This window comes from Fringilla coelebs (genome assembly GCF_963513975.1).
Source record: "Fringilla coelebs genome assembly, chromosome: 2".
In the NCBI taxonomy this organism is placed as follows: domain Eukaryota; kingdom Metazoa; phylum Chordata; class Aves; order Passeriformes; family Fringillidae; genus Fringilla; species Fringilla coelebs.
In genome coordinates, this window is record NC_140029.1 from 86,940,164 (window position 1) to 87,061,173 (window position 121,010).

At 44.9% G+C, this 121,010-nt stretch overlaps 4 protein-coding genes across 4 annotated transcripts; 2 read left to right on the forward strand and 2 right to left on the reverse strand.

Moving 5' to 3' along the window:
* Nucleotides 1-1,362: 1,362 nt before the first annotated feature.
* KLRG1 (killer cell lectin like receptor G1) lies at nucleotides 1,363-10,125 on the forward strand (the record flags this gene model as incomplete). The annotated part of the gene is made up of 5 exons (XM_084201418.1): nucleotides 1,363-1,480; nucleotides 6,161-6,253; nucleotides 6,929-7,080; nucleotides 8,945-9,048; nucleotides 10,014-10,125. 5 exons carry the CDS (start codon nucleotides 1,363-1,365, stop codon nucleotides 10,123-10,125), a joined length of 579 nt encoding a protein of 192 aa, XP_084057544.1.
* Nucleotides 10,126-13,334: 3,209 nt separating this feature from the next.
* A2M (alpha-2-macroglobulin) lies at nucleotides 13,335-43,115 on the forward strand (the record flags this gene model as incomplete). The annotated part of the gene is given in 39 exon segments (XM_084226028.1): nucleotides 13,335-13,386; nucleotides 13,389-13,431; nucleotides 13,433-13,447; nucleotides 13,449-13,571; nucleotides 15,234-15,417; nucleotides 16,464-16,623; nucleotides 17,503-17,555; nucleotides 18,081-18,101; nucleotides 18,450-18,618; nucleotides 19,826-19,910; nucleotides 20,661-20,784; nucleotides 22,210-22,324; nucleotides 22,557-22,666; nucleotides 23,162-23,320; nucleotides 24,693-24,920; nucleotides 25,252-25,315; nucleotides 25,797-25,939; nucleotides 26,600-26,749; nucleotides 27,405-27,575; nucleotides 28,199-28,349; nucleotides 30,058-30,166; nucleotides 30,480-30,708; nucleotides 30,977-31,103; nucleotides 31,738-31,859; nucleotides 33,114-33,165; nucleotides 33,669-33,752; nucleotides 34,137-34,313; nucleotides 34,782-34,866; nucleotides 36,042-36,198; nucleotides 36,501-36,575; nucleotides 36,849-37,014; nucleotides 38,034-38,257; nucleotides 38,620-38,838; nucleotides 39,188-39,315; nucleotides 39,649-39,739; nucleotides 40,965-41,033; nucleotides 41,421-41,523; nucleotides 42,099-42,140; nucleotides 42,939-43,115. Coding segments are annotated over 39 exon segments (4,605 nt in total). The 3' UTR covers nucleotides 42,965-43,115.
* Nucleotides 43,116-44,890: 1,775 nt separating this feature from the next.
* Nucleotides 44,891-80,179, reverse strand: LOC311166851 (alpha-2-macroglobulin-like; the record flags this gene model as incomplete). Its single annotated transcript, XM_084227046.1, has 36 exons — nucleotides 44,891-45,990; nucleotides 47,448-47,489; nucleotides 48,067-48,169; nucleotides 48,377-48,451; nucleotides 49,021-49,111; nucleotides 49,440-49,567; nucleotides 49,917-50,135; nucleotides 50,498-50,721; nucleotides 51,701-51,866; nucleotides 54,001-54,075; nucleotides 54,340-54,496; nucleotides 54,675-54,759; nucleotides 55,634-55,810; nucleotides 55,918-56,001; nucleotides 56,634-56,685; nucleotides 58,966-59,087; nucleotides 59,689-59,815; nucleotides 60,871-61,099; nucleotides 61,377-61,503; nucleotides 62,880-62,979; nucleotides 63,700-63,870; nucleotides 64,082-64,231; nucleotides 64,572-64,714; nucleotides 65,946-66,009; nucleotides 67,410-67,637; nucleotides 67,904-68,065; nucleotides 68,459-68,568; nucleotides 68,656-68,770; nucleotides 69,493-69,616; nucleotides 70,322-70,406; nucleotides 72,259-72,427; nucleotides 73,528-73,548; nucleotides 74,241-74,293; nucleotides 74,850-75,006; nucleotides 75,706-75,889; nucleotides 79,938-80,179. 36 exons carry the CDS (start codon nucleotides 80,177-80,179, stop codon nucleotides 45,965-45,967), a joined length of 4,587 nt encoding a protein of 1,528 aa, XP_084083172.1. The 3' UTR covers nucleotides 44,891-45,964.
* A 7,066-nt stretch (nucleotides 80,180-87,245) lies between these two features.
* LOC311150981 (ovostatin-like) lies at nucleotides 87,246-113,761 on the reverse strand (the record flags this gene model as incomplete). The annotated part of the gene is made up of 36 exons (XM_084201043.1): nucleotides 87,246-87,448; nucleotides 88,802-88,907; nucleotides 89,812-89,880; nucleotides 90,414-90,504; nucleotides 90,680-90,804; nucleotides 91,212-91,427; nucleotides 92,002-92,222; nucleotides 92,310-92,475; nucleotides 93,461-93,535; nucleotides 93,952-94,108; nucleotides 94,579-94,660; nucleotides 95,166-95,342; nucleotides 96,208-96,291; nucleotides 97,078-97,129; nucleotides 97,558-97,676; nucleotides 98,005-98,128; nucleotides 98,703-98,931; nucleotides 99,426-99,522; nucleotides 100,131-100,263; nucleotides 100,536-100,706; nucleotides 101,271-101,420; nucleotides 102,477-102,622; nucleotides 103,089-103,146; nucleotides 103,468-103,695; nucleotides 104,051-104,209; nucleotides 105,363-105,472; nucleotides 105,676-105,790; nucleotides 106,148-106,259; nucleotides 107,067-107,151; nucleotides 107,719-107,887; nucleotides 108,936-108,956; nucleotides 109,839-109,891; nucleotides 111,046-111,202; nucleotides 111,533-111,716; nucleotides 112,217-112,341; nucleotides 113,756-113,761. The coding sequence occupies 36 exons, from the start codon at nucleotides 113,759-113,761 to the stop codon at nucleotides 87,246-87,248; spliced, it is 4,575 nt and encodes a 1,524-aa protein (XP_084057169.1).
* Between the last annotated feature and the right edge of the window lie 7,249 nt (nucleotides 113,762-121,010).

The window sequence follows — 121,010 nt, forward strand, 5'->3', positions numbered from 1 at the left end:
CAAGCCCTATATCATGTCCCTAAGCTCCACATCTGCATGTTTTTAAAATACTTTCAGGGATAGTGACTCAACCACTTCACTGTGCAGCTTGTCCCAGTGCTCGATATCCTTTTTGGTGAAGAAAATTTTGCCAATATCCAGTCTAAACCTCCCCTGGCACCACTTGGACTTTTCTCATCAATGGTCAATACTTCAAAAGAAAAGTAGCCTTTGCTGACCACAACCACATTCTGTGGTTGTTGCTGACCACAGAATCACTAAATGGTTGAGTTGGGAAGGGACCTTTCAAGGTCATCTGGTCCCACCCCCTGCTCAGGCCAAGCCACCTACAACCTGGTCCACCTACAGCCCAGGACTGTGTCCAGCCCACTTTCCATTGAGGGACACGTCACAACCTCTCTGGCCAACCTATGTCAGTTTGCAGCCATCCTCAGAGCAAAAAAGTGTTTCCTGATGTTCAGAGGCAACATCTTCTGTCTTTCAGTTTATGCCCATGGCCTCTTGTCCTGTCACTGGGCGCCACTGAGGAGTTTGACTCTTCTTGTACCCTCCCTTCAGGTATTTATGTACATTAATTGGATCCTAACCAAGAAGTCTTTTCTCCAGGCCAAACAGTACCAGAGCTCTCAGTCTTTCCTCCCAGGACAGAAGGAGTCTGGTCCCTTTATCCTCTTTGTGCCCCTTTGGTAGATCCTCCTCAGTATGTCCCTGTCTCCCTTGTACAGATGCTGTTGAGATGTTGACTTGGAGGGACTTGAGGAATGCCAGCTCTCAGTGCCTGCCTTGTGTCTCAAGCACAGTCACTCCGGTATTGGGTATAGACAGAGCTCCCAGTTTGAAATGGAATTGTCCAAAGCTCACAAGGCTTCCTTTTCAAACCTGTGCTGTCCACCTCTACTTCCTGTCTGACAGCAGTTGGGCGGTCAATTTGTGGTAGCCATTGCTTATCCCACTTTTCACCTTGTGCTCTCACTATTCACCTTTTTTACCTTGTGCTGTCACCATCTCGCTGCTTTTGTCCTGAAGGGAGCTCCTCAGAGCAGCACGAATCCTCCCAATTCCTGCATTCAGGTAACCACACTCTCTTGCATTGGCAACAGAGTACCCCTGAACTTTGTGATTAATCACCTTTTCCATTAGCAGCTGTTCTTGAGACATCCTCTATCAGGTTAGAAAATGAAAGCTGCTGCATTTCCACTGCTCTCCATTCCGTTGTAAATTTGGTTATCTTAGCAGCTGGAGATAGAGGTAGCAGCTTTATATTTCTTGTCTTCTGAATATAGCCTCAGGCTTCCTGTTTCACAGCCCTGTTGCTCAACAGCCTGATCGAAACATCCTTTTGTGCACACTCCTTGCTTTGGCATGGAGGCAAGAAGATCAGAAATTTCTGCAGCTGATGAGAGCGAGGAAGTAACGTATACTTCTGTCAAATTCTCTCAGACTCCCCGTCCAAGGGCCAAAGTTCCACAGGAGAAAAGAGGTGAGGAAAGATGGATCAGGTAGGTCAACCAAAAATTTTATTTTGAGTGAAAGCAGGATTTAACAGAAATGCTCTCAACTGGCGACTGATTCTGAGTGCCAGCTTAGAGAGCTGTTGCTTTGGTTCTAAAATTACTGTGGACATTTTGCTGTGATTAAAGCTGACAAGTTAGAGACCCAGTATTTTTCCCCTCCCTCTCACCAACCTCCTTCAGCGTCTACTCCTGGGCATTCAACCCAGGCATCCTTTTCTCCAAAACTGGTTTTAAAGTAGTCTGCTTGTCAGCAGCAAGAGGTTGTGAGCAATAGTTCTTTGAAGGGCAGGCAAGATGCGAACACAGATAAATTAGAGGCACACGCTAATCAGAGATCAGAGACAGAGAAAACAGATGAGATCATCCAGCCTCTCTCCTGTGGGGCTATGCAGGATTCTTTTGTGATTTTTTTTCCTGTTTTCTGTGTTCTAGTGTTACATACCTCCCAGTGAGCAAATTTTCAGCTTTTGCTGTGAAACAGTTCTTCAGAACACTTTACTATCAGGAAGATTTTCATTGTGCTTTCCTTAAATTTTTACTTTCCTTATTTCCTCTCCATTACCCCTGATTAGACCTGCAGATGTCACACCAAACAATTCCTCTGGCAGCTTAGTGCAGAAATACCATCTTCAAAGAGTCAAACTCTGCATTGGTGATCCTTCTTTGTAAGTATTTCCTTCAAATGGTGGAGGGGTTGGAACTAGATGAGCTTTAGGGTCCTTTCCAACTCATATAATTCTATGAGTCTGTGAAACATCAGCGAGCTTTAGATGAGTACTGTTGTGTTGGCTGCAACACTAATGGTTGACTTTAAATTTTCAGAGGTGTTACAGCAAAGGGGATTCTCACTGTGGGATGCAAGATTTCTATACCTGATCAGAATAATTTTGTATATCTAAGGTGTTTACTGCTGCCTGGTCCCTTGTTTCACTATGGAAACAAAGCCAGCACAGAAGCTCCCCAGTTCCTATCTAGTACTCACACTTCATCTTTTTGAAGGGCAGTCTTGCTTTTGCATATGTTTTCACCAGAAATTATGTTTTCTGTTGCTTTAGAAAACACAGTAACATCCTTCCATTCCCTGCCATTCCTGTTCACCCCCACGCTGTTGAAAGGGGACTAACCAATGCCCTCTTTAGATGTTTGCATTTTTAACATCTCTTCACATTCTATTATGGAACCTCATCTTTTTGAGCTATGGTCAGACAACCAAAAATAAGGAAGCTGATACTTGAACACACTTCTTGAGCATATTATTTGATTATTTCTCAGCTTTCTTCAGCATGAAAGAGATCCCTAAGGAGCTCACTTTAAGTACCTTTCTGTTGAAAGTCTTTATGTTCAACTCTGTTCCTGCCTCCATCACTTCTGAGAGATGTGCTCGCAGGTATTTTTCCCTTGCTGACTTTGTAGGCACAGTATCATGGGTGTGTAGATCAGTCCTCTGGTCAAACAACAAGTTTTGGTGCTGATGGACTCCACAAAAATGAAGAGTTTCCCTGGTTGTTTCTTCTGTTTGGCTTCCAGAGAGCCTTAGATATGCTGCACTACCAGAATGTCAGTACAGCAGTCACTTAAGACAGTGTTAGCCTGTGTAGTGTGTTTGTTGTAACAGCAATAACCAGGTCTGTGCCACAGCCAGGAACAGAATCCTTGTATCTCAAATTCTCCTCCTTGGCTCTAGGTAGTCATGCTGCTCCTGTCCTGAGGTAGGCAGGAGCTGAGGGTAGCTCTCTGGGACAGTGCCATGATATTCTTCAGATTGTCCTGATGAGTTGAATTGTAAAATGCTAACAGCTTTCAGTTTTTGAACTGAATCTGAACTCACAAACCTAAAATATTGGGTCATGTTGCTTGCACATGAATGGAGAGTATCAGAGTCATTTCTCAGAGCACCGAGAGACTTGTTGGGGTGTTTTGTAAAGAGAAAGTGATAACATTGGATATTTACATTAAATGTCCACCAGTCCACTTACCTCCTTGGACAGACTCTTCCACAGTTCATCAGACAACTACATGGAAATACTTCTGGATGCTCCATTCAGATTTTCTTCCTGTTTCAAACTCATCTTAGGTATTTCTCCCATCCAGTCCTACATGAGCTTCACATGTAGTTCGGGGGCTGAGAATCAAACAGAAACCATTGAACTTGTTTTAAAAAGTGTGAACTGCAGGGCCTCCTTTTGCTGCTGGTAAAAATCCTGATTTGTGAAATACTTTGTTGCACTTCTCTGGATTGATCTCTGCAGTTCGAGTGCAGCTTAAATTCACCTCAAACACTTCCTGTTTTCCCACTTCACTTTGCTTTTTTTTCCTTCCAAAATTATCTAATGCCATATTTTTTTCATTTTTACGAACTTTAGTGACTCTCCCACTGCTGGGCTTGTGGAGGTGCCCTGGGATTTTGTTTTGATGATGAATCATTCCCTTTTTTCTGCAGTTCGTTTGGAACAATAGAGAGTGAACTGCTCTGTTGATTGCCAGGAGGCACCAGCTCCGTGCCAGGTGCTGACATTTAAGGATTAACTGTTTCGAAGACTGCCATCCTGGTTGCCTTGTCTTGGCAGTTTTCCCTAACATCTAAGAGTGATCCGAAGGATGCAGGAGACAGCTTCTTTGGAGAGGCAAGAGAGGAAGAAAAACAAAAGTACAGATGTGATCTCAGAACCAGGAGTTATGTTTCATCAGATGTTTATCCCCTTTTGCCAAGTTTTCAGTTGTAATCTGCAGAGAAAAATCTCCACCCTACCCCTTAACCTTGGGCTGACTTAATTCTCTTGAGGCCTAATCTGATGACAAAACCCAAACTGCCAGGGATAGAAACAAGAGGAATAGAGGGCAGAGTCAAGTTTAAGTTCCAGACCCAGTCCAAGTCCTTCAGTTTTCCCCCTGTCCCTTTGTGTGAAGCTGAGTAGGTTGTAACTGAAAAGTCTTTCTGTATTTTGTCTCTAAAAGGAGAGGGGGTTTTGTTATGTAATAATGATTTTAAGAAATAAGAAATGTTACTATTTTTAAACTATGTTTGGGACAGCTAGAAGATCCTACAAGCTTCAGGAAATGTGAGAAAGCCTTTATCTTAGAAAAGATCTTTATACCAGAAGAATGATGCTTACAACAATGCTCCCTCATGATCTCCCTTGATACCTTAGAAACTTCTAGGTAAAACTACAGGCCTAAGTGCGTCGTATAGGTGAGAAACTGGCCTTAACATAAGTGAGTCCTGCAAACTGCTCAAGATCAAAATTAATTAATTTTAATTAATTTACTGACCTGGTCTACTTTCTGTATTTGGACAAAGCTTCTAATGTTTTAAGGATGTGTTCTTGTTTTTAAGTGGAGTCCCTTCACCTTCTGTTTGAGCACTGGCTTTCCTTGTCTTTCTCACAATATTCTTCATATGTGATCTGCATTTGTTTTCAACCTCCCCCTGGAGATCAAATGTGTTTCTTTGCATCTCGTGACATGACCAAGAGAGAAGAACCTCAAATTTCATTAGATTCATGGAGATTTTGTTGCTAGATTTGGGTAGAAGGCTCTGGAACATCACAAGATCAGGATGTGGTACATAAGTTAGCTGCACATTTACTGCAGCTTTTTTAGAAGGTGCTGTTGTCTGTGCAGCTGTCTTACTGAGATTAATAAAACAAGCAAACCAAACTCCCCTGGAGCTCATCCGTGCCAATAAGTGTCATCCTCTCTTCTGTCTGGGAGAGAAAAGATTTTAGTGCTGAAATTTCAAATGTTTTATGCAAACTGAATGTCTCTCAGGTCAAATATAGCTCCAGGAGATGGCAGTGGAAAAGCAGCATGTAGCCTGGAGGTTAACATGTTGTGCTGTATATAAGCAGACCTCTACAGGCCAGTCCTGACCAGCCCTTTGAAAGTAAGCTGCGCTGGGCTACGGTGGAAGTTGCCCCAGGGACTCACCCTCTGCCACTGGCAGCCAGTGAACAGCAAACAGTGGTGGTGAAAGTGTGAAGGGGGAGATATCCCAAGGTCTTCAAGGCTGGCTCTCCCATCCTGCCACCCCACTATGGATGATGAAAATGTACGACTGCTTTGGGAGTATCCTGGGGAGATGTACCATGACCATGAGTCTAAGCCTGTGAGCAGGACGCTGAGATTAAACCTGTTGTTATTGCTGGGAGAGCTGGGGGGAAAATCTTTGGATTCCTTTTTACATATAAGCTGGGACATGGTGGCTGTAGCAATGCAGCTCTCTGGTTTCCACCCCAAGCTTCAATGCTGAGGCAGGAGTGGATTTGTTGGGAGGCTCCTGTCAGCACGAGGTGTCACATGGTGCGTGGGTGGCTCCAGCTCACTTGTGCTAGGTGCTTCCTCTGCTGGGCTCAGCCACCACAGAGGCTGGACCAGCAGGCTCTGTGGCCAGGCCCTGAGCAGAGCTGTGGCTGATGTAGAGAAAGGTACCTCCTGGGAAGTTCAGACAGGAACTGGTGGCAGTGGGGCTCTGGGCTGATGGGGAGGCCCCAGTTTAACTGGCTAGTGATGTGCAGCTTGTATACAGACACAATGCTCTAAATAGTGCAGTTCCTTGTGGAAATGCCCAGGACACAAGCAAACTATGGAAAACCACAGTCAGTTTTCATGTGGCTTCTGTTCACTATGGTTTCTTTTCTCTTTTACAGCTCCCCGTCTGTGGTCAGCAGTTCTGAAGGGCTTGGCCATAGGCTTTGGCACGCTGAGCATCTCCCTGGCAATTGCTTTGATTTGGAAGATGAGTAAGTGCACAAAGCCTGCTGAGCATGAGCAGCCAACAGCAAAGGAGCAGTGGCACATGTAACCACAGAAACTCCATCGTATGGAGTAAAAACCAGAAGCTCTTCTAGGTTTCTACCAGCCTTGTGTACCCACTGCCTATCCAAACTATTTTGAAGAATATATTCCTCCTGCAGACTCCAGGAAACCCATTTCAGATCCTGTGGCAAAGAACAGTTAAACATATTGAAAAGTCTTTGTAGGCTTGCCTAAAATGTAGTGGCAAAGTGTAGAACAAATAGGTCTGTATATTTGCACACATGCAGATGGTGCTAGACTATGTGGAGGAGCTTCCTGTTAGTTGCTTAAAATCCATCCACCCAAGGTGGGACGTGATCACACCATACCCACAGAGTGTGATCTGTTTTCAGATAGCCAGTTGGCTATTATTGGGTATCTGAGTGGTTCAGTGGAAACCTGGGGGTGGGGTCAGTGTGTGCATGCTTGCCAGCAGCATCAGAAAACGTGTGACTATTGTAAGATTTTAAAATTACACTATTATTTTCAGAATCTTGTCCTGATTTGAGTTTTCTGCATTTCAACTATCCAAATGAGTTTTTTCTCACTAGGTTCTTGCTGGCAAGTGTTTCTGTTGGTTAATGGTAGAGAAGAGTATGAGTATTTTGATTTCTTTTCAGGTGACAGCCACCCACACTGCCCTCAAAAGTGGGTGGCCTACAGAGACAGCTGCTACTCCTTCTCCACGGAGAAGAAGGACTGGAATTCCAGCCAGGAATCCTGCAGGGCACAGGGAGCTCACCTCCTGGTGATCAGTGATTCCTTGGAGATGGTAATAGTTTTCTTTGGCTTTGAGGATCTCCCATTTCCTTGCAGACTGGCATACAAGCAGTGCTGTCACTTCAGCAATATTTTGGTTTTAAAGGAGAGGAAGGATTTATGACTGTGGTGTTACACATCACAAAGTTTGCAGGAAGCAGAAAAGCAAAGGGGAGAACGGAGAGATGAGAGTCACTCTCAGGTACTTAGAATCACCCTGTGAAGGATGTAGGAGACAGCCTTCTCCACCTCCTCTCCTATTCCCAAAAAGACTGATATGAATGATTACAGTGGCACTGAGCAGGCATTGTATTCGTTGCCTACAAACTGATATGTCCCCCCTCTCAAGGAGTGCTTCCTTTGCAAAAGCGATACTTCTCCTCCCTGTGAGGGCTCCAGCTCCTCCTGCTCAGTGACCCATGCCATTCCCTGGGTTCATGCTCATATATTTCTTTTTCAGTCTTTTTTCAGTGCTTACTTCCTCTATTTGCCAAAGTACCTCAGCTGTGCTGGTGAAATGAGGAACCATGTGTTCCACTGCAGGTGCTCTCTGGGGTCAGAGGCTTGTATGGTCACCAGAGAAAGGGGTGGTGCTGATTACTGGGGCGCTGAGGCACATCTGCTTAAGTAGAGCAGAAACCTTGATCCGGTTTTGCTCAAGCCAGGGCTTATTAGCTCAGGTCCAATGAACGTGGACAGCTTCCAGTCCGTGGACAGAAGTTGCATTGTGTGATGTCGTCTGGAGGATTACAAAGGCAGGTCTCTGCTTGATTGGGAGTGGGTACCAGGCTCTCACATTTCCTTAGACAAATCCCATCTCCTTGAGATACAGGCGTCTTCCCCAGATTACCCATTTCTTTGGCATGAAGAAAGCCTTCCTGCTCCTGCTGCTTTCTTGCCACCATCTCAGCTACTAGAAGGTTACCCATTATCCCTGCTCAGGGACAGGGTTAGGGTTATAGTTAGGGTTTAGACTCACCCATCTAAACAAGACTTTTCTAGCTATCCATGCCTTGGACTGCAAAGGTTGTGACTGCTCAACCTCCAAGTGCTAGGGAAGTGCAGTCTCTCCAAACCACCAGCAACACTCCAATGATTCCTCAAGCTGCTCCTATTCCCACAACTTTACCAAGCCAGCTTTGTTAATGCATCTCTCTGAAGATGCCTTCTCTGAAGCTTTGTTTATGGCAGCAGGAGAGAAGGATGGAGCCCAGCCATCCCCCTGAAAGGTTGCTGTTCTTTGGTTGCAAAGGTGGACAAGACAAACTTACCTTTCCTGGCTTTGTCTTTTTTATGGGGAGGAGGGTTGGGGATAGGGAATTTACTTTAGGGTTGAATTTCTGTTGCAGGCTTCACCTTTTAACAATAATCAGAGATTAAAAGTTGGCTAAAAGGAAATGAACATTGAAAACACAGGAGGAAAATGTCTATGAAATTTAAAGAGCTTTCACACTGGGCTTGTTATACATATCTGTCCATGCCTGCACTTCCTGCCCTACCCTGCCCTGCCCTGATTTTATCTTTAATTGTTAATACTTCATATTAGCTTGTTAGTTAACTGTATAGTAGGGTGTTAATATTAATGTTAATAGCATACCTTCCTACATAAAGCTCTGTGCAGGAAACTCCAGGAGACTGGGGTGCAGTTCATAGAATCATATGATCACAGAATAGGCAGAGTAGGAAGGGACCCATCAGGATCATCGAGTCCAACTCCTGGCCCTGTTGTTAGAAGGTGTGGGGAAGCACTATTGTCAGTCACTTGAGGAACAGTGAGGTGAGGGGATGTATCTTGCACTCTGTTCTCTTTACTCATCCTTATCTCCATTTTCAAGCTGGCTTTCATTAGTCACTTTGTAATTCATCATCATTTCTAGGATCTGTTCAAGCTTATTCAAGTAGAACATTTCTGGATTGGACTGAGGAACAGTACAAACTTTGGATGGATTTGGGAGGATGGCTCTGTATTAAGTGATGCCAGGTGAGTTTCATTCTGTTTTAAAAACAATAGTGCTTATTCAGATTGCCTGGTGTTCCAGAACACCCAGAGTTCCTCCTCCAGATGTCAGGAGCTTTCTTCCTGGGCAGATTTTCTTCTTGCTGTCACCTGTACTGCACTAAGCTCAATAGTGTTTACTTTTCACTGCCCTGCACCTTGTAAAGGCATGTACCTGTGAAAAGCAGGTCAGGTATTAGTATCTTGTTCTCTGCTTCCCTCCAGCTGCTCAGACCAAGGACTTTATTTACCTGCACCAGCACACAGATGCTTGGTGAGAAAGGCATATGGCTTTACTGGGTTTAGCCACCTTGCACCCATTCTGTAGGAAGCTGGTGTCACTGGATGCAAGAATCCAGCCCTTTCCCGCTCTACTGGTGCCAACCTAAAGCAGAACCTTAATTTTATCTCAGTCTTTATTTGGACAAAAGTCAGTGTTTTCCATGAGGGAAAACATTTTTTTACCTGGTGACTTTGCCTGGCCCTTTCCTTTTTATGTCAGTTAAGGCAATGAGTTAGTTTCTAAAGCCTCTCCAGCAAGCAAAACTTGCCCAAGATCTCACTGTCAACAGGTCAGTACTCTGAGCACTTGGCTTAGTTCCCTGAACAAATCCAGCTTTCTGATCCTACAAACTCCTTGAAGGCAGTGATCATTCCATGAGACTTTCACCACTGCCACTCACATTTTGGTGGATATCACTGCCACTGCAGGGAATTGTGTCTGCATTTGGGTCTGATTTGGGTTCTATGATGGCAAAATTACTTAGCTATGGCAGGTAGATAGGTTCTTTGGTGTACATTTTATTTTCTAACAGCTGCCTTTTGGAGGTCAGGTTGTTTCTCTTCCTCTGGGCTACACCCTTCAAAATCAGATGTTTTTAATTTCTTGTCTCCAGGATACAATCTCAGTATTTTCTTTCATTCTCACTACTGTTCCATGTCTCTTGCAGGGTCCGCTCTAACAGCCCTGTGCAAAATTGTGCTGTACTGATGAAAGATCTGTTTCTTGCCTCCAGCTGTGAAGTTCCAGCTCAGTGGATCTGTGAGAAAACACTCAGATAAATCCCATGTGCTTTTTCATCTCACAACGACCTCATCAGTGGTATGAGTTGATCATTGTCCTGCAAACTGAAGCTTCGTACAAGAGCAAAGACTTGCCTTTTCCATACCCTCACAAAAGTGTTTTACAAGGACAGGTTGTTGTCCATAATGGTGAGTTACTCTCAGCAATAGATTTTTTCTCAGTCCACTAGTGTTGGATTACTGCTCTTTGTGACCAGATGAGACCTGGAACATATTCCCTGGCCTACTCTTTCCCTTATTTAACCTATAAAGGCAAATAAAAGCTTTGTCACAACAGGTGTTTTCAGACCTCTGAGGGGGACCTAGTCATTTTCCCTCACTTCTAAGTATCGGATTTCGTCTCCATTCCCTGCAACTCCATTGTCTGATACAGAAGGACCAAGAAAGGAGGCCTGCTGTTCATTGACAGAAACATGTAAACATATTTCTCCTAGTGGCAGATTCTCCTTTTCCATGCCAGTGGTATTAGTGGGAGAGAAGAGGGTGAAATGAAACTGCAGTTTCTGTAAATCCAGCGGTGAAAATAAATCTCAGACTGCACTGAAACAAAAGCGTGTACCTGTGCCACTTCTTCCCTCTGTTGGAAGGAATTAGGCAGGTTTAACCAAGCTAGACAAGAAACTGGATTTCTGGAGTCAGAGGAATACAGCTAATTCTGTGTAATTATTTAATCCACCAAGTACCCGTTTTCTTCCCCACCTGTGCATTTTCATACTGCAGGTAGAGGAAGCAGTGGACAAACCCTTAATGCAATGATCTTTCAGTTCAAAGAGAGCAGAGACAGGCTCAGAGTTTGAATGCCATAAAACCACAGTAAATATTTGGGAACACTATCTTCAGTTCTAGGCTGCTCAGTACTAGAGAGTCATGGAAATACTGACTGGAGAGTCCAACACAGGGCCACAAATATGAAGAAAGGTCTGGAGCATCTCCCCTCTACAGAGAGGCTGAGACACAGAGGATGGTTTATTCTAAAGATGAGAAAGCTGAGGAGAGATCTTATTCCTGCAATCATAGAAGCACAGTGACCAACTACAACATTTCAATTCAGACTACATATATTTGCTTCATATTTTTGTTATAATTGCAGGAAATTCTTGCCAGCTACCAGTGGCATTATCTTCCACCTGCTTAACAGGGTGCTATACATGAAGGCAGCAAGGTGAATAAAGACAAAATGACGGATCTTAGTACACTTAGCTAAATGGATGTCTGCTGAGCATCATATAGAGTTCACTGAGATGAGGGTCTCAGGTGAGAACGTGTTACAGTGAGGGGGAGTCTGCTTTTTCATAACCATAACTGCAACAGCCAGACTGGGGAAACTACAGTGTAGTAAGAGGTCAAAACTTTAGAATTTTCGTCTTGGTTGTCCAGGTTACTTTGGGCGAATCATTTTCTCTATGTCAGAGTCCATTCAACTACCAAAAGATAGTTGTTCCTGACTCCTAGAAAGTTGCCAGACACTATGAAATAATGCTGAACACTTTGCTTGCTTTGTCAAAATGGTGGTAGCATCTGTAGAAGGGAACCTACCAGTTACCTTACCAGAGAATACCACTGAAGAGACAGCTTCTCATATTATCTTATGCAGGTGAGATGAGCCTGTCTCTGAGCTTGCCTAGTTTCCTTGCCTGAATGGATTGAAAACATTTCTCTTCAGTTTTAAGCTACAGAGCACATTTTTGACCAAGGTCCTAATGATCAGGAGCAGGCTTGGGAGCTGTGTGAGCTGTTTGGCTATTTGACAAAAAGGGTAGATCTCTATAGAGATCCCTCTGCCATGTGCAGTTCTGCATCTCATCCTGTTGGGTTGGTGTTCCATCAGTCCAGCTCCTGACATTTACCACTGTAAATTGTCATCTTCAAAAAGGCTTTGACCAGCCCATATGTATAAATCTCTCTGTGGATGAGGGAGACTTTCCTGGGTTACATTTCTCTTGGGCAAGCAAAGCCATCTTTAGGTATCAGATGCAGAAGGAAGAGCACAAATCTGGGCTGTCTTTTGTGCAGTCCCCAAGGAAATTTTTCATGCACTACTATCCTCTTTTTTCCTATGCAGGTCACTGCAGGGCAGAATGAGGTCGATAATGAAGGTTAGTTATTGCACTGCACTTGGATTTCTTAACTCCAGAGTTACTCAGCTAACCAAAGTTTTGATGATTATATTAGGAGAAGAGTAGGACAGAGAGAAAATAATTTTATCCTGCATACTTTTTCATCTGAAAATTATGCTTTGCATCCTCTAACATAGATCTCCATTCTTTGGAGTTTGCATTAGAACTATTAGTAAGACAGATATTCTACTGTCCCTTGCAAGGGTAATAATTACCAGAGCTATTGATCCTCCTGCTGCAGACCAAGTAAAGACAGTGGCCTAAAGACCCCACTTCCCTCTACAGTACAATATTGCCCAATCCAGTGCATTACGTGAATTTGCACTTAAATTAATCAGGATGACTCTGTCAAACAATGATAATTTTATCTAGATGTATCAATAACTTGACCTGGAACCAGAACCAGTAGAAGGAAAGTGAGACCCAGGCCACATATGTGCTGCTGTGTGAGGGCAGCTGCTGCTCTGGGCACTTGGTTAATGTGTTACATGCTGTTAATGGGTTCAGCTTTTGGCAGCTTCCCATCATGTCACTGTCCCTGTTTCTGTCAGGGTGAAGGCCAGATCATTTTAGTTGACTTGATTTTCCAGGCATTTTGTGGCCTCTTTTCCTGGCATTAGCTTTGATGGGACCAGGAACAGGGAACAAAAGGGAACAGCTGTGTGTGGAGAGGGAAGGTTTTTTCAATTTCCATTCCCTGTTTTCACAACCTGTTAATGGGAATTAGACACACCCCGGCTTGTTTCCCAAGTCCTAGCTCAATCTCCTGCTCCCAGTTTGAAGGAACTCAAACAGATCCTGTTCTTCCAGCATCCTCCATGACCGGTGCCATGTCCAGCTCCATGCAGAGAGCCCTGCCAGAAATGAAGACCTTCCCCTCATGCTCTGCTGTTAGCCCTTCTTTCCTTAGCTACAGCCTTTCCTCTTCCACTGCCTCTGTCCTGCCCCAGCAGGGACACAGCTCTGGCCTGCCGGGAACCCTCCCCTCCCTCTCCCCCCCAGCACTGGCCTTCTGCCCGGACTTGGAGCTGCTAGTTCCAGCTCCTCCTTGCTGCCTCTCCCTGTTTCCGGATGGGCCCTGGCCCCCAGCCCTTATCTCCTCCAGCCCCCGGGCTGTTTGCAGAGGAGGGTATAAAGGGGCTGACTGGGAGAGCAGAGGGGGAGTAAAAGCAGCACTGGACCACACAGTGTCTGCTTGACTCACCACGTCCTGCTGTGTACCATGGGGATGAACGGGCTGCTTATCAAATCAAGCATCTTCCTCCTCCTCTTCTTCCTTCCAGGAGACACCTCACCCATCACAGAGCCGTAAGCTATGCTGGGGGGTCTCTGGGCAGGCAGGCGACCTTGGCTGTATTCCTGTGTCTGTTTCTTTGTCCCTTGTTTTCTATCTAACTTCTTTTATCCAGGAATAGAGATACCTGGCTGGGTAAAGTGCCTTCTACAAGCAGGAACTCTAGTGCGAGAGAGATGCAAAACAAGTTGTGAAACTGAGATGTCAGTTAAACGTCAGGGGATTGACAGGATTTAAACAAAGTTTTATGCACAAAATTAGTTCTTTTGAAAGACAACTTTTCATAAATGTTTGTGCAATGAGGTCATCTTAAGAGACAAACTGTTTTGAAAGGACAATGAAAGGTCTAATTTTGGGTTGAGTGTCCTACTCCCAGGTTGAAATGCTCAGAAGCTGGGAGTGGCTTTTTAAAAATGATAATGAGAAGAAAAGGAACAAATAGCTCATCTGTCATGCTTGGAAATTGCTTTATTTTTAATTAATTTTTCAGCTCAGCCAAAGGAATGAAAATTCCCTTCTCACCCAGGGTAATGTGACACTAAAACTATGACTGTCCAGGTTTGTGAGGGTATATTGTCCTGTCTCTCTTCTTCACCCCCTTTTGCCCCGTTGGTATGTGAAGGGCATTTGTGTTGTGTGCACGTGTGTACGTGTGTGGTAGGAGCAGCATATGAAGGGTCCTGACATCCCAAAGACTTTCTCCTTTGGCTTTATTGCAATGTCTCTTCCTCCCCTGCAAAGCACAGAGCACCTCACCCATCACAGAGCCCATCACAAGGGTGCAGGGGAATTTCTGAGCAAGGTTGTGCTGTAGTGCTTTCATCAAATGTAGGGGAAACAGACAGTGGGATCTGAGGGGCCAGAGCTTGATCCCTGCAGACCAACTGTTGGAGAAAAAGGTGCCAGAGCTTCTGCTACTGCTGAAGGGAATGCTTTGCCTTACTGCTGAGGTATTGAGGGCTCTTCTCCCATCTGCTCTCTGCTCTGAGTATGCCCACTGCAGGCCAGTCCTTGTCCACCAAAATGGGGGCACAGTTAGCGTTGGATGGATCGGGCTTGATTCCCAGATGCAGGGCTGGGCACCGGGACACCACCGGCAAGTTGCCACCTGGGAAGGAAGGAGGCTTCCCAGGGCTGAGCAGGGATCCCCTGTTGAGCTGAGACAGAGGGCCTTGCTTCCCTGAAAACCTGAAACTTGTTTGTGTTTTTGCTTAAGATCTGGCACCACGCTGTGGCGGTTTTGAATCTCTGCGAGGAATGAGAGTAATGCTACAGACGCTTCACAGTGTGTAGTCAATGGAGTTTTTTCACTGGGCACTGGCATTTGTGTGGCTCCTGAATGCTTCTAACAGTGTCTAGTAAAAGTGACAATTGAGTTTGCCCCTGCCTTTATTCAGGATCCCAGGAAGAAGTGCTGCTGTTATGCCAGAACCTAGAAAAACATATCCTTTCCAGATGTTCGTGTGTAGGATTTCTTCTGGTATTTCACATTTGAGACCTCTCTGCTTTCCCCTGCTGCTACAGACATGCTGAAAATCTTACTACACGTGTAGGAAATGCACCCTTCTCCCTGCACAGCGAAAGCTGTAGTCATCAGATTGGTTTGTTTGTTCTTTAAACGCAGCTCCTGTTACCTGCTCCTGATCCTCTGACCTATCATTTTCTCTTGTTCCTAGGCAGTACATGGTGCTGGTGCCCTATCTGGTCCACACGGATTCTCAAGAGAAAGTCTGCGTTCAGCTGACCCACCTGAATGAGTCTGTGACGCTGAGTGCCACACTCGAGGATCAGTGGGGGAACAGGAGCTTGATTGATGACGTGGTGTCAGAGAAAGATGTGTTCACCTGCATCCCTTTCTCTGTGAGTATCTCATCCTCGTGGGATGATCCTTTGTGCCAGGCATAAAATGTAAAGGCACTGAGAAGTAATGATCAGAGTAACACTATGTAGATATTCACTTGTCTCTTGATTAAAGGTGTGTTCATGTCCATCCTCAACACTCTCTTACTGCTGAGATCTCCTTAATATGCTGAATGACTGTGAGATGCTGAATCCTAGAGAGCCACCCCCTTTCTAGGACAGGAGAAGAAAGTGGGTTTAGTATATTGACACTCCTGATTGCTGTTTGGTGAAATGGCTTTCCACATCATCCTTCAACATCCTCAATTTGTCACTTCAGTGCCTTCAAATTGTGGTAGAGCTTTTGGACCTCAGATACTTTCCACCTGGTCTATACTGAATTAATGTAAGAACATAGAGCTGTGATTGCCTGTATCTGAAAAAAACCCAGCAAAGCAGGAAATTTATAATTTAATGTAATTGAAAGCCCCAGGGACTATAATGAGTTGTAGGCAACTAGGAAAACCTGGTCATTTGGCTCAGAGCCTAGATTATGTCTTTGTCCTGAAGAATGAGGAATTGCTCTTTGGGACACTGAAAAGGTTGGCATTTTTATCTTGGTTTGTCAGATGTAGCCTGAAGACTGACTTGGCTACTTGTGAAAGAGAGGTGTAGATGTCTTGACATGTCTGGTTTGGAAAAGGAAATGTTCTGCGAGGACTAGGGACACAACCTGAAAGAGAAGACAGACTATTATATTCTGCTTGTGAATGCCAAAAGGAAAAGGATGGAAAGGTTTGGTCAGGGAAGTAAAAATTTTTGAAACTTGGGTGCTAGAGCTGGGAGTTCCTTTGTTGCTCAATACTTGCACAATCGCTGCATAGCAGGAGGAGTGGGTAGGAATATGGGAACAAATAAAAATCAGTCTCTTGGTCCTGATTATCGTTCCTCTCACCTCTGTGTTGGATCCATCAGGATTATATTAGACCTCTTATTTCAGGAAGGCTAGTTCAGTTCAGGAAGCCTTTCAAGGTGGTCAGTTACACAGTTTCCTTCTTACTTTCCAGCTTCCAAAGCCAAGATTCCCATCACCCTTCGTGTTTCTCACTGTGACAGTGAAGGGGGCCACGCTGCAGTTCAGCAGCCGCAAATTACTGGTGGTCCAGAACTCCGAGAGCTTGGTCTTCATCCAGACAGACAAACCCATCTACAAGCCCGGACAGACAGGTACCAGGAGAGGGGTGGTGGAGATTTGCATTTGAAACAAATGTTTGTGCTAAAACTGTTGGATCATGCTGGCCAGGTATCAGTTGCTTTCAGAGGGGGTCAGAACTGCAACTTCGTGGCTGAGACATTTTATTGCTCCATAAAGGGAATAATTTGGGAATCTTTAGATGCATGCACATATCTGGGGCACCTGTACACTCTCCCTCTCTCACTGTGGACTCTGTTGTTGTGGTCCGTGCAGTTAGGAAGTCTACATTAAAACCAGAGAAAGACTGGATATTTATCCTATAGACAACTGTGCCAAAGCTCAGACTTAGTCATGAAATAGCTTCCAAAGCAGCAGCTGATTTTGCTCAATGAAGACAGAAAGAATTATGTAAGCTATTTATTTCTTCTGGGCCAGTGATCTCCTAAATTTGGCGTGGATAAAAACAAATGCCCTAAAAGAGGTACTGAATTCTCTCTCCATCCAGAGCCAACACAAACTTGCAGCCAAGTGCTGAAGTAATTTGCTTGCATTCACCCTTCCTAGGAAGTCAGTCTACTTATGACAAAATTAGAAGACCCATGTGAATTCTGGCATAAAAATACCTCATTGCAAAGTAGACAAAGACAACTTAAATTTAACTTTGGTCCCAATCACTGAGATTCTGATACCTGTGATCAGTAAGATATTCTCACTGTTATGGATTTGCTCTTAACATCCTCTTATTCATGTACCCATAGTAGATGGGTAACCTTCTAGCATGACCTAGCATTCTAGTAAGTGGAATTTCCTTAGAAGAGAGCAACCCCGTTGTCTGTTACACCATTTGTTTTTGCAACTGATTTTTCTGGTTACTGATTGCACTGTGGAACCTCACTGTCTTTCTCCATCAGTCCTGTTCAGAATTGTCTCTCTGGATGAAGAGTTCAGACCTGTGAATGAAATGGTAAGCATGATACTTGTTTTTCAACTTATTTGGCCTGCAGTTAAATGTGGGTAAAGGGAGGAAAAATAGTTTCTGTTAGGGAGAGATCTCAGTATACTGAGATAACTGTGAAAATTCTGGGTCACCTCAGATCTTTTTAACAGGATCTGTTGTCAAATTTCTGCACAAATTTCTGCACAAAAAAATGCCTTCTGCATTCTTGGAAAAGTTTGACAAACTGCAAATGGACAGTGCTGGTACAAACAGTGAGCAGTCTGCCATTGCCACAGTGGGCACCTGTTTTTATTAGCACAGCAGATCATCCAGAGTTACTAATCAGTAATTTTGGCTGTCTTTTGTGCCTGAGACCAAGGATTGTCCCTGTCTTCTCACACACAAAATGCTCTGATGATCCATACCAGCAACTTTTTTCATTACCCCACAGGATGATTAGCTTTTACCCTGAAATGTGGTCATAGCCCATGTCATTTGACTGTGTTCCTTGCACTCTGTCTAAACATGCTGCTTCCTTTCTTCTTTTTCTAGATTCCCCTGGTGTATATTGAGGTATGTACAAACATTTAATTCACATTCACCTCTATTGCACCTCAACTGGGCCAGAGTAAACAGTTGTCTCAACATGATTCTTGTTTGTTTTTTGTATTAAGCTGGTCCCTTATGCTAATTCAACTACACAGATTTTACCTCATATGGTGGCTACCAGGTACCTGGGCCCAGCTTACAGCTCCCCTGTCATCCTGCTGTGCAGTTCCCCCAAAACTCTGCTAGTGCCCTCCACTCCTGGCCTGCAGCCTGCTGAAACACAGGGGCTGTCCTTTCCTTCACTGCTTTTGCTAGACCTCACTGCAGACTCCCACTGTTCTCACAATCTCCTCATGATCACACTATCTGTAGGATCCGAAGAGGAATCGTCTGTACCAGTGGACAAACGCAGAGTTAGAGATGGGATTTATACAGCTGTTCTTCAACCTCACCTCTGAACCTATCCAAGGCACCTACACCGTGGTGGCACAGAAGGCCTCTGGGAAGAAAGTTCAGCAAACTTTCTCTGTGGAGGAGTATGGTAACTGTCTCTGCAGTTTCAAGTTCTAACAGCTAGTCCCCTGGCACATGAAATCTTAATTGAACAGTGTAGGAGTCCTGACCAGGATGCCCAGCATCGCTGAAAATTTGCTTCTGTGTTCCTTCCCTCCCAAGAATCTTTTCTTTAGGAGGAGAAGACCAAAGCACTTGAGTGACCTATATCCACTCTTCCCTAAGCCCCAGACCATGGAGTGCAGCTCTTTAGAATGCCCACCTCAGCAAGGCTCCTATCAGGAGGAGCAAAGTGCTTGGGTCAGTCTGTGCTGACAGCCACAAGCCTTACCTCCTTTCTGAGGGGTTTTTAGGCCACAGCCTCATCTCCAGTTGGCTGCATACCTGTCAAGTCTCACCATAAGCCTGGGTCTAGGCTGGGGCTGTCTAGGCTGTAAATTAAGATCTTGCCTTTTCTGCCCCACAAGCTAAGCCTGTAGCTTGTATGATGCTGTAGTGCCTTAACCTCTCCTTGGTGCTCTCACCTCTATGGCACTTCCATCTGCTTGGCTAGAAAAATGGTATCCCAGTACACACCAGCACACGGTAACAACCAGCACATCTCCCCACCCCAGCAAGCCAGCTGCAGCCTTTCTTACATGGTCTGACATGGCCTGGCTCATGCAGCACAGAGGTGTCCTGGTAGATGAGTCTCAAAGTGCTTTGATCTCTTCCAATTGCGGACTATGCTCTGTCCTGTGCCCTCAATCCCCTCCTAGCTCTCCCAAGACGGTCTCCACTTCTCCTCCTGTAACTGGGTGTGGATGGGATGTCACCCTGTGATGTATCACTGGATACAGAATGCCTTCCTGTTTTGAACCTTGATAAGATCTACATGCTCTGAAAATGCAGAGACCAAGCTGCAGTCTGTATATTTGTGGGAAACTTCTGCTGATTTTTCTCTCTGTTTTACTGTATCCTACTGCTGTGGGACTGATAACCCATGTGTTACCTGCAAAGCTGCTGTATTTTAATAGCTGGTGTAATAATCTTGTCTTCTTACCTGGCACAATGCTTGGCTGAGGGGTTTTCAATGACTTCAGTGGGATGTGCAGGTGACAGAAGCCTCTAAAGGCTGACCCTTTAGATGTAAAAGGTTTTTAGGTAATTTGTCAGAACAGCCTCTGAGCACCTTCATGTGTCATTCTGATGTTATTCCCTACTACATAGACTTTTTTCCTTTGGTTCTGCTGCAGTGCTGCCAAAATTCGAAGTGACAGTGAAAATGCCCAAGGTGATCAGCATTCTTGATGAGGAGCTGAAGGTGACAGTTTGTGGACTGTGAGTGTCATTCTTTCAAGTTCTGCTTGGTTTCAGTGTTTTCTTGCTGATGAAAGTTCAGTTGAGAGGCTGAGATGAGACTCTATTATATTTCTCAATCCTTTTGGGGTCCCAGGACCGAGCAAACTGTATCTACTGTTAGACAAAAGGCAACAGTTAGTGCTTGATACACCTTGTGCGTAACATATAGAAACATATTTTTGATCTGGTTTTTTGTGAGAGTGTTTCTTGCATATTTTTTGAGTCACTGAGGATTGCACACCAGCTACAGTGCTAGGGATGAGGTCTTTAGTTCAGTTTACCCAGGAATGATGCTTTAGCTGTATCTTCTACTCGTTATTGTGGAGAGGAAACCCTAAGGGATGCAGCTGCCCTCTTTCCTTTGGGTCACCTCACTGGATTCTGCCTTGCAGTGTTCCACACACCCTGTTGGGAGAGCCATGGCTTGGGCTGAAGAGTGATGGCAAAGACCCAGTGCTCATACATACATAAACCAGTTCTGTCACAACTGGATGTTTGGGTAGATGCTTGCATCATGTGCTCCAGCATGAGGGGGACTCGCAACAAAATCAGCATTAACGTATGGTACCAGATTCCTTTCTGCTTTTTATTTCCTATGATGGCCCTGTGTATCCTGGAAGCAGCTCTAGGGAAGACAGCTGGCGTCAATGGGAATGAGCCTGTAATTTTTCTACGTCCCTGTTACATTCCTAATGTCTCTGCTTTCCTTTCAATCCTCCCTGCTTGTAGATACACATTTGGGAAACCTGTTCCCGGCCTCGTGAACTTCCGTGTCTGCCGGAACTATGAACATGCAGCCATGTCCTGTTATGGTGAGGAGTCTAGAGCAGTCTGTGAGGAGTTCTCTGGACAGGTGAGTCAGGATGACTCTGCTGGGAAGAGTGATTGCAGAAAGTGTTATTGAGCATGCCTTGTAGGCACAGGCTTGCTCTGAGTACGTACAAACTCAGTGTTAAAATGTGGTGAGGCACTGGCACAGGTTGCCCAGGGAAGCTATTGATGCCCCATCCCTGGAAGTGCTCAAAGCCAGGCTGGATGGGGTTTTGAGCAACCTGGTCTGTTGGGAGATGGTCCTTCCTAAGGCAGGGGAATTGGAACTTAGATTGCCTTAAGCCCCATTCCAACCAAATCCATTCTGTGACTCTGTGATTCTTTGAAAATCCATGTATTTTAAGGATGGCTGAAGGATGAGATAAGACTGCGTGCAAGATGAAATGTGAAAGGTAAAAATAAGGGGGAAGGTCTGAGCAGGAAGAGCAATGTGTGTACAGGCCAGAATCCGACAGAGAATTAAGAGGTGATAGAAATAACAGAAAGGCCAGATGAAGTGTAGAGACTATAAGAACAAAGATAGAAAAGCCATGAGCAATGAGAACAGAGCTGGAGTTGGCTTACTCTGGAGACAGTGTGTGGGAACAGAAGCTGGTGTTAGAGGAAGGAAAGGAGCAGAAACCAGGAGAGAGGCTGATGCATTTTGAGCAAGAGGGAAAGAAATATGGGTTTAGCAGCAGTGGTAAAGACAGACAGAAAAACCCCACACTTTTTTCACCTTTTAACTGGCAAGAGTGAAACTGAAACGTGTTTGGAGCACAGACAGTGCAACAATACTGGGCTAATTAGCAGAAGTTGGAGTAATAGCTTGTGGAAATATGCCAGGAGAAGAAACCATATAGATGTTCTTGTGTTCTCTGGGCTCTCCTACAGCATGAGCCGCATGAGTCTACATGAGCCACTACTGTTGTTACAAATGTCAAAAGAAAATATAAATACTGTGGTTCTAACCTCTGTTCTAAGCACCTCTCCTGTGGAGACTTGCCTTGTACATGAATTTGCTGAAGAGAGGTGGCAAGCTTTGAAAATACTTTTCCAGCTGTCATCCTCTTCCTACAAATACACAGGCTTTGGTTTATGTATAACTCATATGGCTTACACATTTTAAGTAAGCAGTTTTATTTTCCAAAGAGCCTGATGCCTGACAAACATTTCTTAGTCAATGCACTCGTACCAAGTGTTGGCAGCTTCAAGCTTCACAAACATACACAAAAATTGTCTAGTTTGCAAACCCTTTTTTCTCTAATCTTGCTGGAATATCTCAATATGCTTTTTGCCAAGTTATTTATGTCTTTTTCCTGTTTTGATAACAACAACAGAAGTAGGTTATCTGTGAGGTTGTGGGCTTCTCTTTCAGTTCAGAGCAACACACAGTGATGGATTCATTAAGTTGAATAAGCATTGTATAAATGAAAATATAATGGTCTTGTTTGTTTTCTTCCAACAGACAGACATCTATGGCTGCATTTCTGAAGTGGTAAAGACCAAATTATTCCAGCTCAAGAGAAGTGAATATGAGAATAAGCTCCATGTGTATGCCAAGATTAAAGAGGAGGATACAGGTATGGATCATCTGGATGAAAGAGCCATGTAATGGGCCCAGGAGAGACCAGCAGAGGGGCCTGCCCAGTAGGAATGAGGGATAAAAGCAGACTCTCTCTCTTCTGGAACCTTAGAGTTTTCCTGCCTCTAGACCGCAAGGAAAGAGTTTATCCAGCAAAGGAGGGTTGGCCTGGAGTAAAGGGAATTCTGGTCAGGCAGAGGCAAATTAGTCCTTCTTGCTTCTTTCTGCAGGAGTGGAGTTGACTGGAACAAGCTTCTCTGAGATCACAGCCACCATTAGCAGAGTCATATTTCAGCTTTCAGATACTTACTACAAGCGAGGAGTCCCCTTCTTTGGGCAGGTAGGGACACCATGAGAATGGAATCCATGAGTGCCAAGCAATGATGCTACTGAACCTTCTGGTCAGATGTATGCCCCAACTCTGTAAGGATGCTGGACCTCAGTGCTGCTAATCCCTGTGGATCTCCTTTCCTCTGAAGGCTCTCAAACTGGGGTACAGCAGCTGAGAGCACAGCCCTCATCCTGTCCTCATGCTTCTGCCTCTCCAGTCCACTAAAATTCTCCTTCTACAGTGACCTGTTTAATTGGAGGCCTTGGTGGTGTGAGTGCATGTCATTGTCCACCTCCACTCCTCTTACCCAGAGGCAGAGATAAGAAAGAGGCAGAGCAGAGAAAAAGCATTCAGAAAGTTTGCAGCTGTCTCTGAAAGAGTAAAGTGCTGTTGGGGCTTCCTTTTCTGACACGGGCTCAACATCTTTACCTTGGTGCTCTGCCAGTCCTGTTCAGGTGGCAGCCATCCCTCTCCTTCTAAACTGAACTGGTTTTGCTCCTCCAGGTGAAACTAGTGGATGGGTCTAATGCTCCAATCGCCAATGAAACTGTGAGAATTTCTCTTCAAGGAGGACGGGAAGAAAACTATACAACAAATGAAGAGGGCATAGCAGAGTTTGCCCTAAACACTTCCTCATTGGCCTTGGAAAATGTAGGAATTAGGGTAAGTCCTTTGGGCAGAGAAGGTAATGAAGCCCCCCACAGGGCTTGAGGGGAAGCTCTAAAATTTCTACTATATATGCAAAAGTAGTTAGATTATTGTTCCTTGTTGTTTGTGTGAACCCTGACACCAGTTTGGTGGAAGCAGTCGTACAGCAGACTGAGGTTCCAGGTCACAATTGCACTTATCTTGTAAATATTTGATTTCTGCTTGGCAATTGCAATACAAGGTTAGAAGGAACATCAAGAGATCATAATAGTCTATTCTGCTCAAAGAGAATCACCAGCCCTATCTAGTCAAGGTGGGTCTATCTCCCATCTGCACATCTCAGAGTTTAATTTAGCATTTCAAGTTTCTAAATACAGCCCCTGGGTTTTTTTTATTGGGGGGGGGGAGGGAGGGTTTGGGTTTTTTTGTTTGTTCGTTTGTTTTTGCTTTGTTTTGGTTTGTTGTGGAATTTGTTCATCTGGGACTGTTGAGCATCTTTTTGTTAGTGGGAAATGCAATTTGTTGTGTAATATGCATATTTTGTAATATCACATCTTGAAGTAGGGGACAATATTTGTGTCTAGAATTATATTTGCTCTACTCTCTACAATTCCCTTGTCACAGACTAAAACCATTAAAAATTTTCCAGAAGTTACTACTAGATAGTTGAAGTTTTCAGATTTTTGGAGGATAAAGAAAAGGCAAGGATTCCAAAGTAATGAGAAAGATAAAGAAAAAAGGGCATGTGAGGCACATCAGTTGCTGAAGTGCCCTTCTAAATATGAAAGATCTTCCCCTTGCTCTCATTTTTAAGAGGAACTGAACTCTCTCCTCCTAAACTTCTATTCAGTTTAGGTTTTGAATTATTAGTTGGAGATTGTCCTTCTTTTCTATAGCTTCAGATATTACCAGTGCCAAGATCTGTAGCTTGATCTTGGCACTGGTAATATCTGAACTGAACAGCGCTATCTCCAGTGCCGATGATAAAAAAAGAAATGAAAATTGGCTTTTTTCCCCTTTAGACTAACTAGAATATTAAAGAGGGCAAGGCATTAGTGTAAAAGGCCCTTAAACTGATGCTGATAGTAAATAAAAATCTGATATGAGTCAGCTTTTTTGACACAAACTCCAGCTTCTGTGGGAGTGAGATCATTCCCAATGATTTGCTAAAGATGCCACCATCCTGTCTTGCACTTTCCAAACTCATGTGTTGGCGTTTGTTTTTTTAATTTTTTTCTTTTTTTTTTTTTTTTGTAGACTTCCTTATTACTTCAGTACCATAAAAAAAAAAACAAAACTAAAGCTTCAATATTAGGCCATGAATTTTTTTGTCTCCAGTTGGCCACCTGTGTTTGAGGATCTATGTATGTATTTTCTCCTTTTCCAGGCAGTTCATAAAACCAACATCTTCTGCTATGATCGTTCCTGGGTTGCTCCATCTTATGGAGAAAGTTATCTCCAGCTAAAGCGCTTTTACTCTCCCAGTAACAGCTTCCTCAAAATTGAGCCCAAGTCCAAGCCACTAAGCTGTGGCTCCACCACAGAGATCTGGGTGCATTATATCCTTACTCCAGAAGCTATAGGAGAGCAGAAGAAAATCACCTTTTACTACCTGGTAAGTTTGCACCTGCCATACAGTGAGGTTGTCACTGGCAGTTATAGGGGGATTAGAAATAAAAGCTGTGGTTAGTGGCAGCAGTCTTTAAACACTTTCTTGTCATCCTCCATGTGTTCTTTAGAAACAAAAAGGTGGGTCTGAGTTGGGAGTAAAAAAGTAAGGATGTCCCTGTACCCTCTGGGTGAGCATAGGGATTCTGCTCCAGGGAGGCAGAGAGCTGGGTGTGAGCAGCAGACACGGAGCTCAGTTGCTCTCCGTGCAGGGTCCCTAATTTCAGGTTTGGCTAATGCAAAACCACAATCACAACAAAGTTTCTCCTTCCATTCAGGTGATGGCCAAGGGAAACATTAAGCAAGGAGGCACTCACATTCTGGATTTGGACCAGGAAAGTGGTGAGTTCCTTTCCCCCACCAAATTTTCACTCTTATGGGGGGCTAGGCAACTATGGCAGACATACATTCTGCTTCCATGCAAATGCAGGGATTGACATGTGCATGTCCTCTAAGATCTGGGAAAAGTTTAACCTTTATTTTCCCTGCCTTTAGGCTTTTCACAGATATTCTCTAATTCCTTGTGCCACTATCTTTCTCCTGACACTGCATTTTCTGTGGCTCCAGTGCTCCTCAAAGATACATCTGATAGTCTGTTTTTAGAAGCTGAAGCAAAATTCAGCATACTTATGCACTGGAAAACAGGCCTTTACAGTCAGACAGGGAGAGTTCACATCACTGTGAGCACCAATTCATCCCACCTGGATGCCTGGAATTTCATAATGGTTAGGATAAAGTTCAGCATAAAGTCAAACCTAGAATTTTGACTGCTCCAAGAGAAAGTTTTTGTGCCTTAACTTTTTGCCATTGTTTTGTTTGCTAGACAAGGGTGTCTTCTCACTACACCTGTCTGTACAAGCTGATATTGCTCCAGTGGCCCAGGTGCTTGTCTACACCACAGTCTCCAGCAAGGAGGTGATTGCTGATTCAGCCAAGTTCCACACAGAATTATGTTTCAATAATAAGGTAAGTGTCCGCTTCCTGAGGGAGCAGCCACCAGACTGCAGTGTGTTCAAGCTCACTTATTTACATTCAGCCTGGTTTAGCTAATTTCTTTGGATACACTAGCACTGGACAAGCAACATATCAATTGTTGTGGGTAGCTTCACTGTTTACTGGTTTGTGCTAACCTGGAGGAGATCAGCTGCTGGAAAAAAAAAGTGCTAGCAGAGGCTACACTGATAAAACCCCCTTTAGCAACTGGTCAAACTGCAGATCATGCAGATGGTCCTGGTTAAGAAAAAGAGAACTGCAAGGTCTTTGCAAGGTGATTTTCTCTCCACATTGAGTTTCTGGGCGCAGTACAGTGACTGGTCCTAGTTCAAGGACATGCTCCACTGTCTGATCACATCTAGCCCCTATGAGGGACTGCCCCATCACACTCACAATGACCACAAAACCCACAACCACCTTAAAAATTTTATGAGCAATTGTGATGCTTGAAGTTGCCAAGAGCTCTTGGTGCTGATTCCCCTGGCACTGCTGGAAGGGAGCAGTAGCCAAGAGGATGTGTAGAGGGAAGTGTGCATGCATAACCTTGTAAAGTTAGAACTGAATGCACTCAACTGGAAGGAAAAGTCCTGTGAGGGTAGGGCATCTGTGACATAGCCTTTCCTGTGGTTCCAGGTGAACTTAAGCTTCTCCCCTTCGGAAGGCCTGCCTTCCTCGGATGCTCACTTGCAGTTCCGAGCCTCGCCCAACTCCCTCTGTGCTGTGCGTGCTGTGGACAAGAGTGTGCTCCTCATGAAGCCAGAAGCTGACCTGTCACCCAGCTCTGTAAGTTCTTGGTCTGTGGAACAAGTCAGAGCCTGCTCAGAGCAAGAGCAGCCAGTGCTGGAGTAGAAGCAGACAACAGTCCCTCTTGTAAGAGCTGACATAGGGCGGCTCCCCTGTACTGCTTCTCATCTTCCTCCAATGGGCAAAAGATGAGAAGTAGGCAGCAGTTGTTTCTTAGGGGGTTTGTGTGGTTTTAGGGATGGCAGTTAGAAAGCCCATTTAAGGGATCTGCTTGTCTTGGCAGAGTCAAACACTGTTGTGTGTTTGATGATAATTTTTCAGTTATTCTCCTTATGCGGGGATTAATTTTCTTGGGGTAGCATCTGGAAGTGTCAAAGAATTTATTTGCCTTTTGCCAAGCAGAAAATGACAATCCCTGAGTATTGCAGATGGCTTGGCCAATGTAATTTTTGACATATTTGAACCATAATGACCAGACTAACATGCAGAGCATAAAAAAAGAGGCAGTATCCCCAGATTTTGATCCTTTTTTTTGATTCCCAAACTTGTATTGCTCTCAGCACAGGGAGTACCATGGCAATGTGGATGTATGAGCTGGTGATGTGACTGTTATGGTGCTTGCATCCAACTCCCTCAGTTGTGTTTCATAAAAATGGACACTAAAAGGCCAAATACTTCCTCTCTTTCTGCCAAGGTGTATGACTTACTCCCAGTGAAGGAATTCCATGGCTATGTCTATGACTCAAGCATACCCTTGGAGGAGCCCCGGTGGGATTGTGTGACTGTGGAGCCAATAGTTCGGGATGGGATCACCTATGTTCCAGTAATGGGGATGAATGAAGAGGACACTTACAGCATCCTAAAGGTACAGCCCCCCTGGCCTGGTTAGGCAGTGGAGGGGGAGAATGTTTGAGAATGCTTAAGACTTCCATGGCATCATGAAACTTAACAAGGGAAGGAAGGGTTTGTGCATCTGAATGACCTGACACTTCTTTTTATCCAGAGGCATATTCAGTGAGGGTCTTTACTTGTCTTGCCAGATATGCTTCACACTTGATGGAAAAGGGATATGTCTCAAAGTTTTCTTGCAGGAAAAGGTTTGAGGTTGACTTGAAGTGAGGTTCTAATTGGAGGTAAATGATCCCATGCCACTATAGTTACCTTGAATAAATCAGTATGTCCTTGAGCTACATTGTAGCCACAGATATTTCCTTCCAGAGAGAAAACTTTATATCTACTTCCTGGCTAATCCTGACCCCTAGGCTGAAAATGGACTGGAGCCAGTGTCCTAGAAAAACAGGGGATAGATCCTTTGGTCTCTCTGAGCTGCCCAAGCACTCAGACCCAGGGATCGGGGGATCATCTCAAGGTCCAATCCATACACAGTAACAACTTCTCCATTTTGAGTAAAACACCAATGTCAAGTCTGCCATGTAAACCTCAACAGGATTCAGTAATAAAAAAGCAAGTTTGGTTTTTCTCCCATAGGAGATGGGTTTAAAGGTTTTCACAAATACCAACGTGAAGAAACCTTGGATTTGCAGCCCAAGTAATCACCACTACACTGCCCATGCACCAGTTGGCCTAGGAGCACCTGCAGCCATGGCTGCATCACCCATGTATGCCATGAGGACAAGTGGTAAGGGAACTCGGTTTTGTTACTGCTTCTGTTCTCAACAGAGATCCTGTTTGTCTTTTGGGGTGAATACTTAAACAAGAGCTGGGGTTGTGAACTGAAACCTTGGAACTGAGCTGATGGGTTTGCAGATTTCAGCTTCTGAGTGGGTTGTGTAGGTCTACAGACAAACTTTGGTAACTCTACGTAAGAAATCAGCAGGTCCAGACAGTGCTCAAAGACTGGCAGAGCAGAGGATATTATCCTGCTGATAAATTCTCTTAATTAGGCTTGATTCTGTTGATTAGGCTTTTACAGTTGACTTCTATTCCTAGATTATTGCCTACAGAGTCTCCAATACCATTTTAAGGCTGTTCTCATTGACTCAGCCAGTCTTATGTATGGTCAAAACCATGAAGTGGGTGGCAAATTTTTCAGTCATGAGCTGGTAGACTTTGGGAGCTTAGCATGGTAAGACATATATGATAGAAGTACAGTCTGAAATGAACCCATCCTATTACCCTATTTTTAAGGGCTATCTTAACTCTTACACTGTAACAGTTTGGGCAACTGAATTGGCCTTATCATCCTTCAGTCTTATATTAAGGAAAATATCTTAGAATTTTTAAGTTATTCTAGCTGGATAGCTGATTCAGAGAGTTTTCCTTTGGCACTAGAACCTGAGCTAGTATGCATCTAGCTTGAAAACAATTTCAGCTTCTGGCAGAAGTTGCTAAGATGGAGGATAGATGCCTTTTAATTATTTTAAACTGAAATAACCATCACTAAGAAGACTGAAATACTACAACAGAAAAACACAAGCAAGCCACCTGCCACTTTTGCCAGGAGCAATGTGATATAACTCTGATAGCATCTTTCACCTGTCCCTGAGACCTTCTCAGGCTCTGGAGATGCCTGTTGCACAGTTAGTATGAATACTTGCTGGCTACTCAATTATTATCTGAATGCAGAAATTGAATTAGCCAAAGTAAAGATGACAAAAAATAGAATTTCTTGAAGAAATTTTCTTCTTTTTCTGCTTGGATGCATTTCTCTTTCTGTTTGTGAAAGCCAAGCTAACCAAGTCCCACCCACCCCATCTTTGTTTTTCAGTTATTGAAAAGTAAATTAAAACAAAATGTTTAAACAAATTTCATCCCAAACACAGACTATTTTACTGGGAATAAATTTTGTATGTGAAAACTTTGTTTCAATCAAAATAGCTCTTTTTACCCTTCCCATATTCCAGATGCTTGTTTTTATTTTGAGTCTTTTCAGCCTAGTTCTTGAGGAGGCCATAGCTTTGACAGGAAGTTGGTACTTTGAGTCTCAATGACCCTACAAAAAAAAAACTTAAACAGAGGGATGTTCCATTGCTGGCTGGCCTGATTAGGATGGAGAAGAACAGCACATGAAGACAGCACCTGAAAGAGAAAAAGGCTGCTTGTATAGAATAGGTTTTTGGTCTAAATCCTTTTTTTTAAATCTTGTAAAGTGCTGGCTTCCAAACTTCAAGGTCTGCTGGAGACCAGCAGAAAATAATGGAAGGCTAGGTCCTTTTGCCCATAAGCCTTGGCCCTGAAACCACACTGATGTTGGTACCATAGCTCACTAAAACCACAAGCATCTGCTTCTGATTGACTCTTTCTCAGAGTGAAGCATGATGCTGATATAGGTCCTGCTTCTTTGGAATTATCAGTGGTTGATTTCTTTTTCATCTCACCATATTCAGACATTCCAACAGAGAGAATTTCTAACCAATTAAGCACTCCTGAAGAGGTGACAGAGACAGTCCGAAAGTATTTCCCAGAAACCTGGATTTGGAGTTTAGTACCTGTAAGGTGAGTACCTTGGGCTACCTCATTCCTTTTTAATAAAACTGGGTTTATAAGATGAAAACATGAATCCCAAAGTGTTTGTCCTTCATCATTTGCAGAGACTATTTGGCAATCCTCTAAGATGAAATTACTTTCAGCCATTGTTAGGTTTGACCAAAGAGTGGACTGTAAGATGTAGAGTGATCCTACAGTAGCAAATGTGCTGTGCCCCATCGTTCACACAGCAAATACTGTTCAGTGGGCCAAAAGGGGTGCAGGTAGTCACCAAGATGCTGTAACATTGATCCCTCTGTCCTTGCTGTCTGTGCCTGACCAGCTCTGAGGGAAAAGCCGATCTGGAAGTGACCATCCCTGACACCATCACGGAGTGGAAAGCCAACGCATTCTGCACTTCAGCAGACAGGGGCTTTGGCCTGTCCCCAACAGTGTCCCTCAGAGCCTTCCAGCCCTTCTTTGTGGAGCTCACCATGCCCTACTCTGTGGTGCGTGGGGAGTCCTTCACGCTGAAAGCCACCGTTTTCAACTACCTGCCTGCCTGCATCCGGGTAAGGGAGGTTTAAATTACTGTCTGCAGCTGGGTACCTTCTTGTGCACCCCTTGTCTTCACCTAGCCTTCTTACCTTATCTCTCAGTAGCCCTAGACCCTTTGCCCCAACTTTTTATGTTATTTCTCCTATATACTTCAAATGCAGAACCCACAACTCCAGTTCCCTGCTCCTTTGCTGCTGAAGAAATAGCTGTTTCTATGGCTTCCTAGCTCCCTGTTTCTCATGATCATCCTTTCTTAATTGTACCTCTCCCTACAACTGGCAGGTCAGTGTGACTCTGGCTCAGTCTTCTCATTTCCTGGCTACTCTGGTGGAAAAGGAGGAAGAATCTCATTGTCTCTGTGAGAATGTGAGGAAAACTGTGGCATGGCTGGTGACTCCCAAATCTCTAGGTAAAGGTCTCAGGGTTTCCTGAAAACTGCAGGAAGGGTTTCTTTGTGCTGTTCTCCCTGTTCAGTATTGGACATTAGAGCAGCACATTTTCCTGGAAAGCACTTCAGTTGAGTGTGTCTGATCTGGGGGGCAAAGACTGATATTTGGGAGGCAAAGACTGGGTGATTCATAGGGTTCAACTGTGTGTCTGGCATCACATGCAGTACCATCAAGCCTTATAGCCCTTGAACAGCATCTCCTGAGGCCAGAGACATTGCTGGCCAGCAGAGATGTTCTCCTAGCTCTGTTCCTCCCAGAGATTAGGGAGGACTTGGGATCTTTGCACTTTGTTTTCACTGTTGGTGTGGCAGCAGCTTTGGTGTGCATGCAGGGCAGCAATGTGCTTAACAGCAGTGGGACTGGTCACACTCAGCTCTCTGGTGTCCTGGGTTCTGTGAAAGAGCCTCCAAAATAGAGTCATTTTTCAATGACAGCACAGCTCGTGTAGAGAGCTTGGTTTTGGGGAAAGAAGCGGGGCCCAGCTGTGACAGAAATCTCCATCCATGAGCCTGCAAGGTGAAACTCCTGAACATAGCAGTGAATCCCATTGCCTGGCTCTGCCTGGCAGGGCTGACTGACCCTTGTTTCCTCCAGGGCAGGTGGAGCTCTCAGTGACCACTGAGGCCCTACAGAACCAGCAGCCCTGTGGGAACTACATTGTGGAGACCCCTGAGAAAGGACGGAAGGACACGGTCATCAGACAGCTGCTGGTGGAGGTACGTGGGCTGTGGGAAGGGAGGACTGAGCCTTTAGCTTGCACAGTGATACAGCTGGATGGGGTGCTGGATGATCTCATCTAGCTCCCTTTCTTCTTAGGTTGGACCAGATGATTTTTTGAGGTCCCTTTTAACCTGGTGTGGTCTATGATTTTATGGCATCACCACGCAGCATGGCAACATGATTGTTTTACACCATCTTTGTAGTTTGGCAAGGCTGCATAAAGCTCTCAGCTTAATAATGTGCCTTGTGTCTCCTGGTGCAATTAACTTTCCCTGTAACTTCTACTGTAACTGCAATCCATCCTTCCCTCTAGCTCCCATCTATCACCTGCTATTTCCATACACTGTCTTTACAGCCTCTCTCCTTCTTTTGACACACCCCCAGTAAATGTGCCAGTCAGCACATGCTGCCTCTGCCTCAGAGTGGCCAAGCAAACTGCCTCTTAAGCTGAGTGTTTTGCAATTACAGCTTGGTAACAAAGACTGGCACCAAGACAAAGGTGAGGGATTCACAAGCACCTACGGGAATTAGATGACTGTAAAGAAATCACCTTAAAACAACACATGAAAACATGTTGAAATTTTACAGCTCACCCATTTCCTGTGGCAGGAAGAGTTGCTGATGTGATGTGGAACAGAAGGAAATACTATATGGCAGTATTGGATAGCCTTTACAGGAAATTGTTAGTTTACTATATACTGATGGTGGTAATCTGGCAGTTAGGTTCTATGTTCTGAGCTTTCCTCCATATCATAAAACTCCCTAATGTTTACCCACCATGTGCTAGCAGTAGTGTCAACAGATACTACAGTGTACTACATCCTCCCTTTCTATTGTTTACATACACATTTTTTCCCCTAAAGCATCTGCAGCATTACAATAAATAGCACTGCAGACTTCTCTTCAGCAGAGCCCTCTGTAATGCTGCAGTCCCTTTGTCACAAGGATGTTAAGTGTCTCTCACTGTGTGCAATAGTTGCAGGTCATCCATTTGATGGTCCTGCAGTGTTCCCTTCTCTTTTTCCTGTCCTTCCTTCACATACAACACCAGTCATTTAGGATCACATTTCTTTTGTTTGCTTAAATTATTTCAGAGCTCTGTATTTCAGGGAATGTTTGTGACTGCCTCTCCGTCTTCAGTTGCCTCACTTTTCTTTTTACATATTCCTCTGTCCTTGTGAGGATTCCTGCCTATAATTTCCTGTATCACTAATTTCTCACCTCTCTTGTTTTGCTTCATCCCATCCAAGCCTGAAGGATTTGAGAAGGAAACAACCCAGAATTCTGTGCTCTGTGTAAAAGGTAAAGCCCACTCTTCACACACTCTCTGTTTGTTCCTGTGTAGTTTGATGGGTGGGATGTTGGAGTCCTGCCTCTATAATATTCCAAATAGTCTGACATTTTTGGGGCAGTCAAAACATGCCCCATTGGTAGGGAGTTTGAGACATAAGGCAGAAGAAAGTCCTAAAGAATTTACCCTCCTGCCTAAGCATGGTATGAGATAGGACAGATGTATCATGGATGTTTGCATCCCTACTCTGTTTAGTTCTGGCACTGGAGTTACAAGTCCTCTTGTTTTCTTGCACACTCAGGAGGAAGTTGTAGACACATGATCTGCAGTGCCTAGAAGTGGCTGGGAGTGGTTTCATGCAGAGATTGTGTTCCAGCCAGGGAAATATGAAGTAACTGAAATCAGGGCATTTCTAATAGGAAGAGTTCCTCTTGTTGTACTGAGACCCCCTCCCGTTCCATTAGCCATTTCTTGGAACTGCACTGAAGCTGTTTGGGTCTCGTTTCTTTCTCAGGAGTGCCTGTGAAAGAGGAGTTTTCCCTATTGCTACCTGAAAATGTAGTACAAGACTCAGGCAGAGCATATTTCTCAGTGCTGGGTGAGTTAACTGCCTCACACTAGAACCATGTGCTGTTTCTGACTCCTTGTATTGACCTCCTTCCTCACAGCTTTTTCTCTTGGTTTTCTCTTTGCACAGCTCATTCTTGTCTTTAATCTCTTCTGTCCTGAGCACTTTCCCTTCTGTTTGTGCCAATCCTTTTCCTTTTCTGCAGGCCTTTTTCCTCAGTCTTCTCACAATGCACTTTCTCTCATTTCCCCTTTTTCTCTGATGTTCTGTGTTTTGTTCCAGGATCTTTATCAATCCAGATTATCTTTTGTTCTTCTCTGATATCTCCTGCATCTGTCATTCAGTAGCTTCCCCTGATTCTGATAGCCAGCCCTAAATTTTGTTAACATCCCTCTGGTATCTCCTGCTCCTCAGGTGACATCATGGGCACTGCCATGCAGAACCTGCACCAGCTCCTCCAGATGCCCTTTGGCTGTGGGGAGCAGAACATGGTCCTCTTTGCCCCCAACATCTACGTCCTGGACTATTTGAACAAGACAGGGCAGCTGAGTGAGGAGATCAAATCCAAGGCCACTGGATACCTAGTGAGCGGTGAGCTGGGACGTGGATTTTGCTTCTGCTTTGGCTTTTTTCTAGATCCTGCCTGGGGTAGATCTGTCAAATGCTGGCCAAATGTTGAAAGTGGTCTTCTCTCATACACAGATGGTCTCTGCTGTATGCCTGAGGGGGCTCTTTGCTGATTTTTTCTTTATTATTTTGTGTTGCTTAAGCATTACTGTACCTGATCATTGCCAGCACTTTTCTCATGGGGTGGCAATGCATTGCAGAGTTTCATTGCTACAGTGACTCATTCATTGTCATTTATAGCTCCTGCCATCCTTCTGAAGAAAGGCAGGTGTTGCTTTTCCTCATTCATGGAGGTGGGGTTGTACCAGCACTGCATATTGGTTAGGATAGGACCGACCTGTGCCTCTCTCATTTGTTTTTGCTGATGGAGCTATTTTTCTATTTCCCCATCACTCAGCAGACTCTTTCTTGCATCTTATCTTTCCATTGCAGGTTATCAGAGGCAGCTGAACTACAAGCACCAAGATGGTTCCTACAGTACCTTTGGACAGCGTTATGGCCAACCAGGGAATACCTGGTGAGATGTCAATGCCACCTATGCATCTCCAATATGCTCCTCTTTCTCACCCACACATTTATAATAAATACTGCCTGACAGTAAAGAGGAAATTCTGTTGTAGACCAGCAGGCTTTCCAGAGTTGGTGTGGTCTCTAGGCTGCTTCCTTCTTAATAAATAGTCTGCATCAGCCAGCTTATGGCTGAAGTGCTTCCTCCCACCAGTGGCTCCGAGGATGATTACAGACAGAAGGAAATAGAGATAAATTGGGGAAGAAGGGAGCAGGGATTTAACACCATGACTGAAGAAGGCTGAAAATTTGCAGTGGCAGTTCTTCTAGACTAGCATCTGCTGAGAAGTCTGCTGGAAAAGATGTTTCCATATGGAAACATATGAGGAAACACAAGTGGAAAGGTTGATAATCCAAGAGCAGTGCCGAATGGTTTTTTTTCAAATGTTTGTATGCTACTAAGCAAAGACAAGCTGGAGGAGCATGTGTGTTGCCATTTTGACTTCCTGAAAAGTTTTGACTTGCTCTTGTATATCATTGTCATGTGTTTTCAATTTCAAGTACGGATAATAATGGAAGAACTCATCACCCTCAGTTTGCGTTTAGTTTCTGAAATGGTAATTGGCTTTTGACAGCATGTTGGCTTCTCACTACATGCCTGCTTCTTTTCCATAACTGCTTGCAACAACTCTTAACAAAAACTCTTTTAACATGTTCTGCTTTACTTTAAAATTCTAAGGGAGTTCTGGGAAACCCATGAAGCCTGGATTTACAATTTAAGAGTTCTACCAACACACCATGAGCTTGTGGGAATTTAATTATTCTTCCTTATAATTTTGAGTACTTCTGTTATGCATATTTAGCTAATTGGCATGCAATTACTGACATTTTTCAAAGAGCTTTTTTCAAAGACAGATCAACAATCATTGTCCTTCAAACTGCAGCCTCAACACAAAGAGATCACAGGGTTTTTTGAGCCAAAAATGAGAGACAAAAATCAAAGTGGAAAGCAATTTTTTGACAGAATTTTTTGAGGGGAGGCTATAATATACATATGGTCTGACTAACTGGCCCCCAGTTTCCCAGGTCCTCTTGCCCGTTGCCAGGTAGATGAAGTGCACATGGGCCCTCTCAATTGAAATGGGTAACAGGCCTGCTCAGGCCCTTTCTTTTTCTCACTTTCAGGCTCACAGCCTTTGTCCTCAAGTCCTTTGCCCAGGCCCGGCATCACATCTTCATAGAGGAGAAGCACATCCTGGATGCTTTTCACTGGCTGTCCTACAAACAGAAGGAGAATGGCTGTTTCCAGAGTTCTGGGACACTCCTGAACAATGCCATGAAGGTAACAAGTCTGCCTGGTTGTTTCTTTGTGAGGCTAGAACTTGGCCATAAGGCAGATGGGGCCAGTTGAGCTTCTTGAGCACATAGGGAGATGGGATATTCCCATGCCAATGGCAAACGTTGGGGAGGGAGCCACACACCATTCTGTATTTATTGGAGATACCTTCACATCAGCTGCAAGAGGAAAGAGGCAAGCTAAAGGACTGCAATGCAGAATAGTGCATTGCTCCTACTGGAGTGGGAGAGAAGACTGAGGATATGAAGGTGGTTGGGGTCAGCACCTACCTTTGTGTTTCCCTGCAGGGTGGAGTGGACAACGAGGCCACGCTGACAGCCTACATCACTATTGCACTGCTGGAGATCCCGCTGCCCGTGACTGTATGTGTCTGCACCCTAACTTGGGCCAGTTGTGCTGTGTCAGTCAACTCAGTATTGACCAGAATTTGCTCCAGATTGGAAAAATAACTTGGTTGTTTAGCCCTGTGGTATAAGAACTGTCATATTTGCTGTGTCTGGGAGACATTGTACCCTACTTGTTTCTAGACCTCCTTCTAGCAGTCCCCTCCTGAAAGTTCAGTAGGATAACGTGCTTCAGTAAGGCAAAAGCCTCATTTCTGCCCACCCTCCTAATCATTGCCTTCCTTTCCCCAGCACTCAGTGGTGAGGAATGCTCTGTTCTGCCTGGAAACAGCAGCGAGTCAGAAAGAAAACCACGTGTACACCAAGGCACTGCTGGCATACGCCTTTGCCCTGGCAGGGAACAGAGACAAGCGGAAGGCATTGCTTGACTCACTTGAAAAGGAAGCTGTGAGGAAGGGTGAGTGTTGCTGGTGGGATGTGGGTTTCACCAGCCCTACACCTTCCCTTGGTGGATTGGCTTTTGCTGGTGGGGCAGCGGCTGCAGGCACTGGCCTCTGTGGGTAGGGAAAGGTGGAGGGAGAGGAGAGACTTGTGCAAAGGGGATTCCTTTTCTGACAAGTCCCTCTCAGGGCCCATCCTTCTTCCCTCCTCAGAGGGAGCTCACCAGGGAGCACCAGGCACCATTCCCTTGGTGCTGAGCCCGTGGGTGGCTCTGCTCCCTTCTCTCCTCAGCCCAATCCTCTGGCCACGCCAAGCACTGCTTAGCAAAGGCTTAGCAATGCCCAGGGACATTCCTTCCTTCCTTCCTTCCAGAGCATGGGCTCATGTTGGGACAAAGGTGAGCTTGCAGAGCACAAGGCATGTCAGTCAGAGGGCTGTGCTGAGAGAGACAATGAGCACACAGGGCATTTTGGAGTCTGCAGCACAAGTTCTGAGTCATCAGGGGAAATCCTGTAATCACTTGGAACTAATCTGGCTAAGTCAGGCTGGACAGAGGGTTGGTCCATGGAGCGGGGACTGGAAATGTGAAGGGAGTATCCCCCACACCTTTTGCATTCTCCACCTCCAGGTGACGGGTAAGCCCTGACCACCTTCTTTGGGCCATTTGGCCTCACAGAGGGAGAGTTTGTCACTGCCTGAGCCTGGCATCTCTACTCACAGAGGGAAGGAGTGGCATCCTCCTGAGGTCTCTGGTTCCCTGCAGTGCCCAAGTCCATTAATGTCAACAAGAATGTGGAGTCTAGGAGAAAGCATGTCTAGGTCCTACATATTTTGCTGCTTTATAATGAGTATGGCGTCTCATGCTCATTGTAAACCTGCAAAATGTGTAAACCTGACCGTTCCTGCTTCACCCGGCATGACAGACACATCCCAGAGGCTCCGACCCCCCAGCTGGATCAGGCAGCAGGTCAGGCAGTCCCTAGCAGTATTTACCAGTAACACTGCCTGTTGTCTCTGTCCCTGGCTCCTGTGCAGATGGCTCTGTTCACTGGCAGCGGCCTGGGAAGGAGCCCGAGGCTGATCTCCCGTTCCAGCGCTACCGAGCTCCCTCTGCAGAAGTGGAGATGACGGCCTACGTGCTCCTGGCTCAGCTCACCTCGCAGCCAGCCCCTGCCCAGGAGGAGCTGGCTTTTGCCTCCCTTATTGCAAAGTGGATCAGCAGCCAGCAGAACCCCAACGGAGGCTTCTCCTCCACCCAGGTGAGCCGCTTCCCTCCGGCCACCTCACACACCAAGGTGTCCCAGAAGATGGGACATGTCAGAGAGCCAGGTGGGAGCACAGGGAGTTCCGTCAGGAGGGTGGGAACTGCAGCCCTGCAATGGATCCATGCAGTACCTGCCAGGTTCCTGAGAGGCTGCAGACAAAGATGTCAGGCAGTGCCCCTGGGAAGGGAAATATGCTGAAGCTGTTCTTTCCCTCTGTCTTTTCTTCCTTACACTGGAGAAAGTGAGGACGGAGGGAGGGTGCCAGCTGGCAGGAAGGGCAGGCTGTAGGAGGACAGGCTGCAGGAGGAGAGGCTCATTGCATCCCCTGCTGGGACGCTGGGACTCGTCTCTTTCAGGACACGGTGGTGGCTCTCCAAGCCTTGTCCCTCTACGGAGCTGCCACCTATGCCAAGAGCGGGGCAGCCTCCGCAGTGGCCCTGCGATCCGGAGGGCACTTCCAGCAAGGCTTCCACGTGGATGCCAGCAACCGGCTGCTGCTGCAGCGCGTGGCCCTTCCCCAGGTGCCCGGGGAGTACAGCGTGGAGGTGTCTGGTGAAGGATGCGTCTACCTGCAGGTGAGGCTGGCGGGGACAGCTGGCATCGGGCAGGGGAGGCCCTGGCCAGGCTGGAGGGGACGGAATCATAGGATCATCCGGGCTGGAAAACACCCTGAGATCATCGAATCCTTCCCTTGAGGTGGAGGAGAGTAAAGATCAGGAGAGAGGGGAGAGGTGGAAGGCTCTGGGCGAAGGGCAGAGGATAGGAAGAGTAGAGGAATGTGGAAGAGAGTGGGAAGAAGGAGGGCAGTGTCTGCAGTGTGGAGGAGCTGTGGAAGTGGGGAGGTGGGGTGTGAGAGGGTCCCTCTGTCCCACGCTGAGCACACACGCTCACCACGCTCACCCAGAGCTGCCGGCTGTCCCCTAGACCAGCCTGAGGTACAACGTGCAGCCCATGCAGGACGCGGCGCCCTTCGCGCTCCAGGTGCACACAGCCCCAGAGGCCTGTGGGGACTCCACGGCTCACAAGGTCTTTGACATTGCCATAAACGTCAGGTGAGTCTGCATTTCGCTCTGAGCTTTCCTCTGGAGCCCTGGGAGCTGGGGGAGGTCTGCTTATCCCAGGGTGAGGCAGTCTGGGAGTGCAGCACATTCCTGGGATGGTGGGCAGGAGGTGGCTGTTCTGTGAGGAAGGATTGTCCTGCTGTGGGGACAGCCCAGGGCTGGGCTACTGGGAGGCTGCTTAGATGACTGGGATAACCTGGCATGGCTGGAGAGGAAGGTGCTGGACTGCCAGGACTTAGTGGGGTGCCAAGGGTAATGGAAAAGCTGGAAGTGTGCCCAGCTGTGAGTTGATGTGCACTGGATCTTTGCTGCTTGGTTCCTCAGTTACACGGGGGAGCGCAATGTCTCCAACATGGTGATTGTTGATGTGAAGATGCTGTCAGGATTTGTCCCCTTGAAGTCCTCCGTGAGGAAGGTAGGAGCTTGTTTGTCATACAAGCACATTGATTCACAGAGTCGTTAAGGATGAAAACAATCTCCATGTGCAACCTTCCACCAAATAGAACCAGACCCGCTTATTATCACATCACAACGTGCCCCATCTACTTTTTTTTTAAACTTTTCCAGGAACAGTGACTTCACCACTTTCCCACAGAGCCTGTTGCAATGCTTAATCCCTCTTTCACTGAAGCAATTTCTCCTGATATTCAACATGAATCTCCCCTGTCACATCTTGGGGACATTTCCTCTTGTTCTATTACTATTTGCCTGGGAGGAGAGACTGTTCCTTGCCTCACTACAACCTCCTTCCATGGAGTTGTAGAGAGCATTAAGGTTCCCTTGAGCCTCCTTTTCTTCAGACTAAACAATCTCAGTACCCTCGTAAGACTTACATTCCAGTCTCTTTTCCAGGATCATTGTCTTTCTTTGGAGTTGCTCCAAGGTCTGAAGTGAGGGGTCCAAAACTGAGTGTAGAATTCAATGTGCAGCATCACCAGTGCTGAATGCAAAGAGAAAACATCCACTTTCTTATATTTGAGACACCTTTCAAAAGTCTGTAGCAAACAACAAAGCTTCTGCTTGATTTTGTTGCTGTCATTTGCACATTTGACATGTACAGTAGTCTCTTTTCATACATGGATTAAGGCCAGCACAAGGGGAGACGATGTGATCAGTCTAAGAAAAATAGAATAAGTAATTTTTTCTTTAGACTGATGATAGGCACTTTTATTTTCATTGTGTTCCAACAGCTCCCCGTAAGCACTGTCTGTGCGTAGTGCATTCAAAAATGGTGCTGTTTCCTTTTCCCTTTGCTGATCTACAACCATCTTATAACATCGTGACTCTTTAGGTGTTGGGTAACTGTTTGAGATGGTGATTAGGTGCATGAACATAAAGGCAGTGCACAACTAGCAAGCCAGATGGAATGTATTTTCATTTAATTGTTCCATCACTGTGTTTGATCCAGTGCTGAGGCTCTTCTGGAGCCAGGTTGTACTTCTTCAGCCAGCCTGGTGAAGGGAGGGCTGGAGACCATGATACTTGTGTGGCATACCCAGGAGGCAGTTCTGTGCTGCTGGCTCAGTTCCTGGAGTACTGCAGTATTTCATCCAGAGTACATCCCACCCACAGGGCTGTCTGTGCAAGGGGCACAGGGAGACCTCCTTCAATGCAGTAATATCTTGGTCCTCTTTCTTCAGCTGGAAGCCCACCCTGTTATTGAGCGCACAGAGCTGAATACCAACCATGTTCTACTATACCTGGAAAAGGTGAGGATGGGGCAGAAACACAGGCATTGGGAATTTTGGCTGTGTAGAGCAAAAAATCTGGACTCAAAACTACCATGGCTCTGCTAAGAATGGGACTGAATAATTTACTGTCTTTCTCTGACTACGAACTTCAAGTTTTTAGACTTAATGCTACTTCTCTGCCAGCCCTCAGCCAGCATTCCATCCACCTGTGCACCAGCAGAGCCTCCCCGAGGGTGGGGAATGGTCCCGGGGTTTGCCCCTGCCCCTCAGCCAGCTCTACAGCCCTGTGTCCCCCCAGAGCACGGGTGGCCAGGGAGAGTGTGGGAGCCTGGGGTCAGTGCAGAGGCACAGGGGAGCCCCTGCAGTGCAGAGCCCCCCTCAGCCTCTTCTGCTTCCCTTCCCCAGCTGGGCAGGGAGACCCTCAGCTTCTCCTTCACGGTGGAGCGGGACATCGCCGTGCGGGGCCTGAAGCCAGCCCAGGTGAAGGTCTATGACTACTACGAGACAGGTGAGTGCCAGCAGTGCCCGTGGCAGCCAGCCTGGGCAGGGCACACGTGGAGGGCCACGGCAGCTGTGGGCACCCGCAGCTGCCCCAGCCCGGCACGGCCACCCCAGCCCTGCCCTGAGCTCCGGGAGTGCCGAGGGACCGGGGCAGAGCCGTGCATCCTGGGGCTCCCCCGTTCATTTCTGGCCCTGCAGGGCGGCCCTGCCTGTGCTCCAGGCACACCTGCTGCTCCTTGTGCCTCTGCTGTCCTGCCTGCTGTGCCAGGGTGGCAGGGACAGAGCCGATTGTGCCCACCTCAGCCCGCTGTGCTGGGAGGAGGTGTCTGAGCAGCCTCGGCTACACTGGCCAGGAGACCTGCTGGAGCTGCCTGAGCGGGTGGCTCTGCCTTGCTGCCACTGCCCCCAGACAGGGCTGGCACTGGGGCTGCCCCACCCCAGCTGGCATCTCTGGGGGACACCGGTGATGCTGGCACCAGCCTGCTCTGGGGGGCTGGGAAAAGCATCTCTGTGGCACCCATCCCTCTGCCAGCAGTGACAGGGGTCATGACAGCTCATTCTCCCTTCCCTTCTGTTTTCCAGATGAGTTTGCCACACAGGAATACAGTGCTCCCTGCACCACAGGTAGGTGCACTTGAGCAACTGAGATGCTCCAGCAGGGACTGTTGCAAGTTGTCTTGAACTAGAGTCTTTGTAGACCTTGTGTTTCCTTGGCCTGTGTCTCACCATTTTCCTCACTGTGCCTGCTGCACTCCCCATGTCAGCAGCGAGACCAAAAGCAATGCTGCCACCCAGCTTCCTCTGTAAGATCAGATACAGCTTTCGTTTTCCTTCCCTGCTTACAGCAATCTCAGTATTACTGCCTTTGTTTGTACAGTGGCAATTGTCTTTTCCTCTGTGTTAGTTGTCTTTTCCTCTGTGTTAGTGTCACTTTATGCAAATAAGATTCAGGTCTTCCTTGGGGTGGAACATCCCACTCAGCCTTTTGATTCTCTGCCCTTTTTAGGGCCACATCTGCTGTGCTGCAGACACTGAAAGGTACTGAGGAATTGTCTCCCAAATACCTTGGTGAAATGTTGATGTTATTCACGTCTCTTTAATGAGGGCCTTTCAAGCTCTTCCCTGGGTTGATTTTGCTTTCTCATGGGAAATGCAGCTGCTGAGAGAGAATGTGTCCTTGGATAGCTCATGTATCTCCCGGACAAATCTGCCTCCCCTCTCTGTAGCACAGATATTTTGAATGCATCCAGTCATTCCCATTCTGTTATTTGTCTGCAACTGAGCATTTTTAGGTGAAGCAGTTTCTCATAGTTTAACAGGCTTGATCTCACATAGCCATCAGAACACCAGCCACAGATATCCAGGGCTCTGGATACCACTCACCATAATATTTATCTCACTTTGTCCTTTTCCCACCTCCAGTCGAGGCAGAACAAGGAAATTCCTGAAGAATGCATCTTGTCAGAGCCTTGCTGTATCAGCTCATGTGTTTCTGCCCCTAGAAGATCTTGTTAAGGGAGGGGTATTGAAAAGTTGGAGCAGGACACCTCAAAAGCAAAAAGGAAGCAACAGTGTAAATAAATTAATTCTTGATTCTCATCAGATGTCTGGCCTTGTTTTCTGTTACTGTTATGCTTGTGTCTCTTCCTATCCATGTCATGGCCTGAGATTTCAATCCAGAGCCATCCTCAGGAATACCAGAAGGCAGACAACTTTGAAGAGCTGGGAGATTTTTCTCCATAATTGCCAGTTGTTTAAGGAGAGAGGACATCATATCTCACCCATTATGCACTGGAAGTTGTTCACTCTGCCTTTACAGAGGGTGTTTTCTGCAAGGTGATTTTTGGACATAAACCTCTGATCACATATTGCCTTTGCACTGTGAAATCACTGCTGTGAGGTGCCAGGACACTGTGAACCTCTCCAATATGATCTTCTGCAGCAGCCCAGACAGAAGTGAAGACCTGTGGGCTTTCCCATTCTCTCAGGGTCTGCTTATTTCTAAACAGCTAAAGTGAAATCAGAGAGGGACTGGGACCTTCAGGGTGTCACTCATAGCATTTTTTAGGTTGGAGAGGGCTTTAAGGTCAAGTCCTACCATGAACCCAGCATTGCTCAGTCCACTGCTAAACTGTGTAGGTTTGCATGGGCTTGTTGTGACCCAAGCACTTGGCCTCACACCACTTGCCTTGGCCCATGGATCTAGCCTGTCCAGATCCTTCTGCAGAGCTCTCCTGCCCTCCAGCAGATCAACACTCCCACCCAGCTTCGTGTTTCCTTCAAACTCACTGAGGGTGCCCTTGATCCCCCCAGGTCACTGATAATTAAGCAGGAGTGGCCCAACACTGAGCCCTGGTGACCAGCTGGTGACCAGCTGGATTCTCTAACTGCATTCACCACCTCTCCCTGGGCCTGGCTATCCACACAGCTTTTTACCCAGCAAACAGTGCACCTGTACAAGCCATGGACAACCAATTTCTCCAGGAGGATGCTGTGGGAAATTGTGTCAAAGGCTTTACTGAAGTCCAGGTAACCCATGTCCATTGCCTTTCCCTTATCCATTGAGTGGGTCACCTTGTCTTCTCCTTCTTGTACAGAAGGAGATCAGACTGGTCAAGCAGGACCTGCCTTTCCTAAACCTCTGCTAGCTGGGTCTGATCACCTGGGTGTCCAGTATGTGACACATGATGGCACTCAATCTTAGGCAAAAATTCAACGAAGAACCACTTTATGAGCAAAAACCCCTTGCACTTTTCGCAAGAACTTGATCCTCAGTGGAGGTCCATAGATCTCCTGTGGGCTGTCTGAGTAACTTTAATACTGTTTTTTTCCTCCTTCACAACTAGGGTTACAGTGCTTCAGCAGATTTCAGTGGGGGCTTCATGTCTCGTAATTTGGGCTAAACATTTTTCATGCACATTTTCCAAATGGTTATATTTTCTTTGGTCTAGATTGTCTCATATGGATGTAGAAGCAGTAAACCTCAGTTCAAGAGGTCATATTGCACCATGTGTGTTTAACTTACATGTTTCTACATGCAGAAGTGCCTTTCACCCTGCCAATGTAGGCTTAAGCAAACACACCTATAGGAGTCCCTCTTGTAGATTATTTCACGACTACAGACCCTCCTTTCTCTGGAAAAGAAATTGCCTCATGGTAGAAAAAAAATAGGTGGCTATATTATTTCTAATTCAAAACAAACTGTAATTTAGCTGTATTATAAATTTTGCTCAGCTGTTACTGAAGCTGGTTCATTCCACAGTCTCCTCTGAATATGAGGTGTCAAAAGGCCTTGAGTGTGTAAACCCCAAACATAACAGAAGACAAAGTGACATAATATTAATATCTAGCAAAATAGATTAAAATTTTTATTTGTTCTCAATGACACTGTTTGTGCAGGTACACTAAACCAAAAATTGGATGAAACAGCCAACTGTGCATACTTTGGATGCACAACATGCCATGATACCTAACAGTAAGCATTTCATGAGAATAAACAGGCACATAAGATTATTTTGCATTCAAAAGTTAAAACCACAAATTCATGAGACAAAACAAAGAAAGGGGGATCAATCCTGGGGGTGTCTAAAAGGCCTATGGACAGTTTCATCAAAGCAGCTATGTGATTTAAATGAATGTACCACTTAAACTAGACTTAGGCAGGTAGGTTAGTGGCAAAAGCCATTAGCTTTTCCTTGGGAATCTCTCAGAAGTAGTAGACATGAGATAATGGAAGCTTCCACAAGAAGGCTCAAGCTTCAACTGGAGACCAAGCCATTGCAAGCCAGGAGCCAAAGGCATAATGCATGCACACATCCCTCCTGCCCCCTGGCACTCTCTAATCATTGCAGAGGGCAGACTCTGTCTCCTCCCTCTCTTCTACCAACAGGAAGCCATCCACCAAGGAGGGGTGTCTACAGGGAGGATCACAGAGGCTGAATTTCATGTAACAGTAGTTGATCTTCCAGGCTGCCTGATGGTGGGAGACATGGATAGCCCTCTGCAAAGACCAATTCAGGGGAGGATGTGATTTGTAAGCCAGGGGAGAGAAGCTGTTCCCAAGAACTACCTATCCTTCTCCATTGGTTAGACTGCATCTCAGATGGTGAGTTCAGAGAACATAACACAGAGGCAGATACATTAGAAAGGCTGACCCCCACTTAGGTCATTCTGACCCCTTTTTTTCCCCCCTCACTTGCTCGCCTTATTTCCCTGCACTCAGGCATTGTTAGATGGGTTACTCTTTAATCTAAGAAGCCAGGGAGATTAAAGCTGTGACTGAAAGATGAGCAGGAAAAATCAGATCAGGGAACAAATTGCTCAAAAATCATTGGTGAGTACAGTTAATTTATTTGTAAAGTTCACTTTCCATTCCATTCAGGCATTATTAATGTCATGCTGTGGTGGTGGTGGTGAGGCAGGCAGGTTCCAGCATCTGGGAGTGTTCTTCAGTCATTTCCCTGGTCTGCTTCCTCTGCAAGGATGAAAGAGGATGGGAGGGAACAGGAGTCAGAGAGATATGTCCATCTGCTTTCTAAGGCTGAGAGATGGAGGGAGCAATATGTGGATGTGGAAGCCAGATTGTGTGTGAAGCACAGTACAGGAGAGAGAGCTGCTGTTTTACCAGGCTGGAGGGTCACCCACAGCACTCATTGCTTGTGTCACCTTCAAGGCAGCGTGGGGTTGAGAGAGGGCTGAAATTCTCCCTGACCCACTGGGAGAGACAAGCAGAGTGGGATTTGTCACAACTGTGATGTGCACTGTGCAAACAGGAAAAGCTGGTTGGTGTTCCAGTGAGACAAATTCTGTTTATTTCTCTGCAAAGAGTGGAAGAAATCTACTGCACTCTGTTGCACTATACAGGGCAGGGAAGGAAGCTTGGCAGCTGAGATCTGCCTTCTAGGCAGTGCAGGCCACCTCTGTACATTTAGACTAGTGGGCGAGCCTCTCAAGTAGCAATTTTCCATCACCCTTTCTAAGAAAGATAAAATCTCTGCCTTTTAACAGAACTGGGGAAAAGTAGCCTAAAACCTAAGGTGTCCCCATGAGTCTCACACTGGGCAACCAGACCAGAGCAAAACACCCTTTGGAAATGTTTTACTGTCCTCTCAGTGTTGGGACTTATGCACATTTTTCCATGAAGGGAATCTGTAGGTTCAGAATCAGGAGAAAACAGCTGTACCTATGGACACTGCTCAGATCAACAGGCATTATGGAACAGAAGTGTGAGAGTTCAGACTCTCTTCTACTTTTTCCGTTAGAAACACTAAAGGAGATAAATAAATGCCACCATTTACCACCAGCAGAAGGCAAAGCTTTTGCCTTCTCCAAGTCCAAATCACTTTTTCCAAATCTGTTCTCATAGTGTCATAGTCAGATCCTGTGAAAAACCATTTCCCAGGAACTCTGCTTTCTGGAAGCCTCCATATTCCAAACTCCTGAAACTGGGCAATTGATGCAAATCAAGACATGCCAGTCTTCATATTGGAAGACTCCAGATAGGAGAGGAGAAATAACTTTGGCCAGAGCTTTTTACAGAAGCTCCTAAATTACCTGCGCCCCCAAGCCAAATACACATGGCCTTGCATTGCAGAGAATCCCCCAAAGATGACAGTATTCTGTCCTGACAGCTCAGGCTCCAAGTCAATACTGAGGGCTGCCTGCCCAGGGTTATGAGGCACATCTGTCTCCTGAGAGGCCCTGGGGCAGCAGGAACCTTAGCAGGAAGCAAGCTGTTCCTCCAGACAGTAGCAGCCAAAGGCAAACTAGCTGGCTCTGTAATTCCCATGCTCTCTGTTTTACACACAAGATCTGTGCCTGTAAGTTGGGCTAATGTCTTCCAAATTCAAACAGGAAGAGACAAGTGCTGGCTGGAAGACCAAAAATATAATGAAGAAGATGTAGAGAGCAATAAAGGAAACAGTATCCTACCTGTGGTGCAGGGAGCACTGTATTCCTGTATGGCAAACTCATCTGAAAAACAGAAGGAAAGGGAGGGTGAGCTGTCATGACCCCTGGCACTGCTGGCAGAGGGATGGGTGCCACAGAGATGCTTTTCCCAGCCCCCCAGAGCAGGCTGGTGCCAGCATCCCCCGTGTCCCCCAGAGATGCCAGCTGGGGTGGGGGCAGCCCCAGTGCCAGCCCTGTCTGGGGGCAGTGGCAGCAAGGCAGAGCCACCCGCTCAGGCAGCTCCAGCAGGTCTCCTGGCCAGTGTAGCCGAGGCTGCTCAGACACCTCCTCCCAGCAGAGCGGGCTGAGGTGGGCACAATCGGCTCTGTCCCTGCCACCCTGGCACAGCAGGCAGGACAGCAGAGGCACAAGGAGCAGCAGGTGTGCCTGGAAGCACAGGCAGGGCCGCCCTGCAGGGCCAGAAATGAACGGGGGAGCCCCAGGATGCACGGCTCTGCCCCGGTCCCTCGGCACTCCCGGAGCTCAGGGCAGGGCTGGGGTGGCCGTGCCGGGCTGGGGCAGCTGTGGGTGCCCACAGCTGCCGTGGCCCTCCACGTGTGCCCTGCCCAGGCTGGCTGCCACGGGCACTGCTGGCACTCACCTGTCTCGTAGTAGTCATAGACCTTCACCTGGGCTGGCTTCAGGCCCCGCACGGCGATGTCCCGCTCCACCGTGAAGGAGAAGCTGAGGGTCTCCCTGCCCAGCTGGGGAAGGGAAGCAGAAGAGGCTGAGGGGGGCTCTGCACTGCAGGGGCTCCCCTGTGCCTCTGCACTGACCCCAGGCTCCCACACTCTCCCCAGCCACCCGTGCTCTGGGGATGTGAGCAGTGCTCTCCATCTCCATCTTGTGCCCCTGCCATTGTGCTGCAGAGCTCAGTGTGTGCCCCACGGCAGCCCCGGGTCGGTCCTCACCTGCTCGATGTACAGCAAAACATGGTTTGTGTTCACTTCTGTTCGCTGGATCTGGTGGAACCATGTGCTTGAGAGCTGGGAAAAGGAGATGTGGATGAGGTTGGTGTTCTGAAGGGAAGTTAGTCAATCTTCAATTTCTCCCCTCCACTAAAATCTCTCCATGTAGGTACTAAGAAGTAAAGCACAGGAACTGTACTTCCCAGGGGATTTGTAAAACACTCTTCTATAAAGACCCACATATTAAGACTTCCCCTGGCTCCCACTATCTTAGGCTCTTTCATCTTCTTGACACAAAAATGGAATGAGGGAGCAGCGTTGTCATGGCTGTCACATATCTCCCAAGGCTCCTGAGTTCCTGATATTAGACCTGATGGTCTCCTTCTGTCTTTAAATCTGGGGCTATACAGGACATTTAACTACAAGCTACCACAAGAACTTGAGGAGTGAGAAGGGAATGCTGCTGCTGGCATCCCTTATTCACCCCTACTCCAGAGCTGAGGGGTGGAAAACCTGGAGGAAAAGATGGACAGGTCTAAGAGTGGAGAAGATACTAGGAAAATAATTAAATGCTACTTTAAATAATTAAATTGATGCCCCATATTAGAAACAGATATACTCAAAGAAATGCTTCAAAGGCACCATACCTTCCCCACGGAGGACTTCAAGGGGACAAATCCTGACAGCATCTTCACATCAACAATCACCATGTTGGAGACATTGCGCTCCCCCGTGTAACTGAGGAACCAAGCAACAAAGATCCAGTGCACATCAACTCACAGCTGGGCACACTTCCAGCTTTTCCATTGGCACCCCACTAAGTCCTGGCAGTCCAGCACCTTCCTCTCCAGCCGTGCCAGGCTATCCCAGTCATCTAAGCAGCCTCCCAGTAGCCCAGCCCTGGGCTGTCCCCACAGCAGGACAATCCTTCCTCACAGAACAGCCGCCTCCTGCCCCCCGTCCCAGGAATGTGCTGCACTCCCAGACTGCCTCACCCTGGGGATAACCAGACCTCCCCCAGCTCCCAGGGCTCCAGAGGAAAGCTCAGAGCGAAATGCAGACTCACCTGACATTTATGGCAATGTCAAAGACCTTGTGAGCCGTGGAGTCCCCACAGGCCTCTGGGGCTGTGTGCACCTGGAGCGCGAAGGGCGCCGCGTCCTGCGTGGGCTGCACGTTGTACCTCAGGCTGGTCTAGGGGACAGCCAGCAGCTCTGGGTGAGCGTGGTGAGCGTGTGTGCCCAGATGGGGACAGAGGGACCCTCTCACACCCCACCTCCCCACTTTCACAGCTCCTCCACACTGCAGACACTGCCCTCCTTCTTCCCACTCTCTTCCACATTCCTCTACTCTTCCTATCCTCTGCCCTTCGCCCAGAGCCTTCCACCTCTCCCCTCTCTCCTGTTCTTTACTCTCCTCCGCCTCAAAGGAAGGATTCGATGATCTCAGGGTGCTTTCCAGCCCGGATGATCCTATGATTCCGTCCCCTCCAGCCGGGCCAGGGCCTCCCCTGCCCGATGCCAGCTGTCCCCGCCAGCCTCACCTGCAGGTAGACGCATCCTTCACCAGACACCTCCACGCTGTACTCCCCGGGCACCTGGGGAAGGGCCACGCGCTGCAGCAGCAGCCGGTTGCTGGCATCCACGTGGAAGCCTTGCTGGAAGTGCCCTCCGGATCGCAGGGCCACTGCGGAGGCTGCCCCGCTCTTGGCATAGGTGGCAGCTCCGTAGAGGGACAAGGCTTGGAGAGCCACCACCGTGTCCTGAAAGAGACGAGTCCCAGCGTCCCAGCAGGGGATGCAATGAGCCTCTCCTCCTGCAGCCTGTCCTCCTACAGCCTGCCCTTCCTGCCAGCTGGCACCCTCCCTCCATCCTCACTTTCTCCAGTGTAAGGAAGAAAAGACAGAGGGAAAGAACAGCTTCTGCATATTTCCCTTCCCAGGGGCACTGCCTGACATCTTTGTCTGCAGCCTCTCAGGAACCTGGCAGGTACTGCATGGATCCATTGCAGGGCTGCAGTTCCCACCCTCCTGACAGAACTCCCTGTGCTCCCACCTGGCTCTCTGACATGTCCCATCTTCTGGGACACCTTGGTGTGTGAGGTGGCCGGAGGGAAGCGGCTCACCTGGGTGGAGGAGAAGCCTCCATTGGGGTTCTGCTGGCTGCTGATCCACTTTGCAATAAGGGATGCAAAAGCCAGCTCCTCCTGGGCAGGGGCTGGCTGCGAGGTGAGCTGAGCCAGGAGCACGTAGGCCGTCATCTCCACTTCTGCAGAGGGAGCTCGGTAGCGCTGGAACGGGAGATCAGCCTCGGGCTCCTTCCCAGGCCGCTGCCAGTGAACAGAGCCATCTGCACAGGAGCCAGGGACAGAGACAACAGGCAGTGTTACTGGTAAATACTGCTAGGGACTGCCTGACCTGCTGCCTGATCCAGCTGGGAGGACGGAGCCTCTGGGATGTGTCTGTCATGCCGGGTGAAGCGGGAATGGTCAGGTTTACACATTTTGCAGGTTTATAACGAGTATGAGACACCATACTCATTATAAAGCAGCAAAATATGTAGGACCTAGACACCACTTTGTCCTAGACTCCACATTCTTGTTGACATTAATGGACTTTGGCACTGCAGGGAACCAGAGACCTCAGGAGGATGCCACTCCTTCCCTCTGTGAGTAGAGAGGCCAAATGGCCCAAAGAAGGTGATCAGGGCTTACCCGTCACCTGGAGGTGGAGAAGGCAAAAGGTGTGGGGGATACTCCCTTCACATTTCCAGTCCCCACTCCTTGGACCAACCCTCTGTCCAGCCTGACTTAGCCAGATTAGTTCCAAGTGATTACAGGATTTCCCCTGGTGACTCAGAACTTGTGCTGCAGACTCCAAAGTGCCCTGTATGCTCATTGTCTCTCTTAGCACAGCCCTCTGACTGACATGCCTCGTGCTCTGCAAGCTCACCTTTGTTCCAACATGAGCCCATGCTCTGGAAGGAAGGAAGGAATGTCCCTGGGCATTGCTAAGCCTTTGCTAAGCAGTGCCTGGCATGGCCAGAGGATTGGGCTGAGGAGAGAAGGGAGCAGAGCCACCCACAGGCTCAGCACCAAGGGAATGGTGCCTGGTGCTCCCTGGTGAGCTCCCTCTCAGGAGGGAAGAAGGATGGGCCCTGAGAGGGACTTGTCAGAAAAGGAATCCCCTTTGCACAAGTCTTTTCTCTCCCTCCACCTTTCCCTACCCACAGAGGCCAGTGCCTGCAGCCACTGCCCCACCAGCAAAAGCCAATCCACCAAGGGAAGATGTAGGGCTGGTGAAAGCCACATCCCACCAGCAACACTCACCCTTCCTCACAGCTTCCTTTTCAAGTGAGTCAAGCAATGCCTTCCGCTTGTCCCTGTTCCCTGCCAGGGCAAAGGCGTATGCCAGCAGTGCCTTGGTGTACACATGGTTTTCTTTCTGACTCGCTGCTGTTTCCAGGCAGAACAGAGCATTCCTCACCACTGAGTGCTGGAAGGAGAGAGAGACTGAACTAGAGGTGATCATACTGACCCTTGTCTTGGAGCAATAGGAATGGGGATGATACCTGTGGACCCTTAGCATCCCACTCTCTGGCCTGACAAAGATTTTACCGTTGTGTATCTCTTCCCTCCAGGCCTAATAATTCCTAGAACAAATGGGCAGCCAAAGGCTATTCCTTATCTTGAATCTACTTTTCTTTAACATGTCTTGTTGTAATGGTTTTTCCCAGTTTCATTTAAAGACTGTGAAACAGTGTTCCAATCCTTCTTCCTTGCAAAGAATTACCGGTCTGATTGGGTTCTGGGGTAAGAGGAGTTCTCTGAAATACTTCCTTGCTTTAGGTTTAATGAATACTTGCTTTCCTCCTCCAGCTATCACCCTGAGACTGTTGTGCATTTTCACCTTCTGCTCTATCCTTTCCTTTAGTTTGTTTTCCCTTTGCCAGGGCATTTTCAAAAAATTTCACTTTCTGGAAATGATGTAGATTCTAGTTTGCTTGTAAACTCTATCTTCACATAAGAAAAAAAAATGTGTGGCTTTTTTGTATTTTCTGGAAGGTTTTTTGCGATGCTCACATTAGCAATGCATATACTGGTTTAAGAGTGCAATCACTACAGCAAAATAAAATGTAGCTACTTTAAATGCCGTTATGACTTGCAGACACTGTTATACCACAAACCTTCAGCAAGATGCGACTACTTCTCATTTGTGATGGAAAAGCTGCTATAAAATTGAAAAAGTAGCTCTGCAGGGAGAGCATGCCATGACCTGAAAGCTAACAGCACATTCACAGCTTAATAAAGGGTCTAGAAGGAACAGACATACTTTGCTGTTGCTTTGTGCTTTGAATTTCACTGTGTGTGTACTGCAAGACGAAATCTTTTGTGATCCCCTTTGGAGAAGCAGTCCAGCTGGTTTTAAGAAAGCAAAGAACAAAGCCAAAATTGGTTGTGTCTGTGCCTACCACTGTTTGTAAGGTAAACGTTGGGGAACAGTGCAGTCTAATGACAGGATGTGACAGTAGACACACATGCTAAGGGCAGTGCTATTAAGGTATTTATCAGGGTTTAATATGGCTTATTTTACTTACAGAAATACTCTGTATGAGCCTTAATTACTTAAGGACTGTGCTAACCTTAGTTCGTGCAGCTTAACTTGAAATGCCCCCATAGCCCACTCAGATTGTGACAAACCTCTTCCTTCACATTCAGTGGCAGTTTTGGACTCAGACAGGGAGCTGGAAAACATCCTCATTATCCAATATGGCTCTGCCTGAGAGCTTGGTTCTAAACACAACATATGACATAGAAAGAATGCTCTTCTGGTGAAGTTAGTGCCATCCATGTCACCTTACTGACAAAGTGATTCCTTCTGCTTGTTCTTGCTACATAGGAAAAAACTTTGGACACAGAACATTCCCTCCTACATTTGGAGCAGAGGGATTGCAACAGCCTGGCAACCACACTGGCCCAGCAGTCCCTCTGCTGTGATTCATACCCCAGTTTTACCTGCACCACCACCTCGTCTCAAAGTGAGGGGATCAGAATGGCCCAACCCACACTGCTCTTAAATAGGCTTTAGGCTTTCCACAGAGTGCCATAATGGTAGTCCCCATAGCTATACCTTATCCTTCAAGCATTAAGGATGGGGATTTCCCAAAAAATCATCTAGAAGAAGAAGGGAAAATGACAATGAATGCCTGAGTGTGCCAGATCTGTTTTAAGATCTGTGGTTTTGTATCTGCCCAACAGGCCTGAGATTGGTTCAACAGGATTGTACTATTCTAAGAAACAGAAGGAGATTTCTGTAGATGTAGAAAACCTATTTGGCTCACTTCAGAGAATTAAATATTATTTAACTCACTGTCAGTCCAAGCTGTATGGAGCAAATCCATTATCATCCACAGAAGAACTGAGAAAAACGTTAAATGAAATGTGTATATAAAATGGGAAAGAGGAAGAAAATGGAGGAAGATGCTCCTTCAGTCTAGGCTTGAATGGAAAGACTATTCAGACAGGATTTCTTCTTTCCAAAGGTAAAGGGACCTGATAATCTGGGCATGGGGACACTAGTAGGGCAGGTTAGTACCACCTGTGGCTCGGGCTGGGGTGCAGACACGTACAGTTACAGGCAGAGGAATCTCCAGCAGTGCAATGGTGATGTAGGCTGCCAGCGTGACCTCGTCGTTCACTCCACCCTGCAGGGAAACACAAGGGTACTTGTTGATCCCACAGAGTGCCACTGGCTTCTCCCTGTGCTACATATCCACATCCTGCAGGGACAAATTCCCCCTGGCTCCCTTTTCATGCGGAGTCCTTCAGAGGATGGTGCTGATTCTTCCTGCTGCCTTGCTCCCTCCCACACCCTGAGCGCTGAAATAACTCTGTTGGTGCCAGAGTGACTTATGGTCAAGTTCCAGCCCGACAAAGCCCATGTGGAGCCAACCAGGCAGACTCGTTACCTTCATGGCATTGTTCAGGAGCGTCCCAGAACTGCGGAAACAGCCGTTCTCCTTCTGCTTGTGAGTGAGCCAGACCAAAGCATCCTGGATGTGCTTCTCCTCTATGAAGATGTGAGGCCGGGCCTGGGCAAAGGACTTGAGGACAAAGGCTGTGAGCCTGAAAGTGATAGAGAGAGCCAAGACATCCTGAGCAGGCCCTGTATCCATCAGAGGTCGTAGGGCCCATTTAACTTCATCTCCACTTCCATTCCAAACACCACAATGGCCAAGCACAAAAGAACACTGAGAAACAAGAGGGTGTGAAAAACGAAAAGCCAGAGGTACTGAAGTCATACCAGGTATTTCCAGCTTGCCCATAACGTGGCCCAAAGGTGCTATAAGAACCATCCCGGTGTTTGTACTTCAATTGCCTTTGATACCCTGAAATGAAGAGTGAAAATATATTTCAGTCGCCGCAGTGCTTTTCAAGGAGCCATACAAGGGAAATGCAGCAGACAGGGGACACACTGTCCCCCTTGGCTATGGCACAGTTGTGACCCGTGCTGCTCAGTATTGCAAAGGAAGTTCAGGGAAACCCCCAGCTCTGAATATTCTTGTGCTCTCCCTCTCCCCAAAAACACCTGGAAACTGGCTATCTGTGGTCACTGCTGCTCTCTGCCCAAGACTTCAGGAGGAGAGGTAAATTCATCCCAAACGTGAGAGAAATGGGAGAATGATTCCCAAAGGAGAACTGATTAAAAATATGAGCCCTACACAGGATAATAATGCAGAAGACAGGGTCATTTTCTTTGGAGGAAATGCAATTTTCCTGTGAAAATAACTGAGTCACAACCTCCCCTTGCTAGTTGGCAGATGCCCACCGTGTGCATATGTACTGATGTTTTGTCTGTCATCATGCCCTAGCTAATGTGGTAAAATTCTGCCCTGGTCAAAGGTGAGCAATACTTGCACACTTCAATCCTAAGGAGAATTCAAGATCTACATAAGCAGCTGCCATAATTAATGGTTATAGTCTGATTTATATAGTTCATATGACCCTTTCTTATGGAGGGAAATCCTGAGTTGTTGCCAGCCCTGGACTTTTTCTGTGCTCATTTTTGGATGCTGCTGTCTCTCACCCTGTACCTCCAACTGAGCATAGGATTCCTTCTTACAGATACTGCATTGCATGCCCCTGAGCTGCCAGTACCCTGCTCCTTTCTAGAGACAGCCTCCAACAGAGGGTCCAGGCCAGTGGCCAGCAGTGTCCTTATCCAGTAGCCAAGGGAAGGGATGAACAAAGGCAAAAGCTCACCGCTCACTAAGTATCCAGTGGCCTTGGATTTGATCTCCTCACTCAGCTGCCCTGTCTTGTTCAGGTAGTCCAGGACGTAGATGTTGGGGGAAAACAGGACCATGTTCTGCTCCCCACAGCCAAAGGGCATCTGGAGGAGCTGGTGCAGGTTCTGCATGGCAGTGCCCATGATGTCACCTGGGCAATGGGACAATTCACAGTGTAAAATGGCCATTAGACTGAGCACAGCCTGAAGTGGCAGCGTTTCAAAATAGCATGTGACACTTTGAGGAGGTTTCACTTACCTAGCACTGAGAAATATGCTCTGGCTGAGCCATCCACCACAGTCTCTGGGAGAGCCAAGGAGACTGTCTGCGACACTGACTCTTCTGGGATAAAAAGCAGAGTAATTTGGTACCAATTCTAGATGTATCTACAATGCATGGGTAGCAGCTATCCATGGGTGAGACACCTGAAGGGGGGTTTCCTGACTTCAACAAATCCATTCATCTGTAATTCTGTTGATGAAGTTTCCCATCCTGAAAATTTTGTATTGGGCCTGCAACACCCCCACACAGAGGTTGTCATGGACTTCTACATGGCACCATCAACCAGTTTTGACTGGCAAATCACCTTTTCCAGCCTATTTTTTTTGGCCTTTTTCTGCTTTGGTGGGCAGACCTGGCTTACCGCAGAGTCTGGTTTTTGATTTCACATCTGTTAAATGAAAGGCATTAGAGATAACCATATCAAATCCCAAATACTCTCTCCTTGCATTGACCTGGCCAGCCTCATTTCCTAAATGATGTGCTTCTCCCTCTCTAATTGAAGACATTGTGACATCCTCAGCTGTTCTTCCACAGGAAGAATTGTTTTCACTAACAGTACATCTATTTTATTCAATTTTATCAGATCCCTACACATTTCTTCTCAGAGTGGAGCACTCACAAACCTTTCACTCCACCTTTGTCTTTAGTTTCTACCTCAGCAAAGAAAGGTTTGGAAAACAAATGGCTCTTACCAGATGCACAGAGCACAGAGTTGTACGTGGTTTCCACTTCAGTCCCTTCCGGCTTGGGGGAAAAAAAAGCAAAAAAATGAGAAACAACAGCAACAAAAAAAAGGAAGAAATATCAAAAGGGAAAGTAAAAGGCACTTTTTGAAAATTGCCTGAAATTTTTCTCCTCCATGTGCTAAGCTGAGGATAATTGAGAACTGTAACATACTGACTAATCAAAGTATGAAATTCTTTTCTTTCTTACTACTGAGAGGTGCCCTGCAGCTTCACAGGTTGTGATGGAGATAACATGCAAGGTGATGCTATCAACAGGGACATGGGACCTGGTCCTCTGAATTGCCCCTCACTGTGGCCCAGCCTAGCAGAGCTCTCCAGGCTGTGGTGATGGCTGAGTGCCTGGCACACTGGGAGAATATGTGTGCAAGAACTTTGACTGGGGGCAGAGAGAGCGCCCCAATGCACCCACATGTGACATGCTGCAACAACCAAAATTCAAATGTGTGCCACAGTCAACTGCTTTATAAGTCCTAGTCTGGTCTTTGAAGTCAGAAAAGAATCCCTCTTTTCTGTTGAGATGGGTGAAAATATTTTGCAGAGAACTCAGGAATCAAATGTTTACTGGAAAACTGGTTTTGTCAGAATTTATTTTAGTAAGATTCCTGCATCAGTTTTTTAACCTCTAAATACAAGAGTTTTCATGTTTCACTACTGGTTTCCAGCTTTTGCCAGCTGATTTTTTTCCCCAGCATGTGAACAATGGTGTTATTGTCTTCACTTTCTCACAATCAGAATACATTGTCCCTCATTTTTCAGTATGAAAAGACAGAAAAGTACTAAAATAGCAGGAAAAAACAAAAGAAAAAAAGGAAAAAGTTTTTTGGATAAACTGTGACAGAACTAAATGCTTTTGTTTGAAAAGGCACCTTCTTGTTTGTCTCAGTATGTCATTCTGATATGCCACTAAATGAGAAATCCATTGCTTTGCTTGATTTCCAACAGGAAATGAAAATGTACAAACTGTAATTGTTTGAAAGATTTTCCTTTCCAGATGAGAAATTCCTGGGTGAAAAAAATCCTTTTTCCCAAAGAGCTTTCAATGAGACTTGGTTTCTCGAGGGGCAGGAAGATGCCCTGGGGCCTCTGGCACCCTCACTTCTGTCTCTCTCTGGGCTGCTCTGCCTGCTGCAGGGAATACTGCCATCCATGTGCTCAGGACAATGCAGCTCACCCCGAGCATGTTACACTGTATCCATCCCTGCTAATTAATTGTTCAGCCTTGGATGCTAATCTCTGATTCTGTCCTGTCAGGGCTTGCTGTAGATTAATTGCCACAGTACAGTAACAGGATAGGATGAGCAATCTCTCGGACACCCTGACAGGAGTAACTCTAATACTTGTTCAGTAATTTACATTCCCCTGCCATCTGTGAGAAAAGACTTTACAGTGCTCTATCTTCCTCTATCTTCCAAGAACTAAGCAAACATTCTTTTTCCTGAAGGGGTATGTGAAATTAGGAGAATTTCCTGAAATGTTAAACAGCTGTTCCTGTATAATACATTCAAATCAATTTGTAAAAAAAAAAAACCAAAACAAAAAAAAGCGCCTAGCAGACTGTTTTTCCATGCAGATAGGACTGTTGTTCCATCATTTCATTCAGGTTAGCAAAACATTTCCTGAAGCTACATGAATCCTACCTCTGCCTTACTGAAGACTGGAATGTCTGCAATGTAAGGAGGACTTATTATGATATAAATATCCCTACATAACAAGCTGGTTCTTTTTTTAGCTAAGAGCATCACTGGGAATCTTATAAAAACAAAAGGTTAGTTATATTTTTTAAACGTTCTTAGAGGTGTAATAAAAATAATTCAAAACCGTGATGGTAGTTTTGTTTAGAAATATTTGTAGATTGCAGCGACTGTTCCATATTCCAGAGTACTGGCCATGGGCTGGAGGAGAAGCATAAGCTTTCTGGCTAGTGTTCAATTCACAGCCTTTCCCTGTGATTTATTACAGGCAAACACAAGGATTTCTCATTTTTCTCTGATGTGACGTGTCTCAGAAAAGCCTGTCATTATTGCCTGCCTTATTATTCCTGTCCCTCCACGTAATGTAAGCCCCTGCTTTGGCTGTGAGACGGCAGCACTGTGAGTTATGGCCTCTATTGGCCTGCGTTAGATTTATCAGTGCTTCTTTTGTAACAGCTTGCAGAATAAGAGTCCCACAAGCCATTACTGCTGCTCTCGTGGCCAGACCAGAAAACCTTTATCACACAGCAGCTCTGGCTGTTGCTATTGCTGCTTTTCTGTGCCTCCAGAAGGAGCAGCCCACGTACCTCCACCAGCAGCTGTCTGATGACCGTGTCCTTCCGTCCTTTCTCAGGGGTCTCCACAATGTAGTTCCCACAGGGCTGCTGGTTCTGTAGGGCCTCAGTGGTCACTGAGAGCTCCACCTGCCCTGGAGGAAACAGGGGTCAGTCAGCCCTGCCAGGCAGAGCCAGGGAAAGACGGGTTTGTGTTTGTGCTGGGAACTCTGGGATGCATTACAGAGAAGCTTTTCCAAGAGGAGAACTAAATCTGAGAGAGGGTTTTGTCTTGATCTAGATGCAGCCTTCCAGATCACCTCCTTTGTTACGGCCACCCAGGCAGGTGTTAGTCCATCAGCATGGAGAGTAGCGATGGGGAAGGTCTCAAAAATCAAATGGTCTTTTTCTGGGAGGCTTCAGAGAAAGCAAGCTTTGATTAAAAAATTTCAGACCCAAGTACATTAAGACAGGACATTCTTAGCTCCACAGCTGGACTGTCTGGGTTCTTTGCATGCCTTAAGGGAATTTGTGATTTCTATTAAATGTTGCGAAAACCGTGGCCTGTAACACATCATTTGTTTAGGACCTGGAAACTACACCCAGTGTAGTGTCTCAGCATCTAGGCTGGGTTTTTGACACAGAGAAAGAAGATCCTTCCAAACAGGTTTGGAGCCATCTAGCTCCTCACACCAGAGATCTGGTGCCACACACTTCCATCTGATCCCAGTATCTTCTTGCCATCAGGTCTCTTACCTAGAGATCTTGGTGATATTGCCCAAGCAACAGTTTTTCTTTCATTCACACAGATGCAGTAGGATTCCTCCTGTTTCCCCACTGGTACAGCCAGGAAATCAGTAGATTCAGCCAGAGACACACTGACCTGCCAGTTGTACAGAGAGGGGTCGTGAGGTTTGGAGTTGCAGAGGAGCTGGAGCTATTGCAGACAATGCAGTACATGGAAATGGGTAGTGGAGCTACCTATTATGGGTATTGCAGAGCAAGAGCTGCCTGATAAAGGAGGAAAGGACTGAAATTTACACAACTGTAGGAGATCAGGGAGGTAGGTGTAGAGAATAGCATCTTTGGAAAGGAAATCAATTCTGGGGAAATGAATAGTACAGACCAGTCGTGCCATGAATTAAAGATCTCCCTCATGATTAGTTAGGTGAAGATATAAAACACCAGCAGTGGGAAAGCTAGTAAGGGAACAAAGAAAAGTAGAAGAGGGGAAAAAGGAAAAGTGAAATAAAGAACCTGAAAATAGCAAACAAAGTAGGAAATACGGGGACATAAGTGAGAGTGCATTGGAATGACTGGACAAGTGCCCCTCCTTGTTTCAGCTTCATTCCTTTTAGAAAAAAAATCAGTATTTATAAAAAACCAAGCAAAGGTGATTGAGATTATGTACTAATCCCTTCCCAATTTTTCTCTTGTCTTTTTATGTTAGAACAAAATGCAGGTAAGAATGGTGAAGCTATATAGCTCTGCTCAGTGTTTTAGGGACAGACACAACAATTTACAGGAAGTCTGCATATTCCAGCAAATCTTCTGTGAAGTTTCGTGAGATGAGACTAAAGGCTGAACATAAATATCCACCCTGGTGAACCTGGAATTTCCATTTGGGCATGCCATGATTCTGTGATCTGTGAAGAACCCAGGTTCTCTATTTCTGTAGAACAGTGACATAAATTTGTGATGACAAGGCTGGGGCGCTCAGTAGCAGCGCTTCAGGCTCTGAATCAAGTGCAGCTTTCGAAACTTTGACAGGAAAACACATTCCCTCTTCACTGAATACAACCAGGACTTGTACACATGTACACCTACATGAAATTACATTTGCAGATCAGTCATCTGGCTTGGAACACCCAGTAAAAAAGGGCCCACTGCAGTCTCCCCAGGGCTGTTAGGCTGAGCAGTGCTGTGAGCATCCCTTACCCTGATGCAGGCAGGCAGGTAGTTGAGAACGGTGGCTTTCAGCGTGAAGGACTCCCCACGCACCACAGAGTAGGGCATGGTGAGCTCCACAAAGAAGGGCTGGAAGGCTCTGAGGGACACTGTCGGGGACAGGCCAAAGCCCCTGTCTGCTGAAGTGCAGAATGCGTTGGCTTTCCACTCCGTGATGGTGTCAGGGATGGTCACTTCCAGATCGGCTTTTCCCTCAGAGCTGGTCAGGGACAGAGAAGAAGATTTCAGTTGTATTCCAGCGTTCATCTACTCTCCTACTGAGCAACATCTGCTGACAGCAAACCCCTGCCCAGCTGGGATACAGGCACTGGCTTTTGCACGTTCCTCTAAAGCATCCTATACTTAATATCCTTAAAAAATCCCTTTGTCTACTAGAAATACTTCTCTCAGTGAAATACCAATACATCCACCGAGGCTTTAACCTAGTCCAAGGTTTTGGCCCAGTGACCACACTCTAGATTCTCTTGGACACTTACTTCACTGAAACTATGTCCCAGATCCATGTCTCAGGGAAGTACTTCCGGACAGTCTCCATAGCATTGCCATCAACCATATCTTCTGCCATGGCATAACCCACTTCTCCATGCAGATTCATTGCAGAGACTAGCAAATTTATTCAAGGACAGGAAAAAAGGAAATGATGTGTCAAACTCCATTCTAAACCAGGACAACTACCTTCCCTCCAGGTAGTTTCTACTCTTAGGTCAAATTTTAAAATTAAAAGAACAGCTTTGACATCTTGGCCACTGGAAACACAAATTTCTCTGTTGCCATCTCAGTATTTAATTTTACTTAATGTTGCTACTCTTCTTACAGAGATTGGATGGAGTTGAGCATTCTTCCCCCACTGCCAGCAAACCCTTCAGTGCCAAAAGAACCATGCATGATGATATGAGGGCATATTTCTATAGCAATACAGAATCAAATCTGAAGCTCACTGTCCCCAAATATTACCGTGGCACACAGTTTAATAATCTGGCTGAAGAACTGATTGCATTTATACATGACAGGAAACAGAAGCCACACTTAGCCCTCCATCTAGGAATTTTTTAAAATTGAAAATGGATCTTAACATCTCTGGCCATCTCACAGTGTTGCATAGTGTTGTGCCTTACAAAAGGCTTTTCCAGCAGGCTTAGAAGACCTTACATCTTCTGAAAGCAGACAGCTGTCTTGAGCCATACTCTGATGACAAATCCTCTATTTCCAAACCAAAGATCTGATCCTTATGAGTAGGAGGCTAGAAGGTGTCACTGGACCAAAAGCTACAATTGTTTAATTGGAGCTGGGGTACTGCACCATAAAAGTCAGTAACTGGAAGCAACATAGGTGAGTCTTTTATATAGTCTTTCTAATCTCAGATCTGTTTATGAAAGCAAGCAAAAACAAGCAACATCATTCTCTCTATCTTCACAGTCACTCAACCTGCAGAGAAATGACATGACCTACCTAGCCCCTTATAGTCATGTAAATGGGGAAACTGGGAACAGAACCAAATTTCTCAGCCACCAGTGGTAAAATATCAAACCATGGGATTGTACCACTTTCTCATTTGTCTTGGCCCCCTTTTTCCCTAGTTGTTCCTCTAGCTATTCCTAGAATGTGGCTGCCTAGAAGCAGATGCTCCTTTTTTAGGTTTTCATAGCTGGACTCAGATCTGATAGGAAAAAATCCCCATTAGCTTGCGCTGAAAGGCTCCTTTAGTGCCTACAAGCCCTCTGCTGCTGTAGGGGTGGCATGGGTCACCAAGCACACACAGCTCTGGCCAGGCACATCTGGCTGCCTGGGAAGAGGCAGGCAGAGGTGAATCAGTTTCATATTTCAGGACTGGGTCCAGAAGGGAGGGATCCTGGGTTAGGTCAGCGTATCTGAACTCAGATCTGCCTGTGTGATTAATATTCAAACATTCAGAGAGGGAAGGAAATAGGCAGGGTGGTAAATTTTAGGAGGTTGTGTGAGAGGTAAAACCAAGAAGGTACTAGAACCACTGTAACTCCTTTCCATCATGTGTTCTGGGTAATGCTCGCAGAGTTCAGGCTTATGGATCTTGCTGCTAGTGAAGACTTTTAAGCCCAATTCCTAGTAAACAAAGAGAAAGAAGAACAAAAAATATGCAAAAAATTGGTTTGAAAACAAACTTTATTTAGTATGTCAAGAATGGATGTACCTAAGTCTGGTATTGATCAGAATAACAAAGGCTTGTATGTAAATTCCAGATAGGCTGGTTTGACACAGATGTGGAGTCTCTATCATGTTATTCTCATACTAAGGCTAAATCCTGGTATCATCAGATGGAAAGGTAAGGCCACAGGCTTACCTTGGGGACACCTGCCTGCATGAAAATGGCATGTGTAAAATGCACTGGAGGGAGGGTACTCAAAAACTTTGTGTGGGACACATTGGGTACGTATCCATGGATTTGTGGGTTATCAAATTAACTGATGCTTTATTAAAAGCCTATTTAAACCAGAGAAAGAAAACATGAGTGAATGAGGAGTTTCTAATATTATGCCACTAGACTGTTTCAGGACTGTTTCCTTATCCAGCCCATTTGCAGTTGTCTGTACTATGAGGAGACCTTTCAAAGTTTTAATGGTTTAGAGAAGCACTCAGTTACTGTTTGTGGGCTAAGTAGATGTGGGAACTGGGCCTGGCTATTTTCTTGCATACAAACATGAGCAAATTTACAGCAAATGACCTTATCTTTTTATTAAAAAGCCCTTCAGGGCAGGTGAGAAGAAGAGAGGAGACTGAATTCAAAAAGGGAACAAAAGAGAAAAATGAAAGGCTGGTGCTTACTTTGAGAATTTCGTAGGCATCCGCTTCGCCATCAGAAGAAATGGGTACGTAGAGAAATCCATTTAATGACAGATTGTCAAGTGTTACACATGGATTGACGTTGTCTTCTTCCAAGTAGTATTCCCTGAAGCTATAACCCTGGCTTTCCTTTAGTGGGAGAAGATTATACACCTGGGGAAATGCAAATAACAGGGAACAATGCAGCAGGTCCACTCTTACAGGGACAGACACAACCTAGCACCCCACTGGTAAATGCCAGCTTCTAGAAAGCAAGTGTAAGGAATGCAACTGTAAAAATACATAGCCCCATGTCTACAGTGCTATTAGTGAGGGCTTGCTTGGTTCTCGTACTTGCTCATTGCCAAAAGTGGCCAAGACTCACAGAGCTAGGAGAAAGCTCATTTTCAGGCTTCATAAGGAGAACACTCTTGTCCACTGCACGGAGGGCACACAGGGATCTTGGAGACGTGTGGAGTTGCAGGTGTGTGTTGGAAGCAGGAAGACCTTCCTTGGGTGCAAAAGTCAATTTCACCTGCAAATCCAAAAAGACATTCGAGTAACCATTTTTCCAACTGTTACGTTATTATTCTGACACTTCTAGCTGTGTGAACTGAGGTCAGCTAGTGTCTAATGGATATTCATCTTTGATCAATGTAATTAATAAAGATGAGTGGATCTCTTTTCGTTTCTGTCTTGCTCCACGTGTTTTATTTTCATAGCTTTGTAGCTTATTCTGGTCACCAATCCTCAGTCAGCATCTGGTCAGAACATTTCATGAACCCATTGTGAATTCTGCCTTCATTCTGGAAATCTAAACCAAGCCACTGTCCACAAGGCCAACACAGCTTGCATCAACCATGGCTTGTACTCACCTTATTGAGGAGGCACATTTCCACCTGGAAATCCTGTGAACTGGCGATGACTTCCCCGCTGGGTGAAGTGGTGTACACGAGCATCTGTGCCACGGGAGCAATTGCTGCCCTGACAGGGAAGCGCAGCCGAAACGTCCCGGAAGCTAGCAGAGAGAGCAAAAGGCTATTCAATATGCCTTTGGAGGTTCCAGCATATGCATTTGCCCTCCCCAGATAAAAAAAGTCAAGTTCACTCCTGATGAATATTTTTAGTTATCAGGGTCTGGCAAACTGACACATGACTGAAATTTATGGCTGCTGCTGAAGACATCTGCATTCAAAGACCAATTGTAAATTTACAAAACAGATGAGTTTGGAGGGCCTCTCCCTGCCTTCTAGATTCTCCCCAGTTAATTGTGACATAATTTCTTGATTCCCCCAACCATTTTTTTCCCCTCAGGCTCCAAGATCTACAAAAAAATAGTTGAGGCAAAAAAACGTTGCAAAAAGGTGACAGCAGTCAAGGCTGCAGAGTGGCTGAAAGAATAACTTTGGAAGGTTACTGCTAAGCAAGCACTTATCTGAACACCAAACTATTGCTCCAATCATGGTAGAAAATGCCCCTCTGTGCTGGAAAACTCTATCAGGGCCTGAGCTTTATGTCACAATCTAGACAAGGTGACAGAACATCCCTTGGTACCAGCCCAGGGGGAGCTCAGTCACTGCTCCTAGCGAGGATACAGAGCTTTGTACAGCACACAAGGTCTTTTACTGCCATAATCTGTTCATACCCTCTGCAGTGCAATCCTTCTCACAGACTTACAAATGTTTCCCTCTTCTCATTTTCAAAAGACATTTAAAGGTGCATCACAGCCTGTCTCTGGTACTGAAATGTGCAACCCTTGGACGTTTATGTGAATAAATTTAAATGTGTTGATTAGAATATATGTATGCAGGTGTTTGCATACTGACAAGGCAGGAAGGATACCAAAAAAAAAATAAATAGGGGAAATGAGAGAGACAAAGAAATGGAGGCACACTCTTCCTACTTGTTGTACATGTGAGTCTCACAACACTGGTAAGCATCCACAATCAGAATAGGGTGGAGTGGCCATCAGAAAGTGCTGGTTTTATGAAATGGCCAAAACATTATACTTATTTTTGCTTGAATTTTCTAACATTTTCTCATTAAAAAAATAACACCTGCTGGAACTCGGAGGAAACAAAACTAACCAAAGCCACATCATATAAAAAGGCTAAATTTTAAAAATTCAAACATTACATGCAAAGTTTGAATGAAATGTTAAATTCAGTGTTTGAATTGAAGTAATTTATCTACATCCCCCCTGCCCCAAATTACCATCAGAAATGCAAAAAAACCATAGATCTGCTTACCATCTCCAGAATTCACAGTCAGATCATGGGTGTCAGCTAATATGATTTGTCCCTTGGCCATCACCTGTGTAACAGAGAAATCTTCCTGTGACTGTTTGCAGTGTTGAAAGGAGAAGGAATGTTCACTGGGTTAATTGTAAGAGTGTGAGCAACACCAAGAAGATACCAAACAAGTGCCAGGCTGGAATTTACTGGGTCTTTGGAGACAGAAATATTTGCTCCTAGGAGGACCACATTGATCATACATACCGTTGCTTTATCTATCTATCTATCTATTCATATTACATATTAGATAGATAGATAGATAGATAGATAGATAGATAGATAGATAGATAGATAGATAGATAGATATGTAGATATGTATATTACATATTACATATATAGATCAGGTTCAAATGCATTTTGCCTCTAACCACACATAACTCTGGGAGTCATCTGCACATTTCTAACAATATGAACTAGACTGGAGGTCAAAAAGTCTCCTCATTGCTCTCTCAGTTGCATCATGAAACAGTATGAAGACAAATTTCACCAGGATTAGTTTTATAACTGCACAAAGTTGGGACAGAAGACCACAGGCTGCAAAGAATGCGAGCTTGAACAAGGTACCTGAAGTCAGGTAGTAAGCAATAGCCTAAATGCTTCCTGCAATTCCCTCATTTCTAGAAAAAGAATCCTTTTTCACAGTGAAAAATGCTTTTTATTCAGTTACTTTTGATATGGAATATTTATTCCATAACACCATATTTGAATTTCAAGATGTGGGGATCCACATCTGTAAAACCAGAAATTCTCTCACTGTTTGTTTCCCCGCTGTATCACATACTTAAAATCAATTTTCCCAGGCAACTGGGATAAACAGGTATCCTGTCCTTCCATTAATTGTTAGAAGTCTTGAAAATTAGCACATAGACGTCTCTAACATAGGTTTCTATTTTCTTTTTCCAATCTCAGCCTAAGTCCCCTGATGTTCTGTGCAGTCCACCAGAACTGAAGTGTCTGTTTTAGTGATATTTTAATTGTTCTCCAAAGCTATTCCCGTTTTCTCTGCTAGTGTCATTAAATGGGGTAACCAGAAAAACAAATTTAGGGAGAAAGACATTTGGATATTCATTTGAATCTTCCTGTTCTCCCAAGAGAGACTGACATGTCATTATTTGGTCACAGTTTCTCTTCTCTGATCCCCAAAATGAACAAATTCATAGTTCTTAATGCCAGCACGTTACAGTCTGTTCCAATTACTGTGGTCTCCCAAAATTCTGCACACAGACGCCAGAGAAAAGAGAAAGATTAGCAAAGTGTATTTAATTGATTGCACTGTTGCAGGCCATGGTTTCCATTTCAAATGCTCTCCATCATTGCTGGCCATCTAGCAGTGCTCTGGTTGCTCAATATGGAACAGAGCTAGAGGTCACACAGCACTTTCTCTGGCTGTAGATCAAAGTAACCCCAAATATGTCTTACCAAATAATAAATGACAATTTTCTTCTGCTCCCCTATGGCCTCTGGTGTGAAGATATAGTGCACCTTGACCTCTGCTGAGGAGCCACAACTTAGTGTCCCAGGCTTTGGCTCAATTTTGAGGAAGCTCTTACTGAGGGAGTAAGAGCGAGTTACTCTGCGCGAGGTGTGCTCGTAGAACGGTGTCATCCAGTCACTGTCATAACAGTTCAGTTCAGGTCTATGATCTGCCTGAGAAGGAGGAATAAAAGGTTCATAGACAAACAAAATCAGGTATAAAGTCACATAAAAGTCCACAGAAAAACTCTGGATATGTTCTGTATTTTTTTATGCTTAGGAGATTGTGGATAACATGCAGAGATGACACAGAGAAGTGAGGTGACCCACCAAGAAACTTGCCTTCCATTCCAATTGTCAAAAAAGACTGATAATCCATGGACAGACATTTCCCCTGTTGAAGAGAAAGACAGAGGTCTACCCCTGTCTCTGCCACTCACTCGGATTTCCAGGGAGAGTTCTGTGAAGCTGGTAGTGTCTATGGAAAACCAGGATTGTCCCTGCTCATCTGTAGTGTAATTGCCTTTGTATTTGTTTCCACCCACAGTAATCGTGATGGTTTCATTGGCAAGTGGAGCATCAGTGCCATCGACCAGCTTCACCTAACAAAGCAATAACAAACTTCAGGTTTTAGACTAGCAACAAAAAGCATTTGACAAGTAATACATCCTCTTCCCTCTTTTCCTCCTTGCCAGGCAGAATATTTCTTGATAGAGAAGACCAAAGGAAAAGAATATGGAAATGTGTGAGGCACTCCCTGAGTTGTCTGAGGGAACAACAGAGAAAATTCTCAGCAAAACAACCCAGTCAGCCCATGGAAATGATCTATTAGGATCTTTAGTTCCCAAGTGGTTTTAGCTCCCCTGGCCAGCTTCATTTGGGACCTCTACCATGCATCACCTGCCTCTTGAACCATGTAACCCACACCCCCGACTCCATCTGGTGGGACTGTGTGCTTGTGCCACTCATTGCCCAGGGTCTCACAAGTTCCCTACCGTCCCAAAGAGTGGGATCCCTGGTTTGTACACATAGTCCAACAGGTCAAAGTGGATTTTGCTCATGGTGGATGTGATACCACAGGAGCCTGTTCCAGTCATCTCTATTCCTGAGGCAGAGCACAGTAGAGAGGGGTTATTATTGAATTTCTAGTCATGTTACTGCCATCACTTTGCCTTCTTCCTGTCCTACGTACCTGTGCCATCTTCTGTGATTTTGCCTTGTACCTCAATGCTCATCTCATATCCCTTGCGTAGGAGCTGGAACACCTTGGTCCTCACCATACCAGAAACACACCCATGAGCATCTGCCTAAGCGAGGGATTGGAGAGAAAATTGAAATTCTGTGAACAAAGTTTGTGCATTAAGGAATTGGGAATAGATACCCCAGACCCAACATGCTTGACTTCTGTTCATGAAATTCCAGAATTTCTTCAAGGGCTGTCTCCAAGAACTTGTGTTCAGCCTGTTTCCTAGTGTTTCATCCCCATATTTTCTGTGTTCTGTGAGGTACCTGACACACAGTTTTCTAAGGGTCACACTGGTTTCCTTGTTAATTCTCTCCTGCCTTAGTTCTGTTTTTCTTCCTGTTTCTTCCATTGTCTTCTCTCTTCATCTTGTATTTCTCCTGTATTTGACCCATATACAATACCACCTCATCTTTGTTCCTTGTTATCTATACAGCCTTCTTGTTTTCTCCTCAGCTTTGTTCCTTGCTCACACTCAGTCCCTCTCACAGTTAGAAAATTCCTTCAAAGATTATTTTCTCAGTTTGTGGAACAATAGCAAAGACCTCATGGCTGGCAGCTGGAGGTTTGTCACTGGTTTTGATGGGGTCAGGTTTTCATCATCACTTCTGTTTCCAGCTAAATGATCCTGCTGTTAAGAATGCCTTCCTCTGAGATTCTTTGCTTTTCCCTAGAGAGAATGCTATCTCTGATGCCCTACTCTCTCCCAACATATTTGATCTTTCTTGAGACAACACTGCCCGTTAACCTTCAGAAAAACCACTATGTTTTGATCTTGGGACTCACCCTCCTGGTGAATTCTTCACACACAGATTCTGTTTCTTTTCCATAACAATTTGAAGCAGACTGGGAAAATTTCCGGCATACTTGGACATTCACCAAACCAGGAACAGGCTTCCCATAGGTGTACCTAATCACAGTGTGTTAAACAATGCATCAGATAGGAAGACAATCAGTCACAGTCACACTCAGACACATCTCCTTAAAGACCTCTGTGGATGATTTCCTAATACTTCTTTAAGGATGACTAATCTGACATTTTAATGATTTCCATCGCTTCCACAGCGAGATTCTTCCATCATCCATGGAAGATACATTCATCCTGTTCTAGGTGGGATGTCTCTGCAGAAAAAGGTTGGCTTCAGAAAATTATTTCAGCCAGGAGCATTTGTGTATTACAAACTGCTCAGGGTTCCATGAAGAAATGGAAAGACAAGCAGGTACTCAGAAGGTGCAATTTATGAGTTAAAAATGAGAACACTGGGTTAGTATCACCAATTTAAATGATGTCTGATCTGGCATCTTGGAGTATTTGAAGGTTCAGCATTGGCAGACAAGCTCTAACTGAAGAAATGTAAAGACAGAAAGAGAAAATGTGAAATAAACTGGGAAGCGAAAGATGCAGATTTGTTTGACACAATCTTTTAAGGAATACAAGGAAGACCCTTCACTTTGACTGTTCAGGCCAAGCAGAATGTTCAGGACTGACAGAATGAAATAAGGGTTCACTGGGAAAAGTCTTAAAACCCTCCCCAAGCATTTATTTTGGTCCTCAGCAAAAAGGACCAAGAGTGAAGGATAAGCAAGAGAGATTTACTGGAGCTCTGTGACTCACAGACCACAGACAGACACTTGAAACTCGTTGTCCTTGATAGTGATCATCTTTGGGACCTTCACCAGGACCTCGAACCTGGGCAGCACTAGATGGAAGAGAGAAAGTCTGGTATGAGAAGAGTGAATAGGAGCTGTGTACTACACAGCAACCCAAGCACAGAGCCAGGACCATCTTCATATGAACCTCTCTGTGGTCTCCAGTATACATCTCTACCCCTTCCATAGGTTTTCTCAGGCTTCACCACTGTTTGGGTTCAAAGGCAATTCGGGAAGTTGGTAGTCCTTACCTTGCCTTATTGGCAGCACAGACTTATGTGGCACCAGACAGCTGAGCAGATCCCTCACCTGTGTCCATTCACAAGGACACACTGGTCCTCTGTGATGTCTTCGCAATGCATAAATTGCAGGAGGGACTTGGAGCAGCACATTTACCACCTTTGTAATTTACCACATTGAAATGCCCCAAATCATCAATTCTCTTGGCTCATGCTTACTGTTCTGGAGATGCAGAGTTGCTCCCAGGCTCACTAAGATGCTCTGTGGGATGTCATCCTGCATACTCACAGAGCTCAAGTGAATCTATCCACAGACTCTCAGATCTATATTTTCAAGTGGAAAAGGCAGCACTAAAGCCCTATATAAAGGGGCACAAGTAAAGTACATATTTTGCTTCAGAGCATTAAGTTACATCCCTCTTCCCATATTGCATCCTGCAGCCCTACACCTCCAGCTCCTCATGCCCAGGACTGGACTGAAGCATGCAATGTCCTGCTTCCAGGTGGGGCAGCTGAGGGCTTTTTTCACAGTGCAAGGAAATAACAGCAGAGTGGGTGCACATCCAGGAAATGGAAAATAACCCTGGATTATATACTTTAGACACAAATTTGCCTCTAAAATGGGAGGCAAGGCTCAATGTTTCAACCCTACGGCTCATTTCCTCAAAAGACTGCAAGAGAAGTAGCAACAGGAAAGGTTCATAAGGAAAAGGATTAAAGGACAAAAGAAAGAAAAATCACTTTAGGAGGAGGCTAACAACGGGACTTAACATCTTTGATTTTGTGGGGCATTCAGAATGGTCTTTGTGGGAGGAGATGGCAGATTGAAGCCTATAGCCCAGTTTGTGGTCAAATTATTTACCACGCCTGACTCAAAGCCAAATAAGCCATCTCTCATGGACTTCAATGGCAATCTATGGGCTGCATATTCCAGAAACAGCAGGTCCTGATCCATGGATCTGCTGTTTCTGGATTAAATAGCTGGTCCTCATGCAGAGTCAGGGGAGAGCCTGGGGGTGTGAAGCACTGGCCCATCAGCCTTCTCAAATGGGCACTACAGCCAGAATACACACCTATGGCCAGAATACACATCTATGATCACCCAAGAAGCTTTGTTAGAGAACTGAGAGTTAAAAGACTCCCTGCAGCAGCATACTTCTCCTTACTCAGTCTTTCCTAGCAGTCTTTTTGTAACATTCATGGGTTGCTCTTCAATCACAAGTTTTCTACCAAACATTTCTAAGCTTTCACAGAAACAAGGAAGAGCAAAAATGGAGAGGACTACAAATAGAGAAAGAGACCGTATGCAGATGATGAGAGAAGCAAAATAGAGCCACCAAAATATTGTTATCTCTTATGTTCATATCTAGTCCTACTTGCAACAAGCTGCTGGACTGGAATCAGCTGAGACAAAGCCAGCTGAAATTGGTGCCACAAGCCATACACAGGAATTCTGGCATGTCCTGTGCTCCCCAGAGCAGTTTGAGCAAATGCAAGCTTGGGCAGGTTGCAGAGATGCTGTAAAGTCAGCAATGACTTCTGATAGTGCTTTCTGGCTCAGCCCGTATGAACCCCACTGCCTGTTAGGTTCCATGTTGTTCCCAGGAAATACCAAATTGAGCAGTCACAGTAAAAGGCAGCACTGTCAGATTCCTCTCCTTACCAAATTCCTCCACACTGAAGGAGTGCTCCACGTGGGATGAGAAGCTCTTCTGCACAACTATTTTGTAGAAGCCTTGGATGGGATCCGAGGTGAGGGGGAAGGAGAGCTGTGTAAAGCCTGTTTCTAGTTCCACCCCTTGCCATTGGTAAACACGGTTCCTCTGGGGATCCTGCAGGAGAGGGTAACAGTGTCACAAGACAGTACAGGAGGGTACTAGGGATAGAGCAGTGCCGTGCCCAGTGCATGCATATCCCAGCTGGGAAATACCTATCTGTAATTATTTAACAATCTGTGAGGTTCTGAAAGTACTTACCTGCCAATTCTGCATAACTTGCGTGCAAGAAAGCTTTTAAACACTTTTGTGTTGTCTCCCCCTCAGCTGTACCTGCAAAGGATGGGGCCAGGAAGCTAGGCAAGACAGACTGGCAGGGTAACAGAAGGGAACAAAACTGGTATCAGAAGTAAGTGAAGCACATGGAGAAAAGGGGGAAGTTTCAGCTTCCTTGACTGGCCATACAGCATGCAAAAGTTTTGGTTTTCCCCTGGCTGGAATGAAGACTGCTGAAGAACCAGTACACCATCTGCTGAGGAATCAGACACCTGACTTATCTATGGGACTGAGAAAGGACTGACAGGACTAATTAACTGTGTAAATCAAAGTAAATTTTGTGCACACTAATTTCAGGGTCTGCCCATGAGCCCTCATCACAAGTTTTTCAAAAGAAGATATCCCAAATAATAATTGTAAATTTTGGGTTCTCATCTGAAAAAGTGAGAGCTTGAATCATTGAAACATCCTTCCTATTAACTTTTGCCTGCCACTGAAATTCAACCATTAAAAAAAAAAGCCAGACAAAAAGAACATGCTTGGAGGACAAGGGATGTCTACTTATCTAATTTTGTTTCTTTGGTTTTGATAGCTTATTTAACACTGGTCTCTAATTTCAACCACACTTGGCAGACAGAGACCCAGTTGTGACTGGGAAGAGGAATAACCCATTTTGATGACCTCTAGCCAAGCGTAGTTCTGTTCACATCATGGCTTGTAATGGTTAATTAGTTTTCTCCTACAGCTCAAAGAATCATTATTGGAGCTTATTTTGAAGCCCAGCTCCTCAGCCTTCCTTTAACCAAAGGGAAAAGGTCACAGGCCTGTGATTTTTCCCTTGCCCCTCAGCCTGAAAACACCACTGCTGGGGACTGGTTGCTCTGCGAACATTCTTCTGCAAATAATAATTTATCCACTCACCTGAGTGGTTATCCACTCACCTGAATGTAGACTAAGGGAAACTGTGGGAAGAGAGCAAAAGAAAATCAATGTTAGAAATATTAATTGCACAGAAGTAATTTCCAGATTTGGACTGAAGGGCAGAAGAACAAACTTCTAAGAAGTCCTCTGGGTCCCTTTCTGTATTTGCTCTTTTTCCTTGGTTCCTGATGGCTTAGGGAATCTTTTCTATAATATTTTCGGGCCCTCACCTTTTGTCTTACCACTGTATGAAGATGTGGTGAAGCACACGTTTTCAATGAACTTCTCTGCATAAGGAACTGATTGTCAAATAAAACAAAAGGTGGGCTTGCACCCCTGACCAGTTGCATAAAACCAAGTTCTTGTCATGCTGCTCTCTAAGTGTGGCATTACACCCACTGCCAGAAACAACTGCACACCTGTCACTACCCATGGAAACTTGTCCCACACATTTTTCCAGTAAAGAGATCCCTGCCCACATGCTTATTAGCCACATACATTGATTTGCAAATCTGGTTTTTAACATCCATATACTTCTGAAAAGGGGGATTTTTTTTCAGCCATTAGAGACAGGTGAAATGTGTCCTAGGACAGAATATAGAACAGGAAAAGCATGGTGTGAGAGAGTATCATATGCTTTAAAGGCTGTCTTCAGTGGTTCTGGATGATGACAGCAATGGTGTTAATTTAAGAATTAAATCTCCTGGCTAACAACAAGGAATTAAGGCTCTACCTTCTCATTCAGCGGGTAGAAGTCTTTGTCCAGAGAGACGATCCGAAACTGAACTGAAGAGTGTAACAGAAGAAAAGGAAATTCCACAGTTAAATTTGCGGCCATCACCAGGAAATCACAATGTTTCGATAATTTATAACTCAAATTCATTCCATGGATCAACGGGCTCTGAACTGAGATCTCTAAGTCATAGAAACAATTACTTCAAGCTCTTTCTCTTGCAGAGTGAGGGGCAGATAAATTAAGATGGATAATCAGGTCTTGGCTGAATTGAATTATCTCTTGGGAGTGGCTGTCCTGCTTTGTTGATTCTGGTGCAGCCCAGGGAGACTATGCTTTGCAGTCATCCCAGTTTTGTGCCTCTGCTTGAGTAGAATGAATCAGAGCCTGTGCCTACATCTGGCTGAGATGCTGTGCCTGGAGAATGAAGATTAGGAATGATGAAAGTGCCATGAACTAGACCTCAGCTGGCAGAAATAAGATTTACCGAGTACTTTAGATCCCCCCGTGAAGAAATCTGAGAACTCCAATACAAGTATGGCACCTCTGGAGAATGGAGCCCTTAAGATGTTTTGCTGTCAGAGTCAATACCAGCCCAATTCCCGGTACCTGTCTGTCCAGGCTTGTAGATGGGTTTGTCTGTCTGGACGAAGACCAAGCTTTCGGAATTCTTGACCAGCACTGACTTGCGGCTCTTGAACTGCAGCGTGTCCCCTGTCACTGTCACAGTGAGAAACGCCACTGATGTGCTGTTGGATTTTGGGAGCTAAGGAGAATGAAGAGGATAACTGCTTTACTGATTCACCCCACTGCACTGAGCGTTGAAGGAAGAAGTGCTAGCTGGGTCAGAAAGTTCCCTAAGGGGACAAAAAAGGCTCAGTGCAGGGAGCAAGAAAAAAACTATTGCCTTCCTTCATTTATGTACTTTTCTTAGACAAATACTGAACTCGATCTTATTCTGTCACACGATTTATCAAAAAGAAAATTAACCCAGATTCATTAATTAGGGTATGGAACCTGTTGCTTACATTACTCACCAACCAGCCTTCTGCAGTAAAAAACTGGGAATAAGCTCCAGAAGCAGCCATATGATTTCATGGACCTCAACTGTCTTTAACACCTCCCCAGCTTCTCCAGCTTTAACTCCTCACTGATATTTTTCGTCTCAGGCTTACGCATATCAAACAAACATGGGGCACATTCTGTCAGTCAAAGTTCCAAAATACTTCTCTTAACACATGCATGCAGAGAAGTATCATGTGGGACACAGAATTTGATAATGGGGGGAAATGAGTCCTTGTAAGACTACCACAGTCAGTTATCAACATGGAGTAAATTCTTTTGTTCAACTTAGCTTAGGGGTCTCTGATTGCAGTGTGTCTTATTTCTCATTTCTGGACTGTTTGGATCTACAATGCCACGTCAATAAACACAAGAGACCATCCCACGAGGATGAGATACTCACAGAGAAAGGGATGCAGGTGAACAGGTCTTTCTCTGACACCACGTCATCAATCAAGCTCCTGTTCTCCCCTAGGTACTCGAGTGTGGCACTCAGCGTCACAGACTCATTCAGGTGGGTCAGCTGAACGCAGACTTTCTCTTGAGAATTTGTGTGGATCAGAAAGGGCACCAGCACCATGTACTGCCTGTGAAGGCAGGGAAGCAAGAAAGATCAGAACTGTGAAACAGTTTTAAGGCAACAGTATTAAGTGAAGAGAAATTAACAAATCAGCATGCCTAATCCATTGCCATCCCTGCGAACTGCAGTGCATATAACATGAGCATTCATTTTATTTTGGGTTTATACATATTAAATGGTCTAACTAATTAGCCTAAAAGCAGGAAAATGCTTGCAGTAGAAGGAACAATTTCTATGCTAATGGAGAGTGCTTTACAAAGGATGTTTTGTTTGGCTTCACAGCAGGGAGTAAGGATGGTTTGAAAGGTTTCAGGCTGTTAATTGAATTTTGTATATCCCACAATCTCCTTTTGATACTCAAAGGCATTAGCTAAAAACAGTTCAGGGAAAAACCCACCCACTTGTCTGACTCCTCCAGTCTTTGCCTATCCAGGTTTCCAAATCCTTCAGCACATGCTGAGCAAAGATGTGAGTGCTTGCAGTTTGGGACCGAATTATGATGAGCACACAAAGGATTTTGGGGTGTAGTGTTTCATTGCACCTCAAGTGCACTTGCATCTTCAAAAAGCTTTTGAGAAAGGTCCCTCACAGAGGACCCTTAAGCTAAGCTGCCATTCAATAAAAGGGATCATTTTACTAATAAATCAATTTATTAATTCTGCCCTGGATTAATTGGTTGGAAGACAGGACAGAAGGAGTAGGAACCAGTGAAAACCTCCAGAGTTTGTGCTGAGACCCCTGTTCTTCAGTACATACCTAAATGATCTCGGAAGTACAATTTTCTCATAATTGTGCAGGATAAGAAAATTCTAAAAATTGACTTAGGTATTTGTGGAAAAGATTTTTTGTATGATAGAACTGAGTAGCAAAAATAGCAAATGAACCGTTCTTAAAGGGGATATAATAAGTGAGCTCCTACCACTCAGGCTTGACCATTGTTGGTCAGCCTTGGAAAATTCTCAATCAGTAATGAGTAACAAACAGACTGTTGGGAAAAGAATAGAGGACAAATACAGATGCATCCATACAGAGCTACATTTTTGCCTGGGCTCTAAGCTTTCTGGGGAGTCCTAAAGCTATTGTGGAGGCATGGGTTCCCAGCAGCTCCTGCATTTCTGTCACCATGAAGCAGCACTGTGGTGAAATGCAGTGAGGAGCCTGCTGGCAATTCTGCTCAGCCAGTGCTTCTGCAGAAGCTGTGAAACGAGGGAACTCCGGCCTCCCAGAGAGTGAGTTACAACTTGTGACTCTGCTTTCTCCAGTGTTTCCTTTCTTCCACAACCTTCTTACCACGGCTTCAGCCCATGCTGCCTCCCCTAATGCCATTCCCCCTGTCCCCTGTCAGTGGCACTGGCAATGTGACAATAACATCCAGTCTACAGAAAGGACAGCATGACCTAGTTCGTGGGGAATTTGGCCTCATTTCTCTTCCTGTTCACTGTTCTGCTGAAATTTTGGCCAACTTGCAGAACTTCCCCTTAGGCTGGCTTCCCTGCCTTTGAAACAAAGATATAAACCATGCTGTTTATAGACCTCTCTTTAGGTGTTTTGGGATGAGTTGTTTAGAAGAGACAGATGAATTAAATTACCATGAGTGTTTTAAGCGACTGTGGTCACAAAACCCATGTATACACATTCCAGGACAAAAAGCATCTGGGCTGACAAAAGAGACCTCAGCATGCAATGAGCTGTTCTGACAAGAGGCAGTGACTCTGACAGAGGCACACATCAAGGAGGAATAGGAGACCCTAGAAATGGTGGCTGAGGCAAAAGTGGTGAGTTTGTCTCTACAGAGAGGGTAATACTGTAGCTTAAGGTTGAATAATGTCTGCCTGTGTATTGGCTCTCAGCTACTTACTAGAACGAGCACCCAGACAAAGAAGGCAGGGAACCTCATCAGCCCAAATCCATACTTGCCAATTCAAGTGTCATTATGGCCTCACTCTTATGACCAAATGCAGAGTACTCCCAAGCATGTCCACTGCACTGTAAAACAGCCTACATGCACAACCAGAGTAGGAGAACAATACCTTTGGTTGCCTTCTTCCAAAATCATAGACGTTTGGGTTACAAAGGACCTCTGGGTATCTCAAGCCCACCTTCCCTCCTGGAACAGGACTTTTGCAAAGGACACCATAGATGGAGTTTCTACCACCTAGCAGGGTCACCTGTTCCAGTGCTGCACTGACTCGATGAATATGTTTTTTTGTAATACGCAATCTGAGCCTTAATTGCGTCCCCTGTCCAGCTGGTCACCTCTGAAACAGAAACAGCAGCAGCTATTTCTGCCCAAATAAGTGATACCCCTATTTGCATAGGGCACAGTAAGCAAGTCTTGCTTGGAAGTTTAGTTTTTGTCTTCAGTTCCAGGCTTGCTTCCCTTCTGTGTTGTATACAGCGTCTGATCTATCCTGCACCCACAGCAAAACCACTAGCTTTATGCTACCTAGCAATTCACTGCTCAGAACTGCTTCCCTACTGGGCTCCTGTCTTCCTTCAGGGGACCCCAACAACACCCCTCTCTCTCCCACCTCTCAGCCTTTCTTTGTTCTTCCCTCCCAGAACTGGGCTCAGTTAAGGGACAAAGAGCAGCCTACAAGAAAGATGGAGAGAGACTGTTGCCAAGGGACAGGAAAAAGGGGAATGGATTCAAACTGAAAGAGAGTAGGTTTGGATTAGATACTAGGGAGAAAATTTCTTCACTGTGAGGCTGGTGAGGCGCTGGCACAGATTGCCAAACCAAGCTGTGGGTACCCCATCTTGAGATGCTTAAAGCCAGATTGAATGGAGCTCTGAGCAACCTGGTCTAGAGAAAGGTGTCCCTGTCCACGGCAGGGGGTTTGCAACTCAGTGATCTTTAAGGTCCCTTCCAGCCCAGACCATTCTATGATTCTATGTTGCCCACAGGTCTGAGCAGTATTTTCATTCCCTTTCCCCCCGATGTTGGGCAAGAATGAATTAAGATTACTTAATTACTTAGTTACATCAGATTACTGCAGAGTGACCAGAGAGCTCTGCCTGACCCCAGAGCAGACTCGCTTGGCTGATCCACGCCAGAAGCACCCAAAAAAGGCAAGCAAATTAGGGGATTGATGGTACAGCACGAGTCAAAGGTCCTTCAGGCGGACCCGGTTACAACTTTACCTCTGACCACACAGCAAGTGGCAGCAGCAGTGCTGCACCTTCTGCCAGAGCTGTGGCAGTGCTCGTGGGCATGAAATCTGTGCAGCAAGCACTACGGGACCCGCGCTGGAGAGGGCCGTGCTGGTGAGAGCCGTGCTGGCGAGAGCCGTGCCTCTGTCGGCACAGCAAGAGGAGCGCCAGCCAAGGTATGAAGAGAGGGGCTGCTCCCACCCAGACAAGAGGCTTCAGAGCAACCCTGTCTGGTGGGCAAGGCTGGGGTGGGCATGCCGGACTCCAGCCTGGCCGTGCCATACCGGGCTGCCCCTCTCCCGGGGCACCGGCAGAGCCCAAGCGCAGCCGCGCTCCTGGGCTGCGCAGCCCGGGCGCGGGGGTGCAGGGAGGGCGCTGGCACCAGCCCCCGGGCCGGAGGAAGCGAATCTAGGTCACAGATCCTCCCGAGAACAAGCACATCTGAGGCTGCCAAGGGAAACAAACTGGCAGGAGAAAGGGGAAAAAACTGGCTTGAAAAGCAACAGGAGAATGGAGAGAAGTAACTCAGTGACTGGAAGAAGGACACTCCGGGAAAGGTAAGCACCTGGATCCCGGCATCATGCCCGCAACATCCCAGGCCCTGAGCGGTTTCTAGGGAGAAACATACTTGGGCAAAGATGTTGTGAGGATCCAGGTTTGGACTATCAGGGCAGGACTGAGGGCATGTGGGCAGAGTTGGGGGGTGGGTGAAGGAGGCCACTGGCAGAGATAGTGGTGAGGAGGGGTCCCGGGGCTGGACAGCCGGGGGATTACAGGATGGGAGCGAGGAGAACTGTCAGGGAAACTATGCAGGAAACTCAGGGCTTGGTTATTAGTGGAAGAAAACTGCAGGAAAAAGGGAGCATTTGGACCTCCCTCCCCCCTCCGCACGTGTAGCTTACGGTTCTGCGTTGAGAGGAGTATTTCCAGGAAGGAAGAAGAGGAGGAGGAGGAAGATGTTTGGTTTGCTGGGCAGCTTGTCCTTCCCCATGGTGCAGAGCAGGTCGTGCTGAGCCAAGCAGTGCTGCTGTTTTCCTGCACCTTGTAATTCCCCTCCACTCCTCGCTCCGTCAGCCTCTTTATAGCTGCTCTCTGCAAACAGCCCGGGGGCTGGAGGAGATAAGGGCTGGGGGCCAGGGCCCATCCGGAAACAGGGAGAGGCAGCAAGGAGGAGCTGGAACAGAGGGACAGTATTTGGCCAGAGGCTCTGCAAGTGGGGGAAGGGTATTTATTTGGGTAATGCTTATATTAGAGATCTTTGAATGATTCGTACTCTGTTTTCCTTCACCCATCAGAAATCTGCAGTGTTGGAGATGTGAACTGTGTTCAGCACATGGTAATATTCCCTGTGGGCAGCATCCAATCACAGCAATCTGATTTAAATTTCCACAGTATTTCCTTCACAGTTCCTCTTCATCAGCACTTTAAAATATATTGTTTTGAGTTGGAATGACTGACACAGAAGATGAAATTCATAAGTTGATATGGGCCATCATGAATATTGATAAATTCCAGTCACAGCATGCCTCATTCTGCAAAGTTTCTTCTGAGCCTTACAGTCCTCACTGCTTTGCCTGGCACAAAAATTTGATGTGTCCTACACCTCCAAGTTTATGATCATCATAGAAAACACATTTTCCCTTGAAAATAAAGATACTGAGCTGTGTCATTTTAATCACCTTAACCCAATTCTGGTATACTTTCCTCTGATTTCTTTTCAGTTTCTATTTTTTAGCTTTGCAGGTGACCACCAACTGTCCAAAAGCAGAGTGGCTTGTTGTTGACTGCAATTGCAGGAAGAAAAGGTGTCAGTGGTTGGGTGCAAATACTCTCTGTTACTTTCACAGCAGTAGTGTATATGGGAATCCTTGTCTGCTCCAGAAGTCTTAAAGTTTTGGCACCTCTGCCACCACAGGTAAATAATCCCAAGAAAGACACTTGTTCCTCTAAAATGATCCTGTTCAGTCTCCTCAAGGACTGTAGCACAATGCTTGACCCCCAAGGCCAAAGCCAAGCAATAAAGTGAACTTTGACCTTTGGCTTTGAAGAACAGGCATGTGTGAGAAGAAAAGCTGTGGAAACATTCCTTGAAGACACTGGTGTTGTGCCTAAGGTGGTCCGTGCACTTTCAGCTAAGAACTCCAGTTGGAAGCCAGCAGCTCTAGCAAAGGAATGTCTCTCCTTAATGCCTGCATCAGCTTTGTGTGGTGACAGGTGAGAAAAAACCCACTGTAAAATGAACAGCTCCAGTTAACAAATTGGATTAGCTGTTCAGCTAAAGGAAGAAAAAAAACTACAGAAGAAAAAAACCCCACAAACATCGGTATTGTTATTTTAAAGGAAATCCAAATTATGATATTAGTTTTCCCAGCCTGAGAAAAAGCAAAAGCAAACAAACCCAAAGCAATTTGTTTCATATGACAAAAAAAGTATGACAGGAAAAAGTACTTAGATAAATCAATAGGAATAATGGCAACACCCAAAGACATAAAAAGGGGTTTCTCATTGTACAGGAGACAAAATGCTTCACAGACCACTGCGAAGGGAAGGTCATCTATTAAAAAACCTCAGACAATATGAACATTTTACAAGTTGTACCAAGCAGGAACAGGAAGATACACAATGAAATGAAATACCATAAAATGGCTTCATCAGCTAAACTTCAAATGAAACTGGAAATGTCAGAATGAATAAAGATTATCCACTTTAGTTGCTTGTTGAATAATTTAACCTGAGAGAAGGGCCTGACAGCAGATGAACTGCCTTTCCCAGACGTGGACAGCTGGGCTGTCAAATATAACTCATATTTCTGAGGTGTCATATGAACAAATGACTAAATTCAGGCATGGCAAAACCATCAATGAATTATTTTCATTTTAATGCACTTTGTAGATTAAATTGCAAACCAGATTGGTAGCTGAATTTTATAAATGGTCCTGTGACCATATTTTGTGTGATGTGAGGTGGCCATCTGTAGGGTAAGCCATATACAAGGTTTTTAGAGGTTTTCTGTCTTTCTCAGCTATGTTATAGCAAACATCCACAGTATATATAAATTTGGTCTTGCCTTAGAAGAAATTTATATTGTATGCTGTAAAAAAGGCTATAAACAAGGTTGTTTACCCTCAGGCATGAGAAATCCACAGCGTGTCTGTTTGATACTTACAGTACACAGCACACACAGAGTAGGATAAATTGTTGAAACCCCATTATAAAATCCATCTAAGGTAACTAGTGAATGATCTCTAATAGTTTTAAAATGTATAAACAGGAAACTGCTCGCATGTTACCAGATATTTTTGGATATTACAGAGAATTGAAGATAATCCCTGATGCAGTAACAAATGACAAGCTTTTTTAATTTATGCTTTTGTACTACTCAGAATTTTGCACGGGGGGGGGGGGGGGTAGAAAAAGACAAAACATTTACAAATGTGTCTCTGACCAGCACTCAGGATAATCAACTGTGCTTTTTTGGAGTCATAAAAATTCAGATAAAAGTTTACCATATAAAAAGATATATTAAATACATTTAGACTTCTGTTTAGCCTTGGCTGTTAGGTTAGTGTCTGGACTACCTCTGTCCTTAGGTACAGGCATCTCATGAAGGTTCTTCTGTGGCCCTGAGGTTATGTTCAAGTCAGGTTCAACACTGTTTGTGCCTAGCTGGGTTCCTGCCTTGCTGGGTGAGACATCGGGTTCTCTCTGTGCTTCAGCTGAGCCAGATGTTTGATACCCAAGACATGAGGCTTTTCCCAGACTGGGGGGTCAGCTGGTGTGTTGGTCCAGGATTTTGAGATACAGGATGCTGTAGGAAACCAAACAAGAAAGTCCTAGTGGAGCAGGAAGCAAGGAAATCAGATATTGTCACATTTAATCCTTTCCCCCTCATCTCTGCTTTGTTCTGTTCCAGTTAGGCAGGGCAGAGCTGACATTTCAGTCAGGGGAAGGTGGGTGAGCCATGACAGTGTAACACAGCTGGAGAACACACCATTTACCAGGAGCCTTTTTAACACAGGGTCCTGCATCAGAGCCTGTCCTGGGAGCAGGACAAGACCTCTCCTAAGCAGCCATGGGCTCTGAAGAGAGAGCCAGCTGTGCATCCCACAGCCAGTGCACAGGACTTCCCAGATGTGCTTTACCTTGGCACACACCTTGGGGACACACCTTGCCTGGACAGCGAGGACAGCAAGGGGAACTGGCAGGACCTAGAGCTTATCACTTCTAGAGAAGTGAAGTAGAAAACATCTGGCACAGTTATGCAATTGCTTCCAGTAATAACCCAGCCTTAACCTCCCCACAGGCAGTGAGTCAAAGGGTAGGAGGCTGAAAAAATGTGTGAGGTTAGCACTTCAGCAGCGTGCACAGAGTGCTGTCATAGCCAGGGGTGATTTTTATTCCCTTCACCTCTGACTGCCTTGTTCATGTGTGCCCACTCTTCCCTCTCAACCAGAACTTTTCAAACCTCCCAGCTGATGGGTTATATGCACACAGTGTGACAACATGGGGTCCAGAAGCCCTGCTGAAATCTTGCTCTTAAGGGAGATCCTGGTTTGCCCAGCAGGAATATTGGTGTGCCAGAAAGGAGATCAGTGTGCTGGGCTGCAGGACTGTCAGAAAGGGGAAGGTGAGACATTTCCTTGAAGGAGGCTGTTGGGTCCTGTATTCAATGTAATGCCTTGCTTTTAGGATTTTCTTGGCCCTCAAAAGGTGACCCTCTACGAGGTCAATCAGAAAGAAGCTTTCTCTTGCTGTGAGCTATAGGATTAGTTTACAATGTGTGGCTTTTCCACTTGAAAAATCCTTGAGGAAACTTTTCATTGTTGCTCTGAATAAAAAAATTCAAATGTATGAGTGATGTTCCTCAGAAAGCCCTTCTCTGACAGTTCACAGCCAGAGATATGGCCACACTTCTGTGCCACCTGGCTGATCAATCAGATGGTGGGGGTCACTTCAGTGCAGACAAAGCCCTTCCTCCCTAATTGTCCACCAGGTACAAACGAGCTCAACAAAGAAATAACCAGAGAACAAGGCTGAGTTGTTTCTTCAGGGCAATTTGGCGTTGTCATTTGTTGGCTGAAGGGTCTTCTGACACATTTCTGGTCTTCTCTGGTCATTGAATTGGTTGGTCATTACTCACACTGTATATTTGACACAGGTGCTGAGAAGACCTGAACAGCTAAATCATACAGGTGGGGTCTTGCTGTGTCTAATAGCTTGGCACTCTTACCTGTGACACTGCAAGGATCACAGGTGAGTCAAAGATGGAGCAACCAAACTCCCAGGACTGAGGACTCCTTTGTCTGACCCTAGCTAAGCATTTGAGGGGCCAAGCAAGAGAATGCTTCTACACTAGAGCTTATTTCTCTGGAGAGACACATTTTTTCTCTAGATTTTGCATCCTGCTGCCTGCACTGTGGATGACACTCATCTTCTACAGTAAAGAAACATTTATGATCACTTTTCAAAGCAGGTATGGTCATTGTAAGCCTTCTTCTCAACTAAGCCATAACATCAGCCTTTTGCAGATCCTTGAGTGTGGATTCCACATGAGCAGCAAATCAATTCCCACGGTACAAATAAACTCTACAAGGAATTACTGAACACAAAAGGGAAGTAAGTCACACTTCAGTCAAAGGCACTATGGCATGATTATACTTCGTTAACTCTTTTTTTATCAAAGATAATCCCTGAAGATAAAACTTGCATTTCAGAACAGCTTTTAATGTACTTCTAGCAGAGCTATGCATGGACTCAGATGACATTCAGAAGCTTCAGAGCAGGTACAAGGACACTGGCAGACACCCACAGTGAAGCTGGGAGTTTCCCATTTATTTTAGTGTTGCTGACTCAGTCCAATATCCTGCAATATTTCAGCTTTTTAAAGCTTTTTAAATTTTTCAGCTACCCAGCAATTGCAGTTTTTTTAAACTGAGATGTGCAATACCAAGCACAGAAAGCCAGTGCACGTGCCTTTGAGTTGGCAGCTGTATGGTAACTCGTAGCAGCTCTTGGGCCAGTGAGCCTGATTTTATCACATTTGGACAACACAGTTTGCTTAGTCTGTATGTCTAAAAAATTACAGTAATTCTACCCTCTGAGGCTGGAACACTCCCCTGATCCGTGGCACCTCAGGATTATCAGGTGACAGAGGAAGAAATGGGACTCAGTCTGGTGGGTGTTCCTGGTTTGTTCAGCCCACAATTAATATACTTGCTTCAGTTTCAGGTGTGTGGCACAAAACCTAGAGCTGAAACATGACACCAAGGTTCCAGACATCTTGGAGGTGTTGGAAGGTGTTTAAAAAATATTGCTGTTCCCTGTGGGAGTGGAAGCTAGGGAGACATGATCTAGATGTAAAAATCTGGAGGGAGAGTGTGAGCACGGGGCATTTATTAGGTCTGACTGCAACCAACAATTATCTGTTTGAGTTGAAGGATAAAATTGGCTAACAAACATTACATTTTCAGCATGTAGAGGAAGGGAGTGCAGTGGGAAATGAGCATTTCATGTTTTAATAGTCAGGTTTGACCTAGCAGGAAGATAAGATTTCAAAAGTATGATAAAAATGCACTTTATTATTTTTTTTTTCCCAGGACCTTGTTTCTTCCCAGGAAACTATGTTCAGCAGAACAGAATAACATATTTGGACAGACCTGAGGGGATTTTTATGAGTTCCATGTGAGATGCTGAAGCCTTAACTTAATTGGCCTTACATTCCTCAGGAAGATATACACCCTGTATCCACATCCACTCAGTCTGCTCTCCTTTTCAACCTTGTTACCAGAACGATAGATTTCTCTTGCTTTAGTCCAGCTTGATGCTCATGTAAATCAAGTCAGTTGCTACAATCTGGGCTGTGTCAGGAATGCAAAATTCACAGCCTTTCTTGCTTTCCTCCTTTTCTTCCTATCCTCCTACTGCCAGTGATGTGATGTTTTAATTTTGACATTCTGCATGAAGATCAGAAATGTACCCAAAGCTATTTCATGTCCCACAAATTTCTTGTCTGTGGAACTTAATAAAGTGGCTTTTTATAACATCAGTATCATGCACATCCAGCATGGCAAGCCCCCTGGAGTTCTAAAACTCAATTTATTAGTGCACTTTGAAAAAAAAAAATTGTTTTGGGGAGAGGAATATCCTCCGGTGGCCTGATGAATAATTTTCACCAGGAAAAAAATGCAAGCCCGCACGCTGCTATTAGCAAATCTCCTGGTGGAATGGATCCTGTCGAAACACATCCTAGCCCTCGGCTGGATGTTAGCCCTCGGCACCTGAGCAGCTTGCGCTGAAATTCCTGCTGGGGCCCCGGCGCGGCACGTCCCGTTGTCCCCCGGCTCCACGCCCGGTGCCCGCCTGGCTCCATCCCCGCTCCATCCCCGCTCCATCCCCGCTCCATCCCCGCTCCATCCCCGCTGCCGGGATGCGGCACGGGAGCCCCGCGGGATGGGCGAGGGCTGCCGGCGCCGCTGCCGCTCCCGGCAAACAGGAGCAGCATCCGTGTTTCTTTCCCCAGCCCTCCCGATGCTGCTCTGCTGGCGGGTTAGTGTTTGCAGAAACCACCGCGGCTCCGAGCGGGATGAAGGAGGGGATGACCAGAGGTGTGGGAAAACCGGGAGGGTCGCTGCTGGTGGCTGGTACCGTTGTGGACTGGATCGGACAAACTCTGACCAGACTTGTGGACTGGAGGGCCTGGCAGGGTGAGATGGAGTGTCACTGACGTGTTTTATGAAAAATCCTTTCTTTAGGATTTTTCCTCCTGAGAAGCTGAGAGGCCTCAGAACAAAGTGTAAACAATGATTGTTTGCTGCTGTGGAATGCAACAGGTGGATCTGTGACTGGTCTCGTGTGGTTGTTTCTAATTAATGGCCAGTCACAGTCCAGCTGCCCAGACTGGGTCAGAGACAAACCTTTGTTATTCATTCCTTTTCTATTCTTAGCAAGCCTTCTGATGAAAATCTTTCTTCTATTCTTTTAGTATAGTTTTAAATATAATATATGTCATAAAATAATAAATCAGCCTTCTGAAACATGGAGTCAACTTTCTCGTCTCTTCCCTCATCCTGAGACCCCTGCAAACACAGCCACAATGGAGGATGTGGGTCCAGGCACTCCCAGGTCTGGACTGCAAGCCGCCCCTTTCCTCACCCTGTGCCCTGCTGAGCACGATGCAGTCACTCTGTGGTGCCACACCTAAACCCTTACCCTTATGCCAGAGGGGCAAAGGCAGTGCATCTCTGGATGTGGGGGTGCTGAACACCCTGTGTGTTGCAGGAGTGGCCAGTGGTTATCAGCTGTAGCTGAGGGATGAGGCAGAGTGCTGCAGGCAGGACAAGTGGGTTCCTCTCCTCATCCTCCCCCAGCCAGCAGTCATGACATGGACTATCATCAAAATGCCAGTTCTGTGACACTGAAAAAGAGCCAATGCCCAATGTAAAAGGGAGGTTTATTGGTGGAAAAGTATACATGATTATGCTACAGAGCTGGAGAGATGTGCTGTGCAAGGAAACAGAGTCAGACACTAAATCAACATCACGGAGTCCCACTGTGATTCTTAAGTCCCACTGTGGTGCAATGGCTCTTTCCAGAACTTCATGACAGAAGAAAATAGGGTTCTTGACCACTTGTTCAACACTTATGGTGCTCCTGCAGGTGAAAATCCAAAAGAAAATAACCTCAATGAGAACCAATAGTTGCAGGTTACAAAACACAGGCCTTTTTTTCAATACACAGGGTAGTCAGTTCTTTCTGTGTGAAACAGACAAAAGCTGGACCAAGGTCTTGCAGCAAGCTGTGCCTGGACTCCTGAGAAACTGCTCATGAGACAGCAGCCAGCAGAACTGCTGCGCTGAGCAGGATGCAGACCTGAGCTCCTCTACAGCCAGGCAGCATCATACCTCTGACTAGTTACATGCACTGCCTCCATGGTTTGTGTCACCTCGTGTTCTCTTCAGATAATGGATTTACTGTCCCAGAAAATGTTTCTCTTAGTCCATGTGGAAAACCTTGCTTGGGTCTGGGAAGCATAGGCTCCTGAAGGAAGATTTTTGAGAATGGCCATAGGTAAAAGGTTCTTTAGTATGTATCTGAGCTTTTGAGGAAGCTTTGAAGGTATTTCCCAGTCTTTCCATTATTCTGCACTTTGGCTTTCATTCTGGATGCTAAGCTCTTCCCATGAACAGCAGCTTGGTCCCCACTTGGATTCCACTGGTGTCATGGGACAGGATCTGGCCACTGTCTCTGCCTGCTCCCTGAGAATCCTCATGGAGGCTTCATTTCTTTGACAATGGCTCCTGTTCTACTCACTCTGCTTTTGCTGCTTTACAGTTCACTTTCTTATCTGCCTGTGTGGTTATTTTCTGGCTTTCACTTACCTTTTCGAATCCTCAGTCCTTTTCTGCAACAGCCTATTTGCAAGGTGATGAGTATTGAGCAACAGCATACTCTTCTGGAGAAGAAGAATAGAAATGTTCTTGTTACCCTGGAGAACTTTTCCTGTGCCTTTCCCTGGAGGTGGGTATAACCTAAGCATGCTTAAACAAGAGGTCCTTGAAATATCCTTTATTCTGGTGCATGTATTTTTCTAACTCTCTAGTCATGCCCATTGATCATCTTGGGCATGAGACTCATTCAAGTGAAATGAATCTCTCCCCTGGCCCTAGATTCAGGGGCTGACGGAGTACAGAGGAGGTGCTGTTTGCAGCAGGGCTGGTTCTGCTGTCCCTGTCCCCACAGTTCACCCTGGTTAAACTCAAAGACATACCTGTTTCATAGTAGTCATAGATCTGCACAGGTGCTGGCTTGGAGTGGGTCACCACAAAGTCCTGCTCAACCGAGAAAGTGATTTCTTTCCTTTTCTGCTGTGAGAGCTGGGATGGAAGGTCAGAGATCACATCAGTCTTTTTATTTGTACATCACCATCTAGAGAGACAAGGCTGGTAGCTGACAGGTTGCATACTCCAAATCCCACTGATGCCACACCCACAGATATGGCACAGCCATTATCCAAACATGTTTGGAGAGGCCAAAGTGAAACTGAACTGAAAAGTTAATAGATTTTCTGTCCTGCTTGTATCACCTGATTCTGTAATTATTGCATATCCTATTGCCAGAGGTGGGAAAATTGTACACAGGACTGAGTTTAATTTTCCAGGATCTCCCAACAGTCAGGATAATAAAGGCTGGTATTCCAGTCCCTCCCATTTCAGACATGGACATTATGTGCCACCAAGAGACTGTTTACAGAGTCCATCACTGGGGTATTGTCTTCCATTAGTTCTACAGTGCCCTGAGCAAATTATTTACTAAGTAAATTCTGATTTAGGGGTTAGATTACAAGCAAAATTTTGCAATGATCTAGTGTAAGAGAAGCAAATAAAATCTTTCCAGGGTAGAATGAAAGCAGTGTTTCATGTCCTGTTGGAAAGACTGAGGTTTATAAGAAGCCTACCAACGAGGCATACACACAAGGGAACCACTTTTCTGATGTTTACTGAAATAAGAAAGAATTTTGTTTAATTTCAATATGATTTTTTTTAATGAACTTTTTTGATTTTTAGTTGCTGGCAGGACAGCTGTCAGTTTGAAGCTGTTTGGGAGGCTGGGAAGACACATGCAGTTTGGGAAGTAAGCAGCTTAGTGATTACATTAGAAAACTGTTGAGGAAGAGAACATGATAAATGCACCATTTGGGGGTGTATCCATATTGTGGTTACCTATTGCATGCTGTTTCCATCCTTTGTGAAAATCAAATAGACAGTGACCAGAACTTACATTTCGTAGATAAAGGAGGACGTGATTTTTCTTGTTTTCTACTTGCATCACTGTTTGACTGTCAATGAGCTTTGAAACAGAAAGAAAATGGAGATAAATAAATTTGTAAAACATTACAAAACAAGTGCTGCCTCAGACCCTGCTGCTGCATGTCTGTGGTATTCATTCTTCTCCTAGTCAAGTTTCAAGGGCTGGTAGTTGACTTTTAGAGTCCAAATATTGCTGAATAGGTTGAAAGGATGGACAAACACTTACCACGTGACTTAGCTGGGGGTATGAGCTCTTTCCAAATGCACAGGTCGCTGTAATTCCCTTGGGGAATTCTGCCTGACTCTGGTGTGATCTGCGTTTCAGAGCTAGTCTGAGAGGTTTCCCACCCTCTCCCTACCTGGGCAGTGCCCAGCTGTAGGTGCCACCTGCTCATGCTCGAGCTGAAACCCTTCCTATTTTTAAATGTAGGAGGGTCTGTGTGTTGGAAGCTCCCTGGAGGGCATTCCCTCCACCCAGGAACGGACAGTGCAGCCATGCAAACACCTCACAGGGTCTGTGGCATTGTCTTTAACCATGCCTCTGGTAATTTAGCCTGGCTGCTCTTAGTTTACCTTATCCAGGGACGATTTAACAGGAGCAAAGCCAGAGAGCATCTTCACATCGATGATGAGCATGTTGGAGCTGCTGCGCTTCCCCGTGTAACTGAAAGAGCAGAGGGCCCTGTCAGGGTCTTTGGGGACGCTGTGTCCAACAGGCTGATACCATCAGCATATTGATCAGCCTGTGGCTCTTGGCTGCATAAGCTGGAGTGAAAGCACACAGCAATGTTCTCTGTGTGCCTTGTCATCTGTGCAGATGGTTTGCTGGTGGCACATACCTGCTTACGAGGACAATATCAAACTTTGCTGGTCTGTCCTGTGGGCAGGAAGCATTTGATGTCTGTACTGAAAGCAGAAATCCAGAGGACCCCTCTGGAAGGTGAATGTTGTATCTCAGTGTTGTCTGGAAGAGGAAAAAACCCTTTTGTTCAAGAATGCCAAAGATTTTTTTTGCATTTCAAGGAAACAGACTTAGTGAAGTTTTCTGGCAATGTTGCACTTGGTTTTATGTGGAAGGTGCTTGCTTATATCAATGATGAACACATCAGACTTCTACTCTTTAACAATGAAGGTGCTTGTACCCAGAGTCACCTCCCAGAAAGAAACCAGATGTTGATCAGAAAGGACTCTTTTTCCATGCCAGAACTCCTCAGGAGTCAGAGATATGGGATGGGAAAAAGAATGTTTCAATGGTTTAGGGAAATCAAGCAATTAGGAAAAATAAAGAGGAGTCAGCTAGAAAATCATCTAAACAATGGCTATCTTGTGTGCCAGATGGGAGACACAATGAAGAAGAAAGCAGACATTTACTTGCATAAATACACATCCACTGCCGTTCATTGCCAGGCTGTATTTCCCAGGGACCTCTGGAAGGGGAGTCTGTTGCACCAGGAGCCTGTTCTCATTGTTGACAAAAAACACCTTCTCAAAAGGCTTTTTGGAAGTGATCTTGACTCCGATTTGTGAAGCAGAGCTGTAGGTGGCCTCACCATAAGCAGAGAGTGCTTGAAGGGCAATGACTGTGTCCTGAAGAAAAAGAAAATAATAAAAGACAATTGGCTACACAGCGTGGCCAGTGCAGAGGAGATCAAAGTCACTGTTGCAATACCCATCACAGTTGCTTCTTCCTGAACTTGTGTATAATTCCAGGGCTCCCATACAAAAGGAGTAATTTTATTCTCTCATGTATGCTTTAGGGTAGGAGAATCTCTCTCCTAATATAAGGGTCTCAGGACATAAAATCTGAGAAGCAGATTGCACTTCCAGAGTTTTTCATAGTGGTGAAGCCTGTGTTTTCTGGGGAGCTACACAGAACTCATGGGCCATCTAAGAGATGGGACTTGGTGTTTTCTAGGCTCATCCCCAACACAAATATCTGTATTTATTGCTGGTCAAATTACTTTTGTATGGTTTTAACCTTTCTTTAGTTAAGAAGAAGAGGGAAAGATGTATTTTGGCCTGCTAATATTAAGGTTTGGTTTCTGTCAGAGACAGCAATTAGAAAAGAGAAACAGGGCTAGGTAGTCAGAGCCCTGCTGGAACCCTAAAGCTGTGCCCTGATTCCCAGGACTAGCTGTGGAGTGGAAGGTAGCTTTGGCACCTGTGTAGAAGAGAAACCTCCATAGGGATTCTGCTGCCTGATGATCCACTGCACAATCCCTGAGGCCTTGGTGAGATCCTCTTTATTCCGGTTGGGTTTGTGGAGCAATGCCAACAGCACGTAACTGGTGATCTCAACATCAGCTGAAGGGGCATGGTCAAGGAAGGAGGGAGATTTGTCGGATGGAGACCTCTCCTCCTGCTCCCAGTGCTGTGAGCCATCTGAATAAACAAAGAGAGGAGCCAGCATTGCTTTAAGGTCTGTTCCATCTTCCCATGTCCCAAATTCCCCAAGTGACTGGAACTCACCAACTTCCTTTGCTGATTTCTGTAACTCTTCAAGGAATGATTCACATTTTTCTGCCTTGCCAGCTAAGCAGAAAGCATAGGCCATGAGTGCCTGGGTGTAAACTTCACTGATATTCTTCTCAGATGCAGTCTCCAGACAAAAAAAGGCATTTCGGATTACAGGGTACTTAAAAACAAAAAAGCATGTGGGTTTAATTCAGGACACTAGTCTTCACCTGCTCAAAAATCTATTTTCTTTAAACTTGTTCCTCATCCTGTCATCCTGTCACTATCACAGCAACGAGAGTGGGACTTCAGCTTGTATAATGACTTCAGGAGAGAGAATACAGAATTATTCAAGGAGGGATTTTGCAGGAAACATCAAACAAATCAAGTAGCTTTTAATGGCGTTCTTGACAAGGTTGGTCTATAGATTTCACAGATAATTCCTTCTGCTTGCCTCCATGATAATTATTTGCTCTGCATTTCTATAGTCAAGAGTTTGTTGTCTTGAACAAATCTAACTTAGTGGTTTCTATCCTCACTGACTTTGGTGTAACTTTAATTCTGCAGTGTTGTACTAGGTTTATACCCACAAAAAAATTTACAGTTTGACTCCGTGTCCCCAGAAAGGATATGAAAAAGTGGAGGCTAACTTGTGTATTGAAATCTGTCATCTCCTCTGTAGTCACCTCTGTACTGCCAACTTTTTGAAAAGGACAGATCAGCTTTTGCTCTGATGGACATTTGTTTTTCCAACATGCCTTTTAGTTCCATTTGCAGATTTTACAGATTTACCTGCAACAACTTACTTTCTTGACTGGGCTCTCTTTGAGGCTAAGCCAAGGTGTGTGGGTTACTACCTGTCATGTGCAGGTTTCTACCTGACAAGTCCTTTATTGGAAAATAAAGGGCGCCACTAAATGTTTTGTGTCTTGCAAATCCCACTGAGGTTTGTACAATTTCTGCTCAGAGACTGGTGGTTTAAGAGGTGTAGAGATGGGGATTTTCTCTGTCACAGCAGCCAGTGCAGGTACAGAGCATGGTCACCTACTCTGGGAGCTCTCTCCTTCTCTTTCTCTCTCTTTACTACCTAGACAATTTAGCAGATGCTGGACCCAAGGCAACAACTGGGGACCAGTTCCATCTGAGTATCAGGTAAGTCTCCTTACCGAACTGGAGTGCCCAGCTTCCAGCATGGCAATGGTGGTGTAGGCAGAAAGCGACAGCTCGTCGTCTACTCCTCCCTGGAAACAACACGGAGAATCAACAACATCTGTAAATGCCACAGATGAGAGCCCTTGGATATCAATTGCCATGTCCCAGCTGAGAGAGTATGGACAGTTCTGGAGGCAGCCCACAGGGAAAGAGAGCATTCACATAGCTCTTGAGTAGCTCACAAATCCAGAGAAGCTCTTTGCTATTAAATCCCAAAGCATCACTCCTTCAAGCTTGCAGTCCTGTAACCCTATCTCAGGTGCACATAACAGGTAAAGTAGGTGTATGAAAGCTAGCTGAGCTGGAAATACTCATTATAAGACATGGAGAATTAGCCCTTGGAAGAAGACAGGCATTTGGAGTGAAATATAGTTTTTGGCAGTTATAGGAGAACATATTCTTAATGAAAAAGTACAAATTTGACCAAGTAGTAATTCCCTGCTACCTTCAAGGCGTTGTTGAAGAGTGTGCCAACCCCCCGGAAACAGCCATCTAGCTTCTGTTTGCTGGACAGCCACAGCAGGGTTTGGGACTGGACACGGTCATCAATGTAGATGAAGCGACCAGCTTGTGCAAAGGATCTGTACACAAAGGCAGTGAGCCTGCAAGGGAAAGATGGAGCTGTGAGATGAGCACTGGAAGAAACAGAAGAAATCAGCCCTCCTGTTCGTGCTGCTGAAGAGCATGAAGAGTTCCAGCCAGCGTGTTGGTGGCTTGCTTTCTCTTTGTGTGCTCTTCAGAGAGAGAATAGTTAAAGGAGTGGTAGCTAAATGGGACATGGGGAGGATGTCCAGCACACTCTGTGGCTGATCCTGTCTACAGAGCACCACAGTGCAATGGCTTTCATAGGAGACAGCAGGAGTGTGAATCAGAAAGCCAGCTGGGTCTTTAGGGATCAACGTCTTTTCATGCACCTGGCCTGGCAGAGGATGGAGAGATATTTCCTTTAGTACTTCCCAACGCCCAGTCCTAGACTGTAAGCCTGCCTCTTACCTGCACCACAGCTGAATGTAAGTTCATAACAATTGAATGTAAATTCATGTCTGTGCCAATTCTGCTCCCAGTCACTCACCAGGTGTTCCCTTCCCTATCTCTGGTGCCAAAGATACTGTAGGACCCATCAGGACGTTTGTATGACAGCTGCTTCTGGTAGCCTGCAAGAATATGGAAAAGGAAGTGTTCTTAGATGAAAAAGCAAAACCCTGTTTTGTTTGCTGATGTATTTGTCTGGGAAAGAATGGAAAGGCAATGTATATCTAACAAGCAGGAGGGGAGCTCTGAGGGATCCTATGAATGGAAGTATGGAACATCTTGTCTGGCAGAAACACTGAGAGAACAGGCAAAGCTCTATCAGCTCTATGCTCCAACTAAACATACAGGATCAGGATACATGCTGTGCCTGAGAGGGAAAAGAGAAGGGGGCTGGAAGACAACACCTCAAAGGAAAAACACGGCAGTTGAATGTCAGCAAAAAGGCATAAGACAAGAAGAGAAAGGAAAAAAAAAATGTCTTGTTCTGGGCAAATCCTTGGGTCTCTGGGCTGTGCTACAACTGTGATGCCATCAGCCAGGGTAGCCATGCTGCTGCTGCTGCTTCTGCTCACTGGCCCTCAGCAGGAATTTCAGCACACATTTGTCAGGGAACCACGAAGCTCTCACCGCCCACTAGGTATCCAGTGGCCTTGGATCTGACCTCCCTGCTCAGCTGCCCTGTCTTGTTCAGGTAGTCCAGGACGTAGATGTTGGGGGCAAAGAGGGCCATGTTCTGCTCCCCACAGCCAAAGGGCATCTGGAGGAGCTGGTGCAGGTTCTGCATGGCAGTGCCCATGATGTCACCTGGGGAAGAGGAGAGGAGAGGGGGGGATCAGCACAACTGGTGGCCACTGAAATCACCAGCAATTTCCATTCCACAGGCAGAGTCATAAAAGCCTAGCAGGGGCCGGGAGCCTTCCGAACAGAACTTCGTTCTGCTTGGCAGCCAACAAAGAATCCTTTCCCTGCCTCTCCTTACATAGTCTAAATTGCCCTTACCAGAAACACTCCTTATTTTGGTGCCGCTTCAAGCAGATACTTCTTGGAAATGAAGGGAACTTACAGGAAACTTCTGTTTCCAGAGGATGGAAGAGAATAGCCAGAGCTATTTATTGCAAACATTTATTGCAAAATTAACAGCTGATGCTGCAAAGGGACGTTGATAATGCAGGTGTACCACAGACCACCTCTTAGTTGTTATTTCTAGGAAAGATAACACAGACCCAGCAAGGGATTTCTGGAAAGAGCTTCTAAAAGTCACCAACAATACCAAGCAAGGATTTCATGGCTAGTGAGTCATGTAACCAAATCCATGTTCTGAAAGGACTGAATAGACTCTACTGGCATCTCTGATTTGTAGGTGGGTGTGTAGGAAAATGTCATACTAGTATGAATCTGGCTGAGGTCATAAGTCAGAACTGTGCTGCTGCTTCAGAGACAGACTTTCAAATGCACAAAATTTAAACAGAATAGTGAAGAGTGATGCAACTGGCATTTAAACTTCATCTTGCTGATGCAGAGCATTGCTGGATGAGATGAGAATCAGTCTCTTTTCTCAAAAGTTTCCCATGCTAGGAGTAGAAACTCACATTTTGAATCCTGAAAGAGCTTTCATGTTACATTTTCTATATTTTCTTTTTTTAAGATGTTTTATTATCTATATATTTACCAACAACAGAAAAGGAGGCTCTGGCTGATCCTTCCAAAACATTTGTAGGTAGCTCTAGAGATATATCTTGAATAACTACATCATCTGTGGAGAAAAATATTTGTCATTTTTATAGGAATACTAATTATAACAGTGAAATGCTCCTGGTACAAATTGCACAGTACAAAATTGCACACAAGTGACAGCAATAAAGTGAAACTCACAGCATTCACCAAGAACACAGAGAGAAGGGGACACAGCAAAATCAAAATTGTGAAAAAAAGATCAAGTGGTGTGGTCACTGTCATTGCTCAACAGAAATCAGTAAAACAGGGTAAGGTTGGTGCTCACAGGCTGCATTATCTGTGACCCTTGGGGGTTCATTCAGTGACACTATTGGTACAGCTGGTTGGTGAGGGTCAGAACAGGTTTTTAGCCTCTTTTAGGCCAGTCAGGAAACCTTAGGAGCTGTTTGCCATCAGCACTGAGATGGTGTGGAAAGGAACATTTCATTCCCTCTCCCATTCCCACCAGAGGTGGAAAGCTGTAAGACACAGGTATCCATGGAATAGAGGACAGCACTCAACATGAGTGAAAGAAACACAGGACACAATTTGCACAGAAAGGTCATCTCCCTTTGAGAGCTTCATAGCAGCCTTCCTGCAGCAGCTGAGCACATCTGGGCAAGGCAAAGATGCTGCCTCAGTGATATGCACCAGACCACACAGGAATTTGGTAGCAGGGAACAGAACTATTGCACTCATACTAGCTGTCATATGGACAACTCTGGGAAAAAGGGAAGGGAAAACATCAACAAACACTGCAGGACAGAGTGCAGACTCCAAACTTCCTTTCAGTTCTTCTCAAGACAGTGGTATATAAGACCCTTACCTTCTGTACAAATTAAGGAGTTTTGAGTCTTTTCCCTTCTGATTCCTTCAGGCTGCAAAGAGATGGAAAGAAGAGACACATGTAGTGGGTGAGACAAAAGCATGCAGAAGAAATTCAGTGCCAAAATGCCACCCCCTTTCCCAACGTCACAAAACAAGTGGATTGAAGCAACAGTTTGCAAGTACAAGTACATGTGGCTGCTCCTAAAAGGGAGATCACATCAGATGGAGTCCCTCATTTCCAGTTTCTCTCTGCATGAGGGAGATGTCAACACCCACTGATCCTCATGGAAGAGGACATCAGATGGAATTGGTCTTAGATTGAACAGCCAGACCCTGTCCAAGACACATGAAGGTGGAGCAATACCAGGAGTCCTTTAGAGAACCTGAAAAGCTTTTCCTTGCTTTTGGTACTTCCACTGTGTTTAAGTATCCTTGTGAAAAGGAATGCAGGACAAACAGTAAGAGCTGCCAGCAGTACCTCAACCAGCAGTGTTCTGATCTGGGTGTCCCTGTAGGCAATACTGATGTTCCTGGGAGCTTTGTCTCCACAAGCTTCATCATCCTTGGTCTCTGCAGTAATGCTGAACACTACATTACCTTAAATAGCAGCAAAAAAAGGAAGAAAATGGACCTCCTCCATGCAGGAAGATTGACAAAGTAAGACATTTCATCTGATGAATAAGATGAAGTAGTTCAGCATAATGAATGGTCAGTCACTGCAGGTGAGACATATGGGAAGAGAACTGATCTCTAAAAATGGCAATGATAAGCACACTGAGGCTGTGGAGAAGCTTTAACCCAGAGAACTGGAAATAACTGTGGTAGACCAAGCCCTCTGGGTTGGAAAAGGATTAAGTTTTTTCAGGTAAGACATAAATTAGTATCAATATTGGAACATAAACCCAAGTAGATTCAAAACACTTACTGATTTCTTTGGGGAAAATATTCCAGACATAGGTCTTTCTTTGCTTGGCACATACACATCCATCATCCTCTGGGGAGATGAGTTTGGCTTGATAATGAAGGGAATCCGACAGTGAGACATTAATCTGAGAACAGAAAGAGTAGTGTGATGGGATGAAGGTTTTGTACCATATTGCAAACTGTGCTTCGTTGTCAGAGGGGGTGAGACACTATCTGCTTACATCTGGAGTCAAGTATAGGGCAGATTTAAGGCCTCAGATGATGATGATGATGTTTGATTAATCATCCTTCAGATGTAACCAGAACAGTTTTCCCTCTTGCCTCTCTCAACAGCGTCACTGTTAACACAGGATGTTAAGCATCCTATGTACACCTGATCCTTAAAGAAGAGGCCCCAGTGAAACCATTGATGGCTTGCATATCTGTGGGTGGTGAATGATACCCTGCAAAGCACTTGCTTCCTTTCTCTATGGATCTTGACACAGTTGCTTTACAGGTCTGGCCAAGTCACAGCTCACAAGACCTCCCTTCGCCCTGTACTGTTGGTTCTGAGAAGGCAAATCCAGTCAGGATAATCTGTTGTCAGCTAGAATGAGCAGTACCTCAGTCAAGAGCAGGTCCAGCCACCAGCACCAATCAGTTTGCTGCAGCTTCTTTGGAGATGGGATAAGGTCTAAGAATGTGGGCAGAAGTACACACCTTAATGCACTGGTCAAGGTAGTTGAAGACAGTGGCTCTAAGCAGGAAATCTTCTCCTCGTATGATAGAGTATGGCAAGGTCAAGTCAACAAAGAAAGGCTGCAAGGCTGTCAGGGTGGCAGGCACAGACATGCCAAATCCAGCCAACTCTTCCACACAGAAAGCACTGGCTTTCCATTTGGTGATGGTGTCAGGGATGGTGTATGAGATGCTGGCTTTTCCAGTAGAGCTGGTGGGAATGGAGAAAGGATGAAAGCTTTAGAAAGGGTAAATTTCAGATAACTTGCTTCTCAGTAGATGCAACAAGTTTTGAGAACCAGAACTTCCCCTATTCTGTCTGCAGAAATCCCACATAAATCCCTGGAATTGATCACTAAAATTTGAGAAAAATGTAACCATTTAAATGTTCCTCTGCCCATCATATCCTTGAGTTTGGAAAGACAACTCAGAATTCTTGTTCTGCAAATCCGTATTTTAAACAGAGGTGTCCTTCTTCCAAGGAAGGGAATATGACTCATGGTACACACATTGTGGAAGCAGGTGTCTTTAGGGACATCTTTGGAATTTGATCATGGAAAAGAGAAGGGCAGATAGGCAGCTGATGACTGAAAAGTGAGGTCTTCTGGGCCAAAAAGGAAGAAGAGTTGGCACCTTTCAGGACATCAGAGAACATATTAAGTAAATCCTAAAGCAAGGCAAAGATATGAAAGAAGCAGTACTCACTTAATTGGAACTATATCCCAAATCCAAGCTTCAGGAAAGAATTCCCGAATAGTCTCAAGGAGGAGTGTCCTCTCTTGTTCCTCCCTAGCAGCTTCAGCTGGTAAGAGATAATGAGAATTTAGTAAATTCATATATGGGAGATGCCCAGGAAGGACAGGTTTGAATGTGCATGGGCCAGTGCAAAGGACAATAAGTGTTTTACCATTACTTTCTGACTGACAATATATAATATTCATGTATACACGTATGCCACACAAATATTATTAAATGTTGCGAATATATCCCTCAGTTAGGTATTACCTGGTGTCAAAGGAAAAAGAAAGCATTGCTTTGGTCTCTCATGAGCGTGAGACCTGGGGCTAGAACTCAGGTCACTTGGCTCTTAGCTCTGATTGCTGTTCACAGTGTCACACAGTCCTTTCCAACTAGCTCTGGTCAGAAGGGAATCAATGTCAGCAGTGTTAGTTTTGTGTGACGCTGCTAATTGCCAACAATTCCCAGTGTGAAACTGGACATGAATCAGAAGTGTAGACCTGAAAGACTCTTTTGGGCATTGGCCATTAGCTTAAGCTATCTCATTTGATGCCAGGCCAATATTTAATATCGAAACCAAAGTGGTTAATGAGTAGTGTCCATGTGTGTACAACAAGAATACCTCTTCCTTTAAGGAGAAAGGAGAAATCTCCTTCCTGTCCTCTGTGTTACCTGATGATTTACCATGGTGTGCAGAAGCCACGTGTCCTGCATTCACTGCATATGGTTGGCGCCTTACAGTCTCACCAGTGCACACAACTGGCTGTCGAACCTTCGAGTTGGTGAAAAATTTAATTCCCATATCCTGTAAAAAACAAGTTCTAGCGTTAGCCGTAACCACATTGTGGCTGTTCCATTCTTCCCTCTTTCCCGTTACTGTGTTTCCACCACAGAGGTGCTTTTGGGAGTTTTATGTGTGCTGGAGAATCACAGTAGGCACAGGAATCAATTGAGAATAGAGGTCTAAGAGGAGAGTTTGTCATGTATGAGTTTTACCAATAGGGTTGTTTGCAGAATCTAACACTGCATAAGCAGAAACTCACTAAAGCATATTTAAGTAATGTACAGGACATTTACCCTGAGGAATTGATACACATCTGGGCCTAATCCAGACATTACAGGCGTGTAATACAAGCCTTTGTGAAAGATGTGGTCAGATGAGACACAGGGCTCTTGGGAGTCTTCTTCTAGATTGAACCCATGGAAGACGTAGCCTTGAAAATCTTGTAGGGGATGCAGGCTGTAAACCTGTGAGGGATAAGGAAACAGGAACTGTGTGCATGTAAACATCAACCATACTTGCACCATCACATACTGCAAATTACCAAAACTGAGATGACAGCCTGTTTGAAACCACGCTCTGTTTTGTGGACTGGGAGATGGCTGAGTGGCTGGGATTAGAGGGCAGGGATCAGTGGCACAAAGTCTAGCTGGAGGTCAGTAACCAGTGATGTACCACAGGGTACTCCAGAGCTGGGTCTAATCTTGCTCAACATCTTCCTTGATGACCTGGATGTTGCAGCAGGGTTTACCCTCAGCAAGTTTGCTGATGTCACAAAACTGGGAGTAGTGGCAGATATGCTGGAGGATTGTGCTGCCAGAGACCATTCACAGGTTAAACTAAATTCCCTGTGAAAGAGGACTTACATTCCACAGGAAAGAAAATCTGCTTGTTGCCTACTAAAAATGGCTTATGACCAGCACACGCCAGAAGCTGTAAAACTCTAACTCAGTCTAATGATCTCAAGTGGAGAGACCCTGTAATGGAGGAGGAAGAGGCAGTGGGAAGAGACAAGGTGTTTGGCAGCTTACCATTTCCATGGACAGCTCTGACTCTGGCTTCAGGAGCAGCACACTCTGATCCACTGCCCTCACAGCACAGAAGGAGTTGGCAGCAGCTTCAATGACCAGACTGACATTGGAAGCTGGGTGCATCTGCTTTTCAGAGAATTCCAAGTGGACCTGAAATTCATCAAGCAGATGTTGGCATGGCCAACCCATGCTGCTGGGGCTGCTCTGACTGCATGTGTGAGTGAAGGGCAAGAAGGACAGTGGGAGGATTTTCTGTTAAAGCACAGAAGATCTGCCTGGAGGAGAATGTCTGGTCTCCACTGGAGCTGTTGGCCTGGCCTCTGTTATAACAGGGGCTTTGGCAATAAGCACTCTTGGATTTCTTTGATAAATGAAGCCTACCTCAAATGATTTAAAACAAAGTGTGATTCTTTTGCTGTCATTATCAAATCAAATGGAGCCTTACTATGACTTGACTACATGTAATAATCCCTACAGTGAGAAATCATATTTTTCCTAGGTCCATGGCCCATATTAGCAAATGTATAAAGCAGATTTTGAATCTATTCAGAACAAAATCTGTTTCACATTTGTTTTAGATAAGAGGAAAAAAAATAGGAGGGGCAACTAGAAATATTTTGTTTAATGTCACTTGGTTTGTTTTGTTCTATAGTTTCATGCATTTTAGCTTGAGGAGCTAAAGATTAGAAAAATATTACTGGTGAAATCTGAGTGTATAACGATGAAGGAAAATGTACCATAAAAAAAAGGAAGGAATACTTAAACCAGACTACTATTTTGGCTTTCCTTTCTATGTGTATTTAGTTCTGCTGAACTGAAACTGCATTTTTCAACCAAAAAAGTGTAAAAAATTAGATTGAATGATCAAGTGGGATAAGTCTAAAGTGTGTTCACTATGTTGAAGAACAGAAAGTCTAAAAACAGAATGGAACACTAGTAGAGTTTAATCAAGGCAACAATCATTTAGGTTTTATGTGGGTCTCCTGAGAAGTTTTTAATGTTAAAAGAAGATATATCTTCTGACAATAAGGTCTGGAGGTAGTGGTAGAGGAAAGATATTGGGCCAAAGAGAAAAAAGAAAAATAAAAGGAGCAATGTAGAGAGAAGTGGAAGGAAACAAGAAACAAAACTCTTGTGGGTTTATAAACAAAAAATTTGCATTCATCTGACAGCAGGTAAGGCTTGCTGTATCTTAGTGCTTCTCACCTTGTGTTTGAAACACTTCTCAACTGGGAATTGAACACTGTCTGCCACCAGCTCCTTGTCAGGGTGTAAGGTGTACACCAGCAACCGAAGGGCTGGAGCCATTTTCTCACTGACCATAATGGGAATGGTGAAAGTGCCATTCTGGCCTGGTGGAAGAAATAAAGGCACCAGTAAGGAAGGAATATCAAAGATTTATTGTAGTAGTAGCCAAAAACAGGTATCTAACTTTACCAGTCAGTGGAGCAATCTGAAGATGATTAACTGAACAATTTTCCAGGAGGTGACAGGCCTGGATTTAATCCAGGTGGTCTCAGATTTATTGCAGATTTGAACATGTGGCCATGTTCAGATAGGACCCTAAAGCAGACACTCTGCATTCCCCCTGTCATCCTCTGGGAAGATCTTTAGAGAACACCATTTGACTAATATAAAATTCAGTAATTGCTGGACTAAACCTGACTTTATAGTGATCTTAGTGGTAGTGCTACTGCCATGCACACATGCATGGGTGGAGAGAGATACAGCCCTTCCTATTGCTATTCAACCATCTGGGTGTTTGGTTGTTTCTGTGTTTGTTTTAATGCAAAAATATGGATTGGCAGATTGACTTACCAGCGTGGATATTAACTTTAATTTCCCCTGTAAGGACAATCTTGCCTTTTGCCATGCCCTGTGCAGAGAATATCAAGACATGTATGGGTTAGCAGAAGTTGGAGGGAGAAAACAGCAATCTGGTTTATTATGCATGGACAGGACAATCTGCAATGAGATGATCTCAAATGCTTAAACATAAGCCTTAGGGCATGCTGAATATTCCCACTGCTGCTGCTGGGAACCTCGTGTCTGGTCACAAAGCAGGAGCAAAAGGAGGGGAAAAGGGGGACAGAGGATACCATGAAGATCACTCACTGCTGTAATTCCTGTGGATGGATTGCCAGACAGCTGCCCAGTAAAGCCCTTTCAGCAAACCAACCCACAACCTCATGCTCACCACATAGTAGAAGTTCATGGCATTGATTCTCTTGAATCCTTCTGTGTTCAAGACATAGTGCACAGTGATCATCCTCTTCTGCCCACATCTCAGGTCCTTCCACACGGGCTCAATCCTCACAAAACTGCCGGTCCAAGAGTAGAAGCGCTGGACGGAGAGAGACGCTTCTGGGTAGTAGGGCTCTATCCAGCCTTCATAGTGGCAGTGGTCACTGGTTTTATAAACTGCCTGAACGGGAGAGGGAGTGGGGAAGAAAAGGAAAGCAAACACACATCACTAGGGACGTTGTCATCACATTCTGACATCAGAATGATTAGTTCATGTAATGTGTGTAGATAAGAGCTGCATCTAAAGTGAAACTGGTAAGGAGAGAGCAGCCTTGCAGCAAGCCATTGCAGTGCAACAACTCAGATGGTTTCCTCACTCCTCTTATTGTAGTTTTTGAGAGCTCTAGACAATAAGGAAAGATGAAGAAAGCATATTTTTATTACCAGAATTAAAACCTCATCCCATCTTTTTTTGGGTTCAGTTTGAGAACGGCCATCTCTCTCTTTCTCTCTATTCAGCCTTCTTTTGTACTCACTTTCAGACTGATCTCGGGATCAAGCATTTCAGATGTGTCAATGCTAAACTCAGCAACACCATTATGATCCGTGGTGAAGTTGTCTGTATTCCTGTTATTGACAAATAGCTGAATGACCTCATTGGAAATTGGAGAGTTGTCTTTGTCTACCAGCTTGATCTGTAAAAGGGAATGTGAAACATGTTGAATGTATTTCTGTATGTAGATACTGATATTTTGCACTCCTTTGCTCTCCAAACAGCAGAATTACTTTTTCATCTTCCTTCAAAGCAATACTTGACAACTAAAGTTTCTGTCTTTGCTTTCTGGCAACTATCTGAGCTATCTTATGAGGTTTGGAGCAGGGGCCTCCTCAGCATCTGCCACACCATTCATTGATAATGTCCTCTTGTAGAGCAAGAGCTTTCATGTCTCATCTCTTTCCTGATCACTCCCTTCTGATTATACATTTCCAGTTTAAAAATATATTTTAATTTCTCCTTTCCTTTTCTCCTTCCTTAGTCTTGAGAGTCTGCTGCTGCTATTTTCCGTGTCTGAAAACCTTTTCTCCACATCTTTGTTTTGAGCATTTTTCTGATTCTGTCTACACTGTCTCTGCTGTTCATGTGTTAAACAAATAACAGATCCCATTCAGTAAATTCTATGTTGCTAGAAATGAGCATTCATTTTGTTTTTTTTTTTAAAGAAAAAGAACAGAGTGGCAATGGGAACTAAATAAGAAAGTTATACAGACTTTACAGAGGGGGAAAAACACCGCCCTTGAAAGACAATCTTGTCTCCTTTCAGTGCTACTGGTCCCTTTTATTTTTTCCTCATTGGCAAAAGATGAACTGAAGGAGAGAGATTTATCCCTACCCTTTAAACAACTGACAGAGTTATGTGGGTATTGTCATGAAACAAAATAATGAAAAACCTTTCTGAGACAGAAACTCTTGCCATTTCCCCTGATTTTTTGTGTGCCCTAAATTCCTTTCCCTCTTTCTTTTCTCATCCACCAGTGTTTCTATTCATGTCTGGCTGGCATGTGATGGTCAGTTCTGAAGAGAGAGGCAGTGATTTATAGCAAGCTCAAAATGCAGGTTAGAGAAATGGTAGCTAATAAATTGTTCTGATTTCAAGTATTTCTGCCAGCACCAAACTCAGAATAAACTAATCTTCAGCATTCAGAATTACCAGTAGGGGATTGCATGTAAGGAAAGAAGGCTGGGGAGAACACCCCCACCCCAAACAGTCCCCTAGATGTTGCCATCATTGTCGTTAAGTGATTGCTTGTCAGTCATCTTCAACACAAGCCCTCCAAGCTCTTGCTTACCTGCCCAAAGTAAGGAATTCCTCTTCTGTAGTGGCGATCCATGTTCTCAAACCGTATGGTGCTCATCACCCGAGTTATGGAAATCACCTCAGCAGCTGTAAATTGCAGGCCTGGAAGACATGCCCAGAGTCAGGAGAAGGTACACTTTGTCCAGCACAGAGCATCAGCAGAGTTTGCCTGCAGATGGTCGCTGTGCTTGTAACAGCAACCTTCCTCAGGGAGACATTCTGGTACTCAGCAAGCAGAGGCTATCTCCTACTCTCCTTCTTGACCACACCACTTTTGCTGTTTCTGCCCGTCTGGAAGGGATTACCTGTTCCTTTCTCTGTCACAGTGGCTTTCACGTCAAGGTTCCTCACGTAACCAGTACGATGTAACTCAAAGATGCTGGAGCTGAAGACGTGGGAGAGGCAACCATCTGTCTCCAGCTGGACAGGGAAGAAAACAAATCCTGTTGCCCAGGATCATAGCTTGCAAAAGGTGTTGACAATACACAGGACCCTTCTTTAGTGAGTGAAGCCTTTTCCCAGTACTTTTAACATGATTTATACGTGTTTATGGGAAACTGAGTCATGAAGAAGAAATATGTCAATCCTTCAGGCCTGCAGGAAGCCAAGAAGAGAAATGAGGTGCCCTGAGCTCCTAGCTAGTCAGACAAGCAAAGAGATGAGCAGGGTGAAGAGAAGAATCAAAGAGAGAAAGCAAAGTGTGATGAGCAAAGGGAGAGAAACAAGAACACAGAAGAGAGGACAAGCATAAAGAGGAATAATAATTATGAGTCATACATTTTTGGTAAATGATTGACAAACTGGGCTTTTCTTGCACCTCCCGTATGAATCAAAATCCCTGCACACACTGAGCTTGACTTTCCCTTCAATAGGCTGGCCATAGGTGTACCTAGGGGAAGAAGAAATCTGATCAGATGAGGTCTGTGAGCTAATGCTTGAAAAACAATCCTAAGCTAATGTGCGCAGGAATAGATTCAGGACAGCAGTGAGCTGGGAAGCCAGAGCATGGAATAGTTTCACTGGTTTTTATTAACTCTCCTTCCTTAACAAAATAGAAAATACAACTCAGAAATCAAAATTAATTCTTTTTCACACGTAAACCTATGAAACAAAGCTACACTTTGAATGCAAAACCAAATACCTTTATAAACATAATGAACAGATGTGGCTACTGACCAAATTAGGACTGTTGTGTCCAATCTTCAGCTTAAACTGGAGTTCCAGGCTCACTGAAATCAAAGCAAAACTCCTCATATCTGCTAGAGGATTGGGATTTCAACTCTGGATTCCAAATTACAAGATCTTGGTGTTGGTGTAAGCAAGGTCCTTCTGAAGGACAGAGCTTGGAGGGGGAGTTAGACAGCTGGAACCATGCTACCCCCGCAAGAATTTAATGGTGCCCTGCTTTATGAAGGTCTCCCTCTGAAGTGGGTTGTTGGGAGTGGACACATTCTTCTTTACCAGGGAACCTCTAAAAAGATTTATCTACCTTGTACAACACCACGCGGAACCGAACACTTACACAATAAAATGAGATGAGCACACAAATAAATGAAAGATCCAAAGACCAAGTCAACCCTCACTACTGGGGCCCTACATATTTTGGTTTCTTCTCTAAGCCCTGGCCCTCTACCCAGTCTTTGGGAATTTCTTCCACTTCAGCATATTTCCTAACAACTCTGCACTTGGTACTTACAGCCCACAGACTTTCACTGTGAACTCCGAATCCAGGACTGTGAGGCTTTCTGGTGCCGTGACTGTGACATCAAACTTTGGCAACACTAGGAGAGAGCAAAAAGAAAAGAAAAAAACCCAACGCTGGCATATTGTAAATTTGCAGACCCTCCTAAGATGAAAGCAAAAATGAGGATATATCTTATTGTTAATATTAGAGGGAATGGGATCTCAGAACCCGGGTGGCAAAATGATTAAGAACTGGCCTGATCTGCAAAGGCTTACTGAAGCATTTCTGCAACACTTGGAAGAGAAGACAGAACTTCTGAAATGAATCCTGTGATGTCTAGATGCCTTGTGGAGTTTTGGCAAAGAAAGTTCATGGGCATAGGTGGGAAAAATTTAGTTTGTCTCACTGAAATTTGAAATCAACTCGCCAATTTCTTATGCTGATTATTTCGCTGGCTGAGTGTGTGAAAAATTGTAAATTTTTCTTGTTTTTTTTTTTTTCTGTTTTCCTTCTTTTTTAGTCTCCTCAGTTCTTAATGAAAATTAATTGAAGCTGCATTTGCCAGGAAGCTGTTTGAAGTTTTAGCAGTCAAAAAGTTTGCTTGCTCATCTCTAATAATGTTTCCTACACTGAATTAAAAAAAAAAAAAAAGGGTGGCATTTACCATATTCCTCCACATAGAATGAGTGATTTGTTCTATCTCCTGACTTCTTTGTTACGATGATTTTGTAGTTCCCCAGGATAGGCTCTTCAGTAAGTGGGAATTCCAGCTGAATAATGTTCATCTCCGACTTCACATTTTGCCACTGCAAGATCCTGTTGCCCCTTGGATCCTGAAGAAAAAAAGAATACAGACTCACAGGTTTTTTTTCTTGGAAATCTTTTGCTACTAACACACAAAACCAGCAACAAAGAAGAAAACAGAGCAGGTTGCTTTAACACACTGGAGAAGCTGCTTAATGCACATGCATTGAGTTAAATTGCGCCTTTGTACTCTGATTATTCATGTTATTATTAATGTTGTTAGATTCTCATCTATTGTTCCCAATTTAGGCATCCTCTGCCAGCCTACTTATTAGTCTCAATCATCAGGGAAAGTTGCACAATACTGCTCTTTCCTGCTCTTTAGTATATGTTGCTCTAGATTTGTGTCAAGAGGGAGAGAAAGAAAATCTTCTTTGTGCTTTCCCCTCAGCCAAGTTTATCCCACACAAATCTTGGCCTTTAGCAACCCCAGCTTTTTTTTTCAGCTGCCAGAAGAAGGAAGGAAACCTTTCTTCTGCATTCACTGGGGTGGCATTTTTCTCTCAGTATATGTTATGCTAGCTAGACTTAAGAAAACTCATTCACACCATTTCCTTGACTCTTTACAGCCATGGCTGGAAGAAAAACATGTGGAGGGCTCAGAAGATGTATGTTCTCACTGCAAAGAAAATAAAGTCCCCTGACTTCACAGTGTAACGTGAAAACTTGTAAGTATACTGGCTAGACATGAAGCAATTGCTTTAAAAATCCCCAGAAAATGCCATGAAAGCACTGACACAGTTGGTAGCTGTATTCACAACCTATTATTTGTTCATAGTTTTTAGCAGCACTAGAGTTACAGAAAGATATACCCCAAAATAAGTTGAGCAAACTGGGGAAGGGGAGGGGAATCAAAGGCAGAGAAAAGAACAGTACAGATTTTGACTGCTGGAATTATAGGTGTGCTTTCCATGTCAAGCTCACAGAGCATCCTTGTTTTGTGTTAAGGAGTTTCTGTCAATTTCTGCTGGTGTACTCCGCAGCAAGATTTGTCTGTGTATGGACACATTCAATAGAGGACATTCATATAAGGACATATGCCCAGAGTAATGCAGTACAAAGACAAAAATTTCTTACCTGAATTGCAATCAAGGGGTACTGAAAGAGGAAAAAACAGGAGGGAAGAAGATATTAGGTGGCTGATCAAACACAAATGGTTTTTCCTCAGGACTGTGAGAAATATATAACCAATATTCAGCATAATACCATTCATCAGAGGTCCTCATCTCTTTTTTTAATCAGTTTAACAACAATTTTACTTTAATAAGAAGTTTGCATAAAGGAGAGAGATGAAACGAGAATGTTAGGACAGTTTCTGATCATACTGGTTCTGGTGCAATCTCAGAGTGTATGAGTGAGCAGAGTTATAGAGCTGCATACAAACCATGATTTGAGCTTCTTATTAGCACCAGCTCTTCTGCTACCACTGTGCTGTCTCCTGCATTACAAGCTCAGGAGAGGAGGCCAGTGAAGACCCTTCCATTAACTTCCTTATGCACTATGAGCATGAAGAGAGACTGCTGGCAGTGGAAAGAATACCTCTGAGGAGATAAATCTTTGCGGCAGCAACTTTCTCTTTAATTTTCCCCACTTCTAAAATGGGCAAAGTGCCAGGTGGATGATTTACTGATGCCTGCAAGCAACATTTGCTGAACTGTAAGAGCAGGAGACTGAACCATGGCCTTTCTGGTCAGAGCTAAGATAATGTCTGTGGGAACAAAGTGGAGGGAGGTTTGAGTCTCTTTCCCAGCGATAACAGAAGGTGTTGTGTCAGGAATTCAAACTGCTACACACCTGCCTTCTTCCCTGTGACTCTAATGAAAGTCTGGATTACAGCATGTGCTTAGGAAATCAGGTTAATTCTTTGGTATTTAGTCTCTGCAACATCTCATTTTATCCACAGCAATACTCTGTGTAAAATTTGAGAAGAAGTTGTCTCCCAGCAATTTTAAATACAGGGGAACATTAATGGTCACTCACCTTCTCCTGAACAGGTTTAAAATTTAAATCCAGGGCAACAACACGAAACCTCACTGGAAAAGCAAGAAGCAGGGTGTTAGCATTGACCATGCTTTGTTTGGCTGAGCATGATGTTTTGTATTCATTAGTACTCCCAGTTTCACAGATCTTCCAACAGTCCTGCTGGCACAGGATGCACATAATAAAATGCATCTGAAGGTAGGAGAGCCCTACTCAGACTTTGATTAAAGATGTTTTCCCTAGCATCAAGTTCTTGTATTCTTTCATAAAAGTTTCCTTTAATGTTAGTAATGAAAAGTTTACTTTCATGAAAGTTTAACCTCACAGAAAGGAATAACTGAAAAAATAAGAACTGCATTAACTTTTCATAATTTGGTTTTGTCTGCTGCTTGCCCCAGCTCTAAACCAAGCCATTTGACCAATAAACAACCCGTATTGCACACCTGATTGGCAGGAAATTCCAACTGATAAGCTTTTCTTCATGCTATGTATCGATATAGATAGAACTGATCTGAATTAAAGTAAAACAAATCTAGTCTAATGGCTGCATTATGTGACTAATCTCTGGGAAAAAGTCTTCTTCTCTGGTTTCCTATAGCATGTGTTAGAAACCTTAAAGCCTAGAAATTAATTGAGGAATGGATCTAGAAAAATGCAGCTCTGCTTAGTGGCCATGTGTGAAGCATAGATGGGGGATAGCATAAGTGCAGGAATACAACTCTGCAAGAAAATAAAACTCTAGATGAAAATCTAGAGTCCAAACACATCAGAGGCCAGAAGGTAAATAGCATAATTTTGTCTTTGACAACTTATAATTAATTTAAAAGTAACAGATTTCACTCTTGTTGTTTAGGCTATTTTGATGCTGACCATCACCACAGAGGGAAGCATTGCTTTGTGCCAGGTATTGATCTAATCACCTCTACCCACCATCCTGGCCTGTCATCAGTGATGAAACAGCACCAGTGATAGTTTCTGTCACCTGGGAGGAAGGGATGAATAAAATAATAGAGATGATGGGATGGCAGTCTCCTGACATCCTGAACACGACTCCCTAAGCTCCACAGCCAATAACTGTAATAGTTTTAACAGGAACTCTGAAGAAACTGCCTAGAATGTTGCTCAGCCTGAAAAACACCAGACAGAGAAATTCTGTCTGAAGAAATTGCCTCCTAAGGCCCATGTTGTAGACAAAGTGGACATTCACCAGTCTGTCCTGGTTTGTAGATGGGTTTGTCTGTCTGCACGAAGACGATGCTGTCTGTGTTCCAGACCATCACTGACCGCCGCTCCTCCAGGCTGACGGTGCTGCCCTTGGCAGAGAAGGAGATGAAAGCCAGGGGTGCAGAGTGGGCAGGAGGAATCTGTGAAGAAAGAAGAAACATGGGGAGGTGGTTAGTCTTGAAGTAATTTGCTCCAGAACCTGTTGAACAGCAATACCTGTGGCCTGGGCTCCTACAAAGAGACACAATCTCACTTCAACCAACTTCATCACCTTTATGGGCTTTTTCTTATTGCTTCTGTCTACCAAAAATGCCTCCTTTTCTGTTACTGTGTTACTCTCCTGTGCTTCCTTTTTCCTTTAACAAGTCTTTTTTCTTTCCCTGTTTGTTCCTTTCTACGCTCTCTGCTTTAATTTTCTTGTCCCGGTTTACATTTTTTTCCCATTGGAACATAAATTAAAATTAACTTACCTTGAACTTGAAGCATTGTAGACCACTGCTTGCTGTCATGGTTTTCTTGAAAACAGTGGTATTAACAGAGCTGTATTCTAGGATTACTCTGACGGATACTGTCTCGTTGAGGTTATGGAACTGCAGGCAGCCCTGACCTGGAGAGTCATTTTGGAGGACAGCAGGCACCATCAGGACATACTGCCTGTGGAATCCCAACATCAAAGTGATCACATTCATATGTGAAGGAGAAACAGCCTCATCAGGATGAAGCAAACACATAACACCGTTATTATTAAGTGCCCACAAATTACTTTAGATGAAACAGGACACACTGCCAGTGCTCGTCACTCTGTCCTGCAGCTCTGAACTGGCCCAGCCCTGCTATTGCCCCCAGCTCTTGCCTTTTTGCTCTTTATCTCAGCCCTGGGCCCATCTGGTTTTAGCAAAGCACCCTGCTGTCACTACTGCTCTTGCCTTTTCTGGGCACACACCAACTTCCATGGAAGCTCTGCATATGATGGAAGGTCTGATCATATTATATGAGAGCGATGCACTTGCCATCCTCATTCTGCTTTAGCTCTCCAGATATAAAAGATGAACCCTGGCAGTATTTAATTTTTAGAGAAAAATCAATAACACAGGCTAGCACTGTCTTTAAAGCCTTTTCACAAATACCAGTAGTAGTAAGAGGGTAGTTCTTACAGCTCTGGTTCCTTTGCAGCTGCCACATGCCAGAGAAGAATAGCCAAAAGGAACTTCAGCCACATTTTTCTCACTGGGAGACAGAAGAAAGAGATAAGTTCTCTTCCCATGAAACAAAACCTTGCCTACTAGTTTAACAGCTCTGCAGCATTGCTCACCCAGTGCTCCAGAGGAAAGGAGTCTGCTGTTCAACTCCTCCCTGGCTCCTTCCTTTGATGTTAGTGCCTTTATAACTGCAGCAAGGGGTGGAGATCCTAGTCTATCCTACTCCTTGCAAGAACCTCCCCTAACTCTACTGCAACCAAAATCAACCCACCGTCTCCAGACTGCAACATTTCACTGCACTTCTCTGAATGTCTGCACAAAATAGCTACAGTGGTCTTGTTTTCAAGGAAAGGGGCTCTGGGTTTTACCCTGAGACTTGTCACAGTCCTGAAAAGCACAAAGTGTCATAAACCGAAGTAAGTCTGTCAAACCAGATTAACATTTGAGGGTTTTCCCCGTTGTTCTTGGAATTTACCAACTGGATTTACAATCTGGGTGAAGCAGACCAAATTTCTGTATATTTGTCACCAGATTCTGACTCAAATATTACATTGACCCCTCTTTTCCCTTGCTTCATAGGTGCTTGGAAAATTGACAAAATGGAAAAATAGAGAAGATAGAAACAGAAAGAGATCTAAAAGGTCTTAATTACTTCTACCTCAGGCATTGAGCACTTGGCAGTGTTGTTGAAGTTTGATTCATTTCAGCTCAGAATTAGCCAGTCACTGGGTCTATGGGAATTTGTTAGTTCCCCGGGTTTCCAGTTTTCACACCTGTGTGGAAGCTAATGGAGTTTTTTATTAGGGAGAAGGAAGTTCTTTTGTTCTTTTGTACTCTGAAGAGAAAACAAAGCACTCAGGTGGGCTGCTCCCCACAAGAAAAACAATGCTGGAAAGCAGCTATTTGATAAATGTAAATAATTTTTTCCATTAATGTTGGCACTGGGTGGGTCTGGCATGAGGTTATGAAGTCAGCTCTCTCCACAGCAGCCTGCTCTGCTTTGCATTTGAGGCTAGAACAGTGTTCAGAGCTCACCAGGGTTTTGGCTCTTGCTGAAGGGTGCTTGCAGAGTGTCAGGGCTTTCTACTTCCCCACCTCCCAGCCAAGAGCCAGGTGGGCAAGGGACTGTGAGGGACCACAGCCAGGACTGATGACCCAAAGAGGCCAAAGGGATGCCCTGTACCTGCCATAGGACACCATGCTTAGCAATAACAGGTGGGGGGAAGGAGAAGCAGGGACAGCATTTGTGGTAACAGCATTTGTCTTCTGAAGCAACCACTGCCTTTACTGAGGCTTCACTTCTCAGGGGGTGGCTGGACGTCTGCCTGCCAATGGAAGCAGTGATTTAAGTCCCTCTTTTAGCTTCTGCTTTCCTTTTTAAACTGTTATTTCAACTCACTAGTGTCTTTGGCATCCTTCCTGGAAAATGGGAGTGAGTGAAAGATTGGGTGACTGCCTTGCTACCAGAGAGGTATGGGTCCAAGGGCAGAGTACCTGCATGGGAGCATGATTTTCTCTAACATCCTGATGTGTTTTATGACTGTCTGTTCTAGTTTCTTGCCAGTCTGCGAAACTTTCTTCAGTAGAAACATAGGGCACATAGGGTGGCTATGAAATGTTTTCCCTCCTGTCTTCAAATGTTTCACAGAAGTATCAAACCATATGGAAATGGAACACAGCAGAAGCAACAGGTGGGATCCCAGAGGTCTCTCTGTGGCACAGTAGAACACAGACAGCAGACTGAGGTTCTGTTCTGAAAGCCCACCTCACTGCCATTTCTGTTGCAGAGGATCTCTTCAGATTCTGCAGTTAAGGAGTTTCCCTAAGGATCAGGCTTTATTTTCTCTGCAATGGGATACCCATACCTGGAGCTGCCAGGAACAGAAATTCACTGACAAGGGCTTGAACTTGAGCTGACATTGTGGAAAAAGGAGATGACCAGTATTGCAGGTTCTTGCTTTTCTTGGCTCTGTCAAGTAGTTATAAATTTATTGCAATGTAATTAAGTATTCATTCCAAGCAGGTCAGTTTGATAATCACAATCCAGAAGCTTTCTGAGTCTACTTTTGAATGTTTAATCAGAGGTTTGAGTGGGTTAGGTGACATTCAAAGGCTGTAGAGGTAGAGAAGGGTAGTTGTGTATAACTTAGTTATACCAAGCAGGTGTTTTTGCCCCAAATATGGGCTGGATTATAGCTTTGGTCTGAAAGTGCACTACTGTGTCTCCAAGAACTGGCACTAGTCACAATGGCTTCTGTGCACATGCACCTTTGCACAGTAACCAAACAAAGGACAAAGATTCCCTATACATCCTACATCCAGATAATTCACTGCACTAGTTTATAAGTGGATTTCTCCACTAATTTCTCCACAAATCCCATTGAAGAAGGTGCATCTGCTAAGGAAATAAACAAACAAAAACCTGCAATGATCTGTAATAGAGAAGTTATTGAATTAATAGGTTTGCAACCAAAGTCCCCTGGGTGAAAAAAAGCTACCTGTAACCTTATTACAACAAAGGAAAACAGAGGTCCCCCATCTTCTTGGCTCTGACATATAATAACTTGTCTTTCACAGGAGAATCAAACATTCCAGTGGATACAACAAAAAGGTTGTTTTCAGGACAAACATTTATGAAGCCATTGACTTTTTTTTTTATGATTTTTTAATTGTTCTTATTTGCTGACTGCATGTCTTTGCTTTTCAAATCCTACCCGTTCTTTTTAACTCAGCTGCATATGTTTGTGAAGATTGCTCTGTGGGGAAGTTAGAGAGATCATACTTCATCACCAGTTCTGTATCTCATAGAACCATGGAATGGTTTGGGTTCAAACGGACCTTAAAGATCATCCAGTTCCAGCCCCTCTGCCATGGGCAGGGACACCTTCTGCCTGACCAGGTCACTCAGAGCCCCATCCAGCCTGGCCTTGAACACTTCCAGGGGTGGGGTGTCTGCAGCTTCTCTGGGCAACCTGTGCCAGTGCCTCACCACCCTCACAGTGAAGAATTTCTTGCTAATATCTAATCCAAACCTGCTCTCTTTCAGTTTGAATCCATTCCCCCTTGTCCTGTCACTTTATGGGCCTTTAAGTAGCCTCTCTCTGTATTTCTTGTAGCTTCAGGTACTGGAAGAGGTTCTTGGTTTTGGGCAGTGCTGGAGAAATGCCTGTGTACAGACAGATTATCTTGCATTCTTGACTCAAAAGGAGGTTTTTGCCAGCCTAACTTGGAGTGTTACCTGAGCCATAACTTCAGACCTCAGATACTTTTGCCAAGCTGTAGCACACACAGATACAGAGATCTGTGTGTTTGTAGATGGGGAGCAATGAGAGCAAGCCTTGGCAACAGTAGAATGAGCTGTTTGATTTAGTTAAATTTGATTTAGTTATCTTTGTTAAAAAAATGTCCCACCAGCTTAGTACAGATATCTTTCTGCCACTGAAACAGTTCTGCTGCAGCCACAGTTAGACACTAAAAACTGTGCTGTTGTGGTTTGGTTTACTTGAGGCACTACACATGTTCAACCAGTACAAGATTATCTTTACAAAGAAAATCTGTCCTGCTGAGAAAAACTAAAGGAATACTACTTGACTGCAACTAATTTTTTCATATAGGGCTGCTCAGTCACAGTAATTTCTGTGTCTTTCTGCGTGGTTTCTTGGTCTGCAATTTCACTCTTCCCGAAGAGAGCTGTACTTCTTTCCCGTGGGAATCATCAAATGGCTTTAGGGAAGTTACAAGTGTCTCTGGAGCCCCATGGTTTTTCCTGTTTTTGATGCATTTGTGGCTACTAACATTTCATATAATTCTAGTACCCCTTCTCACTCATGCAGTCTAAAGCCAGCTTGGATGTGTCTGCAAGATCTGTATCCATAAATTTGTGGGGTAGGCACTCTCAGCTTTCTTGTGAAAGGGTTGATTGCTGCATTCAGAAGAAGATCAGTGCAAAGAAACTTGGTCATTACAGCTACAAAAATGAGCTGAAAAGCACTGAGTCAATCTGGGATTTTGGCCATGACTGCTTCCTATAACACTGTCTTTTAGAAGATTAGGTTGTAACAATTTGTTTAGACACGGTAAAGGTCGAAATGCTTGGTTTGGCCCAGGTGTTTGGGGAACAATGCTGAAACATGGTAAGTACTGATAAAGTTCTGCTTGGTCAATAGGGTCTCTAGTCAAGCATGCAAGATTTCTTTCATTGTTCTAAGATGTGTGAACCTTGGCAAAGTCCTCCAGCAGCTGAAAGGATGGTGAGGTCATAAAAGAAAACACGTATATCCCTAGTGGAATAGTCACAGCTTGCAGTGATTTTGATGAGTGATGGAATTTTTTTCAACAAAATGTGGTGGTGGGGAGTACTGCAGTTTATTTCAGTGGTCTGTGATGCCTGGAAAAGGCAGCCATACAGAAGATGAAGGTATTTGGAGGTCAGTTGCAAGGCTTCAGTGACTCTGTTGAGTGTGGATGGGTCATCCATAACCTGTTTTCAAAACTGAGACCTTCCTCCACATTTGTGTGGAGGCTGAGATCTGAGCAGGAATAACTGTGAGCTGAAGTATTAAGCCTGTCTTTGCTGTGCAGTTCTGGTGACAAATGCCAGTGAAAGACGAGTGAAGCTGCAATCTGACTGCTGTCACTGCACCTGCACAAGCCTCAGGGTGGATGCTAGTGGATAGACTAATGAAATTATCTTTCCTAGTCATACACAGATTACCTGGCAGCTTTCAGGCTAAACTATGAATGCAGTGCTATAGTCAGGGTAGTAAGAGAGTCTGCACTTCTTTTGCAGTTTTGCTGTCCTTGCATGGGCAGGAATTAGAGTTTTTCAGCCCTCCTTTCTTTGTGGTCTTTCTAGGCAGCATCAAGTGTTCAGATCAAATGTGAAGAGGTCACCAATAAAATATCTGAATTAACCCCTCAAAAAATTTCTGGCTCTTATTAAGTTCATTCTTCGCACTTGCAAATACAAATCAGGTTTTGATTAGAGTGGGAAAAGAAAATACTTAACAATGAGGAACAAGTGGGGAATTTTTGACATGTAACCCATAAAATGTAACTTGTTAATGTGGGACAACTAGTCTATGGGACAAGTAGGCCTCCCATGCCAGCAATCAGCTCATGACTGGTACTGAGAAATCACCTTTTGTACCAAGAGCTGATGCAAGCTGCACATGATGTTGCCATGTTGGCTTTTCTGGCTACCAGAGAGGTGCCTGAGACCAGCCATTTCCAGCATGCTGAGGGAAGCCCAAATCATTCTCTTTCCTTTTCACCTCTCATCAAACCCCTAACCCTTTGTTTCTATTTCACAGCTGTGCACAACTCTCCTCTCTTCACAGCTGCAGCTTCTGCACTCTGAAGGTAGAAGCATTTGCTTTCATTTCAGGTGACAACTTGTGACAGGCGTATGTAGAAAGATGTAGCTCTCTGAGGCTTTCATATGGCAATGGCTTTTCTCTGCTTTATGGAAAGCCTGTTTTTTATTTTCATTCTGCAGAAATGACTCATAAATGCATTGCAGTGACAGATTTGTAGGTGTTTGAAGCTCCATTAAGTCCCTCTTATTTCCTTCTCCTTCCCTCCATCAGTTTAGAGTGGAACAGCCTTCCCTGGCTGCTTGCCCTTCTTCCCTGGATTGACTCGAGAAGGGTCATGCAGTTCTGCTTTCCCTTAGGAATTCAGCCATCAGCCTACAAGAGTTTTACTGAGTTTTACTTTATCATACCCCTAAAGCATTTTCCTGCAGTTTCAGGCACTGTTGACATAAGAGACTTGAATAATCTGAACTGCAGGTTGGTCTGTGAGTAGAGCACTACAGAGGAGCAGTGTTTTTACTTGTGTCTTGGGATGCAGCCTTACGGGCCAAAGGGAATTTCTTGGACATATTTTCTGGGGAAATGCTGTATGTCTAATCCAAGTGCTCTGAGAAAGGAAGAGTGGATCTCACTTAAAGCTGTAAAATGATTTTGTCAGGACCAAGAGTTCATGGGAGATGAGTGCAAGACATAAGACCGACATCTTTTAGAGCAGGCACTACCTCTTCTCATTTCTTTGAAGTCTGTCTTCAGTGTAGGCGTGATGCTGCTAGGGCTTGAATGGGAAAGGGAGCTTGGGATTAGGAGTCTCTCACAACTGGCTGATAACACTAAATGTTGGAGGTCTCTTTTTGAGTACTTTGATCTTTTTGCCATTGACCAACATCTTGCTTCTAAATCCATTTTTCTGTTGTTACAAAGAATTTTTCTTTCCACTATGACATCCCAGAAATTGAACTTGTTCCAGACACATTATGGAAGGCGTGCAAATCCTATTCAGAGCCTGCAGCTTTCTCTCCCTTTATCTGTTATTATTATCTACTTGGCAGCAAAACAATACCCTTGTGTTACCTGATATATTAATTGCACTACTTTAAGGATGCCCCCCAGGGAGAGCCTGTTTGTGCCTTCAACCCCTGACCTTATGCCTGAAAAGTTTTTTGATTCATTCCCCTCACATAAAGGCTCTTTTTCCTTTGTCTCCAGTGAAAATATATTCTGCAGCTATATATTGAACTGCTGAGCACTGTACAGAACAAGCTGGAGGATGTGTCCTTGATGAAGACTTGTCAGTCTTTTTAAACTTTTATTATCTTCCTAAACAGTTGAGGTTTCCAAGTTGTCTCAGGGCAAACAAGATGGCCTCAGGCAAACAGGGAATAAGAGAAAGTCCTGATTGTCCTCTTTTGAAGAACTAGGTTTTTTATTGTTGTTGACCCATAAATGACCAGCACTAGGCAAAACTGTCTGCTGGAGAGCACTGTGTGGAAAGGAGGGAGTGACTGGAGTGTCACATCCATGCCTAATGTCACTTATAGTTGCACAGAGCACGAGTGCTTTGCAGTTAACACAAAACAGTGTCAGAGTCCTGGCAGCTTTTAACTGTGGGAAAAACTTCCAGGGCCTGTCCTGGCACATTCCCATGGACTACAGCAGATGGGTCCCATAGGAACTGCACCTTTCTGCACACTGGAAGTCAAAAGGAAGATTGCTTCTTGGTAATTTCAGTGTTCTAGAGCATCTTTCTAACTATAGCAATCAAAGAAAAATGAGTGTATTTGCCATTTTTGGAGATGGGATATGGGCCTTACCATTTTCTGCTTGATTCACATGGTCCTACAAGGTCAGTATCTAAAGCTCTTTCAATTGTTACGTCCTTTCATCTGACTTGCACTGAGGTTAAGCAAACGGAATTTGTGAAGAAGCAATGTCACATGATGCAAGCTCCATGAGAAAAAAAAATTGGGTCACTAGTTGCACTGCAGTTAAACGTTTTAAAGAGGTAAAAGAAGGCTGTAAAATGCAGATTTTGCTAGGTACTGCTGGCATTGTTCCATCCACTCCCTCCCAGCCTAGTGTTTTAGAAATTTGTAGTAAAATTTAAATGCTGTGCTTTTGAAAGCATCTGCATTTCATATCAGTTTCCATCTGACCAGGCTTGCAGTTGGCCATTCACTGGAATGGCATTAAACAAAGGCTTTTGTGTAGCAGCAGGCTGAGTTTACACAGCTGAGGAAGGTGGATTGAAGTAGCCTGACTGACCCCTCTTGAAGCTCACACAATCTTTTTTGCTGACAGGGATGGGAGAGCAAGGGGGAGTTTGGGGTCAGTTGGCCCCTTAACATCTCCAGAGTCATAACTTACTTCTCAGCATGTGTCTGTCTGTAGCAAAAGTCACCACAGGTCTCATGCAAACATGAAAACATCGCTTTCAGTGTGACTTTTTGGGTCAAAGGTTGTGCCCAGGGGTGGCTTCTGATGGGAAGAGAAATGCTGGGGACAGAAACTCAATGTTTTGAGCAGAATTGAAAGACTTGAAAGCCACTCACCTCACAATATCTTTTTCTCTCAAAATGTCATTATTTTTTTTTCACAAGGTAGAAATTCCACCAGAATTGTCAGGGAAGAAATTATTCTTGTTTCTCAGTAAACCAGCCTTATATGCAACTTTAAACAACAACAAAAAAAAAAGGCAGAGAGCTCCATTCCCATATTTCTGTACGTCCTAAGGAGAAATACAGGTGGCACATGTGATCATGAATGTCGTTTTATGCATCAAAGTGCCCCTTCAGGCTCGCTTGCATGCACAGTGCTGCCAGATGAAAAGCTGCTCTGTGCCTGATGCTTTCACATGCCAGGTGGCATTTAGAGAGCTGAGAGACTCAGGGCATGGGGCCAGGTTCTCAAGGGTGTTCAGACACTTAGCTCACATCAGCCAGAACCCAAATTCACAAATAGCCTTAAGTTCCTATGTCAAATTCCTCGTATGTTTAGAGCAACTCTCTCTAGCTGCTTCCCAAGGTCCTGGAATTGCTGAATTCTGCTTTTTTTTTGCTGGACCCCAGTGCCACTCTCAAGCTGAATACCCTTCTGCTGGTAAGTTTCTGTTGGGCAGTTCTTAGAACAGGAGGCTGCAGTTGACCTCTCCAGGTCCTTCCAAACCAAGACTTATGTTCTCCCATAGCTTACAAATTTATTTTGCATCTTTCTGGGATTACACTGAGTCTGAGGGTCTCTGTCATGACTTCCCCCTGTCACAGAGGTTCCTGTGTTCACCCAGTTCTGGACAGACCAAGGAGTGGAGGCTGGGACAAATACCATTGCCAAATCAGAATGTTTTACTACAAAGGGCAGTAAAATATGAGATGCTAATCTGAAGAAAACATTTCTTTCTAGATAGAGGCAAAACTTGTACAAAAGTTGTCTTCCTGTGA